The sequence below is a fragment of the Lonchura striata genome, chromosome 6, assembly GCF_046129695.1.
Source record: "Lonchura striata isolate bLonStr1 chromosome 6, bLonStr1.mat, whole genome shotgun sequence".
Taxonomy (NCBI): domain Eukaryota; kingdom Metazoa; phylum Chordata; class Aves; order Passeriformes; family Estrildidae; genus Lonchura; species Lonchura striata.
The window spans coordinates 8,278,345-8,421,290 of record NC_134608.1 but is presented as its reverse complement, the minus strand read 5'-3'; the positions used below and the strand labels follow the sequence as shown (position 1 = coordinate 8,421,290).

The 142,946-nt window shown below is 44.2% G+C and overlaps 4 protein-coding genes and 1 long non-coding RNA gene across 9 annotated transcripts; 2 read left to right on the top strand and 3 right to left on the bottom strand.

Annotated features, from left to right (window-relative positions):
• Nucleotides 1-35,627: 35,627 nt before the first annotated feature.
• Nucleotides 35,628-44,646, top strand: CLBA1 (clathrin binding box of aftiphilin containing 1). Its single transcript, XM_021554493.3, has 5 exons — nt 35,628-36,167; nt 39,586-39,734; nt 41,456-41,585; nt 43,351-43,464; nt 44,469-44,646. The coding sequence occupies exons 1-5, from the start codon at nt 35,712-35,714 to the stop codon at nt 44,634-44,636; spliced, it is 1,017 nt and encodes a 338-aa protein (XP_021410168.2). The 5' UTR covers nt 35,628-35,711; the 3' UTR covers nt 44,637-44,646.
• Nucleotides 44,647-49,830: 5,184 nt separating this feature from the next.
• LOC110484093 (SERTA domain-containing protein 2) lies at nt 49,831-64,126 on the bottom strand. 3 transcript variants are annotated; one of them, XM_021554496.2, is made up of 4 exons: nt 63,990-64,126; nt 61,994-62,092; nt 60,893-61,011; nt 49,831-53,412 (listed from the first exon to the last, which is right to left on the bottom strand). In XM_021554496.2, the coding sequence occupies exon 4, from the start codon at nt 53,406-53,408 to the stop codon at nt 52,557-52,559; it is 852 nt and encodes a 283-aa protein (XP_021410171.1). In that variant the 5' UTR covers nt 53,409-53,412; nt 60,893-61,011; nt 61,994-62,092; nt 63,990-64,126; the 3' UTR covers nt 49,831-52,556. The 3 variants fall into 3 exon arrangements, with proteins under 3 accessions (XP_021410171.1, XP_021410170.1, XP_021410169.1); XM_021554495.2 differs by lacking the exon at nt 63,990-64,126 and adding an exon at nt 62,294-63,318; XM_021554494.2 differs by lacking the exon at nt 61,994-62,092.
• Nucleotides 64,127-71,453: 7,327 nt separating this feature from the next.
• Nucleotides 71,454-79,414, bottom strand: CDCA4 (cell division cycle associated 4). Of its 2 annotated transcripts, XM_021554500.2 has the most exons (4): nt 79,299-79,414; nt 75,776-75,856; nt 73,590-73,867; nt 71,454-73,419 (listed from the first exon to the last, which is right to left on the bottom strand). In XM_021554500.2, exons 3-4 carry the CDS (start codon nt 73,590-73,592, stop codon nt 72,664-72,666), a joined length of 759 nt encoding a protein of 252 aa, XP_021410175.1. In that variant the 5' UTR covers nt 73,593-73,867; nt 75,776-75,856; nt 79,299-79,414; the 3' UTR covers nt 71,454-72,663. The 2 variants fall into 2 exon arrangements, with proteins under 2 accessions (XP_021410175.1, XP_021410174.1); XM_021554499.2 differs by lacking the exon at nt 73,590-73,867.
• LOC144246466 (uncharacterized) lies at nt 78,874-109,715 on the top strand. Its single transcript, XR_013340135.1, has 3 exons — nt 78,874-78,954; nt 107,042-107,192; nt 109,706-109,715. It is a non-coding gene; the product is annotated as an uncharacterized LOC144246466 (long non-coding RNA).
• GPR132 (G protein-coupled receptor 132) lies at nt 99,823-109,791 on the bottom strand. Of its 2 annotated transcripts, none has more exons than XM_021554510.3 (2): nt 109,670-109,791; nt 99,823-101,189 (listed from the first exon to the last, which is right to left on the bottom strand). In XM_021554510.3, exon 2 carries the CDS (start codon nt 101,163-101,165, stop codon nt 100,062-100,064), a length of 1,104 nt encoding a protein of 367 aa, XP_021410185.1. In that variant the 5' UTR covers nt 101,166-101,189; nt 109,670-109,791; the 3' UTR covers nt 99,823-100,061. The 2 variants fall into 2 exon arrangements, with proteins under 2 accessions (XP_021410185.1, XP_077640054.1); XM_077783928.1 differs by lacking the exon at nt 109,670-109,791 and adding an exon at nt 103,247-103,303.
• Nucleotides 109,792-142,946: the final 33,155 nt, after the last annotated feature.

Below are 142,946 nucleotides of genomic sequence, written 5' to 3'. Positions count from 1 at the left end.
CAGTTTCAGGATCAAGAATATTTCTTTATCTGCAATTTAATGTCTACACAGAGTGCTTGGACCACAATTGTATTTAGTATTTAGTAATGCACTGCTGAGGGAGGGGGCTTTGCAGTCTGAAACATAAATGTGGGGAAGGGAGAAAAATCCCTGAAGGCATCACTTGTACAACTATGCAGCATAAAAATTTTTGGCACTTCAATAAAGTATACACAAATAGTTTACAGTCTCTCTTCAACCCTAGCTGATCTACTGTGATTTCTAAATAGAATATGATTAATGTTAAAAATAATCCAATATATGAATTCTGTCTTCTGGATTGTTTTTAGCAGGTCAAAGGCCATTATTGCAGTAATTGAATAGTCTCACAGCCCTTTGCTCCAGACATTCACTATGGAAACTAAGCAGTGAGGACTGGCTATTCTATTTTCCAGTCATCCAGACAGCATTTTAATGGGAAAGAAAAATCTGATGCAGTTAAAAGCCCCTCTAAAAGCAGATTATGGGGAAAAAAATAGATGCTCAGATGAGATGCAGGCTGATGATTCACTTCAAAATACTGTAATTGTTAAAGACACTGATAATCACTTTGGCAGGAATGCAAAGACATATAAATGCTTTTTTTCTCTGTGTTCTCTAGATTGAGAGACAAGGGGGAGGGCTGTTTTCTTTCCATGAGACCAGTGAAAAGCACATATTTCTAAAGTAGAAATCAGTGTTTGTTCTGAGAGTGTTTTAAGACTCTCAGATGAAAAATACTCTGCTGTTAGAAATGTTGCATGTCATATTTAGACAACAGTGTTTATTAATTATAGGATAGAATCATCTAATGACTCCAGCTGAGATTGTGACATAGTGTACCAAGTATTATATACACATCATACAGAGAGGTGTAAAGACAGCCAGGGACAGCTCAAATCTGAGTAGCCTTGTAACAGAACATTGTTTGTTTCACCTGTTTTTACATCCTTGCAAATCCATTGACCCAACTGAGGTGCTCTTGACTTACCTGAACTTTGGAGGGAGACAAATCATAGGCAAATTTTATTATTCTTATTTTTTCCGAGAAAAGGGCAGGAAAAAGCTTATTTGTCTGAAGTCACAGGAGGAATCTATGGCAAAGGTGGCATTGACTCTGGATAGTGTTCTAGATGCATAACACTGTTTTCCTCAGTAAGAAACATCCTAAGCTCATTTCAAGATGAGTGAGTTAGCCAGAAACACCCAGGTACTGTTTGGTGGTGAGTCTCCATCACTTCTCCGTGCCCCTGGAGTTTTGACTTGTGTCCTGGTGGGCTCACATCACCTGTGATCCTTTCACAACCACCACAGAGGACTCTGTAGATCCTGAGAGATCCAGGGAGAGCAAGTGCAAGCTGAAATGCAGACACAAGGCAGGACCCAACCCTTTGCCCATACAGGGCTGCCAGTGTGGCACTCACCAGGCTGCTGACTGAGGCAGCTGGGCTTGGCTGCTAAAAACATCCTGGGATTTGCTTGCAGAACTTAACCTTTAGAAGCCCAGCAGCTGCTCCCCAGGCCCTCTGAGAGGCAAAGCAGTCAGCATTTGAGATCCAAGATTTGAAGCATTGCAGATTCTTTTTTTTTTTTTAATGCATCTTCAATAACCTAAAAAAAGCCAAAGGTCTGCTAAAGGTGCAGCTGCATTACTGGGAGAGAACCATTTAAGATCTGGCACAGGGAAAAGCACATATTTAAAAGACAAGCCTATCAGTCTTTAATGAGGTTATATGGGGACTGAGTGGTCATCTCATCATTGAGTAATCCTTAATGCAACATGCTCTGAATCTATAATTAAAGCAGCTTCCACCTTTATCTCACATGCTAAATCTTGATTTCTCCCAGTTCTTGCAAAACCTCTCTCTGTCTTAAAGGTACACCTGGTGTGTCCATAAGCCCTGAAAGGACTCATCCTGAGAAGCCTAGTGGCACTGTGAAGGGCTCACTTGGAGCTGAGAAAGAGAAACTCCAAAGTGATGTTTCGTACAGAGTGAGTTTCAGCAAAATAAATCAGGTTTTAACAGATCAAAGCACATTTATCAATTGTTATTACCCACAGTCTCTTGCTGCAGTATGGCTCCTGCCTGGTCACACTTTTTCTCTGTGGAGAAAATCTTCTCTGCTTCTTCTTCAAAAAATCCTCAATCAACCCAGAGGCTCTTCAGATCTCCCAGGAGGCTCCTTGCCTTCTTCCCCAGTGAAGTCGCTCCCACCTGAGCCATTGCAAAACTCTCCAACAGCACCTGTTGGTGGAAAAAAAAGCAACTCAGGGCAAAATTAATTGCCTATATTTCTAGAAATTACAGCCTGGAAGCACTCAGGCTTAATGGCTGCCAAGATACCCTCAGGGGTAAGAGAAAGAAGGAACCTATAGGTTCTAAAGGGAAGATTCTTACAGAGCAAAGTTGCCAGACCAAGCCCTCTGCCTCTTTCTTGGGTGACAGTGAAATTGTTCTGAAAGCACAATAATGAACATTTTCAGATAATTGCCCTGTGATCCAGGCACTGACCAACAATTTGGCATTTTCGATCAGCTCCCCTAACATTATCCCAGCTTTCCTGTGTGATCTTCAGCAAGTTTCTCAGACTAAACTTCCTCTTGCACATGCATGTACAGAATTCCCACTGAATTAGGTCAGTGTGTGCCAAGGACCTTGCAGCAGTGCAGCTCAGCCTCAAGGCCCAGACTGTGCAGTGCTTCCTTTCTCCTGATGGCTTTCTTGCTTATTTTTCATTGGGATTGATTCATTGATTCTTGCTTACTTAGATTCATTGGGACTGGGTGGCACACACTCTGCAGCATCCACAGCTGAGAGTTCCAGCTTTGATTTGGGGCTCTAACACACCTTCAACCACAACCCAGCAGAAATGAACTGCAGGTGGTGGCACAGCTTTCATGTCTACATGAGGAGTGCAGGGACTGCTTTATCTCCTTGCAGCAGATAACCAAAATCAGCCCCAGTTTTCCCCCAGCTACTGAGCTGGAAAAGTGCAGCAGGCAGAGTTTCCACAAGCAGTAATTTATTCAATCACGTAGCACGGAGCAATGCGGATCCTGTCTCAGCACAAAGAGACAAACGTGTCAAGAGCTTCTCCTGGAGGAACAGCAACCCCCAGGCTGTGACTGTGGGAGCTGTGTTCTCTTTAGTGAGAGTCCAGACCTGGTGTGATTTCACAGCACCTCTTGTACACAAAGTGAGAGGCATGTGAAGGCAGATGAGCTGAGGGCATCTTTCAAACACGGCGAGAGTTTTCCAAATAACTGGTGAGAGCTGCAGCCAAGGCCAGCTGAGCTCTCTCTGCCTGCTCTTGGAGAAGGCTTTTTGTGCACTGCTGCTGCCCAGATCCCTTAGGTGATATCCAACAGGTGGGAAGGGCTCAGCCCTGGAGTCTGGCTGGTACAAACTAAAGAGCTTTCATTTCAGAGACCACAGCATGCTCATCCTCCTGTGTTCACCGTGCCCAATTTCTGCACAAAACCCAGGCTTGCAAAGCTGGAGGAGCATTGTGGTGTGCTCAAGGTTTATAAAACCCACTATTAAGGGGACATTTAGGCTGTGACTGCAAAAACAGAGTTCCACAATCTGTTAGTACTGGCTGTGACCCTTCACAGGCTTGCTGGGATGGGCTTGGAAGGGAAGGTGCCTACTGGAGGGTGGGATTTGATGAACTTGCCAGAGCAATTAAAAATAAAAAAGAGAGAGTTGAACATTTTAAGACGAAGCTGCATTTTGACTGAAATTAATGGAAAATAGGCATTAAGCAGATAAATAAATTTCTTGTTCTAACCCTAATTTTTGTAATATATCCAGTGCCCTGTTAGGAAGAAAAACTCATTCAATGTCACAGTGCCTCTGAAACAGAGGTGACTGATATGTTGATAAATTGGAAATGCAGCTCACTCCATCTTCAGCCAGAGAACTGTGTCCTGCTTCTGACATTGCTTCATTATATTAATGTTTTTCTTTTTCTTTTTTGGAGATCATGTTCCCAGACAATTTGAGTCACAAATAAATCAACATGTCTTACATGTCAATTCAGCTTTGTCTTATTAAATTGAACAACTACTGGAAGTTAGAGTTTTAGGAAAGATCTTTCAAATTCATGCAAAGCTTGAACAAGTCTTATACTGCAAGCCAGTGGGAAAGAGTAAAGCCAACAGCCACTTAAATTAAGGAAGAATCAAACCTTTTCCCAGTTTCTCAAAATGGCAACACATCTGTCTGAATTATGAATTAGTAATGCTGAGGTTAAGTAGAAAAAAACAGACAAAAGATGGACGAAACCAGATCTGGATCTCCAGTTTAGATGCAGAGAACTGAACTCTCTTACTTCTACTTTTATGCAATTGTCAAAACAATGTTGAAAAGTACCTCTGTTTAACTTAAATGCTCAGTAAAGTACTAACAACCCTGGAATCCCTTGATAGTTTTTCTTTAATTTAGGCCGTTCTTTGTTGGTTTGCTTACTCTAGAATTCCATCTTGAAATTATTTGCTCTGTACTGAACAAACTTGCAGTCTTCAGATGTACTGGGAACTGTTGTGCATGTTGTCTCAAGTAAAGAAAAAAATATTAATACTAGTTTTAATTATAACTTAATTATTATGTATATGCGAATTTTATATATATATATATATAATTTGATTTTAATTTCATTATAATAGCGATTACCAGCCCTGTAGGTAACATATTATGAGTAGGCTTCAAAGCATTTCACAAAGGGGATAAACATATAATTAGCACTGCTTTACAGATGGGGAAACTGAGTCAGGAGCTGTCTTGGCCAGAAGAAGGCAAAAAGTTATCACCAGGTACTGCACCTCAATCCTCTGGGCCCAGCTCCATGCCCAGGGTTGGTCAGATGCTCTGGTATCTTTCTGGGAGCAGGGGCTAAACTGGGTATTTAGGAGCTGTAATTCCTTTTTCCAAACTCTGCTTCTTCCCTGCAAAATCCTAGACAACATCTATCTCCAAAAAAAAAAAAAAAAAAAAAAAAAGTCATTAGGCAATACATACTAATTATTATTATGGCAAAACATTCTGTCTCTGCTGTCTCTGGCAATCAGTCAGACGTTGTCATGGAAGGCTTGGACACCCTTAGTCACTTCTCTGGCTGTAACAAAAAGCCACCTCTGGAGTGACTGTCCCTGCTGAGACCTCCTGAGGCTTCCCCTGTCCAAACCAGTTCCCATCTGTGATCTGGGACATTCTGAGCTCCCTCCTGGCCACGTCTGGCAGCTGCTGCTCAGCCCTGCAGACAGACACGGCGAGGGCCAGGCCACCAGACCAAAGAGATCAGCAGATCTGGATTGCTGCAAGAAACGTGTGGGTGAGGAATTAATCCTTGCTGAATTTGCTGCTAATAACTCCCTAGCTGTAACATACTCCACAGCCAGCACTAGTCTGTACAGTTTCAGACCCTAAGAAAATACAAATACATGCCTAAACCACAGTGTGATCCAAAAGGTGTAAAAAAGAGATGTGTTTATTATGAAAAGGAAGATAATTAATAACTGTGTGTGTATGTATATATATATATATATATATAAAAGAGGTAGAGAGCTTGACTGTGTCAGTCTTTTCCAAACTAATTGGTTTTGTGGTCCCTGACTTGAAGGTTGTTTTTCATTATTTCTGTCATCATGATACTCACAAAAAAAAGAGACTGAAATACTATTTTTTTTCTCTTTACTCTTATAAAAATCACACTTTTTTCCCGTGTATTGGTGAGATGACAGGGTATTCTCTGGAAGAAAGTAGAGTGAGACAAAATAAATTTAAAAGGAATGGGAGAAGTATGGAGTACAGATATGTCTGAATGAGTCTTGCACTGTCAGGAGAGATGAAGTTACAAAGAAAAGTTGGCATGTTTGTGAAATTTTGTGCCCAGATTGTGCCAACAGAACTCACATATGGGCTTTTGAAGCTGCAATAACCCTCATGTGTCCATGCCAGAGGCTTTTGTCCATGGAACAGTCTCTCTGCTGTTGGGAACAATCCTCCTGGTCCCAGGCCAGAGGGGAGGGTGGCTGCAGACTCAGCAGGCAATGTGTGAAATGTGCTGGGACTTCAAAGTGATTTTTGTCATTCTGGGAAGGTGAGAATTGAGGAAAAGGTGTTTCATACTGTTTTGTTTAAAGACCTACAACAAAGAGGAGTGTGCTGTAGTGTAGGATCCCTGGATTGGAATCCTGGCTTGCTGGGTGGCTTTGGACAAGACCCTTAGCAGTCTCAGCTTCCCCTTCACAGAGAGGATACTGTCCCGGCATCTTCCATGGAGCACTCCCAGATCCACTGATGAAAAAGACATTTCTGTTGTTATTACCTTCCTTTAGCATTTCTGAGTACGTGCCACGGGCGGGTCATGTCCAGCAGACAGCAGCTCTGATCCAGCATATCTGAGTTAGAAGTGTGGCAGCATGCATAAAACAGAATAGGAAATTATCACAACTACCTCACAGCCAAAGTGCCTGGAAGTGGGAGGATGGGTGAAGCACACTTTGCAGGCATGACCCCGTGCAGAAAGCCTCCCTGCTGCTCCACCACAGCCCCACTCTGACCAGGGACGGCTCTGCAGCTCCCTCAGCTTTTCCCATGCTCCTGCCCACAGGCACCTTGGTTCTCACCAAAGGGGTCCAGAACTTCCTTCTCCCTGCAGCTCTGTTGCTGCCTAATTGTGATGAAAAGTTCAAGGAGGTTGGCTTGAGCACTCAGCTCATCCAAGGGCATAGGAATCGTGGAATCACAGAATTGTTTAAGTTGGAAAAGACCCCTAGGATGGAGGTAAAGGGAGGAAAGCATGTGAGAAGGACACACAGACCAGCAAGGAGGAATGGCACGTGGGTTTGGATTAATGGAAGAGCTACCAGCACAGCTTGGAGATGATGCTCCTGGAGGAAGGGCTGGTATGGAAACTGGCACAGAGCAAGGTCAGGGTGAAGGACACAGGCAGCACACCTGGGCACACATGAAGGGAAAATGGCCTAGAGGCAAGAGAAGAATCCAGAGAGAGGGTGAAGAACTGTGACAGGATAAGAACAAGAGTGTTCAGGGGTAATCAGAAGAGGAAATCTCCTTGGGATAATATTACATAATTTATTTTGCCTGAACATTACATCACATAATTTCTGACTTTCTTTCGCTGTAGCAATTACTGACAACATCCTCAACTTACTTAAAACACAGAAATACACAAATGAGCAGCCTACCAAGGCCTGGAGGATGCAGCCCAGGAGCAATTCTCTCTTGCAGGTAGCCCTGGGTGGGTGGGCTCTGCCTTTTGTCCTCACCCCCAGGACCAGGTGAATGCTGGCTGTGCTGTCCCATCCCATCCTTGCTGCTGGATGGGATTCCAGCCCAGATTCCAGCCCAGGCTCACTGTCACAGCAGTGAGGACACCCTGTTTTCCAGTGGCTGGAGGGCTGGCAAGGAGGTGCATGCAGGAGGTGGGCTGTGCCCTCAGGAAAGGTCTGAGTCCCATGAGACTGGATGAGGGACGATACAGACACCCCTGGAAAGTTTCAGAAGGCTCAGCAGCCCATTGTGAAACTTTTGTTCTTTGGTGCTGGGAAAAAGGAAGGGGAAAAAAAACAGAGATAAAATCAGTACTAATGTTTTTCTCAAAGTACAACTTTCAGGGTCAGGGCAGCAGGTCAGAAACTCTTTCCTCTTGCACAGCCCTTTCTCAGCTCTCTGCCCTCCCAAAGATCATTCCATAAATCTCCTGAGGAAGACTGCACAGGTGTAAATACTTTAACTCCCTTGGCTTTGGGTGGAGATGGGGATATTGCTGATTTGAACCATCTGAGGTTCTAGTCTCTCTGAGCTCAGAATAGTTTAATGAGAATAAAATGCCATCCCAAGCATGAGTGCACCTCAGGAACAGTCTAACAGGTGAATTATGTCTTGAGAAATCTGATTTTCAGCAGAAATTGCATCACCTGCATTTGTTATTCTTCATCCATTTCTAAAGTCTGGGTTCCAGGATGTCTCTGTTCCACTGCTAGCTAATGGGAAGGCTTTATATCTCAGTGAGATGTTATTCATTCCAAGTGAATACACTTGTTAGCTTTTCTAATTACCCTCCTCATGTTCTCACATAAAAATGACTCAAAAATTTTTGTATTTCCTGGAACAGTCATTGACAGCATGTTTACCATCTTTAATTGATCACCCATCACAGACTCCTTCTCTGCCATAACCACTCAATATTTCAGGGCCAGGCCAAGAGCTCGCATTAAGTGGAGAATATTTTCACAGTGTGTCTCCAAAACAAGAGGAGCCCTTTGAAAGGTTAAATGCTGGGGTCTGCAGCATTCCCAGTCTTGGCTGGAGGCTGAGATGCTGCAGGCAGGAGTGTGGGACACTGCAGCAGCCCTCAGCAGCCTCAGGACTGCTGGCTCAGCAAGGCTTTGGGTCTGGAAGCTGGAGAAATGGGAGCAGCCCTAGTTAGAAGGTGATTATAACCACTTACATTTCCCTTCCCACCCAGCACTCTCCTAAGAAGTTTTTGAATCTCCAATAATACCATGTTTCAACAGAAGAATAGAATGGTTCTCTTTATTTATTTTCTTCCTCTCCAAATTCCATCAGTGCCAGATTGGAAGACTCGGGATGGAAAAGCAGACAGCCACACAAAATCTAAACATCCACCATGAAAAATGTGAAACACCAGGAAATGTTTCATTCTGCATCAAAACAGAATAAAGTTTTTGTTTGCAAATTGTAAATGCTGAGCAAGTTAATAAACAACCACAGCTCCTGTGGTATTTGAAAAGCAATCTCTTATTTCAAAAGCACTTCTTACTGATAATACTTCAGGTTCTTACCATAATTTGCCACCCAGATTCCTACAGCACATAATGTTCCTGGGCTTGGGCTGGGCCTGACTCAAGGAGGTGGGATGTGGGATATTGGGAAACACAAGGCATCCCTTGCCCTGCGTGGCTGGAGTGTCCCCCCTGGCTGGACATGGCAGTGCCTGAGCAGCAGGATGGCTGGTGCAGGGTGCACATCCCACAGACAAAGGCTGTGTGCCCTGGGCCTCCATCCAAAGCAAGGCATTCTATTCTCAGATCAAGCTCCCCTGCTGGGGATGATGCTGCCCTCAGCCACGCACGAAGAGCTGGGGAATTGTGATGAATAACCCAGAGCCAGCTGTGACTGTTCACAGCAGGGTGTTGCATTAGAGTCATTCACTGACACTAACACAGGTTGGTGGGCAGCAGGACTTCCCAATCCATCCATTTCTGGCTAGGCTTGTAAAGTCCTTTGTGTCCACTGACAATCATTATCCGTGGCTAGCTGTGTGAGGGTGTTGTAAAAGCAAAACTCTGGAGATGGGGACCTGCACTGAGCTGCTTGTGAAGAGGAGATTCAGGGCATTTGTGTGCAGTGAGGCATGAGGGAGAGGCAGACTGGCACAGCACAGCTCTGACAGAGGAGCAGGGAGCCCCAGGACAGGCACCTCCTTTGCTGGGGCTGCACGGCCCAGCTTCCCTGGAAGCTGCCTCTGCAGGAACAGCACTGCTACAGCCCGGCTATACATTTCCCAGTCCTATAGCCTGCCCACCCTGTGCTCATTCTGGGACCCTGCACAGTGTCTGTCACACAGAGGGGTTCACTCTTTGTGACTGGCATCACACAGCTCTTGCCAAGCTGAGCTCCTCGTGTTTCAGCTCTTCCATAATGTACTGGGAGCTGTAGGGTGTATACTTTGCACAGGAATTTTGAGATTAAATCCATCAAAACTCAGGGTACTGCTCAAAGGAGCAAGTCCCATCTATACTTTTTGAATTGTGCTTAATTTGATTTGGGTCTTATCTAATCATGATTTTGCATTCAGAGAGAAGCTGGTTTAATGTAAGAAATTTCCCAGCAAGGACAAGATCCAGCTGCTGATCCTGTGTACCCTGGTGCTGAGGAGTGGTGGAACATTTTCACTGTGCATTCAGCAGATCTCACCTGAAATCCCTATGAATACACCGTAAAAGTGGAAGGAGATACCCTTGGATCCATGACTGAAGTTCCCTGCCATATTCCTGCTTCTCTGGCTGCCAATCAGTCCCTCACCAGGCAGTCAAATGACCCCTTTGCCAGAGATCCCAGGTGAATCCATCAACAATTGAAATCCCCCTTACACTATGAATCAAGCACACAGCTGTCTGGTCCAGCTCCTACTGGACTTGGTTTTGCCTGTGGTTTATCCCAGAGCAGAGCCAGGCCACTCTGAGGATCAAACCAGTCACCCCAGCACTGCCCCTAAATCATCACCCAAAGAAGAGCTGAATGCCTCCCTCCCTCCTCATCCTCTCCATGCCTCCCCACATCAGTGGCTCCTGAGCAGCTGACCTCAGCACAATGCAGCCATCCAAACACGAGCAGACACAGCAGGATTTACTGGAAGATGATGTCTCTCATAATCCATTATTTATAGCAGTGCTTTGTGATTAAACCTGAAGCCATTAGAATGGAAAAAGCTCGGGCTGGAACTGTGCCAGCTTACTCAGAAGCACACAGGCATGGCCATACCAGAAAAAGCATGTTTCCCTGAGCTGCCTTTGGGATACGCAGGGAAAGGGTAAGCAAGCAAACAAGATGACAGTGCAAGGCTGCAGGGATGGAATCTGATCTTGAGGGAACTCACCATCATTTGTGTGGGTAGCACTGGGGCTGTTTGTGGGGCCACCTTGTCTGCACAAACCTGGCTGGAGGTGCAGCACCCTCCTTCTCCCTGGCCGGGATGCAGGCACTCTCTGGGGAGGTGAACTAAATCCCCGTGGCACCTCCACACTCTGGTGTCCTGCCCCAGGCCTCAGCGCCAGCAGAGAGCTCTGCAACCCTCCCTCCCTCCCTCAGCACAGCCAGTTGTGTATGGATGTGTGCAAAATCCTAATGCTTAATCCTGCTGCTGCTGCATCTCCAGAGAGCTCTTCTGAGGAGCACCCCGTGAAGCTGTCAGCCATGGCTGCAGCTACAGCAAACATCCAGGCAGCAATACTGCTGATATCCAGAGCACCAGGATGCGCCTCAATCCTGGCCAGTGCAGTGCTGTGGTGCTTTGGGTGTAGCTGCCTCCATGAGGGAGCACCAGTGGAGCCCATGATCCCATGGGGACGTGCTGCCTAAGTGTGATGGCAAAGCAAAACTTCCCTCCTGCAAGGTCTCTGCTTGGTCATTACCCTGTCACCCCTCCCTGCCACTGTAGGATTGTGGGGGGTCAAAAACCCTGTAGAGCTGCTCTTCAGCTGAACATCAGCCTGTGCTGTTTGGGGCTGGTTTGTCAAAGTTTTCTCCTCCTGGAGGGCTGTTCTTCCCAAACCACCAGTGACAAAACTGCACAGGTCAGTTACTTCTCAAAAGTGAAGAAAATACTCTTAGTGTAGCCTGGTGAAAACTTTCCCATCCCATTTAGCACAAGATCTCAGCTCCCATGTGAAGCAGGGCTCTCAGCCAGCACTTGCCTTATTTAGGGGAGAGCAGTGGAAGTCCCAGAGAAAACTTTAAAATGAGCCTCTCCAAGCCTTCTCCATGCATGGCTGCTCTCCACCCCAGGAAGCTGGAGGCTTGGGGTGCCTCATCCCACCCCACAGCAGGAGCTTCATCCAGCAGTGAGATGGAGGTGTCAGAACCTCCCAGAGGATCTGGAAGGGGTGTGGGGATGCAGAGGCAAGAGGAACTGCAGGTTTTCCCTTTCTCATGTCTCAGCCCTGGCAAGCAAGCAGGGTTGGTCACAAGCATACAGGACAGTACAGAGAAAATTAACTCTACCCACACCAAACTAAGTTTGCCCTCCAGCATGGTGAATGAGGAGAGACAGGCAAGGAGAAGGGAAGGAAGGAATTAAGGAAAGGCCCCTTTTCTTCTCTGACAAACAAGGGCTGGCAACTGTAGAGCAGGGTTATCTGACAGCTCCCTGCCATCCCTTTGGTTCTAGCAGGAGAGCTCATCTGCATTGGCTGCCAGGGCCCTACACCAGACACAGCAGCAACAATCTTCAGTGTCCTTCAAAAATGTTTGCTATGATGCTCTCCAGAGCCATCCTTCTGGTATCCCTTGCTTGGACCCCTTCCTCACCCAGGAGCTGACCCTGAACTGCTCCATGTGCAGACAGAGGTCAAAGGCCATAAACTTCCAAAATCAGAAAGAAGAAAAATTACTTTCTTCACCAAAGAAGGTAGGGGGAGAAAAAAATAACATCCAAACCCCTGATGGGAGCAATTTTCCCGGGCAGTGAATTAAGGGCTCCCTCTGTGGCAAAAAGAACATCAATATGGCATCTTTTTCCACTGCTGAAGAGTTAGAGTTGAAGGTTCATCACAGATTTTTTTCATTGCCATAGGTCAGTCTGTGCCACTTTAATATTACAGCCCATGTTGTTTGGAGACCTGTTTGCTCTCCAACAAGACCAAAACAAGACCTGTTTGGGCATCACAGTTCCCTTCCAGCCCTGTATCAAATGTTCCCCCATGGAGAATCCCCACACTGGCATAAGAAAAGCTCGCTGTTGGCATAACTGGTGGAGCACATCACACTTTCTTCACAGAACCACTCACACAGCAGTGAACTCCTTCAGCTCAGCCCTGCACTGGTGTAAATTAGGAGTAACAACACTGTGGTTCAGTGAGATAAAGCCATGATGAGTAACAGATTCCCTTGGATTTCCTTATCTTTCTGCTGTGACCTGGCTGCTGAAATGCAACCTCAATCCATCACTTTTGGAGAATAAATTCCGTTACCAAACTTCAAGCCTGGAGTCTGTCAGTCCCTGGCCATCAGGGTTAGGAGACTACACTGCCTGACCTCTGACACTATTTAAGGGCTCATCTACAGCTACCACTATTCATAACAATTTAATATTTTCATATTTCACACATGTGATTTCATCTGCCCATCTGTAATATTAATCAGAGTGCAAAACCATAGTTCTATTAAAATAACTGCCTTATAGGGGGCATAGTGGGCAGACAGCTTCTCTGCACAACTGTCAAATTTCTTTGGAATAATCTTCCTTTTTATCAGTCCTGTGGGGTCAGTCCTGTGTCTCATACTCATTTCAGATTACGTTGTCAAGCTGTTTTGCAAGAGTGTCCCAGCTTATTTAGTGGCCACAAGATGTCAATAAAAATGGCAAGTATTTGCTTGTTCTAATAAAAAATCCTTGCCCTGTGTTGGACAATTAGCTAATTTTGTACAGCCCAAAACCATTTCAGGTGTTGTTTGAGATTCATTCCATTATTTCAGCAAACCCTTGAGCCAAAGGATGCTCCTGTTACCACCTGAAGGCATGTCTGGTTTCAGCAGCATTTCCACACCTCAAACATACAACATCTTATATTTGTGTGACTCAAAGACAAGCAGAGTCATGTTGGTGAAAACAGGGCATCAATTATCTCCTTTGAATGCTGTTGAGTTGTACTTTGGAGTAATATGTCCAAGGATATATTATTGTACAAAACAAAATCGAGGTGTTTGGGTTTTTTAGCCAGGAGACACGGTTCTGTCAATGCTCAACTCTGAGCTCACCCAGCTGAGCTCAGATTTGCTGTGGCTAAAAATGGATTGGGTACAAGAACTGGTGCATTTTGAAGTAGATGAGGGGTATCTTCCTGCAGGTTTCACCATCCTAAAGTGATACACCTGGGGATTTTTTTTTTTTCCATAGGTACTTTTGCCTTTGGGTTATAAAGTGATTAATCCACTTCATAAGGATCATTATTAGGTCAGGCAGAAAATATCGAATTGCATTTGAGGACACTGGCCTTGCTGGATTCCTGGTATTGGAGCATTGAATAGCAATAGATGTGAACAACATGAGGAATGATTAAAGGGGGGGAAATGGAGAGGGTTTTACAGTCACAAAAGAAGGTGGTTGAGGAACAACGGGGCATTATTCATCATACTCGAGAACTGAAGGGTGTCCAGTGAAAATAGCAAGTAGCAGATTTCTTTTAAATAAAAAGAGGAAGTACTTGTTCACACAATGCAAAACAATCGTGACTCATTGCTGCAGGATGTTGTGGAGGACAAAAGCCTGCACAGGTTTCCACAAACTCAGGGAGAAGAAGTCCACTGAGAGCTATTGAATAAGACAATTCAGATGTTCCCTATAATTCACAGTCCCTAAAGCACAGGTTGCAGGGATCTAGGCTGGAATGGCATAAGCAGGTTACTCAGTACGTGCTGTATTTCCTATCTCTTCCCCCAGGAATCTGCTTCTTGTCTCTGTCAGAACTGTCAGAGGACTTTCTGACCTAGCAGGCATTTATATTTAGCAACACAAGCTTATTTGTGGAAGAAACTGTGGTTGTATTGATGACTTGCCTATGGGGAAGGTTGCTGTGAGGGGTCTGCTGTGAGTGAGAGATGTGTGTGTGCCTCTTGTATGGAATAAATCCACTGCTCATCTGCTTTGTTTCCAGGCTGTGACAGGCTGTAGGTAGCACAGTCACAGTGAGGAGTGCTGGTTTTGTCACATACTTGGGGTTTTCCTGTGAAGGGGAAAGGCAGAGAACTCAACCAAGGGCCTGAGTCCAGCTGGTTTTGCTGCTTTGTGCTCTTCTAAAAAGTCAGTGAAGGAAAGAAAGGTTGTTTTGGAACTTAAATAAGTGATTTATAACTTAAATAAGTGATTTATAATAGGCCACCTAAATACATGTAGATGCTGGAGAGCACTCACAGGACCCTCACAGCAGTTTTGGATAGCTTGGTTTTCTTCCAGCATCTCTGCCTGCTGGCTGGCCTCTAAAAGACAATGATCAAATTAGTGAGGAGGTTCTTGTTCCCATCTACTGAGCAGACTCTCAGGAAGATCACTGCAAATTTCATTTTTGTGTCTATTTAACCTACTTACTCAAATCTACAAGGTCTTGTAAGGCTTTTATATCTGAGGTTGTCTCTGACTGCATGGGGAATGAGGGGATTTGCAACTGGGCTTGAGAAACGGGGAGTTACAAAACTGCTGCTTTTCTCCTCCTAAAGGAACTTCACCTAAGTGTATCCAAGGTCCCAGTGCAAAGTATGAGTAACACTGTGAAATGATGGCCAGGTAAGTGCAGGGTTAATAATATAACCACCAAAGATGGAAAGCAATTAATATTGTACCAACCCAAACATCCCTGCAGAGCAGGCAGGCTGTCAAAAATATTTCCTTTCCGAGTTTCACTTAGAGAGTGAGGTAGAGAGACTGTAATGGCAAGGAAGGTGTGAACAAGTAAATCTCAGGGGCCAAAGCTGAGAACCAAGCAAACACTTGAGGTAGCCCTTTAACAGAAGTCTGTGCCATTGCAGTGATGATGTGTAGTAAAACATGTTCTCCTCTCTTTTCCTTGGCTCACTGGATGGAGATTACCTGATCCATCCAGCTCTAAAAGCATTGAAAATTCATGGTTTTTCCTGTGATTTGTGTTCTCCTGGCCTTATGTGAAGAAAAAAGATGTGTCCAAGTTTAATTGGGCTTGTCTCTTCCGTCAGTTCTCTGAAAATATAGAAATTGGATCTGGCCATGTTTTCCCCTTAAACTCTGGAAAATATATTGGATTGGTCAGATGAAAGAAGCTGTACAAATTATCTATCAGCTGCTAAATACTTGGCAGCCTGGACAATGCCAGTATCAATCAAGTTAACAATTCAGTGTTTTGCTCATTCTGCTGGATTAAAATACTGAACTGCTCTGCTCATGTAAGAAACCACCAGAATTCATCTTCTCTGTGCTTGGGTTGCTCTTTACCCAAGTAATCCTCAGTAACATTTTGTTTTCAATTCCTGTGCTGTGGAATTATGGCTATCTCTCTGTGCTATCTGAGAAGGTGATTTGTTACTCATTGTTTTGGTGAGATGAAACAAATTGCAGGAAATTGAGCTTGGATGGATGGATGGGAGCTCTGGCTGACACTGGGTGGCACTGACTCTGTGCTGAATCCCTCAGGTTTTAATTAAGGGGCCTTTTTGCTTCTTGTTCAGTTTCCCTGCTTTAAACCATATGGAATTAACTGTCCTTGGACGAGGCAGGAATGAGGTGAGAAACTCCACCAGCTTTGTGCTTTTCTTGTCCTGCCAGAGCTGACTTCTGGAAGGGATCACCGGTCTTGCTTTCAATGGTCCCCTTCTCTAGGCATTATGAAGTGCTGCACTGTCCTGACCTTGCCTTTAAGTCCCTAAGACAAGAAAATTGTTAAAGACACACAATGTCAATAATACATAGCAGTGTTCTATCTTTTTTAGGCAATTACTACCTGAAAAAAAGAATCCCAATCTGGTAGTCCTGAACTGGAGACCATGGCAGAAATTCTGTTCCTGGCAGAACCAGCAGGAGACTGAGCCTGTCCATGCCCTGCAGCTCTGACAGCACAGCCCCACTGCGAGGAGCTGCCAGTACCAACCAGCAGGGACAGGATGTGGGAGGACTCATTTTTTGGGAAGCATCATCCCTTTTAGCTTTATGCCCTTTCCTACATAAGAAATACTCCTTAAAACAACAGTTCTAAAACCTGCTTTTTTACTCTGTACACACAGCTCCACAGAAAATCCCTAACAGAACATCCACACTCCCAGCTCCCGGCAGCTTGGTTTGAAGAGATTTCTTAAGAGTGAAAGCCCTTACTCGACAAACAAAAAGTGCTTTTTGCAAAGACAAGTGACTTAAGCCATTTGGGAAGCACATATGTGCCTTAACATCTTGCTGATCTGATGGATGAATTGCTGGAAAAGACAGGATGGGGGGGCACAAACTTCTCCTGTCTCCCCTTTGCTGCCTCCAGAGCCTGATCACTCCAACACAGTTTTATGAGCACTGTGAGCACTTAAAACCCACAGAGAGCATCCTCAGTGACTGGAATGTTGTACACCGGGGTGCCAGAAGTGTGCAAAGCCTCCAAAGCCCCCCTCTCCAGCCACCAGCTCCTTGCATCCAGCTGTCCTGTGGCAGCTCTGTGCTGTAAGATGTGCATGATGCATCATCCCATGAAGTCTCTAGGTTTGTGTCCTCAAGATAGACCAAGACCCCTTTAGACCAGACCTGTGTGTCTGTCCTTCCTTAATGGGAAAAAACTCCACTACATTTCTTATATTGCTTTTTTTCCTCCAGAATCAAATGTAATTTGTCCTTCCCCGTAATGCAGAATTTCACAGATTTGAGCTGACTTGATTGCTTATCCAATTGCATAATTGTTTCGACTACAGAAAACTAAATACTTTCCTGAGATTTTTATTTTGCCAGGTTTAAGTAGGTTTGAAGTGCTAGAATTCAACTGAGTTTTAAAAAACCCAAAAAACCCCTATGCTTTGGAAGATGTTAACTTTGGCTCCTGTAATGGACTAGCCATAATACTGAACACATGCTGTCAAAACTCAGGAAAACAGAGACACACAGAGTCTTTTTTTTTTTTTTCAATAATTTTGGACATTGTCTCCGTGTAACTTTATACATAAATAAGAATTCTTTCTCTCTCACTCCACCCATGCATTTTTAATATTCTCTCTGGAAAGAGTTTCCTTAAACACTTTAAGGAAGCTGCTTCTTCTTCAAAGCCTTTTTCCTGCCTCCTCACTTAAAACAAGAACTTGGGTGGCCTGTTTTCTCATAAAGGGCGTCAGCTCTGTGAGCTTTGGGGTTTCAGCTCCTTCCCTGAGCATCTGTCCTGGCTGATGCCTGAGCACACAGTGAATGAAGCAGGTGCTGTAGAAAGACTCCAGGAGAAAATGTTTTGCCAGCAATGTTCCTGTAGCAATAACTGCAATGAGCAGAAATTTAGAACTACTTTGGCAGCCTCACTCATGAGCACTTTGGATCCAGAGACTGCTGGATTTTAGAAATTGCTGGTTCTGGAGGAATGTTTTGGAGCCCAGAGAGCTCTGGCAATGCCCCAGTAACCTCAGTGCAGTTGTTTCTCTCTCTAGTAGGGCACAATTTGGACAGTGGGTCACTGTCCATCTGGAATTGTCTATCCTTGTTTCAAAAGGGCCTGAAAATGGGTGGGTTCAGCAGATAGGATGGATGCCATGTGGAGAACATGATGTACAGGGTGGGACTCAGAGAACTGGGCTTGTTCAGCCTCAAAAAGCAAAAGCTGAGGGTGATTTTCCTGCTCTCTTCAGCTGCCTTGTGGCAGGGCATTGGAAGATGCAGTCAGACTTTCCCTGGAGGAGCACAGCAATAGGACAAAACACAATGGACAGAAGTAGGAGAGTGAGAAGCTTACCTACTAAGGAAAATTACTGTGAGGACTGACAAGCACTGGGCAAGGCAGAGGATGGGAAATCTCCATCCTGGAAGAGAGTAAAAACTTAGACAAGGTCCAGAGAAACCTGTATAGTTGGCCCTGCTTTGAGAAAAGACCTGAACTAGATGACAGCTAGGGGTCCCTTCCTGAATTTTTCAATGTTTCTGTGATTTCTTATCTATTATTCCTTTCAGTTTTCTTCTGTGTTCATAGTTTTATGTGCTGTGCCCAGTAATTTTATCTGAAACATGCAGGAGAAACAATTTTGTCTGGCTAAGATTTAAGGATCTAGTGTGAATTATGATTTCGGGATTCAGCAGAAGTGGCCAGTATTTCACCTTCAGAAATGTCTCACTTATACATCATGGCTTGCTTGTTTCATTGACATTCCAATCTCTAAGAACTCCTGCTGTGATACCAGAGTGGTAAACTAAAAGAATCCATTACAGGGGTAGGTAAGAGGAAAGGAGACAGTGTCACACACTAGTAGAAGATTCTGGAGCAGTTTCATTAATTCTGCCTTTATACACAGACTTCTCTCTACACTAGTGCAGTTCTTCCTTTTTACTGCTCCAGCACACTGCAAAATGTGAAGATAGGGATCTTGAGCCACCTCCCTTAACATAATGAATCTAATCCAGCAGAGTATCAAAAGCACTGAAATATAGACCCAGGAGGAGTCTTGTCTCACACAAGTTAGAGCAAAGAAGAGACTAAAATGGACTGCCAGCATTGCATCCAGTCAAGCCAGGAATGCCAGGCCTCTTCTGAAAACAAACCACACAAGGTTCACTCATCTCTTCTGTTGCCATTGGTAGGAAATAAGCAAATGTTCCTATTTCTTCTTCTACATAAATATTTCCAATAAGTTAATACAAGGATATAGAAGCATGAATTATTCCTATGCTTGCCAAGTGCTTTGACATCTCTGGAAAAAAAAAAAAAAGTCTGTGAAGGTTTTAGCCATTATTAATTAACATGATTATTGATTTTTGCAAAATACTGCCTGCTTGGAATAGTGTAATGTCACTGTATGTGGTACAATAGTGCAACACGAACCAGAGCATGGTGTGTGTTTCTCAGGCACATGTGAGACACAAACACACCCAGGGCAAGTGCTCTGTGATCCAGCCATCTCTCCTTCCTACCCTGGCTTCAGGGAAACAAAGGCAATATTCAGGAAGCTCAGCTGTTCCAGTGGGCTTTTAACATTTCAGTAACCAACAGAGGAGCTGATGGGCCAAAGAGATGAGTCAGCAGAAGTGTGTTTGCTCAGCCAGTGCCCAACAACTCCTCCATGTGCTCAAACAGGGCTTTGGGAGTAAATTGTGTCATTTCCTACTAAGCTTGCACAACACACTTTGGTTTGGGATGTAGACCTGTGGTTTGTGTTGGCTGCATCCAGCCAGCCGTGTCAGCACCCCTGCAGCACTGCAAGCTCAGGAGCTGATGGAAGTGTGTCATTACCACAGCACAGCTCACAGGGAAATCCATCACCTGTGCTGGGCACTTGGGCTCCTCAGACAAGGAGCAGGTCCACTGTGTGCAGTCCAGGATCATCAGGTTGCTGGGGGAAGAGCAGAAAGAGCTACATAAACCTCACCCACAAGCAGTGATGAAGCACCTTCCTGGAGAATCTTTGGGATCCATATTCTGTGCCTGTCAAGAGAGGGGCCTCAGCCCCCTAGGGGCTTTTTCTTAGGAATAAAATCCACTCCTTTCTTTCAAAATATGTGACAGCATCATACTGAGGAATGAAGTATATGCACTCTTCCATGAGGAATGTTCAGAGCATTGAAGACAGGGGCAGCCAGCGCCAGTCCCTGACAAAGCTCTGGGACAGTCTAAGTGATTCCAACCTGATTTTCAACTTCCTTCTGGGGCTATTTGTGCACTACATCTGAAAAATCATCTGCATGAGCAGATGAACAGGAACAAGATTGATACTACAGGATTCCTGACTCTGAAGGCATTACATTAATATTAACATATTTACTTGCTCTCTTCCTGACAAAATATATCTTGAACATCTCTCAGACAGAATCTGGGAGAGATATTCTCTTTGAAGATATGGTGGCTAGACAAGGGGTCTAGGGAGAAATGCTGGCCCTGGTAACTCTGAACATGGGCAGACATATGCCATGGTGTCCATCAGCAGCTTAATGAAGAGGATGACCAGCTGCAGTGCTCAGATCCAGGCCTTGTCCTATTTACTCACAGAGAATGATCATTTAGCTCACACTACAGACTCATATGTCTATTTAAGGATGTGCTGTGTTTACCTCACAGTGTACCAATGTCGCTTGGGAGAGGTTCTGTTTCTGCTACACTTCCTCCCAGATAATGACTGACGTATTTTCTTTATTTCTCTTTAGTATTTGCACCTGATGGTGGATAACAGGTATGGGCACAGACTCTCTCCCAGACGAATGTAATCAGCATTTCAGGTTATAAAGTCTGTGATGGCAGACAGTATCTAGCCAAACCAGCTAAGTATGATCCTGATCTCCCCATCCTGTCTAAAATCAGAAGCTTGGGCATGTTTCACCTCTGAAATTCCTGGAGTAAAACCCTCAGGTCCTGGTCTGATGTGATTGCTGGGGGGAGGGTCTGCATCTCAGAGCTCACCTGGGCAAGACTCTGTCCAGGTGGAGCTGAGGCAGCAGAGTGATGGTGGATGTACCTCTGGAGCACACATGGCAGCGTGGAAAGGCCAAATCTGAAAATCACTAGAATTGTTTCATAAACAACATGGAGGATAATTAATGACCCCATTATAAAGACACAGCTATGGAAACAATTGCAAATTGACTTTTGGCAAACATTTTTGGCAGAACTGATATGAAATACCAGAGAGGGCCTCACAGGATTGGGGTCTGTTTGCTGCACACAGCATTTGCCTGTCTATTCCTGGGGAAACCGAGGGACAGAATCCCAGAATGGGTAAGGCTGAACTGTCCCATAGAGATGGAGAATATTCCTTTCAGGTCTGCCAGGCACTCACTTGCTCTTCCTTGAGCTGCAGTTCCTTCAGCCCCACACTGCTCCCACATTTCACAAGCTAAGTTTTGTTACTTGTTTGACAGCCTTTCTGACTGCTTTAGCTAGTGTAACCAAGGACAACAATTTAAAGTGCCTTGACATTTCAGGTGCTTCTTGGAATTTTTAGGATTTCAGATTAAGACCCATTAAAAAATTCAGTTCCTTCAGTCTTTTCATGCTGAGAAGCCTCTGATGCAGTTTGTGTTGTAGCAAGTGATTTGCTGTCTCATTAAAAAAACAAAACAAAACACAAAAAACCCCCAACAAAACGGGGAAAAAAAAAAAAAAAAAAAAAAAGAGAAAAAGGAAAATGATGCTCATATGTCCAGTCAAGGAAATGACACACATCCACCTCCTTTCTCAAGCAAACAAACAGCTCCAGAGCAGTTGTTTGAGTCACAGCTGCCTGAAGAGAGCTGAGTGCTGAGCTCTAGCCTTGCTCACCCAGGACATCAGAGAGATGCTGCCCCTGGTGATAACCAGCAAGCAGAGCTGAACCAGTGGCAGTCTGACCACACAAAGATACAAATCTGTCTGTCACTTCATCCTGCACAAGCCCATATTTTAAGTAACTGTACACAAAAGCCACTGCAGCCATAGCAACACTTTTTAAACAAACTGCTCCTCAATGTAGTTTTTCTGTGCATTTATGTAATATGGGGGGGCTGTGTTCCTTTATGGTTAGAATTTAAACATGCACATATACACATTGATAAATATATAAAGAGATTGACAGCTAGAGGTACATATATGTAATGCAGAATTATGGTGATGCCCTGGAAGTTCTGTGAAGATGCTCAGTGACTCAAAGCCCTGCTCATCACCCTGAGAGGGGGAGCCCTGCCTCGAGAAGACCAGGTCACCCCATGGCCAGCTCAGCCACTAGCCTGGCAGCAGACTGACCCAGCAGAAACACAGGGAATCTTTTCCTTCAGTGTTGGAAAGCTGATGTGGCTGGTGGGAAAGCCTAGTGAGTGTAAGAGCAAGCTGGAGGGAGCAGACAGGCTGGAGGAGGGGACATTGCACTTTCAGCTCAGTTTGTGAGATCAGGTCAGTGCATCCACAGCCCCAGTTGTTCTCCTGGAAAAGCCTTTTTCTCTCTCCCTTGACTGTGCCCAGGCAAACAAGTCTTCCTTGTCTTAGCCTTACTGAATACCCCTCACACTGCTCACCCCAGGATTTACGACAGTTTAACTAAACAGATCCGCGGGACCGATTAACGCCAATCCGTGGAATTCGGGGCGCGTGAATCTCCCCAGTCCAACCACAGCAGTTGGCTTTCATTTCATTTATTTCATTTCATTTCATTTCATTTCATTTCATTTCATTTCATTTCATTTCATTTCATACTCCTCCGTTCTCGTCCTCTTTTGCAGCTTGCCCGAAGGAGCATTGCATGGCCCTGCAGTTTGAGGGTTCTTCAAGCTGTTCCTGTTATTTGAAGACAACTTGTAACGGGAGGGTTGCAGAGGAACAGCTCAGAGAGAAGATTAACACACTTCGGAATGGAATTCTGTCCAAGTGAGAACAGCTTGGACATTTCACCCCAGGCCTCTCGCAAGCTGGAAGATAAGAACCCAATCCCCCCAAGGCAAAACACCATAATATTTCTTACTTGACAACCTGTAGCCATGAAAAATGCCTTTTAAAACTTTTAAACAATAGGAAAATAATCATTAGATGTTCTTCTAAGGTGTTTTATTTAAGATTAATATTTTGCAACTTTATATATACACTGTGAATAATTTAGTCTGATTATTTAAACAGACACACACACACACATCCCTACTCTTTAGCAATGTAAATCCACCTGAGAAATGTAAAAATCTGTATTCATTAATTCAGAAGCTCACCTTGCAAATCTATAAAATGACTTGATTGATTTTTATATTACAGAAACATTAATTGGGGAAAATTGTTGGATTAATTGGAACAACTAATGTTGGAATGTGAATTTCTCATATAATGCAATTATTTCATATGTTGTATTAGAGTAAATTGCTGCTTAAGAGAAGGGAAGAATATTTTGGGATGGACTTTGCAAATTTTTTTCCTGATTTTAACTATTCCAAATTGTGATTTTGCTGAAAATCTGAGCAAATGAAGAAAGGGTTTTTACTGAAACACGCAAGCAAGAGCTCTGTAGCCACAGAACAGACAGAGTATTCTCAAGTCTCTTGCTGAGCCTTTTTTCTTAGAGTGTCAGGGGCTTCAGGGCTGATCTCTAGAAAGCAGAGTTGTAAAATCATGGATTCTGTATCTTGTTGAGAAAGTTTCTTCAGTTTCTGGGAAAAGCGTGGATATAGAAAGGGGTGTAGTGCTAGAACCAGACTTCACTTTTGTACACACATAATTTCTGCTGGTTGTAATTGATTCAAGATTATCCATGTTATACACCAGACATTTAAGTCAGTAATTTTGTCTGGTTTACTGAATGCTGAAATCCTTGCAGTAAATGAAGCCAAATTAGCTAAGTCTCTGCAGACTTTTTTGAGATGTAGTAAAAGAAAAGGGTAAAAATAACACCAAAACCAGGAAAGAGACAACTGCCTTGCACAGGGTACTCCTAATGGCAGACTGCTGCTGTGTCTGTCTGAGGAGTGAGGTGTAAAACATCTATTTATGCCCGTGGCTGAACCCCCATTTAATGGAAAATTCAGTTTGAGAAGAGGGGCAAGTGATGGGTAATCATGTTTTTACCCTCATGCCAGTGGGTGAGAAGGGAAAGAGCCTCTTGCAGCCCATCTCCAGGGAGGATGGCACTGAGGGACACAGGGCATGGCTGGGCTCTGTCCTTGTGCTGAGCTGGGTGAAACCTGGGCAGCAGATCACAGCAGTCTGCACAGAGGAGTGATCCACCAGCAGCCACATGCTCCTGCTGGGCAGATGGAGCACAGATCCTCTGCAGAACTGCAGCTCATGCTCTGCTGGGTTCCCAAAATCCCCAGCATGGGGAGCAAAGCAAATGCACACACTCCAGCTGAGCTAACCAGTCTGCCCAGTAGTGACCAAGCCTTGTTCAGTGTATCAGCAGGAGGGAGGGATGGAGGAATGGCTGCTGGATCCAGCTCTTTGGATGCTTGTAACCTGAGAGCAGCTGATTTTGGCATGTGGCTCACGGAACAAGAGGGTCTGAAGGGTCTGAGAGCCCCCAGCACTGTGGCTCCATGACTAAGCTGGCATTCCCCTTCCACCACTGCCATTCCCCTTCCACCACTGCCATTCCCCTTGCAGAATTGTGTCTGAGGATTGTTTTCAGTCTCTGGAACCACCTGGAATGCTTTTTCCTATATTACAGGCTCTACTTGCTGCTTTTCTCTTCCCACAGTATATTAGCCCTTCCAATACTCAGCAGTCCTGCAATGAGATTTTCTTGCCATAATTCACCCCACTGGGGTAGTATGGGAAACAGGATGCTGTAACACACACACAGAATACACCATCAGCCTCAACTGAGGGCTGAGGGGAATTGTACTGCTGTCCTCCACGAGGCTCCAGCCTGGAAAACAGCAGCTTGGAGCTGGCTGTGGCTGGGAAGGGCCCCCTGCAGCAGAGCTGTTGGGATATGCTGATCCAGACTGCATGCATTTCTCATCTGATGTCACTGACTTCCAAGCCTCCCCTTGGGGCTCTCTGGAAGTTGCTTTGTGCTGCCACAGCCCTTCATACAGATGTTGTCAAATGAATTCACAACCCTTACTTACTCACTAAGGAGCTCCCATTAAGTGGAACTAAATTTAGCCAAGTTCTTCTGTGTTAAAAGATGCTGTATAGAAATGCAAAATGAATACATTAAAAATTAAACAAGGCAAAGATCTAAATACTAACCTTATCACAATATATTCAGCTCAGTCTTCTCTGTATTCCCAATATTTTGCCAGCCATCTCTTCCATATAAATTTATTTAAATATGGAATCCTTGGTGTCATTATTTCAATCTTTTTTCCAGTTATAGCTAGTGAACTGATCTCACTGACTGTAGGGAGAACAACATCCAGGTGTTGGCAATAAACTCAAAAATCTGAAGTTCTACTCACCTTATTCTGCAAGGTTCCACTCCTAAACAGCACATCTGAATGGGTTGTAGGAAAAGAGCAACTGGTGAATAGACTGACAGGCTAGTCTATGGTTAAGTACTTCATAAAATTTAATGGCTCATTAGATTTGCTTTGAAAGAACATTTTATTTAACAAAATGCCTTTTCTTGACATGTTCCTACCCATATATAACTTCTGATTTTCCCTGACACATTCATACCCTTGTAAATTATGTCTGTACTCGAGCTAATAATAAATAGATGTGCTTTCATACAATATTCAAAAATGGAAAATTAATATAAAGTGTGATTGAACTTCTCAACAAATTCTTTTTTTAAAATGAACTATTGGTGTGTCTTTGCATCTCAAGTTTATATTTTACTGTATTATTAATTGACACAAACCGTGTGCTTTGATATCTGAATTGAGCAGCCTTTTACTGCCACTGTTTCCTTTAATGTGAAATGTGTGTGGCATAAAACTCATTGCTAATTGCAACCTTATGATAATATTCTGCAGAGTCCTGCTGACCACATTTACAATAGCATAAGAAGCCGAGGCCAGCTGCTAATAGATGCATGCTAAGCCTTTTCTCTTTGGTGGGTTTTTTAGCATAAATAGAAATGAACAAAATCAAGATCTTAAAATGCAAGTCCTTGGGCATCTGGGGAGAGCTTGGATCTAGACCCAAACTTTGAATTTCCAGGCCAGACCCAGGTGCTGCAGCAGAGGTTCCCTGCTTTTGCCTCTGATTTGTTTTGCTCCCAGAAATGTGACCTCAGCATGGAGTAATATAAACCATTAAATAAAACACATGCTGCCCTCTTCCAGCTGGAGCTGTGATAGCGTCGTTAGAACAGGAGGGACTGACTGTGCTCCCTCCTCTGCCCTCTTTTGATTTTGCTGTAAATTGTCCAGCCTTGTATTTATGGTGTTTCCCACACAGAGCTGGGAGCAGCTGCCTTTCCCCAGCCAGCTCCTGCCTGTCAGCTCCAGCCTCAGAGGTTTAAAGAGTTTTCTCTTTGCAAAAACAATTACCTTGTGATCCATTTGGCTGTATTTCATTTTACCACTTGCCATACAGACAAAAACAGGCTAAATCCTGACTTCTTATGAACAGCGTGCTGCAAAGAGCATCTGGAAACATGGCTCAAGGAGGTGCTTGAATGAGTTTTTAATGCAGCCCATACAATGCAGGCATGGTTCTAAAACAGTTGTGGTGTGGTGTACACAACAGCTGAGAGGGGAAGGGATAGACAAGGTGACATTAAGGATGTTGGTAGCAAAGGTGGGAGAGAAGGACTTGTTCCCACAGACCCTTCCAACATTCCCAGGCACACAGAATTTCATTCCTGGGGTTGTCCTGTGCCCAGGACAGGAGCTGGACTCGATGATCCTTGCAGTTCCCTTTTATTTCAGGATATTGTATGATTCTATGGTTCTGTGGCAGCCTGCCTGGCTGCTTTGGGCTCACCTGCATCCCAATGTGATGGACTTACTGCAGCTTCACCAGCTGCCATCTGTCACCTGTCCTAGCCCTAGGACACACATTCTAGCTCACCCAGCTATGTTTGAGATAGCACATTCCCACCTCCCAGGGGCAGAAACAGGCAGAGCAGGGGTTTGGAAGTACAGGAGGCAGTTTACTTCAGCTTCAGAAATTGTCACCTGTTTTATGTGACAGCTAAGCCCTTGCCTGCTGTGTGTACTGCAGCCACACTGCTTTACTGGAGAGGTGGCACTCTCTGGTAAGAAAAGCAGGTGATTGTCTTGCATACATATGAAAAATTCAAACAAATTCTGTCTTTTTGCTATTTAATTCCATGGGTTTTTTTTTTTTTTTTTCTTGCAAAGATCACAGAATCACAGGTAAGACTGGAAGAAACCACATTGGGTATTTTGGTCCAACCTCCCTGTCCAAGCAAGACCATCCCAGAGCACATGGCACAGGATTGCATCCACATGGTGCTTGAATGTCTCCATTGAGAGAGACTCCACACCTTCTCTGGGTATCTGCTCCAGTGCACAGTCACTGCACAATAAAGAAGCTTTTCCTCATGTTCAGGTGGAACTTCCCATGTGCCAGTTTTGCCCGTTGCCTCTTGTTCCATAGCACGGCACCACCAAGCAGAGCCTGGGTCATGCTCTTGCCACCCTCTCTGCAGGTACTGACAGACATTGATGAGGTTCCTTCTCAGCCATCTCCTCTCAAGGCTGGACAGGCCCAGCTCCCTCAGCCTTTCCTCATAAGAGAGATGCTCCAGTCCCTTCTTCATCTTTGTCACTCTCCAAGACCCGCTCCAGGAACTCCATATCTCATCCTGAGAAGCCCAGAATGGGACACAGCGCTCCACATGCACATCACCAGGGCTGAGGAGAGGGGCAGGATCACCTCCCTGACCTTCTGCCAATGCTCTTCTTAATGCACCCCAGGATCCCACTGGCCTTCTCGGCCACCAGAGTTCACTGCTGGCTCATGGACAGCTTCTTGTCCCCTGGGACACCCACAGGTCCCTCTCCACAGAGCTGCTCCCCAGCAGGTCACCCCCAGCCTGTGCTGGTGCCTGGGGTTGTTCCTCCCCAGGTGCAGGACCTGCATTAGCATTTGTTGAATTTCAACAGGTCCTTCTCTGCCCATCTCTCCAACCTGTTGAGATCTTTCTCCACAGCCCTCTGGGGTATTGACCACTTCTCTCAGCATGGGAGGATGGCTTCATACTGCAGTGCTACATTTTAAGCAACAAAATGACACCTTTACTGATAAGTTAATTTCACAAGGTTTGGAGACATTCATCAGGGATTTGGTGTCTTCTTTTAGAGGCAGAAAACATAAACCATCTTTAATGGTGTTTCCCACAGTGCAAGGCAGAGTGGTGATGTTTCCCCCATGCAAAGTGCAGTGATGACCACTAGTGCACCAAGCTTACAGCCCTGCAGAGCTCACTTGCAGAATGAAGAAGCAAGATCCTTGTAATTAAGGAACTATGAAGATGTTAATTAGCATGATTTTGTGTTCTTTCATGTGCTGCTTGAAGTGGGGACTTGAGTTTTAAAAATATTTTTATGCTAATGCTTTGTTTGATTCTTTTTTCCTAGAGATTTGCGAAGTGCCAAATGTAATGACTTCAAGTTGAAGCACAGCACTTCTAATGGATTGTGTGACCTTTCCACAACCTCACTGAGCAGCACCGATGAAATTTCCAGGCAAGCTAATTAATACACTGGTACAGCATCAGGCGGGTGAACCTCTAGCAGCTTAACTCTCAGCCGAGAGGATGAAATCCTCCTGCCCTCCCCACACCCACATCTCTCTAACAATGATGGATTTGGGACCTAATCAGGCATTAAAACAGAGGATTAGTGAGCTGCAGACTGCAGCGATCACGGCTCGGTTTACGGGGCAAAAATTGCCAAGCATGCTCCCAGTAAATTAAGGTCTATGTACCTGAAAAACCTCTCTGGGTTTTTTCTGACTTAATATATCAACGTGATGATTTTGAAAGATCAGCAGAAAAAGCAGCACAGAACAGCAGCTTAGTGTGAAATTTTAATAGAGGATCAGGTATAGGTAAGTGTGTGTGAAGCATCAAATACAATCCAAGTGTGGTAGGTACCACACCCCACTGTCCTACATTTAAACAACCCTGCTTGAAGATGGGGCTTAAGTAGCAGGTTCAGGGAGTGTAGGGCCCACTTTCACCTGTGTCCAGAAAAGGTACTACAGGAGGAGGTACCAAAGGAGAATACATGCTCCTAGTTTTTCTGCTTTGGCTACACTCAAATTGAAATTGAAGTAGGGAAGGAACACAACATTAAGAGAAGCAGGAGTTGGAGGTTTCAGAGCTAAAAGAAATGTGTGATTGTCTTCTTTAAGATCCTTTTCTTGGCTGAGTTGATCAGAAGAAGCGAGATATTTAGATGGCTGATGTTATGTGTACAATAATAAATAATTTGGTGCAATAAGTACTGGGCTTGAACATCAGTCATGGAAGAACTACTCCCACCTCCTGCCACAGGCCTTCCCGTGGTATGTGTGTGCAACAGCTTGGTGGCTCTGGAGGAAGACACTGGTGTCAGGCTGTGTCACCTCTCCAGAGCCTCTAGAAGCCAGTCTGGCACCTTGGATATGTGCCAGCCCCACTGAAGGAGGGAAGGAGCCATCCCACCCTTTGTTTTACACAAACATGGCAATGTTTGCTGCAGGGCTTTGAGGCAAAGCCATCCATCCTGGATCAGGGCTGGGCAGGCAGAGCTGATCATTGCTGGGATTTTCACGTAGCTGCTGTGTGAGTTATTTCTCCTGCAGCTCACAGCCCCTGTGGAATTGCTTTTAGAGGTGTGCCAGCACTCCTGGGCAGTCTGGTGATATTTATCACTTCCCTGCAGATCTGAGCCCAGAGCTGTAATTCCTTTAGAAGCTTTGCCCCCCTGCCAAGCAGCCTGTATAGGAAAGCAGCACTCACTCTGTTGGAAACAGGAGTGTGGATACAGGGTGCTGGTTCCAGCTAATGAGGGGAGGAGGTGAAAAAGGCATCTTACAGTATGGCCTTGAAGGGATCTTCTGTGGGATCCAAGAATAGCACCCTGGAGTCACATCAAAGCACTGTCACTTCCCCAGGTCCTGCAGCATGGGGACAGAGTCCATGTCAGCTGTATTGTGCTCTCATAGCAGGTGTGTGTCTGCTGTGCTCTCAGTGCAGTGTAATACAACTTCAAGAGGCTCACCTTTATTCTCTTCTGTGGCTGACCAGTGCTCTCATACAGTCATAACATTAGCAGTCTCCTCTTTCTACCAGCAAATTATCCTGCTGCCCAGGAAATCTTTGTCCCTCTCATGTCCTGCTCACTGAATAAAAAGCACCACCACTTCCATCAGGGGCCCAAGTCTCATCTCTCTGGGTTTTCAGCAGGCTGAAGGCAGAAGAGAGAACAGCTGGCAAATGGATAGTAAGAAAAAGATCTGATAAAATAATTGAGGGGTTCAGCAAGTGGGACTGACAACAGAAGGGAAAGCAGCTGAAGAGAGGAAAGGATTTCAAACTAGCAGTGTCACTGAATTGGTGGCAGAGTGGAAGGCAGGGAAATGCTGGCCAACAGGAAGGTGCCTGTGGCACTTGGCCCTTTTCATACAGGCACAAACCCCACTTTGGGATCTTGTGGGAGCTCTGAATGGTTTGGGAGCCTTCTTTTAGCAAATGTGCTATGTGAATTGCTGGAAGATCCTGAAGTGGTGCTGCCCACTGGATTTGGAAGACAGTGTTTCCATCAAGGGCCAGCGTGGAACAGTGTTTCACTGCCTTTCCCCAGTTTGTGCTCCCCAAAATCACTCTGAGAACCAGAGTAATTGTCAAAGCAAATGTGAGCTTTGCTTTGGAGCCACAATGGTGGGCAAACACCCACATAAAGGCAGCCACTGAACACAGGGCACTGATGCCTCTTGCACATCTTGCTTTTTTCAGAGGTGGACTACACCTCCCATGTCTTTCACACCTGAGACAAGAAGGACATAAAGTACATCTTCCACCTCCTACACAGTATGTCACTTCCTTTATCACTTCTACACTGGCAGCCCATCAATGAAGGGGTCCTGTGGGATGGGTTTTCTGTGGTCAGCACGTAAAGCAGGCGGCCCAATACCTTTATAAAGTGGAGTGTAGAGGGGATTCATTATTCCCCTGCTCAGGAGCACTGACAGATGTGCTGTGTGCACGAAAGAGAGACAAGGGAGAGCTGCCATCTGCTGTTGGAAAATCCCTGGTTCGTCTTTTAGCCCAGGCACCGCTAAGAGCTGCAGGTGCCTCCTTCATGCCAGCAGCTCCCACCACAGTGGGATAACACACGGGGCAATATTCCACAGGGGAAACAGGAATCCAAACCCGCCGTGCACTGGGGAGGAGAGAGGTTTGCCCAGAGATCTCATCTCATGTGTAAATTAGGAAGAAGAGGATGGATTTACCAACCTTTGCAACCATCCATGCCAGCAGCAAAGCAAAGAGGGAAGAAGGTATGGCAAATCCACTGTGCCTCTAGGAGGGACTTGAGTGGAAAAATCAACCACATCTTCAAATGTAAGTCACAGATAGACAATTAGATCAGCATTTAGACCTGATCTCTGCAGTGGATTTTCAAAAAGCGGAGCATTCTGTATTATTATGGAAATGAAAAAATTGGTGACATCCTACATTCTAAATTCTGGGTACTTAGGGTGCAAAAAACCCAATCACTAACTGAAAAGGCAGCTCACTTATTGAAATGCCATTCTGAGTCATTCAGAATTGTTTATTTGCTTCTGAAAACATGTTTACTTCTATTTTCTAGGTGACATTTTATGTCAGTTCAGCTAAATGTATTATTTTTTTACAAGGAAAGTATTTAACATAAATTAAATAAAATATTTCAGTCCTTTAAATAGCAAGTTGTTTAAAACTTCAATTAAGTAAACCCAAACAAATCTGAAAATTCTGCATACAATGGTATCTCTTGCTTATATTTTTGTCCAAGAGAAAAAATGAATGAAGGAAAAAGCAATCCATAAAAAACAATCCTGGTCATTTACAAGGGAATCATACAATTCAATAATCCAGGACCAGGTCTTTCATAAACAAACACAAATTTGTAATACAGCAGCATGGTGCTGATATGACCTGAAAGTAAACACTTTACAGTTATTGCATTGATTTTTTTTTCACTGCAAATTGGTATTTTTTAAAAGGATAAAAAGAAAAATATAATAATTCTAGAATATGTGTACTAAATTCTAATGATTTTCCAGTAGAAATGCTGAGAGGAGCAGTAATAATAAAGATGATTGTTCAGTCAATTCAGCTATATGCATTGGTGAATTTTCGAGTAATGATGTTCTGCTGTGATAGATGCATACATGTGTGTCTAAATATAAGTTTATAGTTCATGTCTGAAACTTTTAAATAATGACTGAGTTATTAAAAACAAAATCAAAACCAAAAAAATCAAACCAAAACCACGTGGTCATAGTTCAAAAAGAAAATACTGATTTAATGCAGTAATTATGCACAAGGCCTGGTCTGACAAAACTCTCTCAAAATTATTTTTTTTCTGCCAAACAGATAACAGGAATTTTATCCCACTATACTTCAGAGGGGAAAATTCTTAATCCAGCTGTGTTGAGGCTTCTAACTTAACCCAGCGTCACTTAAAGCAGGAGCTGGTGATCCCAGCAGCAGCTGTCACACCCTCAGCTGAGTCCAGAGGACTGAATTCAGACGAGGACAGGTGAAATCCCCTTTGCAGGGCAGCTGTACTTCACACCGAGCCCTTTTGAAGGGAAAACCTTCCAACACCACACCAGCACAGGTTTTTCTTGCATTTGTGTGGCTTTTCAGCGGTGTTTGCCTGAGAGCAGGAGGCAGCCGTGGTTACACCCAGCAGATGCTGCAGCCAATTGTTCCAGTGCAGGGACCCAGGGCTAGCAACTGGTTTTCCCAAGGTGGGTTGTCAGGTGTGCTGGGGATTCACAAACAGCAGCGTTACGTGGCCAGCCCTTCACAGAGTTTCTGATGTTACTCTGGAAAGAAAGTGCTGGAGCTTCCCTCTGTTCCCACAGTTTGGTGTCAAAGGCCTGTGGCAGCTTGGGAAGATCCCCAGCTCTGGCACAGCTCCTTGCTGTGCTGCAGAGCCACCTTGAACTCGGCAGAGCTTGCAAAACCCACGCAGCCCTTCTCCTCCGGACGCGGAGCGAGGGAGAGGAGAGGATCACCTCAGCCTTTGTGCCGCCCGTTCCTGGCCTTCTCCTTCAGGAAGATAAAGCTGAAAGTGTAAAGCCGAGCAGAACAATCTCAGTCACTGCAAAAAGAAAATATTGGTTTCCCTTCAGAGCTGAGGAGAGCCTCAGGAGGTCCCCGGGAGCTGAGCCGGGCCGATATCCTGGGAGCTGCCGGCTGCCACGGGATGGCCACGCAGGGCAGGAAACCGCTCCAAAGCAGAAAGAAAACAAATGAAAAAAACCCTCTCAGGCAGTTGCCAATAAAGTTTCTTTGGCTCTGCGTCTGGGCATGGCTCCCAAATCCAGCCTCTTGCCCTCAGATAAAGCACTACAGCCGAGAATGAGAGTCAGATGCGTGGGAGGAGTGCATGTGTCTGTGTCTGGGCTGGAAAACATATGTACTGTAGCACCTAGAAAAAGCTTTTTACTTTGGGCCTTGCTCCAGAAAACCGCTTTCCTTGCTTTTACAACTGTTCTCTCTTCCTTGGGACTACCCAGATGTTTAACTCAGTCTGAGGACAGGGAGCTGAGGAGTTTTCTCGGTGTCATTCCCTCTGACCCCCAGGCCTGGGAGCAGAGATATTTTTTATTACCTCTGTTCCTCGCCAGGTGGCTGGGATAGGGCGGGATGGTCCCCAGGCCGTGGGGTGACCCGTGAGCATCACTGCACCCACGGCTTCTGCTGTACCTGTTGGGAGGGGATCAAGCCTCAGCCTCAGCAGAGACACCCAAATACCTTGCGGGGTGAAAGAAGAGAGGGAGGAAGAGGGTTGTGTTGGTCTGTTTAATCCTGAGGTTCTGTTAATCAGTGGACTGATTGTCACTTTTTTAAAATCCGTATCCTGGAACTTTGCAACTCTGTGGGAATCTTAGCTAGTCTCAAATGAAAGGCAAACAGGAACCCCCACCACCAAACCGTGCGCCCTTAGCCTGCCAGGCTGCACCAAGAAGCTGGGGGAGGAGAAAAAAAGAGAGCGAATACTTTTCTGTTTCACCTCACAGCTGGAAGCCCAGCCTCTTCCCAGCGGGCTGTAACCCGAGGGGGCCCGGGAGCGAGCACGGAGAGGCGCCGGTGGAAGCAGAGCGAGGGCGCTGGGGATGCGCCGGGGATACGCTGGGGATGCGCCGGGGATGCGCCGGGGATGCGCTGGGGCTCCCTGCGCTCCGCGGGGTGGAGGATGCAGACTCGGCTGTCCCTGGGTGCTGGGGATACTCTGGGGCTCCCTGCGCTCCGCGGGGCGGAGGATGGAGGCTCGGCTGTCCCCGGGCAGTGCCGGGCGATGCCGGGCGCTGGGGATGCTCTGGGGCTCCCTGCGCTCCGCGGGGCGGAGGATGGAGGCTCGGCTGTCCCCGGGCAGTGCCGGGCGATGCCGGGCGCTGGGGATGCTCTGGGGCTCCCTGCGCTCCGTGGGGCGGAGGATGCAGGCTCGGCTGTCCCCGGGCGGTGCCGGGCGATGCCGGGCGCTGGGGATGCGCTGGGGATGCGCTGGGGATGCTCTGGGGATGCGCTGGGGATGCGCTGGGGATGCTCTGGGGATGCTCTGGGGATGCGCTGGGGATGCGCTGGGGCTCCCTGCGCTCCGCGGGGCGGAGGATGCAGGCTCGGCTGTCCCCGGGCGGTGCCCTCGCCCCGGCCCGCCCCGCACACCTCGGCCCGCCCCCGGCGAGCTGCGGGCGGCGGCGGGGCCGCTCCGTGCCCGCACAGGTGACACCGCGGCCCCGCCCGGTCCCTGCCCGGGGGCTCCACCGTGTCGCCGGGGGCAGGCCAGGGACCTGCGGCACCCCTGGGCTGTGCCCGGCCCGCCCACGAAGGAAACGCGGGGGAAAAACACGCGTTGGGCTCTGCTAGCACCGCGGCGGGTCGGTGAGAGGCGCGTTCAGTGCGTGTTTGTGACCCGCCCCCCGAGACAGCTCGGGAACACGCTTGAGGAGACGGGGCTAATCTAACATGACCCCTCTGCGTCGTTTACAGGTGCCAAACTGAATTTATTAGCTCTGCCTCAACAACCTGCGCAGCTGCAAACACGGTATTTTTACAGGATTCTAGTTGTTGGGATGCGGCAGCGCATGCTGGCAGAAATAGCATTATTTGAGTTTGCACGAGGTGGATGAAGTAGTCACAGAAAATATTTTTAAAGTGTTGGATGTTGGCTGTAGTTATTTTAGTTTGTCTCCAGTGTACTCAGTCAGCAACTTCTGTTATGTATTTGCTGAGTATTGTTCACTAATTTAATGGCTTTCTTGTGGTGTGGGCAGATAGTTTTGTGTAAATTTTAAATAATTTTGCCTACAGCAGTTTTCAGTGGATAATGGTGGAATGTATTTATTTTAACCCAGGCATTCTTTCTCCTAACTTATCGGCTATCTTTTTTCCTACTCAGGCCTTATCACAGAGGTATTTATTTATAATCCTTTCTTTGCAGGCATAATACTCTCCACAGAAAGGGAGGCCGAATAACGTGCACATGCCGAGTACTGGAGGGGAGGCTGAAGGACATCCTGTTTTGTTTCAGCAGTGTTGTTATTCTTTGGGGCGAAATGAAGAATTTGATTTTGTTTTGGAAACACTCATATTTCTGATGCAACTGAACTTCAGTAACCTTTTTGCAGTACAGATTTCAACAAATTATTTTTTCTCTCTTGGACAAAGATGCAGAACTTCTCGGTGGTAGAAAGTCTTGGTAATACAGACATACTACATTGTGAGCCTCCAAAAGACCTGGCAGCTGAGGCAGGTGGCGTGTCTCTCCATGAAAGTGGCTGTAACTGGAATGAAAGAACAAGCAATGAAGAAATATTTAATCTTGGAACAACGCAGCAAAGCCTCCCTGTAATGAACAGCGAAGGAAGAAGTTGTGAGGCGTTTTCTGAGAGCAGCTTTAGTACCTCGGAACCCAGCGGTTCCTGGGGTGATTTTGAAGGCTTCAGGGAGTCTTTAGACAAATCAGAGAGATTCAGTCATAACCTTGAAGTTTTAGTGAAGTCAGCAAAAAGGTGGGGAGCCGACCCGGAGCTCGGCGGCGGAGGCTGCGGCGTTTCTGCTGCCCACGCGTGTGCTGAGCCATCATCTCTGTGCCCTGGGATGCAGGAGGCTGCTCTGGCTGAGGTACGTGTTCACAGCAAGGCAAGGAGCAGAAAGGTTTGTGTTGTGCTTCCAACACCTCCGGATTTGTGTCTGGCTTCTCTCTAGAGCGTAGAGCTGCACATGCAGAGAAACTGTGCAGCTACTTCGCTGCTACCTCAAGTGGAACAAAAGCAACTTCTTTACAGTGTTTGACAAAGACTTAAGCTGTCCTGCTGGAGAGCTTTAAAGAATGTAATGCACTATTTTGCCTCTAGGCACTAGGAATAAATAGGCAGATAGGTAAGTAAGCACGTAGGCACCATGAACCTTGCCCTGAAGGACATGAAGTGTAACATTTAGACAAGAAAGAGAGTAAGAAACAACAAATCAGGAAGGAGGACAGAAATTCTGTGAGTTGCCAGCAAACTTATTGAAGTAAACTCATGTGCCATTGAGTTAGAAATTGGCAAAACCGATGTCTTTTGTTATTTAGTATACTCTCTGGATAATATCAACATTTGTCTGGAATTTTAGTGTGATGGTGACACACAAGACACTAGTAGAAATAATATAATTCATTTTTAGCACAGGATATAACATTTTCTCTTACAGTGTTAGAGCTAAAATTCTGAGTAAATAATGTAATGAATTCTTATCAGCACAAAAAAAAAAAAAAATGGATCAGGTAAAGAGTTATACATTTCTGGGACAAATGTGTTTCCATGTGGACCAAACATGCATCAGCAGAGAGAAGGAAAGTAACAAAAGGGCAGAAAGAATGTAGAAATACAGAACAAAATCCACTTGTTCTTACTGCTTTCCTCCTAAATGACAACATTTGAAAGAAGAGAACAATCAGCTAAGACTTCCATGGGGTTAATCTTTAGCAGTAATAACTTACTGCTTGTAGTCTGTTGGGTGAGTTTTACTATGTGTAGGGAACTGAGACTTTTCTGGAGACAGAAATTCTTGCCCTTTGCCTAGGAATTTTACTTGTTGCAGAGGTATTGCTAGTAAAAGCACAAAGATGCAGGTGGGAAAAGCTGCTCATACTGATTGAATGTAGATACACAAAATACCTGGTTATTGGTGTGCACAAACAAAGAATTCAAATGTTTTGTAATGCTGGAAGTGGCGGACAAGAAGTCTTCTGTTGGAGAAAGAGAATGTTGTAATGACTGAAGCTGAAATGGGATATAGCAGGTTGCTTGGTTTCTTTCCAAAAGCAGTAGATCTTAATCTTACTGAAGCCTTTTCTTTATTTTGCATTTGTTAAAGGCAGAAGGAAATGCCCAGTACGAGTTAAATGAGTTAACCATGCTTAGAGTTTCAAGTTGTCTTTTCTCATCTCAAGGTAGATCCACAGAGCTGCTAGATATTCCTTGGAATGTAGAATATATGTGTAGCTTGTCCTTTAACCCTTTGCTTTTTGCATTGTTAATTTGAGATCATAAAATCTTTGCAGTCTGGCTTCTGTATGATCAATAGAAAAAAGGTCAGGTGGGTTGGAAGAGACCTCTAGAAATCATCTCAGGTCAGAGGTTTGACCTGAGATTTATTTATTTATTGCTTCAATTAATTAAATGACATCAACTGGGATCAGAATCATGTGTTTTAAGATGGAAACAATCATTAATTTCCTTGCACTAGCTGGGTATTTTGCCTACATGATTGAGCACTTTGAGGATTTTTCATGTTCTCTTTAAACACTGGCCTTCGAGAGAGAGACTGGTGCATGTGTTTAAGCCATGGGGTATTTTGATATAATAGGATACAGAGGATTTATTCAGAAAGTACTGATGTGAACCTTGTACACTGATTTTTTTATAATTAGTAGAAAGCCACAGGATAAATGGAAATATACCCAAACTTTGTTTCAGAAACACTCACTGAAATAGACAGTAATAAAGGTAATAAAAAAATCTCTCAATCTGTCTTGGCTGAACTATAAGTCAGTGACTTGTATGTGTTGGAGCAGCACCAAGGCTCTTAGGAGATGCTGCAGCTGAGGCAGAGCTCTGCTTCCCAAGTTACTCCCTGGGGCTGTAACTTCCCCCATCCCAAAGCCAAGAGCAGCTGCCTGGCTTTTCCTTGACTCCCATCCCACTTCAGTTTTGGTGCCTACCTGGAAATTGTTTTTTCTTTCCTTGACTATGTATGCTTTAGCAAGTGTTACTTCACAGAGTTCTGCTTCTCGAGCATCCCTCAGGATCCTCCATGTTGTACCCCTGTTGAAATAATTTACACATTGGTTGAAAGTACTGTGACACTTTGGGCAAGATTCAAAGGAATTTACCCGGGAGTCTTTGAGTGTCCCAGCAGTGAATCACCAGGACAGGATTTTAGCAAGGCCCTGCTTCAGGAGGGAGCAGCATGGGGCACAAATTCTGTTTCTTGAAGCATGGTCAGGAGTGCAGAAGCCTTCTACCAGCTCTCTTGATTTTGCCCAGTTCTCCTTAGATATTCTCTCATTATTCACCCCACCTGTCTGAGTTCAGTAATGAGACTGTGGAAATATTTCAGCTGTTTGAATTACAATTAAATGAAACTATAGAAGTATGCAGTATCCATGCTTAGGGTTTTCAGACTAAATTGTTGATTGCTGGGCAAAAACCCCAAACTGACTGGTTCCATTTTTGAGTTTTCACAGTGTTGCTGCTCCTGCATTGCAGTCCCTGGGCAGGGTGGCAAAGTCAATTAATTTGCTTTTATTTGGAAAACTACAGTAATTCATTCCTTGAAGGAATAAAAGGATACAGCTTCTGAACCAGATGGCATGCCCCTAGGATAGGATGTAAATTATGCATGATTTTCCTTGTATATGTATTTCTCAGTTGTCAGATAACCCTACTTACTAGTGGTAACTTCCACTGGGCCTGTGTGGATCCCTTCTGTGCTGTGGTCAGTCTTCCAAACCTCCTGCTCATCATTGCTTCAGGAGGAACAAAGATTTAAATCTGGCTCTGATTTTTCACATAGGCTGGAAAAAGTTTGGTGCAAATGCAGGGATACAGAAACATCCTCACCCCGTCTTTTTTGCAGACTTGCACAGCGCAAGTATTTCTTGGTAACTGTAGCATTTGGCAGGTGTGTTACATTTGAATTAGGAGTGTTTGAATGCTGAGCTAGCAAAACAAGCTGTTGAACTGATACATCAGATTTGACCTGGACTGAATTAGCTGAGCAGAAGGAGGAGACCCAAGTGTTAAATATGCAAGTCTGTAACTGAGAAGCAGGGAAGTTAGATTCATCAAAAACTCTGGGACTCTTGCTTCCTCTAATTCCTCTAATTCAAAATACTCAAAACACTGAAATATGAGCTAATTGCCTCTGCTATTAATATTAAATTCTAAAAACAATAAAACAATCTCTAGAATTATTGTAATCTTTGGACTAGGTCTTTCATTAACTATGGGCATGGCTTGTATGATGTATGTAATAAAAAAATCTTTTTTCCTAGGAAGACCACAGCTATGTGGAGATATTTAAGTTGGGCTTTCCAGAAGTCTTTGTACCACAATCCAAGGAGTGCATAAGAAGCTTAGAGCAAGTTCTTGATGCAAATAATGAAGATGTTTGGATTCCTGAACTTTTGAAGAATCAACTTTGGTAATGAGTTTAGATTAACAGTTTAAAAAAAAAAAAAAAAAAAGGAAAGAAAAGGTTCCTCATCAATTACACTGTTTCATAATTTAGAAATCAGTTGTGCACTTAAAAACCTTTTAATACTATGCCTTTCAGTGTACAGATCTTACCAGTTTTGTAGCACGTTGTTAAAGGAAATGGATGGTGGTTTAGCCATTGGAAAACAATGAAGGGAATATATCAAAATTACAAATTCCTGCTTAGGGTTTTTCCTGCTGTTGGTGTGCCTCCTTATGACTAAGCCTCTGGAATGCCAGAACCCAACAGGCAGCCTGTTCTTCCTGTTTGCTTGTCCTTTCTTTACAGCACATCCCACTTATTTCTTCATCATTGGAAGCTGCTGCTTCTGCTAACAACTTGCTTTTTTTCCCTCCCCCCTCAGTTTTCCCAGTTGGTAACTTCTTCTCATGTTTAACTAGATGTGCTTCAGAACCTGTGGTGCATCTGGCTTCTTTCCTGGGTTATGTTAATAGCAATTAGTGTAATTAACTAAGCTTTTTCTTGCAACAGCTGGAACACTTCTAGCTCTGTTTCATGTTTTTTAGGGATGAGCAGCTTCAGAGCAGTTACAGAAAAGCGTTGCAGTTATTTTTTTATAACTTGGAGGCTTTGTGTCTAGAATTCAGTGTCAGAACCTACTTGAGGAATGTCCTAAGACTCAGAAGACATGTAGGGAAAACTTTTAATGTGGGCACCTTTCAGCCAAGTTCCCTGCATATGTGTTATATTTTAATCAGCATCAAACTTGTGGAGAAATATAATTGTAAAGGGGACGGCACTATTACAGCAGAGTGCCAGGTAAAACCAAAAATTTCCTGATCTACTGTGACGAGTAACTAAGGTAATGACAACTGCAAAACTCGGTAAAGCCCAAGTGAATTTTAAGTGTGATCAATGCAGTGTCAGAATCCAAAGCACCACGTCAAGGGAGCTCTCTTGCACCTTTGGCTTGTTTTGTAGGACAGGGCTGCAGGGCTGAGTGTGACCTATGGGATGGAGAAAGACTTGAGAGAACAGAAAAGGCAAAGTGCAGAACTAACAGGGCTGAACTCTGCCCACATTTCACAGAAACAACTGAACACTGCGAGCTGCTGGCAGAAGCAGCCTCTGAGATGTGCTCCTAATGCCCTTCTTATCTGAGGAGCACAGACACTTCTGTGTCACCCTGTTCTTTCAAAAGTTTTAAAGTTCTTCTGAAAGTTTTCTATACCTCTGATGTTTACATATTTCTATTGGAGTTTCTCACACATTGTCATGTAAATAATGATTGTTTTACATTCTTCTTTGTGGGAGGAGAGAATTGATGAACTGTTAAGTTTGACCAGTGTGGATGGAGGGGTGAAAATTTCATCCTCCAATCCACTGCCACTTTTAGAATTCTATATATTACAAGGTCAGAAATGAAGTTCCCTCCTTTTACTTCCTTTTACTCTTTTAATCTTAGAAGTATACATAAGTTATTTTTGGTCATAAATGACACTTCTGCTGACTCATTGCTTCCACTAATTGTCATGCCAGCTCATTATTGCATTGGGCTGGTAGTTTGGACAAGTGTAGAAAGAGTTTTAAGACAAGTTTCTTGTTAAATCAAGGTTAGTATACAGCTGTATGCAGTGAAAATAACTATTGCATATGTTCACTGGAAACCTCAGCTGAAAACCTGAAAAGTGTGTTTTGTTTCCTAGCATGGATTCTGGAAAGGTATGGAGAGCACTCAGAGATTTTGATGATGCCCCCAGCTCAAGACATCCCTGGAGTAAATCTCATTGCCAAGAAAACCTCTTGAGGGTTCTCGGAGTAGATGCAAATCAAAAGGTAATTGAACAATGGTTTTCCAATCTGCCAGCAGATACACTGGCTTGGGAATCTGATCTTCTGTAAGCTGTACATGCAGATGCATGCGGGACTAGATCTGGGTGAGTCACAAGGTTGTTTTTTTTTTTTTTTAACAGGGAGCCTTTAAGACAATAGCTTAGTGTTTTCTCATCTTCATGTGTAATTATGAAATTGTGCAGGATCACACTTTAATTGTCCTTACAGTGGAGTCTGCCTGACACAGTTCCCTGTTGTTAGGTGGCGCACCCAGCTTTGGTAGAGATGGAGAAGTAGCTTTCAGGTGGTAGAGATGGAGAACCAGCTCCCTGGTGTGTGTGCAGTAGGATTGTTTACTTTTTTTGCTCAGAGTGCATGAAAACTGCTAGCCTCTAACATCTATATTCACTTTCTGTTAAGTGAAAATCAGATCTGAATCAGAGGCTGTTACAGTAATTACAGGGTGATTTTACTGTGAAGAAACTGAAAGTGTGTTCAACTTCCCCTTTCCTCACATTATTCCTCTGTCTGTTTCTTGTAAGGCTTGAGGGAGAATATGTTCCAAATTGGATTGAAACCAAACCAGCAGTGTTGAAAGATCTCAAATAGAAATGTCTCTGTTTAACAATCTCTTGTTTTGAGAAGGTACATGTGTCAGGGATGGTTTAGAATTCAGTTATTTAGCTGGGATTAATTAGTCACATGTAATTTGCAGAAGTAACTATTTCAACAGATTATTTGAATGCTGAAACATGGGGTTGGCAAGGTAATGATTTTAGGGGTTTATTTGACTTTTCATGCAAGTTATATGCAAACAGAAGGATGGTGCTGAAGGTAAAAATCTATTTTGCACTTGAAAAAGTCACTTTGTAGAAGTGTAATTTAGCAGAGAAAGAATCAGACACATTTATCTAACATAACTAAACTCCCATTCTGTTCCATTCTTGCCCCCAGCATTAAATCAATGTCCATGCAGCTTAAACTTACATCATTACTTCTTATCTATTGGAAAACTGTATTGCTTTTAGCAAATCTGATTAAGAGGCATTTCTCAGCAATGCCTTGGTGCTAATTAAGGGCAATGCTAATTGGAAATTATTTTTTTAATTAAAAATGGGTTTTTATTAATTGAAGTCACAGATTGATATGTGTAGCTGATGCCTTGAGGGGCTACCTGGAACAGAGGCTAGACAGAGTTAGAGAATAAAGTAGGTATTTATTAAAATGCTTTCAAAGGATACTCCTTGGGCAGTGCAAAGCCTTGCACTGGCTACACCCAAGATGGACAATAGTCACCAGTTTTCTCAGACAGGTATAAGTTTGCATATCAGATGTTAATTGTATAATTATAGCTTCAGGTGATGAAGTCACGTTCCCCAGGTTTGATTCTCTCCCCAGTTTACTTTTATTTATACTTTTTGGGCCTGTGGCTGTGTTGATGACCTTGGTTCTGAGGCCTAAAAGGATTGTTGAGTCTGACCAAAATGTGAAGAAGGCTAACTAGCATTCTATACAGAGTTCAGAGTTGTACACTAATGTAGTACAGAATCTGAAAAATACAAAAGCTGAAATGTAAGGCATCATTTCTAGAACTGGTTCTGCCATTAAATTGTTTTAATGCAAAGGGAGACACATGATAAAACACAGCTTCAGAAAGTAAAATTTAGTTGTTATTTGAGGGCAACTTCTCTTTATGTTGTATGCATTGAAATCAGAGAGAAATGCATCAATAAATTAATAAATAAAATGTAAATTATGGTTTTTTTAGGACGTTTCAGAAAACCAAGCTGATATTTTTGAAGAATCAAATGTCAAAGATGATGAGGACTTTAGATTTGATGGATTCAGTGTTAATGACTGCAAAACACTGATCCAGACCAAGGTAAGGGTTGCTCTGGAAGGGAGCACTTCAGAGAGCCATGGAGTGTATTCAGCATCTTCCTCCCTGCTGTTCTCATGTACTGGCTCTCATGCACATGTTCTCATGGAATGGCTTGGTGCTGGTACAACTTTTGCATGTGGAGTTGGTTTTTAGTCTTTTAAAACTCTCTGACTGCTTCAGCAAGGATACCTTGGCACTGGTTTGTTTCTTGTTGTAGCAATGCAAGTTGGAAGGAAAATTGTGTCATTCTCCATTGCTGTGAAACCCCTCAGTCACCTCACTCTGGTTTTTAGCAAGGTATTTTGGAGGAATAGACTTAAACCCAAAGTCCCTTCCTCAGTGCAGAATAAAACTGAGCAGCTGTTGTCACTGTAGAGACAGACAGTTTGAGGCACACTTTCATTGCTCTGTTTTGTTCTATTTCATGGCTTTTACAGTGAAGGTGTATAAATGTTTTGGGAACCTTTACATAAGAGATGATAGGCTGGAAAATTCAAAATATAACTTAAAAAGACTGTCCAGCTTATTCCTTCATAACTCAGTTCTGCTTTCTTCAGTGAGTATGTGATGGAGGGATCACAGTGGCTGAATCACACTGTAAATGTGTAAAATACAGGAACAGGGTTTAGACAAAGGAGAAGTGGTTTGAGGTAGACAAAAAAAGAATAAAAGAAAAAAGAATTGTGGTAAAAATTAAGGTAGAAGGACAATATTTTTGGGGGGATAGCCTCATAAGGGAAAGAACAAATCCTGCAGTTTGATATCTCAAAGAAAAATTAATTAAAAGACATAGGTTGCTATTTCTAATTTAAAGTAAGTAAAATCTTACAATGGGATGTTTTCCATTTATCTTCATACTTATGTTTTTTTCCATGTAAACAATTTAAAATTAATTTTTAAAATACTATTTTAATGAAAATTTATAAAAATTAGGTTGGCATATGCAAAGTGATTAACCTCCTATAGGATGGAAAAAATTAACTAAGTTTTCCTTTTTCACTCAGCTTTCTGTGCCACCGGACTCCAGACATGGTCACCTTTTCACCTGTAACCTCTTTCTGAAGACCACATCATCAAATGAAAACACACAGTATATAACAATCCCAAGGAAGAAACAGATTTTTTCTACACACAACCTAAAAATGAAATTTTTCAGTAGTGATGTTTGTTGAACTAAATGCAATTTTCAGCCTTTTTTTTTTCCTTCTTTTGGACGGATTGCAGTTTATCTTAATTTTGTTACTGACTTGGTACTACAGACCACAGACATTGTTTAGGAAGGTGATGTAATGCTGTATATGAGGGACCTAAGGCCACATTATTTGAAGACATTTCTCCTGTTTAGTTGTTAAGTCAAATTTTGTAATTTTGCCATGCTAAGTTTTGCTGCAGAGTTGTGTCTCTTACAGTAAATGCTGCAGCTGCAACCACGCTTCAAGATAACTCTGGTGGACTCTCCTGAACTACTAACCTTTCAGACCTTAATGCCTTTTGGATCCAAACCCTTTTTCCCTGCCAAAATCCCACGAGTCTCAGGTGTAAGGTGCCTTGTCACCATCTCTCCTCATTCTTGCTCCAGTTTGGATCAGCTGAGACCTGTGGCTTTGCCACTGCTGGGTGTGATGAGAAGAGCCTTTCTTCATTTGGGGACTTTCAGTGGGGTTTAGAAGAATAAAAGTGGTTTAATTTCTGTCTGGTAAAGCCTGCTGGGGTGAAGCAGCAAAATGCTTCATTCTGGGATTGATTTCTGGCTGAAATAAATCACCTTGTTGAAGCTGATTGTCACAGGACACGTTGGGTTCATTCAGCCACGCTTACTCCACGCTTACCCTGCTCGTATAAGCTCAGCAGTGTTGCAGTTCAGGACTTGAATAATGGTGTAAATTCCTGCCCTTTTCAAATTTTATGGCAACTATTGACTGTTGCCCATCTTCCTGAATGCCTGAGTGCCGCAGGGGATGCACTTCACTGTCACTCAGGAGAATCCGTGCTGGTTCCCTGCCAACTGCAACAGCTTTATTTATTCATTGGCAGTAACTTTTACACAAGTTACTGATCTATTTCCTGCTCTGGCCATTCTGAATATGAAAATTGTATATGGCTTTTTGTTTTAAAGAGTTGCTAAGCATGGCAACTGATATTTTATGTGTTGAAAGTAGCGAACAAAGTTAGGTGTTCCGAAACTAAGTCAGTTAATTATTTAATTAGTTAAACACATTAGTTAATGATGTGCATATTCTGTTCTTAGAATTAAGAATACTATAAAGCACTGGCAGACTTCAACCCTTAATCTAGTAAACTATTCAGCAGTGACATAACAGTTGTTGCAATAATTTCGGTAATGCTGATGATACCTCAGTGTTCTTAGCATGGGGATGAACTCTGTCCTGCTTACTCAGTAGATGGAACAGGGCATTTGGAAAAATGTTCTTTTAAAGTGGCTCTGCAGCTTCCCTGGCCCTGGAGGGAGTCCTACAATGCCAAACTAGAAACTTCATCTGTATACAAGAACAGGATTAACTTTTTCAGTTAACCTAGATTTGAATAAATTTTCAGTTTCCCTTATATTCTTTCAGAGCTCATAAACATGTATTAAATAGGTTGTAGTCATAAGCTCACAAAATGTTAAATTGTCATTAAATGGTGAATGAACAGCTGAGGTTAGTAATAAACATTATTAAAATCAATTATAAGATTAAAATCCCATTTTTATGTTTCCAGACAAGCAGAGGCCTGCAGAGGGGCTTAAGGGGGCAACTGATAGTGTGTGTAACATTCACTGATACACCAGACCCTCTTTTCCTCTGGGCTTTCAACTTTGCCTTTGCTTTTGTGAGCACTGGATGAATGTATGGAAAAATGTGTTGCGCTGTTACCCTGGGAGAAGGACGAATACGTCATCTTTCCCTCACATTAGCAGGTTTTACAGCCCTGTCCAAGGTACAGAACGGAAAGAAAAAAGGGTTCAGCCCTTGTGATTCAGCAGGGAAATGAACTACTGGAGTTCAAAGGTGATGGGCTCCACCTTCCAGGTCTTTCTCTTTTGGACAGGTGCTTTGGGCCACCTGAGCCCTCACTACCCATAAGGCTGCGTCAGACAAATGAGGGACCTTGTAACTCCCATTTCCAACCTGAGATAAACAAATTCACCATTCCAGGGGAAAAGACTAGCAAAATTGGAACAGCAAGATAATTCAATTCAGCTCCAAGGCTGGGCAGTTCTGGTAACCCTCCAGCCCCCGTGGAAATTTGGACACGACCGGCACATTTGGGGTACCCACAAAGACAAAACCAGACTCTCTCAACCGCCAAAAGATCAGGGGACAAACCATAGGGACATTTTCAGGCATATTTTGTAGCAACGAATGAATTTAGAATTCAGCCTCGCCTCCCGTGGTTATCGTGGGAGCTGTGACACGTTCTGCACGAGCAGCGGCCGCTCTTGCCGTGAGCCACTTCCGCGCTCCGCTGTCCCTGGCCGCCAGCCCGGGGTGCCAGCACCGCCGTGTCCCCACGGCCGCTCCAGAGGCACCCCGAGCCTGAGCTCTGGGAGTGGCACGCTGAGGAAATATCACTCTGTACTCAACAGTTTAAAGATACAAATTTCACCGTTTCTTAGTTCAGCTGTGAAATCCTGAGTTTTGGTGAACTGACTGTGTTGCTGTACTCGGCGTTTGCGGAAAGCAAATACTGCAGACTTCTGACATTTGTTTAGGGTTTTGAAAAGGTGACAGTGAGAGCAAGGCAGGAGATCTGCACAGCAGCACTAGGCAGGAATGCCTCTTTCTTCTGCTGGGATTAGAGGGAAAATAGACCCACAGAACAAAGTTTTACAAAGGTCCAATCAGCAGGGTGACTACTGAAATGCTTCCTTTGTGGAAGGAATGCTGTAAATGTTCTTCAGACAAAACCCCCTCAAACCAACTTCATTGTGAAAGACTGAAAAATTTTCAATGCATATTCTAAAATGTAGAATTTCATTAATAATAATAATTTTAAAAATAGTCAAAGAGGGGGGACAGTCAAGGATTTCTAACCATACTATAAGCCCCCCATTGGTTGCATATGCAGAAGCTGGAGTAAAAAACAAAAAAAATAAATTTTGTAAATTTTTTTTTTTTTTCAAAATGCAAGGTCATTGCAGGATTTAAAAGCACTCTGGTGGTTTTTAATTATGAAGATCAGCTTTAATAGTTTAAAAAATGGGACTTCCTGGAGTATGCCTGCTCCAGTTAAGACAGCAAAGGGAATTGGGCTGCCAACTGAGCTACCTGCAAATTAATTGTGAACCCCCAAATTTCCCTGTGGATCAAAGTTTAACTTTCCAGATCCACTCTGGAAGATTCAAAAGAGAAAAAGTTTTTGCTCCTTCTACTGAAATATGTCTGAGAACCTCCTAAATTGCCTCCCACAGCACAGCTTGGATGCCAGAGCACAGCCAGCCTGGCTTAGTGCTCTGCTGGGTGGGATAAGCAGGCCCTGATGAGGAAAAAATGTATGGAATGAAGTTGCAACATTTTTAGCTTTTTTAGTCGAGGCAAGATGCCTGTGAATGCTGGGCAAATCCTGAAATGCCAAAAATCCTCCAGCTTCCCCAAACCTACTTTATTAACACTTCTACATACACTTCTGCATCTTCAGAGCTCAGTGCCTCACTTCTAACATTGAACAGCTCAAAATTCGTTTTGCCACTAATTTATAACTCATCTTCCTCACAGAACTAGTGGATAGGTTATTTAACTTTGTGTATTTTACTGTAGCTTGTGCTGGAAAATTACTCTTCTAAAGTGTCCCTTCCAGCACACAGATTGCAGAGCTGGACAGAGCACCCAGCCCTCCCCAGGCAGCTGTTTGCAGCAGCGCTGCACTGAGCTGTGCTGCTCTGAATGCTTTTAAGTTCAGATCTTTCAGCGTGGCTAAAACCGATGCAAGTGTATGAAAGCCTACACCACTGAAAGCTTCAAAAATATTTTCTTAAAACACTGAAGTGCAGCACACCCTGGAAAGGCAGTGTTTTCTGCTGCCACAGGCACAGGCTCAGCTCCGTGCTGCAGCTTCCTCAGGAACGAGTCACTCCAAGAGCTGATGGCACGGGGGTCACACCACCGGGTTTCTGTGCAGTTCCCAGACCTGTGCTTTTCACACTGTGGTCAGCAGGTTCCATGACAAAGGGAAATCTGTAAGCAGCAGCCAGTGCAGTCTCATCAGTGAAAGTTATGCATCAATCTAGATTATATGTTTTTTCCCCTTAAAGTGGAGGGAACTTGATGTAATTCTTAAAATGGCACATAAAGAGGCTTGTTTCTATTTAAATGCCTAAAAATGAGGGTAAGTGGCAATTCTGCCTCCATTCAAACCTTAAAAGTTCATTGCAGAAGAGTTAGGATCTTATTTTAGAGGTCTACAACAGGAAGAGGATGAAAGCCTCTAAAGCTGAAGGTTTTATTTGTACAAGCAGCCTTTTGCTAGCCCAGAGTGGCAGGGCTTTGGTCCAGCCTGACAAGCACACAGGTCTGAAAAGTCACTGCTATGTGCGTCAAGGACACTTGTGACACTTGCTTTGAGGCACAGCAGCCCCTGAAGGGACACTGAGAACTGCAGGGGCTGGGAGCAGCTCACGGAGCACTGGAGACAAAGCCCAGAGGACACAGCTCAATGCCAAATTCCTGTGGCACCTGCTCCCAACAGGAATCCCCCCTCCCCACCGGCTGGAAAAACGCCCTGTGGGCCACCCCTGCTCTGGTTACAAAGGGGATGTGAGGGTGCAGTGCTTTTCAGTGAAAACTCAGCCAGAGCAAAGCTGCAGTTTGCGTAGCTGAAGTAGAGAAAACCTGTGGATTGTGGTAAATGAGTGTAACATTATTAGAAGATTCCAAATTCCAGACTCAGGCTCCCAGGGCTGGGAGGATGAGATGCTGTGTAAGAAAACAAGCACTAAACAATGGAGCAACAAACACCATGAAGACCCCCAGACCTTCTTATTACTAATAGTCTGAATTATTACTGTTAGAGGCATAAGTGCCCAGGAATTTCAGTGTTCACAGTCCCTCTTTGGAGGCACCCAGCTCAAGCTGTGCTGCTTTCCTAAAGGAATCCATCCTTCAGGGTATGTGGAAACCTCATGGGGAACACTGTTATGGGGCCTGGCATACGTAATTTCTGTACAGGTTTGTAAGGTATTTATTATTTCTAGGGATAAAGGATGGGGGGAGAGGGGGCATGTGGAGAAGGAAAAAAGATACAAATGCCTAGGGAAAATGCCATGTCTTTGTGTGTGAAAGACCAAAGAAAAGGTGGCAGGGTGCCACAGATTTTTTTATGCTTTGTTTTTAAAACAGTCACATACCAACAGCTCCAAAATATAACTGGTTTAAATGCAAAACTGTGGCTTTTATTTCCAAACATACAATAAATAGGTCCACCACAACTAGCCTCTAACTTCATTTTACATGGAAGGATTTTAAAGTTAATTTGTGCATATTTAAAAATTAAACTTCCCTTTGCACATAATTCCAAACATAACCAAACTGCATTACACACCAGCTCATGGTCTTGGCACTGTGACACAAGCAACCAATTAGAAACAGAGCTCTGTAGCCAGCACTTGTACAAAAATTGCATTTTGAATTGTTGATAAAAGATCTACCAACAATTAAATCTTTTGCTGCAGTATACAAAAAACTTTAGTACATAAATGTTGAAAAGCAAGTTGTCTTCTCTTCTGTTTCCGTAGAGACTGCAAAGTAAGTGGATTTATTAAGTGTTCACTATTTGCTATATGATACAATTTTCATACCAAAATATCTTTACTGCATAGTAACATTCCATATTTTCAAATGCAAAAAGAGATTAGATGCAGTCTTTTTATTTTATCCCTCATCACTGAATTTAAAGACATTTTTAACCGCATCTCTGTTTCATCACAGTGCAGAAGGCCCTTAATATTTCAAGGATTTATTCAGTCATATTTTTAATACAAAAGTAGAGGCTGAGGAAAAGCCAGAGTAGTCTATACACAATGCACAATCTGTGTACATTCTGAAGCTGTACCTCTTCAAGAACTAGCTATACACTCTTCAAACAAATCCCTTTATCCAGCAATTCAAAATGCTTTAGATCAGAAATTTTATATTAGAATCAATACAATATATGCATATAAATACATTTATACCCTTCAGTTGCTAAACAACCCAGATGGCTGCGAGGATGTGACCTGAAATGGTTCTCCATTGGCCTGGGATACCAAATTATGTCGGCAGCTAACTGTTAACCAAGAGAGTCACAGTAAAAAATGGAGATCTCTGCACAAGGTAGGTGTGCCACAGCATCAGTTAAGACTAGAAATACCAGGTGACACCCTGGCCCCTTCAACAGGGCCAGGATTTCAACTTCTGTGAGATGCAACACACAGGCAACATTTTTTCCCTCTGCCGACACTCTGTTCATAGAAAGTCTCAGCAGAACAACAAAAATCAAAAAAAAACAACAAACCAAAGCAAAGATTTTACAACTGCAAGTTTCCAAGACAGGTGCTGCATCTTTCAAGAACAAAGTAAAAGTTTTATAATTAAAAAAAGAAGGAAAAAAAAGAAAAACAAAATCCAAACCAAAAAAAAGCAGTGTGCAAGTGTGAAACTCGGAAGCCGATAGCAGGGATCGATCGAGACCTCGGTTCAGGCTGAAACACAGAACCCAAACTGCCTGATGGAAAACCAGTTCTCACTGCGAATCTCATCTCCAGCTGAGCAGGATGTTTGTGTATCTGCATAAAAACACCCCCGCCCCACCCAGGACAGCAGCTCTGGGGCAGCAGCTCTGGGGTTCCAAAGCCCAGGTGGCCCCAGCCCCGGGGAGGGACAGAGCCACCAGCCCTGGCTCCCCACAGCCCCACGGGTGCTCCAGGGCTGTCACAGCAGAGGGTGACGAGTTCTCAGTGCTCTCAGCTGGGCTTCTGAAAGGATGAAGAAATGGTGGCTGAGTATCCTCCAAAGGTGCTAGAGGTTTTAAGTTTGAAGCGTTTCTTCCCACAATGCCAGGTATACAAATGTGTATCTCTTTAAATAATATTGCACATAAAAATCATCTTAAAATTTGTAGTGAAAACAGGGTTGAAGGACAGTGTTTTCCAAAAGAGAATAAAAAGCTACCTGTACATAGTAAATTTTAATTTAAAGAACGCCAAGATTATTCAAAATCTAAGCACATAATACTGACAGAAAAATGTTAAATTGCACAATCTACATATAAATTAATTTGTAAATACTTAAAAGTTTTTAAACATTGAATACCCTTGATTTCACAAATCAGCAAGGTCACTGTCAAAGGATCAACTTAATGAGTTAGAAGTACTTTCCCCCAGAAAGAAACAGAAACAAAAAGATTTGCAGTCTCAGATGAAGCACTGGAAAGAGTTAAAGCATTTCAGCTCAGAGGTAGTGCTAAACACATCCAACTAGAAGTCCATTATATTTGAACTATGATGAAATAACGTAGTAAAATGTAGAAAGACTATAAAATTTACAAAAATAAATAGTTCTGAATGCTTTAGAAAATGCAAGAGACTTTGTTGGTAAGTGTCTTGATCTGCTTTTCTGACCAAAAGAAAGCAAAGCGTGTCTCATTTTTAAAATATACCCATCTCTAAGAACGTGTCTGCAATCCACACAATCTAACTCTGCAACTTGACAGATGCCAGCCTGGCATAGACTCTGATATTAAAAATAAAGTGGAGGCTTTTTAAAAGATCACCTCGTATGAAATTTGCTTTGCATGTAAATTCTTCTGTCAAATTAAAAATTGCACATAAAAAAGTTTATTGAAAGAGGCATGAGGGGTGATGAGGGTATGTGCCCATTGTTCCACATACACCCTGGAAGGAAAATTATGATTGCACAGTTCTGATAAATAATTTTTCTTTTTAAAAATCTGCCACTTTTTTGGTTTGTAAGTTTTGGAATTATTCAGAAAACTCTACTATGGACAAATTATTATTTAGTTTGCTTTTTAAAGAATTCTTTACAGCTATTCCAGTGGCTTTTATCCTGAAACCAAATCAAGTGGCAGTCTAAAAGTATCTTTGGGTAAAACAAGTATCAGGATCCAACGAGAATTTCCATTATGTGGTCCAATTCACTCAGATCTGTTCTACATATCTGAATGTTGTTTGCTGAAGAAGAATTACAAGATGGGAAGGTTTTCAATGGTTCTTCTGTAGCAAGAGATGGTGATCTGGGTGGCATCAGGGGAGGGCAACAGAAGTCTGAATCATACATTGAAGTGTCAATATCTTCAAAAATGTCATCTATTGCCAAATCCTTCAAGTAACTGGTTGAATTTGAAATCTCAAAGGAACCAAACACACATTCAGCTCCCTTCAAATCCTGTCTGTCATCTTCTAGTTTCAGACCAGTATTTTCTGGAAACTTTGGCTGGTCATCTCCAGTAGAAACCAGACAAGTAGGTGGGCTGATATCTTCTACAAAGTCTAAATCCTTCAGAATAGACGAAATAGCAGATGACATGTCATCGTCTGAAACGATCAGCAGGCTATTTTCAATCGGGTCTTCTACAGACCGCAGCTCACAGCAGTGAGACTCCTGCTGACCAACTCCTGAAGGCAACTGAAGGGACATCCCAGGAGACTCCAGCCCTGTGTAGCTGTGAGAAGCAGGAGCAATGCCAGGGCAGATATTCACTGGCTGCTGGTTGCTCTCTTGTCTCATCTCCTCCTGGATCTGCCGCACGGTGTTGGCGATGAGCACGGAGCGGTGCAGGTTGGGCTCCACCAGCATTTTGTACGTCTGCAGCTTGGTGAGGCACATGTTGAGCACCAGCTGCCGCTTGAGCGGGTAGGGCAGACCTCGACTGGAATCAAAGGCACTCGAGAGACCAGCCATGCTCTCCTCATAGTCACTCAGCTTGCGCTTTAGGCCTCTCCCCAACATGAACCTGCAAGACAAAAATCCTCAATTAACCCTGGGCAGGCCCAACAGACAATGCTGAGAACCCTGTAGTGTACAATGTATTGGTTAGCTGAGACTTTTGATGTCACAGAACATCAAGAGATAGAAAGGAATCCTACACAATAGTACTTCCATTGAAAATATGCATTTTCCAGCTATATTGTTTCATGGCAACCTTTTTCCTAAACAGAAAACATGGAAGAAATATACTAACTCTTCTTAAAAAAAACTATATACTTCTAAGTATATATGTGTCCACATGAAATAAAATAGATGCTTGTATACTCTACAGAATATTTAATCATTGCCATTTTAGCATTCATTCTTAGGTACAGCAGGTAAGATTTCAAGCTAGTTTTCAACACTCATTTTGATCTCATTAAGTCATTCTAATGTCTTGCTCAGTGTCTCTGAGAACATACATAGAATTCTATGTAGGACTGATTCTTCTCTTTTTTCTTTGGTGACCCAAAACTGTTTTACAGCAAGACCAACAGCAGGACCTCCCATGACGTCCTTAGATCCATTCCACAGCTTGGTAGTTTGGTTAAATGTGGGAGGAAATCTGGCTGGGCCACTGAGCTCACAGAGAGACAATGGGTTCACAACCTGCTACTGACTTCATACTAAGAACACCAGGCAGGAAGCCATCAATCAGCAATTTAAAAGCGACCAAATTTGGTAAAATTGTTATGAAAAAAAAATAGAATTTAGTTGCTTTCACTCTGCTTTGTGTGCTCTTGCACTGAAATACATTAGGTCTAGAACAAAGTGGTATAAAAACCTGTACACACAGTTCTAAAATATAAGTGAGTTAAACAAATATCTGCTCGGGTACTTTGCAATTACAATCCCAAGTCTAAAGAGTTTTATTAGGGACAACAAGCCCTATGCAATCTCTCATATAAACTCACAAAAGGAGTACACTCTGTACAGAAAACTGGTAAAATATTAGTTACACACATCCTAAAGTGTCCAGGAATACAGACACCTTGTTCCCAAACTATTAGACACCAGTGGCAGATGAAGGGCAGATCCTTCATGCACAATGATCCAAACCCTGCATGCTGCTGAGGGCCTCCCAACTTCCTTTTCATGTGAGCACTGGATGCTGCCAGCAATAGCTCAGCTGATGGCCGCAGCTGCCAGCTGCTAGCCTGTTGCTAGACTTTTGGGAACAAGGAGAAGGCAGCAGGATAAAGCCTCTTTTACTTTCAGGATTTCTCCAGATTTGCAGGGCTCTAAGGCTATGTCCATCTGCCTAGACAAGGCTGCTGGAGAACTCAGCTCCTCTGAAGGAACAGAAAGCAAGCAGTGCATCCTCCTCAGCAAGCCACACAGACAGCTGCTACAGGACTTCAGGTGTCAGACTTCTCAACAGTAGATGTTTTGGTTTTTTTTTTTTTTTTTTTTTTTTTTTTTTTTTTTTTAAGGACATATCTGGATGAAATTCAGTTTGTCCTAGGACTGCATTTTTACTTAGCAAGGAGTATTCTGGTCTATATTCATTAACATAGTCATTCTTGAAACAGCAACAAACTTTAATTACTTGTAATCTTACCACTTCTGCAACTTTTTAACTCTGTTTTTCTCCAAAGCTTTCTGCTAAAGTGCCACAGCACCAGCTGAATCTCTTTAAAAACCAGAGGGTGTCTGGAAGTGGTGTACATGTTCACCTGGGTCATCATCCTACACTGATCATTTATCACTCTCCCACTCCAGCATCCCATTAAGGGCAAACAGACCCAGCCAGTACCGAGCACTCCAATACAACAAAATCAGAACAAATCTGGATACAGAGTTTAGGCACAAAATATAAAAGTATTTTGGGGAGGCAGTGTGTGTGTGTCAAGGATCCTCAAACTACTGACAATACTGTCAGTTAACTGATAATTTTTGACACAATCTATGGAAAATCACATTTATGCAGGACAAGTAGACTGCAGCAAATATACTGACTCTCGTTGTGAAAACAATAATTTATGCAAATCATAAACTCACAATGAAATTGTGAACTCTCCATTTCAAATACCATTTAAGTGTTGCGTACTACCTCAAGCACTACTTCAGAGCATGACTCTAAGAACAAAAATTACGCATCAAAACAGCTGTTTTTTCACTAAGCACCATCATTCCCATACACTGCACACTAGTGGGGTTTGTTTGTTTTTCTCTCGATTAATTAAACAGACCAAAATTTACACCCATGAGGGAATGAAGATATGACCACACAGGAAATAGCAATTCTGACATATCATACATTCAGAATGCTTCGTTTTGCTAATTTACTACTTTTAGTATTTTTTTAAAACACACATTTATACTTTGTTAGACACACAGGGCATACTATTGTAATCTCTTTGAATTATAAAAATTATGTTAATTCCAAACATCTCAAAAATGTGCTAGTATTTAATTCTGTAAGCAAGCTTAAAGAGCAAGCAGGCTATGATATGCAAGGATGTATAATTTCACAGAAACAACTGAATATGACATGTATTATTTTTCAATTCAAATGGTAGTCTCGTTAGACGAAATACTTCATGCTCATATAGGCAGACCCCCCTCTTTTAATTCCTCAAATTTCCTTCATAAAATTTGTCCCAGAGCATTTTAGAAATATGTAACAATGCTTGAGCATGACAGCACTTGACTGTAAAAGTGAAGTGCAAGAAACACTATTTGCTCCAACTTCAAAATATTTCTACTTAACATACTCCCCACTCCCAATATGTATTTTTAAAATAAACAAACACAGTACTACCTTATATTTTAGAAATTCTGTCTAACACTGATTTATTTCCTAACAAGAAGGATCCCCTACTCTCCCTCCTGGAGCTAGATAACTTCAGAGGTTAGACAAAAATTTGGAAAAGTCTAACAAAAACCAGAGTACCATTGGTACAGTGGATTTAAAAATGACTAGTGTCATGGTTGCTACAGGAGACATTAAATTTCAGTTCTTGTCAAACACACTCAGCTGCTGACCTACAAAAGACACAAAGCCCCTTTGTTAGCAGCTAATCTACATTTTATCAGGCCTTTTACTTTACTTTCTAACACAAGAATTTCTGATGGGATCAGATCCTTAACAAACAACTGTATATTTTCTAACTAGCTTGCTCTTCTATAGCACTGCAATTTACACCCCATCCCAAACCCAAAATTCAGTCAGATGCTGTTTCACAGAATTACTTTGCAGAAGATGCTGATGGCATTATTTAATTATGCAGTGCTTATTCCACTTCAATTTTTGGTAGCAAGGCAAACGAGCAGCACACACAAACCCCCAGAGCAGTGTCAGCCCTTCCATCAGCTGACACGAGGGCACAGCCAGCACAGAGCAGCACAATCTGGGCACACTAAAGCACAGTCTCCAGAAACTGCACTTTTCTTCACCGTTATTCCAGGAACCTACTCACATCTCAAAAAACTGGATCAACTAACAGGATTTTGGGATGTGCTAATCTGATAACTCTGTAATTTGTAAGTAAATAAACTGAATAAAAATTAAAAGTTTATGGCAACTTCAAATGTGAGGTCTCCACATAGATGTTCAACCATAAAAGCAGCAAGCCCTAAGTCACCCTTTTCTTGAACTTGAAAAAGTTCACAACAAAGATTTTTCTTCCATTCAGATGATCTATTTTAAAATCTTTTGTCATAAAAAAACAGTAACAATGAGAAGCAACACATCACAACTTTTTTCCTGGCATCTTCTCATCCTATCTCATTATAGTAATGCAAACTGAGCCACAGGCCGTTTACAGCAGAATGCTTTTTTAATTAAAATAATTTTTCAGACATAGAGAAAAGGAAGCAAAGTGAACTCAGTATTTGGGAGTATCAAACTCTCTATTCACATCACTGAACTTCAATGGAGTCTATGTAGAAATTCTACCCTGACACCATATTCCTCAGTTCCTTCCAGTCCTCCATGGAGGACATTTCACTGCAACTCCTCCCTGCTAAGATGGGAAGAAGCATCCAAGCACTGTAATCCTACACCATACCAGGGTTTGAAAAAACTTGGGAGGGAAGAAGCACGTCTCTGGTTGGCAAATCCACACAAGACCAAACAAACAGGCCTGGTCAGGGTGCAGCTACTCAGAAGAAACATTCCAGGCTACCAAGAAAAATTCACATTGCAACGTGTTGTGGACAATACAGGGCCCGTGCCACCATTTCAGCTCCATCTGTCACACGGTCTGACAGTGCAGCTGCCACTGACACATGGTGGGGAAGTGCAGCTGGGAACACTCTCAAGGAATAACGCAACATGTGAAAACCCTCAATTACTTCTATCTGGGCAAACTACTATTAAAAACTTTTTTTGGAATATATGGGAAAACTAAAGAGAAAAGTTAAACAATGTTTAGAACTCAGGACCTAACAGAGGTTTAATTTTCAGTGGAGAAAAGTTTAAAAAATAATGAGTATATCAAACACAACTGCCACAGTTAGTATCACCAGAATATGAACTTTTCATGCTCAAAACAAGCACTGCATTAAACTACACAACAGATATTTATTTACCACTAAATATGTTTAAATAGCAAGATAATAAAGTACCTGGCCTTCACTATCCAGGTAAAGACAACTGAATTCAGAGTGGTTCCTTTTGGCTTTTCTTTTTAGAATATTATTGAATTCAAACTTGCTTGATCCTTTCTGTACAGTTACACTGCTGTATTTTTCAGCCCAAGACTGCCTCAAAGTGAAATACTTTTTTTTTTTTTTTTTAAGGACAAAAATACCAGCTTTGGAGGTGTGTAAGCTTTCACTCATGAGTGAAAACTGCCTGTCCAGTTTGCAGTAAAGCAACTTATGTATTAAAATCAAAATTAAGAGACTCCTTGCTATTGTAATTTGGTCATATCCCTCTCAAAGTCTCCTTTGTCTCGTAACTGTAGAACCCATGTAAGAGTAAAGACAGGCAGACTCTCTGGGCTGTAGACTTGTGCTAGTGACTGACCAAGGCTGGCTGATAACCTGGTGCTCTGCTCACCCCTCTCTTCATTGACACATCTCACAAGCACACATCTATCTGCAGGAAGTGCAAAGCAAGACAAACACCCCAACAGTTACAGCTGTTCCCCAGAATTATTTGATGTATGCTGTACACTATTTTTAATGCTAATCCTTCCCCTACCTGACAGACATTTTTAGGCAACACAACTTCACAAGCAGTTTTAATTAAGTGCTGGACTGGCTATTGGCTTGTATTTCATGTAGAAGAAAGTGCACAAGGAAATGGAAAGGCTGAAGGTGCAGTTAACAGACACAGCACAAATCCCTTCCTCCCATCCAGGCTTAGGGCTGATCACTTGGCCATGCCTTACATAACAGTGTAAGCTGTCAGAGCACACACAACATCTCTGATCTGGGGTCCACAGCGAGTGCCAGAGATCCCCCACACTACATCTTGGCTGTCACCCTGAGCAAGTGAGGAAAGGACTGAATGCCTTAGGAAACACCAAATGAAAGAAGTTTAGACCTGAGGATACTTCCATAAATACAAAAGTGTGTATAAGCCCATTGCCTCCCCACCCCCCCTCAGCCCTGCCCCAGTTTAGCCAAGATGAGTAACTGCTGGAGAAGGCACAAGTGACTAAAAGTGTGCATACAGGGAGGAGTGCAGCCCTACCAGCTCACTCCCATACCTAACCTCCTATGCAACAACTTCTTCACAGGAGTCACAAATTAGCAGAAAATGGCTGCTCAAAGAAAGAAGACATAATGTCAACTTTTAGGTCAACAAATCCTGACCTACAACGTGCCCACAGTCTGGTACAAAGCAAGAGGAACACAGAACCAAGATATGCTACTGTTCAGATTCAAGAAACCCCAACAAAAACAACAAACCCAAAAACAAACACACACACAACTCTGGAAACAAAACAAAAAAAACCCCACACCTAAGGATTTCCCTACATTTTGAAAGTAAGACTAGCCTGAGTAGCATTCATTAGGAAAGGAATGAGAAGAAGACAGTTTAGTACAGAATTATTCTGGAATTAATGCTCCTACTGTCATTCACTATGTGTGGAAGTAGAAAATAAACCTGTATCATACACAAATATTTTAGGAGCTGAAACGATGTTTAGGAAGCACTTGGAAGTAAGTTTTACTTTGATTTAAAAGTTAGTTTGAAACCCCCCACAACAACCTATTTATGTTATGTCTACTGGGATCTGGAAAATTCCTGCACTTAAGGACATCTTTCAAAGTTCCTTACTCCCATTTCATTTCACAAAGCAGTGATAAGAGCTTTCTTCACAAACTATGGCAGCTGAGTTTCAGAGCATGGCATTTCACTCTGGAGAAGGAACTCCTCTGTTAGGATCTGTACCTTCCACAGCTATAAGAAGTGGGTTCCAGTGCTCAGTAGAGAGAAACTTCCACCCATAAAAAACCCCAAACTAAACCACAATCATTCTTGTCTGTCACTTGTATATCTTGTTCCACATTTATTAATAAAGCTCATGTGTATACTTTTAATGAGAGTGTGTTTAGCAAGGTTTTTTAGGTATTTTGGGTGGATTTTTTTTTAATGGAAGAAGGGCCTGGAATAATTCAAACTAAGAATCAATACTAGTTGGCAAAAGCTAATACATAATCAAGAGTTACTAAACCTAGAAACTCCCATAGTAAAACTAAACTATAATTAAATGAGAATGTAAGACTCATAAAGGAAACAAGAAGAACCAAACCACCATGGTTCCACCAAAGCATCTCACTGGAGAGACAAAGGATCATTAGAGCTGCAAATGCAATGACAGACCTCTGCACAGCTTGTTCCAGTCAACTGAACAGTTCTTAATCCCATATTTGCTTCAAACAGAAATACTAGGTGCATTTCCCTACATAACACTGACACATGTTTTAGGGTTACAGTGATCTAAAAATCTACTAATAAATGAAGTTACAGCTTATTAAATATTAAAAATTGGCACGCCCGTACTTTAACAGAAAAAAATGGACTATTAACAGTAAAAGAAAACAAGGGAAAAAAAGCTCTTTTCCTGGTAGAGGACTGTGCATTTATTCTTTCACTAACCAAATCAGAAATAATTGAATTTTCTCTCGTAGCACGCAACTTCATTTGAATATCCAAAGTGCCACCTTGTCACAAGACAAAACTGCAACACACAATTTTAGCAGCTGAAGAGTGGATCTTACCATAAGACTGAAGTCTTAGTTAGGCAATTTCCAAGATGAATGTGATCTTAAGGTATTATGCTTTATTGCATTGTAACAATATCCCCTTATCAAGGAAAAAATAGTAAAAGAAATTCAAAATACTCAAACCAAAGAGTTTTTACCTCGCTTTATATTATATATCCCATTTTTAAAAGACATATTTCAGTTTACCATTCTAATTCATATATAACATCTGTAGCCCATTATCAGAACATGTCCTATGCATGTAAGACACAATTTCATAAAAACATATAAGTAGTTACCCTTAGAAAACAGAAAGGAGTCCAGGCAGGAAGATTCTGGATTTTGCATAAAGTGTGGTCATCCAAAAGTCTCGAACTATCCCAGAGGCCAAGCCATCCACCGAGGTAGGATGATGCAACTTAAGAGGAAAAACAAAATCAGAGTATTTAATTACTGTGTGGTGGCTTTTATTTTTTTTAGCTCAGAAGCATTAAGCACACAATTCAACACAACTTTTTAAATTATTTGTGGTAAATTCTATAAAAGCAGATAAATATGGGTTAAACCCCTGAATTCATGAATACACTGAAATAAGAGGACCTAACAGTTTTACCTGTGAACACATAAAATGTAGAAATTATCTTTCCTAAATGAGTATTGCAGAATGCTGATCCTCTAAGCGTTAGGCTTTAGGATAAGGACTTGCCCTGCTACTTCCTCAGGTTATAGAACACCCATTTACAATGTAATCATCTCTAAAATTACATAATCAGGACAGAATACCATGCATTGTGAAGAACTACATTTCAGAATTATCCCCTAATGCTTACAGGCTACAAAAGCAGTTAGATTTTTATTTAATTCCCCAACTTTCCTCCTTTTCAGCATACAAAAAACCAGTATGAGAAGTCAGCTGACAAGGTGTCCTACGATTGTGTCTAATGTTCAGTGTGGCACCATTTCCATCAAAGCCCTGATAGAGCAATATCTGCAGTATGGCTAGAGACCACATGGATTAAATTATGTATTAGCTGAAAGTATTGGTAACTGGACAATGTGAAAAGGCTGAAGTGACAAAAAACTATGGGCTAGGCTAGGAAATGTGGAGGGAATTGCATGATCCATGCTCTTGAGGTCTCACCCCCACCTGGAGAAGCAAAGAGTAATGAATTCCAAGAATTAAAGGCCTTGCAGGGGCTAACAGCCTGCAGCCAGGATTGGATGTGACATGCCTGTTTGTGCACATCACACACACAGACACCTGACCCAGCCTCACAAATGCACCGCAGGAGCAAGGATCAGCACTAGCTGCACACACACAGTCCTTCGTGATCAAAAATCAAGAGTTCATACATTACTTCACAAATCTTAAAATAATACATAGTGAAAGGCAGTCTTACATTCAGACAGACGGGCAAGTAAACGCCTACAGTTCATCTTACATAGCAACTCATAGCCTGATGCTACCAAAGGGCTCCTCCGCTTACAGAACCTCGGAACTGTAAAAATGCAGTAAAACAGCAGTAAAATGCCCGTGACCTAAGCAAGCCAAATCTAACCCACAGCAACAAACACGTTAACATCTCCCTCCTCCTCCTAGAAGCTGCCTTCTTTCCCTCTATAATGATATCCATGCTATCTGTAAGTAAATAGGAAAAAAAAAAAAGCCCCAAACAAAGAGACAAATGAAGATTCATAACCTATTTGCTCTGAAACAGCAGGACTTCAGATGGTCACTATTGAGGTTCATTTAAAGTGTACTTGTCAGGTCACAGGGAGAGGTGTGCAGTCACTGCATTTTCTATATACTGAATATAAAAACACATGTTTTAGAGTTTTAGGATTCTTTAATGCTAAAACAACGTCACAAAGCTAGCAAGCATAGTAAAATGTTGAAGAGTTTTAGATTTCAGCACCTTATCTACAAAACCCCAAACCCAACAAAATTAGAAGCACTGGATAAAAAAAATAGTACTGTTACTTGTGTTTTAGAAGTCCAATATTTTGCTAGAAGGAGATGAAGTCAATAAGTTTTCAAATTTAATTTCTTTATTAGATATTTCAAAGGATTCCTGCAAAAGTAACTGTGGAGGTTTTGACTTTTGCCCTGTATGATTTCTGGGCACACTGGGTTAAATGTCAAGAAGAAGTACAGAAGTAAGATTATTAGGTTTACTTTTTACAATCTGTTAGGGAAAAAAAAAAACAACCATAGAAGACACAGTAGTTGCAAATCACTATGAATTATATCTCTTTTGTGGATTTCTTTTTGTCTTCCCTTCCTGTGTTTAGGGGTCACTTTAGAATTTTGAGATCACAGCATCATTTCAATTTTTATGGTACTTCCCACACTGCAGTTACCTGCCTGAATTACAGAATTTTAGCCACATCAAAAAAAAAGTGGAAAACTACAGCATAAGGCTTCCACCTATGCTTTTAGAAACGAGCATTCCAGCAGAGTTTGAAGAATTCCAGGCCTAACTAGGGCGGAAATTATTAACTGCACCTATTTGCGAGCTTAATCTGCAATATGCATAGAGACCAATCTTATGCTCCTCCAGTCCTATCCACCTGCTCGCAGCCCCGACTAACACGCGTTTACTAAGGCGAACAAAACCTGCTATTTAAAAATGTAACCGCAGCTTACACATTAAGTCGCAACCAGCGAGCGGCAGCGATGGGGAGCGCCAGGCTGGAGCCGCCGGGGTTCAGGGAAAGCCCTTTCCTGCCGGGGTTCAGGGAAAGCCCTTTCCTGCCGGGGTTCAGGGAAAGCCCTTTCCTGCCGGGGTTCAGGGAAAGCCCTTTCCTGCCGGGGTTCAGGGAAAGCCCTTTCCTGCCGGGGTTCAGGGAAAGCCCTTTCCTGCCGCGCTCCCGCAGCCGCTCCCGCGGCTCCTGCCACCATTTGGCCTTTGTGGAAGGAGCGCCGGTGCTTCCTGCGGGCGTCCCGCCCCCGCCGCGGCCGTGGGCAGCGGTAACCAGAGACAACCTTGGGCTTCCCGAGCTGCGAAAAGTTACACTCCTCCCCCTTCCTCCGCCCGGCTCGCCCAGACCCCGGCCGGGCTAATTATAACTGCGCGAACAACTTCCACCGCCGGCCGCGCTCCGGCCGCTCCCCCCGCGGCTCCCCGGGGCCGCCGCGCCCGCACCCGGCGCCGCCGTGCCCGGCCCCAGCGCGGCGCCCCGGGCCGCCCCGCACCGCCCGCCCCACCTGTCCCCGCGGTGCCCTCCTCCCCACCGCACCGCCGGGTGCCCCCCCGCCCCTCACCGGCAGAGCCCCCCCGCCCCGCCGGGGCTCCCGCCGCCCCCGCCTCGGCCTCCCGCCGTCACCCCGCGACCGCCGCTGCCCGCCCGCTGCCCGCGGCTGCCAGCCCCGCGCCCTCCCGGCCGGCGCCTCACCTGGGAGCGGAGGAAGCCGCGTTCCCTCGCAGCCGGCCGCGCTCCCTCCCTCCGGCGGGGCTGGACTCGGCCGGGAGGAGGCGGAGGCGGCGCCACCCCCGCCGGGCCCCGGCAGCCTCCGCTCCGCCCTTCCCTCCGCCCGCCGCTCCCGCGGGGGCGCTGCGTGCGCCGCGCGCGCCAGCTGCCCGCCCTCCCATTGGCCCGCGGCCCTTTCAACCTGCCCGGCAACCATTTTCTGACTGGCCGGCGAGCCGGGGGGCGGGGCTACAGTTGGTCCCGCGGCGCCGCCCAATGAGAGAGCCGGGAGAGCCGAGGGGCGGGGCTTCGCGCCGGCCTCGCCCAATGGGGACGCGGGCGCCGCCGAGTCCCGCGTTCCGCGGCGCGGCGCTCCGGGCCCGGCCCCGCCCGCGCCGCCGGGATGGCGGGGCGGCCGCGCAGGGCTCGGCTCCGCGCAGCGCCGCCGGGATGGCGGAGCGCCGCCGGGATGGCGGGGCGGCAGGGCAGGGCTCGGCTCCGCGCAGCGCCGCCGGGATGGCGGAGCGGCCGCGCAGGGCTCCGCTCCGCGCAGCGCCGCCGGGATGGCGGGGCGGCCGCGCAGGGCTCGGCTCCGCGCAGCGCCGCCGGGATGGCGGGGCGGCCGCGCAGGGCTCGGCTCCGCGCAGCGCCGCCGGGATGGCGGGGCGGCCGCGCAGGGCTGGGCTCCGCACTGCCCTGTTCACCCCTCCGTGCTGCCGCACTTCGTGCCTTGAAACCACCGCGGAGCCGCCGGCCAGCCCGCTCCAAGCCCACAGCCACCCCCGTTCCCCCCCCTTTTTTGGTATAAACTCGCAGTCCGTCTGTGACCAAAACGACCGAATTTCAGCAAAAGGCACGCCCAGGGCCTCCGCAGAGCAGCGTTCCTACAACGCCCCGGTGCCAGCGCGGTTGGGAAATGAGGCGCGCACGTCTCCCGACCAGCCCTACAGCTACGTCAAACATTGCACAATTCTCCCATGAATATTCACTTCATTTCTTTTTCTTCAAAGATGAAGTGGTTTTAGCCATGCTCAAACCTCGTATTTGCTTTTCACGGGCATTTGCGTAATCAAGTTACATTGGCACAAGCGTTTGTACAAACTAGATTTCAAAATCTGACATTGAAGTATTTGTAAGATCAATTTTGATCCTTTGTCGAACCCTGCCATGGGTTCGTTACCTGATGCATCCCCTGAAAGCTGCTTGATATAAATCCATTTTCAGAAGAGCCAATCTCTAGGACACTAAAACCAAACAAAAGGACATCTGCACAGATGGGTTCCTACACTGACAGCAAGCACAGACCAAGTTTACACACAAAGTTCCATGTCGGGCTCATAACTACTGCAGAAACATTTGCAGTTTTCTGGTGGAGATACACTACAACTTCGATGAAGGATCAGCTGCTTTTTGTGATTATTCAGCAAAGGAGATTTTTTTTCTTTTAAACCCTCAGGTCCAACAGATTTTAACCCTTGTGTCTCCTGATGGGCAGTTGTGAAGGGGTAGGAGTGTGCAGGGGGGGAGAGAGACAGAAAGCTGGAGCTGACCCCCACGGGTGAGGACAAGGGCATCGTCTCTCCAGGCCACCTCTCTCCTGCAGCACGGTGCCCTCAGTTCCTCAGCCACAGCTGCGCTCTGACCTCACTGCTGGAGGTCGCAGAGCACAGAAGGGAGCGAGTGCTGCCATGAGAAGCACTAATGAATCCTTTTTGACATGCTGCCGGAGCTGTGTCACCTCCCCAAATGGCTGAGGGTGACACCCCGACCCCCATGGTACATCTGCTGCTCCAAGTGTAAGTGCAGGACCTGTGTCAGCACTGAGGGGAAGGAATGGACCAAATACCTCCTCCAGATCCCTTCCTTCCCACCACACACTGTGGCTTTAGTGGAGGAGTAACTCTGAGATGTTCAGGATTCTTCTGTCTGCTAAAGTCAACCAGGGACAACCAGAAATATTGCACCAGGACCGACCCCTGCCATATGCTGGGGATTATCTCCAAGGGATAGACACACAGGACAGGCGTACAAAGGTAGCTGGTGCAGAAGGATGGATCTGGAATCATTATGTCTAATACAGCATATAAAGGGGTAGTTTAACTAGCAGTTAAACTAAACTGTTTGGTGTCCCCATAGCTTGAGCCAAGATTAGGCTTTGTAGACTTGATCCCTGCAGGCCAAAATCTGTGACCTCTGGGCAGCCCTGCAGCACCAGTACAGTTCTGGACAATTCTCCCTCTCCAGCTCAGTGCTTGAGCCTCTGGTACAGCCATTCTTCTCCAGTCCAGACCTCCCAGAAAGACACCAACATCATGTCACCCTGCTCTCCTCACTCTTTCTTGAGAGATTACCCTAAGGTGGTCAGCTGTTCTGCAAGCAGTTTTTGTTCTGTGCAATAGAAAAGGGTGAATGTGTTCTATAGTGGATGTTTCTAGAAAGGTCAGTTGTTTCAAGCATGCTCTGACAAGAGCTACAGCAAAAAAAGAACCTGGAGTTGTTTAAATGCATGCATGAGAACTTTAGATTCATAGCTTAATGCTTTAAGAAGTTCATAGAAATGACAAAAAAATACAGTGATTATTCACAAAGCATTTGGTCACTTTTTTGCTTGTGTTAACAGTGGGATTCACATAAAAGAACTGGAACCTCATTTAGCTTGGCAATATTTAATGTCTCATGTACTAGAGGAGCCATGCTTGTCTCACACAGTGAAGAATTCAGAGGGCTGAGCTCACATATAAGGTCTTTCTTGACAAAATTTTCTTTTAAAAGGGCCTTACATTCTCAAATGAGGTCATGTTCTAGGAGTCTAATGCTCTCCCATTTTGACTTGAACTAAGCTTGAGGCAGAGGACTCTATATGATTTTTAATGATTTAAACATGGCCTTTCAGTATGACTATACTCACTGCAGCCGGCCCGGATGACATTCTCACGAGCAGCATATTTGCTTCTGCAGCAAATTTCACATAAACCAGGAAAAAACACAACCCCCAAACCAATCAAGGTATGTATATAACTCATCTGAAAGGAACGCTGGGGGTTTGCTACTTCTTCTTACCTTCATACTTGGCAACTATTCGAAAACACAGTTCCAGGAACACAAGAACTAATGAAGACTGCTTTCCTATGGATTTATGCCTGTGATTAATTACTCTAAGGTAAGAGCTCTAGTTGAAACTAGTCTCATGCCTGGAAACTTATGTCTCTGACTTATGTGGATTACTGGTTATCAGTACAGAATGCTGTTTTCTTCTGGTATCTACACACTTGGAAACATTCTCAAAATGTAGTGACTGTGAGATCTGATGGATTTGATTGACATGAATTGGCTATTCTAAAGCTGAATGGCAGAATGATCCCGTTATGCCATCCTTCCACAGGGAAGTGAGAAAGGCAGAGCACACTGTACTAAACTCTGGTGGTTTTACCACCTCTTGTTGATGGTAAAGCCTCTGTGAAGAAACTATTCCTACACTTACTCAAGTTTATTAGAAAAAGCCATAACACAAGATGGCTATTAAAAACCTAACAACACCTTACAGAACATTTCTCAGACTAGGAAATTAGCCATTGTTCTCTTTTGTCAAAATAAATTGTAAATTTGTAAATTGTATAAAATTTACAATTGTAAAATTATTTCAAACACAGAAAAGTGAATTTGGTATATGCACTGTTTTTTTTTTTTCTTTTACATATTAAACTCTTTTTGGTTTTGAGTTTTTTATCAACATACCCACTCTTCCCTTTGGAAGTCCTGTTTTGTCAGCTTGCACAACTCCAGGCTGAAGTTGCATTACTTTTTCTTGATTTCCTCTCCAAATCTTGTCTGTAAATGGAACATGAAAAATAGTATAAACTGTTTCCTTTGCTGCAGCATTTTACTATCGCAGTACACCCTTGCACTTCCCACTCCTTGGGAAGCTCCATGGGGACTTTCAAATACAGCATACATGGGGATACAATTTCTCTTTAATTCTGGTTTTACAAAAAGTCAATCACCTGTATCTTCTACTACTCTTCCCTAAAAAGATGACAGTTGAAATTACTCAAATGTTTCCCTAGTAATGCAAAGCAGCTGCTAGCATTAGGTTTTCCTGTTGACATGTTTGTCATGCATGAACATTTACCACAATAATTATTCAAGTCATAAACCACTCATATTTGGGGAATGTTGGACAAGCAAATGAATATTGGCTTTTTTAAAGAAAGAGCAACCATATAAACTGATGAAAAATCATGTCAAATAATGAAATTTTTCACTAGGTTTTTTTTTCCAAAAAAAGCACTACAAACTAAAAAAAGCACTAAAATAAGTCTCTTTCCTGACAAATTATTCAATGGGATTTCACCTCTCGATGAAAATTCCTTGGAAAAAAAGTAGGAAAACTTATCTTAACTGTCAGCTTTGCAAGAGACACCAAGAAAAGTTCAATCCTTGCAAAACTTCGTATTTGATAAGCCATATTGAGAAAAGTACGTATGTTCCCAAGATGTTTATTTCATTTCTTTGAAACTTGGTGGCTTTTTACTCAGTATTAGTCAGTGTGAAATAACACTCATTTAAGAACTGATGAGCAAACAAAATTTGTCATCATCAGTCATGGTTTTTTTTGCATATGGGTCTACATCCTAGGCCTGAGAAACAAGTATATTTTCACTTTGAACAGAAATAAATTTTGAAAGTGTATTTGTCTTATCATACATATCAGAAAGCAAATGTGTTGGGTTTTTTTAATTCTAGCTTTTGACAGTTCATTTACGTATAAGGGAATATGGAGTAAGTTGCAGCACTGTAAAGCAGTCAACAAATAAATATTCTGAGACACAAAAACTCCATAATGGTCTCGTAATTACAATATCATACTATACTCTCAGTCAATTTACAATAATGCCTTTTAAAATGCTTACTAAAGCAGCCCAGACATACCCTAGACTTCAAAAAAGTCTAAGGACAGCTTTGAGAACAGGTAATTCCTGGTGAGTCTGAAGGCTCAGCTCATGTGTGAACCCCTAACCTGCTCCAGGCTGAAACCCTTCACTGCTGTGCCTCCAAGGCAGTCTGGTCAGGACAGGTGCTTTAATTCAAAGGCCTGATTCTCTCTTCATTGACCAAATTTCTCTTTTAGACAAATATAGTCTGGTTGTAGAGACAAGTGATGTCTTTTGCTAGGCAAACTCACAGAGCTGAGGCAGAGAGAGGGGGTTAAAAGAAACCAGCAAACACCCCACAAACGGAGAAGCAATAAGCAGACAAGTTATTGTTACAGCAGCCTGGATCCTTGCACTTCTTGCCTTTGCAGAATGCCTGAGCTCTGATTTTCTGGCAGGGGAAAAGGAGAAATAAAAGCACAGGCACTGAAGAAGGGGACAGATCTCTGTGCTACCTGCAAAGGAAGCAGACTGGATATTAGCTGTGTGCCTGACAGCACTTTCTTTGCTGCAGGTGTACAGCCCAGTGCCACCAGCACACCAACAGCCTTGTCTGACACACGGCATTGATGCTGTGCAAGCTCCACAATTCTTCTCTAGGAGCACAAGAGAAAAAAGGCTGCTAGGAGTGGCAGCAAAATCTGCCAGAAGCCTTTCCTAATTTAAGAAGTTTATTTTTTTAAATTTCCATTTACATGTAGAAATTAATTAAATCCCCAGCAGCAAGTATCATCTCTCACAATTTGTAGTAACAGCTCACTAAAGAAATGAGAATGGCAGTTAGAAAATAAAGCTTCTTTTTTTAATTTTTTTTTTTTTTTTTTTTTTAAATCAGGAGAAGCAAAGCATGAGAAGCTGAGTTAAACTAAGACACATTATGAAAGCAATAAGGAGAGAAGCTGATTTTACAGACTGGTCTCTGCAAAGTCAGACCAGTTGTAGGCACCCAACAGTTCTGCATGGTGACTGTGCAAGTTTCAGCAATACCATTTCTTATACCTACTGAGCCAAGATATCAGGCTTGTAAGAGCACATTAGATTTGGCATAAGTTTTAAGAATGTAATAAAACAGGATATATATTTCTGTTTAATGCTTAACTCCACAAATGCCTTTTTACCTAACAGCTTTTCTGTTAAGCCAAGTAGACTATAAATTTTTTAATTAGGCACAGCTTCCTCAGTGAAGGAATGCACCCAGCTAGATGCTTTTTACAGTAATAAAGTTATAAATACACACATATGCATTTGGCATACACAGTTTAACAGTTATGAACACGTTATACTGATTCCTAGCTGTAACATGTAGACTGATGCACACTAAGGAGGTGGGGAAGAGCATTTTAAAGATATCTTAACATGAAATTGCTCATTTAAAGAAAATGGAAGGTGTGGGGCAGAGGGGAACATGCACAATTGCTCAAACCTGTGGGTTTTCAACACAGTTCAGAGCAGTTTTGGAAGTTTCCCAGAGGAACAGAAGATATTTAGTTATTCCAATCAATGCTGATGTTCCCTTTATAAAACTGAAACTGCCTGGCTCTGTTTTACCATAAGGCATTTGCTCTCCAGTTCCATGGTTCACACACAGAAAAGAATCAAGAAAAAACACCTGCAGATCTATAATTTTTGAAAGAATTTCTAATACTACAACAAACACTACAAGATAAGCCAGCTTTATTTCACTGTGAGGTACAACAGTTTTTATCTATATTTGGATCCTCCTGAATCAGCGTTTATTGCTGCAATACCTATGAGTGATCTCTCAATCAAGACACATAGCATGGGCTTCTCTTGTGTTCTGGCCGTATCCTACAGACTGAACTTGCCAGTGCCTATATGCTATTTTGTCCTTGAGCATGAAGTTATTAATCAAAGTTTAACTACAGCAACTACAAGTTACCTTATGCCAAATTTAATACAAGGAAACATCTTCTGGTTCACTGAAGACTCACACCAAGTACGTGGTTTTGGAAGATGGAGCCAATATACATTCAACTGTTGAGTTTGCAAAATTTAGCTAAATGGTATTTTTCCTCTAAGCAGATGATTCTAGAGCACATAAGCTCAGCGGTCTCCTTATTCCTGAAGTGATACTCAAATGTTCTTAACACCCCTTTGGCACCCCCACCTCCAAACCTCACTCCAGGTCTGAGAATCTGCATCATAGGTAAGGTCACAGGCAGAGCCTGCCACACACAGCAAGGTTCCCTTTTCTTGTTCAGCAACTTGCTTGGCTCAGATCTACAAAAAACAACCACGTTACTGACAGATGTCTTCCCCTGCAAGCCATGGCCAACACATTCTAGAAACCAATCTGTATTTTCCCCCTTCCCTGCACCCTGCTAGTTTGGGGCTTTTCCCCAGTAGCAACTTCTGATGGTAAACATTTGTTATTTTATAATAAAATTATAGGCTATACTCAAATTTTCCCTTTCCCCCAGAAAAAAATCTTCTAGGAATAAGCTTAGTTATATACACTCTAAACAGAATGTGCTGGAAGAAAAGACCACCATCCATGTTGTATTACATTTTTTGTTATTAAAAAAAGCCAAGAGGAAACCCTTGGTAAGAGTGGAGCATATTAATTATGACAAGACATCATGACATACCAACCAGTGAGACTTAAAGGCCGCTAATAACACTTTTTGTAGCAATTAGTGCAAGATAGTTATCCGATATAAACAAATATTTGATGGTAGACTTCAATGATAAACAATTCACTTGATGACATTTACATATAAATACACATAAATAAAACCAGCATCATTTAGGCTTGTAGTTAACAAAAAGTATGGTCTGAAATGAATTAAATGTAATTGTGCCTAGCTAGATCGAAGCTTGTCCTATAATGATACTCAAGTGTGTGGGGTATGAAAAGCATAAATGTACAATACTCAATTTAGTAAAGTACTACTCTATAAAACAGAATCATGAAAACAGCTCTTACATTTTAATGCAAAGTATAAAATTGTATATTTACATACACTTTACTGAACTACATTGGGTAGCTCATGGTAAAAAACATCCCTTTTTGAAAATTTTGCAAAAAATACATCAACTGCAGATATGATCAAAAGTTACTAAGTTAGCAGCTGACATAACATCTGTAGTAAAAATATATTTTAGGAAAATACCTGGAAAAATCTAAACACCAATAAACACTTTAAAACTATTTTTGAAGTAAAAATTGTAGCAAAACCCAGAAGAAGCTAGCAAGGGTAACAAGAAATATTGCATATTGCTCTGTAAGAGCTATGTAGCAACTTGAAACAGAAGCAGCAGGTATGGTAGGAGGTTTGTGGTGTAACAAAGTGAAACCGTAGGATAACAGGAAACCAGTTATCCAACCTCTCTGTTTATTACCATTTTTATGGGAGAAGTATAAGAAGATAAGAGAATCCCTCTCCCTGAGGATATCCTCCATCAAAGGCTAAAACAAATTGGTAAAAGGAACCCAATTTCAAGAGCCTTGGATCCCCAATGTAGAAACATTTACCATATGTACTTACAGTTCAGTGGACAATAAATCAGATTATTACACTGCAAGTTGCAGGTTAACTTTAAGAGTTAACACTATATTGCAATATGAAGTGCTTCTTAATATATGTAGCTATATAATATACAGACATCTGTAAAATACTCGTGCAGATTTGATAGAACAAACTGTGGAAATTGCTTTCTCAAGTCTTTTCTCCCATTAACAGATCTTTACCTCCACACAAGGAGGTTCAGGATTCAACAAGGATTTCCACAATATGATCAAGGTCATTAAGATCAGATTTACAATTAGAGTTAGATGCTGTATTTGTTGAAGAAGAAAATGTTTCAAGGCTATCACAGTGTCCCATTTTTGTGTTGCTCATCATGCCAGTTAACATAGTATCAAGATCATAGTAAGAATTGTCAACTTCTGAAAACAGATCTTCAACAGAATTAGGACTTTTATTCTCCAGTGTCTCAAATATTTGATCTAAAGATTTTTGAAAGTTTCCTTTATTTTCTTGTGGATTCTCCATTTCCCACACGTTGCTCTGCAGGTTTCTTGGTGCTTGCACTGCAGATGCTGTTGACATAGTTTCTGAACTATCTTGTGCCTGATCATTCTCAAAGTCTTTATTGAAAGTACCATAGGCTGGAACATGCTTTCCCTCAGCTTGATCCCTAGATGAACGACAGAGGATATCTGTTGAAACAAGACGATCCAGGGATGCCTGCCCTGTACTCTGTGTATTTATCATCTGCCAAGTCCCATCTTGAGTCATTTCCTCTTGGATCTGCCGTACCGTGTTGGCGATTAGTACCGAACGACAAAGGTTGGGTTCGACCAGCATGTGACACAGCTGAAGTTTAACCAAGGACATATCTAAAAGTGACTGCCGCTGGAGATTATAGGAAGGAATAGCTTTAATACCAGCCAGAGTCCCTTCAATGTCTTCTTCACCATCAAAACATTTTCTCTTTAATCCTCGCACAAACATTGTGTCCTGTTAAAAACAAAACAAAACAAAACAACAAACAAATAAAAAAATCATGAACAACACAAACGGCTCAAGAGGAAGGAGGGAAAAAGAAGTACTAAAAAAGAGAACAGCAAACTTTAATCTTTTATCAAAAAGCAAATTCTTTAAAGATAGAAACATCAGAATTGTCATACCATGCTCTAGAATGGCCAGTGTGGTACAACAGGGGTCAGGAACAAGTGGACCAGGTCCCAAAGGCGACATTCGGGAACCAGGGGTGAGCAGGTCCACAAGGCATGGCACCGGAGAGAGGCAGGGGCTCCCAGCTCCTGGCTCCCGTTAAGCTCCGCACCTGATGGGAGTCAGGAGCCGCTGCCTCGCACAGAAGCAAACATCTCACCGGCTGTATTTCCCCTACTGGAGAGGCAGTTTCTCCTCGCTCCTCCCGAGTTTCTACTGGCATGCTTAACCTCTGATTTTGGAAATAAAAATACAACCTGGCACACCATCTTTAAAAGGTTTGACCCCTCCAGAACATTAATATGCCTAACAGAGTAACATTAAAAAAAAACAACAAAACAAAAAAAACCCAAACATGGGCAGCATATGTGAAAAGATTTGCTTATTTGACTACAAAGACAGTAATATCTAGATTTGTTCCATGTAACTTGAGACATTCAGCAGAGGTGCCCAAAGCAGTCCTTCTGGTTCCCTTCCTTAGGTGAGTAAGTGAACCAAGTAATTCCAATAAGAACCAAGTAATTCCAATAAGAACTATCCAGTAAGGATAATCACAGTCATCCTCTGTATGGGCTTCTGTACTCCTTTCCTTATTTATAGTTGACTGTAAGACAGGAAAATTCCTGTATTTGTAGCTTAGGTTCACCAGCTAAAAATACACAGGGTGCATGCAGGCTTTTCAGTATTCACACCTAAAATCACTTGCTGAATTCTACAAGGGGTACCTCTCATGTACCAGCTCTTCTTCTGAATTGCACTAATTTTGACAACAGCGACCCATGCAAATATTGCAACTGGTCCCTTGAAATACAAAGTAACTTTTTTTTAATGCAGTATATATCACTTTTTTAAGTCTTATAAAAATTGGGTTGCAAATGAAAGCTGACACCTGACCTTTTAATTTATGCTTCTTCCTTATTTTCCTTCTATGTCTTCTGTCCTTAGAATTCCTGTTTGCCGACTATTTGGGGGCTTTTTTCCAAGGTAGTGACCCAAATGAAACAGTTCTTCAAGTAAAAGCTGATAAAACAAAAATACTATTGCTGTGTCTTTCTGTGTAACTTCCCATTTTCCTTGATAAGCCCTAAACTCTGGCTTGCTTTTCTGGTTGCTACGGTACATTCCACATATTTTCAAGGAATTCTCTCTCAGCTTTTTCAGAGACACTAAAAATCCACCAAAGGGCAACAACACTGCTCCTTTCAAAATACATTACATGCTTATCTGCTGTGAAAACCTGGGGATAACACAGTAGCTAGATAAACACTTGGTCTGACTCTGTACAACACTTGTTACATTGCTGTATATATCCGTGAAATAACCTTTGTTGGGATTTGCCAACTCTTAAAAGATTTCTTTCCACTGAAGATACAAAACTCTTTAGAAATCATAATGTGCAGAGACTACATATAGAATAAACTTGGTCTTGTAGTAATTTTTCATCTTAAAAGCTATCCATGGATTAACTATGTATTAAATACTTTGGACTTTTCTTCTAAAATTTTATCCTGACACTTAACATATTTGCACTAATAATATTAAATACTCGGTATTGTTGTTGCTCGATAGTTCCTTTTCCAGATTTTTAGACATTCCTGCAAACTTCCTATCAGAAGATACCCTATTTAATTTTTCCTACACTTGTATGTACAGTAATTTCTGAACAAACCCTTACCTCCCCCCCTGCCACGTGAAACAACCTGTAGAAACATCTTTTGGGACTGTTTACAAATCATGTATGATCACATCATCAAACATTAAACACTGTGGAGAGTTTGAAGCTTCTTTTATTTCAACTTACATTCTTCTGAAGAGTAATTAAAATGTCAATTGAATGTTAACCTGGTTTCATACATTTATAATTTGGCATCTATATGCCTTCTAAGGAACACCAACACAACAGAACACAGGAGAAAACTTGAAAACATCAATACATCACACACACTTGGGCACCTAGAAGCAGAGGAAAAACATTTATTGATTCTTAAAAGTAAACCTTTCACAGCATTCACTGATTTTTTTCTAAAACTTGCTTTCAATTAGTATCTTACATCATAAAGCCAGCTCTTTGCCATTCTGTTCTCCTGACTGCACAGAGTACCAGGTTATGGTTTCATTTAAGAAGCACAAAGTGACGTACCAGGAATGGTGTTTGATGCAGTCCTTCCTCTTCTCCCATGCTCCTGAGCAAGAGTCCATGCAGTAAAAGTGTCAGCACCACCTGGCAAGCACAGGGAAGCAGGATGTCAGGCAGGGACAGGAGATGCAGAACAAGACAGTTTTGCTTCTCTATCCTGTATGATGTGAGCATCATTCCCAGAAACATGAATAGTACTGTTAAACCCAACGCACAATTAGAGCACAGATGGGATTTGGCCAGCAATACCCCCAAAATCTGCAGCAGGAGGGAAATGCCAGTTTAATTCCAAGTCCTAGGCTATTGCCTGGACCTTTGGACCAGCACTTCCCTTATGCCAACAGCCTTGTCATTTAAAGAGAAAACAAAAATTTTTCATATGAGCATTAAAGTGTACACAAACAAAAGGTAACGAAAGCAAATCTTCCTTACTTTTATTACAAAACCATAGTTTTCACCTTTTTTGTACAAACCCATGTATATCTCTGTAGCATCTAGAGGAAATGAGGTGGCACAAACACAAAACTGTAACATAGCAAAACATGAAAGAATTTTCCTTTACAGCATCGAAACTTTATGACTAAGATTTACTTAGCAAGATGACAATAATGAAAGTAATGACAGTAATTAAACTGCTTTAACAATAAAGGCTGAGTTTTTAAAACCCATTTAAAGCATAATAAGATTTGATATCTCAAATACAACTTCACATCACATGCAACAATTCCCTTAACTACTGCAACAAAAAAGAGTGCTGTTCCAACAGGCTAGAAAAACTTTTATAATAAACAATGGAAACAATTCAGATACTTTTCTAGACATGTCTGTGCAGTACAAGACAGTTCTGTGTCTGCAACTGAAGTGCATACCTGGAAAAGAAACAAATAAAGAGGATGCACATGGAGATCTGTTCTGATTTTCTGTTTTGTGTAGTAATAAACAATTTTTCAAAATTGCTTCTCTCAAATGGAGGGGGAAGAAAATGGATGACAAAGGACTTGAGGGTGAGAGTGCAGAAAACATGTCTTTACTCAAGAAGCTGCATACTTGTTAAAATGCCACAATGGGAAAAAAAAAAACCACCTTTAACATTCTCAAGCCAAGAACTTTTGATCGCAGATATTCAAACTAAATGATGTTATGTCATGGAAACTGTATTTCAAACAATTCAAAGTCTCTTTTTTTTTATAGACTGAGCTCACAGCAACTTTAGAAACAGTGTCTTAAGGCATCTGAACTACAACTTCAGTCAGACACCATATCAAGTCAATAAACTATTTCTTATTTCTGGCAAACACTTTATGACACAATAAAAGTTCAGAAGTTTTTGCTCCCCAGGTACACTTTGAACATATTCTACAAATGAAAAGTGATCTCTTTGAGAGCCTGTGTCTGGTAACTATTTGAATCCCAAAATTTCTACTTTATTGGAGGGTAGGTGACAAGGGCATAAAAAAATCCAACATCAAACACCTCCCCCACCTCCCTTCCAAGAACTACAGGTAAAGATGGTGCAGTCATGAGAAAAACAAACTGAAATATTTTCTGATGCTATTTGGTATATCTGACAATTTCAGAGGGAGAGGCTGTGGCTGTTTGCCTCCCAAAATAGGGGACAATACAGGAGGGGACTATTGCTGTTGGTAAAAGAGCCATTATCACATCCACAAACTAAATGACAGGGGATGCTGGCAGAGCAGTTCAGTCTGTAATCTATTTATGTACTACAGAAGGAGAGTTTTCCCATGCAATATAATAATGTTTAAAACCTGCTGCATGTGATTCCATGTTCTTCCCTGGTCTATAACCAAACCACATGGACTTCTGTTAGTATAAATTTGAAGAATAGGTCCATCACAGCAGTCATTTCTCTGGGCTCTATAAACTGGCATAAATGTGTACCTCAACAACCAAGTTCTCAGTAAAAGCATATTAACTTCATAGCTATTACCAGATGCAATTAAAACTTTGCAAACAAATGACCTCCCACAAACTTCCCTACATTATCTCCAATAAGCACTCATCTCAAGAGAATTCTAAATTTGAAACTTAATTAAAATCTAAGTATCTTTTCCTATTGATTTATCTATTAACATACTCAGAAAGGCATTAGCCATTGTGTAAAACCTTTTGGTACATCAGAGGAAGACTGCTGCTGCTTCAGAGTTCAAAGTGTTCAAAATCCCCTGATAATTTGAAGCAGCACCTTTCTCTGTCCAAGAAGCAGCATCCAGACGAGCTGCATCATCTCCTTTCTTCTGCTTCCCCAGTATCATGAGCCCAAACTTTGTGTATTCAACTAAGCTGCTGTTTGAAACAGCTACGCAGAAAAACTGTTGTCAAGGAGATCACAGCTAGCTGCAGCATAGTGCACTAAGGGAAAAGGAGTTTTGTGGGTTTTGTTGTTTCACTTTTTAAAAAATAAATAATAGCATAGAATTATGTAATTCATTACAAGTTTTGCTTTTAGGATCAACAAATTCCCAGTCTGCTTTATAAAAAAGGTGCTTGAAATTTGATTCAGTTCTTATTAGAGCATCAACTTAAGACATTCCATTTTCACACGCAATTCGGACTCATATAGTGATATGCTGCCAAAGAGATAGCTAAGTACTTTAGGGAAAAAAAGCTGCTTCCCACTAACTGGGTTAACAAAGACAGGGAATTTCAGCAGTGCTTATCTTTAGGGGAAAGCAGACAAGAAGTACCCAGGCCATGCTGGAGGCTCAGTGAAGCACAGTGCTGCTTTTTGTACAGCCGTAAGTACAGTGATGATGGTTAGCACGGGAAGGCAAGAAGGAACCGTATCGCCCCTCTACCACTCTAATCCTCTCCACTCCAACACTGGCTTTTCTAAGAACCGTGGGAAGAAACCAAAGCTCTGTGTAACAGTGGAGAAAAAGACGGAAAGGGAGCTGCTACTCCTCTTTAGCCATGCACGTGTGCCCGTATGGTGTGTCGAGGTATAAGGTGGGATGCAGACACAGCAGAGGGACGGAGAGGCCAGAAGCATCGCTATTCAGACTGGAACAAAGGCCCCTGTAAAGCACTGGGGTCTGCCCACCCCCGGGGCGTAGGGGGCTGGCAGGCACCTCTCTGGCACTCGAGAGACTGGGGAAGGGGTTCCAGCACCCGGGGAAGAGCAGGCTGAGCAGATGGGGCAGGAGCCCGTGGAAACGCAGGTGGGGGCCGGGGGCGCTAAGCAGGGGGAGCCCGCAGAGCCGGGGGGAGAGGCGGGACCGGGGCGGGGAGCGAGGGGGAGCTCCCCGCCAGTGGGAGGGCAGCGGAGCGCCCGGGAGAGGCGCGGACGATGAGGGAGCGGGGCTGCGGCAGCGACCGAGCGGAGAAGTGCGGAACGGGCCGCCCGTCCCGCCCGCGCCGGCCCCCTCAGCGCTGCCGGCGGTTACTCACCGCCCCGCGCTCTCGCCGCCATTTTGATTCGATCCCGTCCCTTCAGCGGGTTCCGCCGGCACCAGCTTCCCGCGGATCCGACCCAGCCCAGCCCGACCCAGCCCACCGTACTCACCGCCTTGCCAGTGCTGTCGCCGGCGCACACCCGAGCAGGAACTCCCGCTCGGCTCCCGCCTCACCGGCGGCTCCGCGCCCGAGGGACGGGCGGGGCCAGCCGGCCCCGCCTCCCCCCGCCCGCCATCTTATTGTCAAAGCCCACAAAGGGTCCCGCGGCCGCCGGGGGCGGGCCTTCCCCGGAGACCGCGCCCACCAGGGAGCGGCGGCGCCCGCTATTGGCTGCCGCCAGGCGTTGCAGGCGGCACTCGCCGCTGCGATTGGCTACAGCGCCCGTCCGTCCCGCCCCCGAGCTCCGCCCCCTAAGGCGGTGAGGTTGCCATGGCAGCCGGGCCCTTCCCCTCGGCCGTGAGAGGCTGAGGGCGGCGGGGGCGGGGGCGAGGCGGGGCCGCCCCGATTTCAAATCGTAGCCAAGGCCCCGCGGTGCGTCTGGGCTCCCGGCCACGGGCTCCGGCGGGAACAGGTTCAGACCTGGCCGCGCTGCAGCCCGCGGGGAGCCCTGGCGGGGGAGGGGAGAGGGAGCGTTGGCAGCCCCGGGCCGGGCGCTCCCCGCCGTCCCACTTCCCTCACGGCCCGGGAGCCCCGGAGCTGCGCCCCGCGGGGGTGACAGGAGGCCTCAGCACTCCATTAGCAAGGCCTGTGGCATTTCCTGTTCGGGCCCAGCCCCGGGTCTCGCAGTCGGAGCCAGGAACCCGCGTGCTGGGGCGGGGGTGATGTCTCACCCCGCAGGCAGCCGCTGTCTGAACATGAGTCAGTAGCGAGTGCCCGGGCGGGCGAGAACGCCAGTGGCATTCTGGCCTCTAAAGGAATAGTGTGGCCAGCAGGACCAGGGAAGTGCTGGGCACACCTGGAGTACTGTGCCCTGTTCTGGGCCCCTCAATTGGGGAGGACTATTAAGGTGGCTGGAGTGTGTCCAGAGAAGAGACCAGAGCTGGTGAAGGGTCTAGAGCACAAGTTTTAAGAGAAACAGCTGAGGCAGCTTATGGATGTTTAGCCTGGAGAAGGGGAGGCTCAGGGGAGACCTTATCACTCCAATTTTCTGACAGGAGGGTGCAGCCAGGTGGAGGTTGGGCTCTGCTCCCAGGGAACGAGTGACAGGGCTACGGAGAACATAGCCTTAGGCTGTGCTGTTGGGAGTTTAGCTGAACATAACAAAGAATTTCCTCACAGAAAAGGTGATTAGGCACTGTAATGGGCTGCCCAGGGAGGCGGTGTAGTCACCGTCCCTGGAGGTGCTGAAGGAAGACTGGACATGGCACTCAGTGCCATGTTATGCAGTGCTATGTTGGACTCGATCTCAGAAGTCTTTTCCAACCTAACTGGTTCTGTCCTAAAGCTGCTGCCACCCTGCTCAGCAAAACCCCCTCAACCAAACCTTGCCGCTGTGACCCCAGCCCGATGCAGCTGCACATCTGCAAGCACTTAGGCTGCCCCAGCGTGTCTCGGTGGCTCTCCCGGCCCAGCAGCTACGTGCCGGCTGCTCCGGAGCAGCCCGGGGGAAGGAGGGGCGGCTGGCCCGGGCTGCCGGAGCGCCGCAGAGGCGGCAGCTGCTGCCTCCCGGCCCTGGGGCGGGGAGGGGAAGGAGCTGGAGAAAGGGTGGGATAAGCAGCTGGAGCTGGAGGATGGGCGAGGCTTGCGGCTGAGGTTCTTGTAAGACAGGCTGGGAAACAGCAGAGCTGTAGTGTCATACAGTAAAGCAGGAGGAAATAACATACTACAGATACCCATGGTAAAAAAAGAGTAAATGCGACCCCCTTTAGTCTTGACCAATGAATAATTTCAGAGCTGCAATTTGCGTCCAGGTCACCAAGTTCTCTTTTTTTGCCGTCCAATTGGTTGGTGTTGTTGTTCTGACGCCAATCCAAAATTTGGGACATGTTGGGGGAAAACAGGCTCAACTGATCGATGGTGCAAGGGCCTCTGGGTAGGTGAGAGGGGATGCCTGCAAGAGCTGTATCTCCACAAATAAATACAGTTCCACTAGGTAGGGTGTGAGGTTTGGAGGTAAGGGTAAATGGTTCCATTCTGTGGCTGATTTTTTTACACCAATTTTTTTGCTATGTATTGACTTTTGATTTGTTTTATTTCTGTGCACCTGATTCTTGGGACATAGGTTCAATCAGAAAATGAACGCAATAAGGGGCTTTTGCTGGCTGAGCCAAGCAATTCAAATTCATGGGGTTCCTCCTTGGCTTGTGGTAATCTTTTGAGGAACTGTTCCCAGGGAACTAAGGGATTGTACATAGGGAGGAAAGAAGAAACTAAAGGAGGAAATTAATTTGACTTGAATGGGATCCCCACAAGGCAGGTGGACATTGGGTTGGCAGTGGAGTCAGTGGACAGACAGATGTTATCCTGCCCAAGGGTCTGTGCCAGAGTTTTCCAAACATTGGCTTGTGGCTGGGAACAATCCACAGGTGGCCATGGCACACGATGTAGAGCAGAGTGGTCAGTAATATCAGCATCCTTGCGGGGCTTGGGGTCATCAAGCCTGGACTGATCTGGTGTTAATTACACCCAGAATGATGTTGACCTCTTGTGTTTGGTGTCCCCAATGATGACATACTTACATCCAATCTTGCTCCAGGTACCTGAATCATCCAGGGACACTTGGATGAAGTGAAAATGTGAGTCCTGTAGATGTAGTAGTTCCACCAGCTGAAGCCTAAAAGGTACAAAGTAAGAGGTGGTCGTTAGAATAGGTATATTGTGAGAGAGGTCATATTTACTATTAGTCAAGTCAGGTGATTTTGAATTGCAGGTTAACAACTGTCCCTCAGTGGGTTTCTGCTTTAGTTCCGTCCCCAGTGTTACTTCTGGGCCCACCCTGTTTATGTCTTAGCGCAGGGAGGAACTGCATCCAATTCCCCAGTTCTCCACATAGATGGCAGGGTCTGCTCGCTGTAGGAGGTCTTTGGGAAGGTCTCAGCGTGTGGGGCGGTTGCTTTGTCGGTGGTTTGAAGGCTGGGGTGGTATCGTCTGCTGCAATCCAATGAGGATGTCTTTGCCCCTTGTCTTGTTCCTCTGCTTCAATGATAACGTTCTTTTCACACACTTCTAGCATGTCATGCAGGGCTGGCTCCATTGGCAGGCTCAGGATGACGGCCTTGCATTGAACATTTGCATTCAGTACTGCCATCTCCTTCAGGATCCCCTGATGGACCTCTTCTTCTTTCACCTGGAGCTCCACCGCCCTGCAGAGTCTCTCAACAAAATCTATGAAAGGCTCTAGAGGAGACTGAACAATTTTTAAATAATTTTAGACAGGCCCTTTTGGTTTTAAATTAAAGAACACCAGTCAGCTTTGGCTGACTCCCGGAGCACCCCCTAGGGATTTCAAGTGCCTGTCTGGCACCTTCCTCCCACTCTGCCTCCCCACACAGATAACATATGTCCCTCAGTGTCAGTTGCTGTGGCAGGGTTATTCCACAATGTGGGAAGGACATTCTCGACCTCCTTCCTCCAGGCTGCCTCCCACAAAATAAATTCAGTGGGCGACAACAGGCAGGAGAAGAGTGACCAGAGATCAGCAGGAGTGAGATCAGAGGAGAAGGTCGCCCTGAGAAGTCCCTGAAAGCATTCATTTTCCCTTGAGAACTCTCTCTGGGCCTTACACAACTCTTTGGTGGTCTGATATGGAAGCAGGGTCCACTGGGCCTGCACATCCCCCTCTCACTGGGGTATAAAAGCCACTGGTGCAGCAGACAGAACTGGCCATAAATCATGGGAACTTCCATTTCTGGGCTCCTCCCCTCTGGAATGAAAACCAGGGAACCTTAAGAGGGACTGTGGGAACTGGAAGAAGGAGGAGGATGGGAGGGGCCAGGAGAGGGGGTGAGGACACATGATTGAAGATCCCCCCTCAGGGGTGTGACCAGGGGCAGAACTTAAGGGAGTTGTGGGTGGAGTTTGAATAAAGGACAAAACAGGAAGAGGAGGGGTTTATGGGTAGGAAGGGGTTGGAAGAGGAGATGAAGGGATTTTGGGAAGAACAAGTGGTGGGAAAAACCTTGTGGCTCCTGCCACCTTGTCTCTTCAGGGAGACATCTTGGGAAGGGACAGGATTGGGAAGGTCAAACCAAACACAGGGCTTGCGGGACGGGGCTGTACATCCTAGGGAAAGAAGGGACTGAGAAATATCCTGAGAAGTCTGGCTGGGACTCAGGCAAAGATACCGGGAATTCTGAGGGGAGCCGGGGAGTCGGTAGCAGCCCTGTGCCAAATGGCGGGTTGCTCCCTTCAGAATCCCAGTTGCAGGGGCAACAGGAGAGGGAGGAGGACTAGGAGCAGGAGAACAAGAGGGTAAACTGCCCAACAAAGGCTCATCCTCCATTTTCTGATATGATTTTACAACTGTACGAATTTGGAGACTCCAAAATGTCAATTTTGCTAACAAGTTACTCCCCGATTTTCCCAAATTACTTAATTTATTTCCAACTAAATCCCAAAAATGCACATCGGCCACAAGTGCAGGAAAATGGAGGAAGAGCCATTTCACAAGGCTCTTAACTGCCCTTTTATTGACATTACAACTCCCATCCACAAGGACCCCCACAACTTGGAAATAGACTCCTTTCTGAGCAGCGGAGAGCTTTGCACCCATGGCTCGGTTGTTAGAAACCACACAGCTCAATTAACCCACCACCCCAGATAAAAGGAGGAAAGAAGAGCAGGAAAAATCCCCAAGCCGGTTCCCTCCAGCCAAGAGAAAAAACACAAAATGCAAAGAGAGTGCCTGGCTATGCAAAAGCCACAAAAGGCACTAGTTTCCCAAAAGTGGGAAAATTATTAGAAAGGGCAGGGAGGTAGAAAGAAAGAAAGCACTCTGCACTAGGAGAGGCTGAAAACTTATCAAAACCAGCCAGAGGAAAAGGAAAGGTCCAGGATGATGGCTTCTGTCAGGAAGCGACTTCAGAGGTGCCGTCTGAGGCTACCGCTCCCATCCCCCAGGAGCACCACCCTCTAAAACAGGGCCTGCTTCTACTGGAGGTAGCTTGACACCCAGATAAATCCTCAGGAAAGCGCCAAGTCTCACCCACGAGGTCCAGTGATATTCCCAGGCCTCACATTGGGTGTCAAACTGCTGTTGTGTCTTCCCCACTGATGGCTCAGCGCTTGCCCGGCTGGACCTGACATAGCAGTCAGCAAGGGCCACCCTCCTGTTCCCCTGGGGGTTAGAAGGGAAGCTTTGGGTCCGGCCCGTAGTCGTGGGAGAGACTTGAGCGGCAATAACAGAAGAAGGAGCCAACTTCTGCAGGGGTTTTCAATCCACGTTTATTGGGAGATTCTGAGGAGCCCCCTAAATCAGGAATAGGAGGGGACCTTGGTGTCTTGTCCTATCATTCGATACCCTTGATGGAACTTTCTAGGTGGAGGGGAAGGGCTGTCGAGTGACAGGCAGACCCCAGGGCAGGGCCACAGGAAGGACTCAGCAGGATCTAGGGACAAGGGGTGGAGGAAGGAAAGGATTGACACAGGGATGGGAGGAGCCAAGAGAGGGCAGGACTACTTACAAGGGGGTGGCAGGACTAAACCACTTGATAAGACTTAATGGAATGAAACAACTTAGATAACACAACAGTGTAATAGATAATTCTCCAGGGTGGTTTTTGCATAATAGACATTTAAAACTCCCTTCACAACTCCATATAGAACTCACTTCAAACTAGAGATCCTTATGTTGGATTCTGTACAGTCAAGAAAGGTGTCTCCTTTCTTTTGTTTATTCTACCACAACATAAAAGGAACAGCCCTTGAGTTCTATTGAATCAGCAATGCAGAACAAGCCCTCTAGAACACAGTGACTAGGACAGATGATCACTGTGTTTGCTTCATAACAGGCATTTACAGCTGTCAGTGGATCACGGTGAAACTGTATTTCTAGGTCTTTACGACAGTCAGCTACAAGCCCAGAATGACACCATGTTCTCAGATGTCAGAATGCAGCCTCAGTCAAGACTCAACACATCACACAAAAGAATCCAAGTTATCCTCCTCCTCGTCCTTGTCCCAGTCCTCCAGATGCACTGGGAGAAGAACCTGACATGCTCTACAACTTGTGCTGTCTGGTAAAACTCTCCTGACTCATCATACACAACCCACAGCTCCCACACTGGTACCTGGTGTCCGTTAAGCTTCAAGGAGCTTCTTTTTTCAGAGCTAAGCACTCCATATCAGCCACCCCAACAAGAACCTCAAACACATTTGTACGCCAGTTTTCCTGCCATCTACACGGTGCAAAAACTTTGTCCAGGTACTCAGCTGTGAATTGTGCCACCTCCAAAGTTTTGCAATGTTAAGGAAGAATTTGGACCTTAGGTTCTGGGCCAGAGTCAGTTTCTTTCAGCTCAAGGTGGTGCCTCTGGTGTGGGATCTCAAACAAAGAAATCCCTGGGCCTTTATATCCTCACAGTCTGTGCACTGATTTTCCAGTGCTCAGTGTTGGTTTATGGTCTGAAGTCTTGTAACGCCTCATGGAATTCTTTCTCCATGTCCACTTGTGCAGGCCATTAATTGTTCTTATCTTCCATCCTGGGGCCCTTCAGGATCTCAACTCTTATCTGAAGAAACCCAGTCTTTCTCTGTTTACTCCCCTGCTTATCTCTCCATGCTAACAAAGTTCACTTGAAGTTCCCTGACACCAAGTTTTGAGCAGGACCCACTCATGCTAAACTGTCAGCAAGTTACAATAAAACGTAACCCTAGACAATTAATTTCTAACATTGTAATCCCCAACATGCAGTCAGCCGAGATGTAATCCTGGTAATCTCTAAATTGCTCATGAAACAAAAGATGGTCAGTGTGAAAAATATCTGGGAAAAGTACATTCCCGCTGGGCCCAGTCTTTCCTAAAGCAGTGCCTGGTTTGTCACTCCAGGAGCCATCACTCCACACACTCAGCATATTCCTGGAGCAGACAGATCTAGGCTCTGCCACCCCAGCTGCTCCTGCAGGCCACCGCCTCTCACAGCTGGTGGCAGCAGGGCCTGACCACCCTCCCACACCCCCCGGCAGCCCCAGCTCAGCAGGAATTCAAACAGGTATTCCCACGACAAATCCTGCAAGAACCTTTGAGCCTCCATGGAGGCCCCTTTTGAGGCAGTGTGGGGGCTGTTCCCTGAAGGATCACAGCTCAGAGAGTTAATTTGCATTGCTCCTCTAGTGATAGCATCATCTATATAGAGTAAGGTTCTTAAGTCCCCTCTCTGTATCTTTTTTTTTTCTGGGTAGCTACAGTGAGAGGATCACAACATTTTTGTTTATGTTTTTCCCCCCCAATAACCTCTCCAGTGAAACTGGAGGATGTCTTATGGCTTAAGAACTACATCATTGAAGTTTCTGACTGAACCAGTGAAAGAAAAATTGTTAAAGATTCTCCATCTTTGTTAAAAATCTGAGAAACTAGTGATGTCTCCTCATTTGATTATTCTCAGCAGAAAGCAACTCTCACATCTCACATGTGTGAGAAATGGAACTTGAAAAGTCAAAATGGAAAAATCTGGACAGATCTTTGCAAAACAATGCAGCTTGAAGTATTTTACTAGAGAGCTAGAAAGAGCTGTCTGCAAAACTACCTGACAGGGGAAATGGAGATGAAGAAAGTAACTGCATACAAAGAAAAGGAAAAAAGTGAGGGAATCATTGGCTGGGATCATCAGGAGAGCTACTATTACTTCTAACACCAATCACTTATATTTTTTCCCCACATAGTCCATCTTTCACAGTTCTAATTCTTTAAAATATCTAGTATTTTTACAATACCATGTTTTAAAACTCGTTGAAACTTGTTTGTAGTTCAATCTCTCAACAATATAATCTCTCTTCTATAGCCATCCTAAATCAACACACCTTATCTCAGTGTTTATACGGATGTTCAAGATTGTGTGAAATTTCTATCAAGTTTCAAGAATTCTTTACAAATCCATTTCTCACAAAAACATATACGCAAAGCTTCTAGACAACTGGGAGGCATTGCACCTAGTAGGACACTGCAGAGCAGCCTGCCTGCTGAGGAAATGAGTAACATGGGTGACAGGAAAAATGGTGGAAATCAGTTCAGCAGGTCTCTCCTGGGAAGCCGGGTCACCACTGACACACAGCAGTATCTCCAGAGCGAGTGGAAGTTCTGAAGGGATTTAAAAGCACTGTCAGCCTGTAAAAAATATGAACGGGATGCTTTTTTTTGTCCGAAACAGGAGGCACCAGGGCTGGTGTAACAGGAGCAGGCATTGCCTCGATCTTTCCAAGCAGGTCCGAGGTGTAGATCCATCTTTAGCACATGGAGGCAGCGATTTGAGCTGCAGGCGCAGCCTCAGAGCAGCGGGGCCGGGTCGAGTGGAGCTGCTGCCTTGAGCTCCTTCCCTTGGCTGGGCAGCGGATGCCTCGTGCTCGGTGCAAGGGCGGGCTTGGCTCAGTCCCCGAGAGCTGCGGGCGCTCCCGCCGTGCCCAGCGGAGCCCCCGCGGCTGCGGGAGCTGAGCCGGCAGCCAGCGCCGGCGCTCCCCGGCCCGCAGCCCGCAGCCCGGCCTGCCTCTTCCTCCGGCGGTGGCTGGTACCGGCTGGTGTGACCTGCGTGCCATGGGCGCTGGAAAGCAGCCACCGCTCCCTCCCGCCCAGCCCCCTTCCTTCCCGTCTGGAGCAAGCCTGTGCTGGGCTGTGCTTGATGCCTCGGAGCTTTGCTGCTTCTTTCTCAAAGCTGCTCAGCCCCCTGCTGAGCTGCCCAGGCTTTCACACATTGGCTGTGACGGGAAGGCTGTTTAGAGCTGGATAATGTTTATAAAACCGCAGAAATTAACAGAAACGCAGCGTCCAGGAGCGGGGCTGACACTACCCTTTTAAAAGACAAAAAAAAACCCAAACCCAACAAAACCAGACATGAGTCAGCCCTGAACCGGGAGCTGTGAGCTGTCGCCAGTGCAGTGCTGTGCTCTGGCTGGCGACTCTTTTTGAGAGACAAGGTGTGTTAGCTCAAGCTCTGTGCATTACCAGCACAACTGCCTGTGGTTTGGAAGAGTTTTTTTGGCTGTGATCCCACTGGTTTGTAACGGGGACAGAGCTTGCTTGCCTCTGCCTGCTAAAGACAACATGGACTTGTTCTGAGTCTCTATTGTTTCTCTCATAATTACTGTTTGATTAAAGCATTTAAGATATGTTTGTCTTTTTAATTTTGCTGTAGAGTAGGGCAGGAGTCCCACTCCTAGTACACATAGTTTCCTTTAAGCCCAAACTGGCAAATTCTGATTACTTCTGAGATAGGCAGCATAATGAACCAGTCCTGAGTGCTTCTGCAGACAAGCACATTCCTGCAGCAGAGCTCCCCTAAAAAATCCAGAGGCAGATGGAAAAACAGCTAAGGAGTAATTAAATGTGGCTGTTCCTCAAGAAACGAGCCTGTAGTAGCAGCTCAGCTGGGCCCCATAAGCCAGGTACAGGATACAACTTCACTGTGTTCAGTCTGCAGCCACAGTGCGCTGAACGTAAGAGAAAGTGGTTTTGGGTCGTTGCAGTGTTAATGTGTAGATCATCAAAGGTGGCTGGAAGTTCTGCTCAGCCATCAGTGAAGGTAGGCTTCTCCTTCACTGCTCTGAGCCTGGATGCTACTCCTCCCTGTAGGAGGGATTAAACAAAGAGCAGTGGGCCACTGGTGCCTTTAAAACAAACCAAAAGGTTAGTATTAAGTGAGTGAACATTTGCGGGCTAACTGTAGCTTGATGTTTGCCATCGTGTCTTCTGCGCTGATGGCTCAGTGCTTGCCTGGCTGGACCTGACACAGTGGTCAGCAAGGGCCACCCTCCTGTTTCCTGGGGGTTAGAAGGGAAGCTTTGGGTTCGGCTCGAAGTCATGGGAGAGACTTGAGCTAACAGAGGTTTCCAATCCAGGTTTATTGGGAGACTCTAAGCAGCCTCCTGACATAGGGACAAAGAGCCAACAAAAGCCCCAACCTGCACTGGGCAGCTGTTTTTAATAGGGGGTGTAAACAGGGGGATGGTCTTTCCATGGACCAATGGGGTAACAACAGGGAATGGAAACTGGGGAGATTGGCATGGGCGGACACCAATAGGGAAATGGGTAGGAGGGGACCCCGGTGTCTTGTCCTATCATTCAATACCCCTGATGGAACTTTCTAGGTGGAGGGGAAGGTCTGTCGAGTGACTGTAGGGCAGGGCCACGGGAAGGACTCAGCAGGATCTAGGGACAAGGGGTGGAGGAAGGAAAGGATTGACACAGGGATGGGAGGAGCCAAGAGAGGGCAGGACTACTTACAAGGGGGTGGCAGGACTAAACCACTTGATAAGACTTAATGGAATGGAAAAACTTAGATAACACAACACAACAGATGTTGGATTGATAATGATGCTGGCATCAAATGTTAGCGGCTTACAAAATGAGAATAGCGCAGTCAGAGCACTCATCACCCCAGCTAATCCACGCAGCAGCTAATACATGTCTGAATGTGGCAGCGTGGGCTCAGCTGGGGGTTTGAAAAACTGAGCAGTGGTGGTAGGCAGGTGATGGGAGGGGTGTGTGGCTGTCAGCACAATGATGGCAAAGCATTCAGCTCTTAGGCACAAATCTGTCTGCCTCAGGCCACCAGCCTCAGGCCTTGGGTTTTATGGCCCTGGGTATCTGATCTGTCTACTAGGAGGCCATGGGGATTAGGAGTGACATGAGCCAAGAAATGAGTTCTTTGTAAGAACTTGTACAGACTAAGATACTCTGTGAGCTAAAAGCAGACCTGCTGTTTTTACCCAAGCCAGCTAGTGGCTTTATGGAACCAATAATAAATTGCTAAGGAGAGGTATTAGTATGTTTTGATTGCAGGAAATAGAGTTAAAACAGGACACAGAGCACTTAGGCTTGCAGTCGTCCACTAACTCTTAGCCTGCCTGGCTAAAGTGGTTTGGTTGGCCTCATTGCTGAAGTTAGTGACACAGGCCCTCATTGTTGATGTTAGCGACCATTAGTTTCCTCTTATAGTGGAAAGACACTGAAAGAAAGAGTGCCCTCATTATAGTATTTGTTTAATCTCTTCAGCCAGGATGATGTGACAAAATAAAAGTGAAAAAGTTTTCAGCAAGATCTGCGGTTACCAGCCAATTCAGAGAATGTGTTCTCCATGGCAGGTGGAAAGTGTATTGTAGAGGACATTGGCAGGAGGAACAAAGCCCAGATGATAACAAGTTAATGACAATAGAAACCTCTAGTGACAAAACACCATGCACTAGACCAAACAGCAAAAGTCTCCAAATGTTTCACCAGCAGTCAGCAAAGATGGATTTTAAAGTGCTGAATGTTATTTGGGATTTTATTTTAAGGTAGCTCATTGTGATAGTTCAGCTTTACGTTTGTGAGGGACAAGATTGTTTTGTTGTTATAAACATGCTGCCTTAGAAAGGATTTTTAATAACTAGAAGAACACATCTGCTTCTTAATAGGGATTTTAAAAAATGTACATTTTAGATAATTGAGTGCCATATTATCTGGTGCTGCTTAAAATATGTGTGCTGTATCTAAGCATAAATACCATAGGCTATGACAGTTGCTATAGCAACTAAGCATCTACTATTAAATAGCACCCACAGGCTGAAAAACCATGTGCAGCCTGTCAGTACACAAGGTATTCCTTTCTTTTCAGCCAGCTAAGAACAGTATTTTCATCTCAGGAGCTAGTCTGTTTCTGATGAATGTGTTTGTGCTGGTCATGTGAAGATCTTTTCTCCCCCATCAGCTCTACCTTCCTTTGAAACAGCAGAAACTAAGAATAAAATGGCCTGGAGTGGTTGCAGGCTGAAGAAGTTAATGAATAATTCCTTTTTTCATATATTTTTGAACATACATTAGAGCATGGCTTTCAAATCTTTTAGTCCAGATTTGAGCTTGCACCTTTGCTGTTCTGCATCTTTTGATATTACAGTGTTTTGCTCTTGAAACCAGCCTTTCAGGAGGCACCGTGCTGTTCCTACAAGCCGTGTCCTTGAAAATTACAATATCAGTGGGAAACTAATTTCTGCAGTCATGGCAGACTGGAGAGTTATAATTCAAAGGCACAGTTAAAACTAACAAAACTTTTAGGAATATGTGGTGTAGTTGTTTATTTTAAAGCTTATCTTAAAGCTGGTAAGGATTTGGACCATGAAATCTACAGGGGGAAAAGTAGAAGAATAAAGACACTGAGTTTCATATGCAATAATAATTCTGGTGGTCGAGATTTTGGTAACAAGGTGTTGACAGCATTAGTTGTCTCACATTTTCCAAAGCAGAAATGTGATTTTCTTTAGACCCATCATAAATAACAAGGAGAATAAAATGAAGCATTAGTAAGAGAAATATCCTGGTTATAGAAATGAATGCTTTATCTGCAAATTGAAATGACCCTCTATGAGCCTTGAAGAGTAGAAAGCGGCTGTGATGGCTTATTGGAGTGTTTGGATTATTTCCAAATTTTATTTGAGAGTCTGATGAATCAATACGTTAAAAAGAAAATGTACTGTAGCCACAAATTATTGCTGATGTTCATTTGCTGGTGGCTTAGCAGGATTCCATAGTCTGTAAAAATATAAATTATAGCAGGAACAAAACAATTACAGTTTAATAAGAGTTTCAAAAAGTGAGGATAAGAAGTAGGTAAACTAAGGCATGAAAAGGCATATTAAAAATGTGATTTTTTTTTCCTAAGAGAGTGGTTGCTAGCACATGTGTACCTTGTGTTTAAAGGGTTAACCCAATTAGAAGCATGACTATGAACAGAGATAACAGGCTGTGAGCTTGTCTTGTTCTCTGCTCTGGTCCTGCACCTCAATGGGAATGACAGCCTTGACTTTTGTAGCAGTAAAGGAATGTTAACTCCTGTCTCCTGGTGGTCTGCCAGTAGCCAGTGGTTTCCCAGCAATCATTTCAACGTGCCTCATATTAATGGAATAATAAATCTTTAATTGGCACTACTTACAAATAGCACCAAATGCCAACGGACTTGGATGAAGTCGCGGGAGCTGCTGTGAGCAGTGGTGCAGGATGATGTGCAGAGAGGTTTGCCGAGGCAGAGAGGCAAAGTGGGGCTCATCAGAAAGTTGTTTAGAATTTGCTGGGTGTTTAGACACTGCATGGGACTCAGCTGAATGCCTTAGATGGTCTGCCTGCCTCCTGCCACTTACATCCTCTCCGGGGAATCATGGACAGATCCTGGCAAGTTCCATCATCCTCCATATTTTAATTTTATGGCAAGGGAAATGCCTCTTTCTCACCATGATTTATATTTTTGTTCGTTTGTTTGTTTGTTTTTGTTGTTTTGTTTCTTGTTTTGTTTTGGTTTTGGTTTGTTTTTCTTGTTTCTCAGCTTGTCTGTAGCCACCCTTTGAAAAAGGTTGTGTTTCTACCATATTTGGATAAATATTAGAGCCTAATCTTGAGTCTGGCTCAACAGCTATTTGTAGGGATGAGGATAAGCACAGAAACACACTCCTCTGTACAGACTGTTCTACCTAGGAGCAGCACAAAGTCTTACAAATTATGTTTACGAGATGGGAACTTTAGGGATATAAGAGGTAGTAATGTTTTTTTTCTTCCACTGTGAAATCCACCATGCCCAGCAGGAAAAATAGGGTAGAGTCTGGTGCCCTCTTGTGACTGTATTGAATTATTCGAAAACATTATACTCTGACTTAAAAAGCGGTCAGAGCTTGAATTACAATGGAAAACATAAAGACATTTATCCTAAACAAAAGCTGGAAGTATAGAAAAGGGTGAATTAACCTCTCTGTGTTATTTCTGAGATGAAAATTCTGCGTGGTTCATAATAGAAGCAGTAGGGTCACAACTCATAGTTGACTGATATATTGAATATTTCAATGATATGTTGCTTTCATAAAAACTTTTCTTTGTGCTAATCGACTACATATGATACTGAAGGATGGGCAAGTCAGGGTTATACATTAATATTGACCTACATAATGGAAGATTATGCCCAAGCTACATTTCTAAATGAAAAACTCTCCACATTCTCCATATTCTGAGGGGTTGAAGTCATTATGATCTGAAACCATGGTCCAGCAAACAAAGTTCAGATTCACATTTAATTTTCCACAGCCTTAAGGGAGAAGGAGGATGGCTATTTTCATGGCTTTGGTTTAATTTCACATTGATTTATTTGTTATGGGTTTTAGTATCTCCAGAGGTTAAAAAAAAAAAAAAAAAAAAAAAAAAAAAAAAAAAAGAAAAGAGAAAAAAAGAAAAAAAAAAAGATTACTTTCTGGGATTTTTTTTGTACAGTGTTATTTTCTTATCTTGGAATTTGACTAAGAACTTGTTCTAGTATCTGAAACTGAATGTTAGGATGACAAAAAGAGAAACATTTAGTATAATTTCCAGCTTCCCCACTTTCATGAGAGGGCAATACTTCTGCTCAGAAAGGCAATGATTCATCGTTTAAGAAAGCAAGAAGTGTCCACTCAGCCTTCTCTAGGGAAAGCCCCGTGCTGAGTTATAAAATCACACACACCTTTGAATTCTAATTTTGTGTAAACTGAAGTGGTCCTCTGACCTTTAGTTTCCCATCAAGCCTTTCTGACTTTACAGTCTGCTTCACACCACTGTGTACAGAGGAACATCCTCATTTGTCCTCTTCTTGTTTCTGGTGAAACTTCAGATTTGTTATTGGCCTGTCTAGAATCTCCTAACTTTTGATGGTGGGACATTCCCACAAGTCAAGACAGCAAGATTTGGTGATAGTCCTGAGTTCCCTTGCTGCTTAATGTACATTTTTTCTTCCCTTTTCCATATCACTCCATCCAGTCCTGAGTTTAGTGTGAAACTTGTGCATTTATCCCCTTTAGGACACAGCTGTACCTGCCAGTAATGCAGCAATGCACCATTCCACTGAGAGCCTTATTTTAAGAAGGATTTGAACAAAATAATTAGAGATAGTTAGAAACCATACTGAAAATGATAGGATTTTTTATACCTTATCAAATGTCCTGTATCAAACACATTGCCTCATCACCTATAAATGTCAAACATACAAGAATGAAAACTACCTGTAGCGGGTAGTGTGAGGCTCATCTTGTTTAAGAAAGGCAACACTTCTCTGCCCCCAGTTAATGAAATCAATAAGTAATAGTGCTGTTATCTCAAGCGTGTCAGACTCTCACTGTCAGAGACTTCATCCCAGAAAACTGGTGCTAAGAAAGTGCTTGCAGACTCATGGAAGTAGTCTCAGGAAGGGAAGAGCTTGAGAGGCAGAGTCCACATGGATAGATCTTCAAGAGCTGGGGATTTCAGAGGTTATTGCTGGTGCCCTCCTGTGTACAGCACTGCAATAGTGTTACTGGTGTCTTCAATCCTCTACCTAGACAGGTAATATGAGTGCTTGGCCCTGAGCGTTTCCAGTCTGGAAATCAACTCTGTAGATCAATATCACTCTCATCTTCTGAAAACAAGACACCTCCAAACACCAGAATATCACAGTGAGAAAAATCCCAGCAAAATCCCCAAGGGTCTAATGCCCACGTTACCAGAAGGAGACACAAATTTAAAATTAAAGTCTGCGTATTTTTTTTTTTCTGATGTCCTAGCATAAATAGAAGCAAATAAAGTACTTTGAATCTGACTCTGAAAGTGTTGACTAATTAGAATTTGTGCTTTAATACCTCCTATTTGCCTCCACGCTGTTCTCTGCGCCATTACAATAAGCTCTGAATATGCACAGACACACCTGCTTACACTTTCTAGTATCTCCTGCAAGGGCTTGTATTTTAAACCAAGGAGCCAGACAATGCTCAAGGGAAGAAAAGTCACATTTTATAGATGGGGAACTGTGATACAGGCTGCTGCATTTCTAAGTAGCTTTATGAACATGGATATTTGCATATTTGTTCAGAACATCTGTGACTTAAGGTTTACAAGGTTTTTAAGGACTTTGTATATCATACAACACCCTTTCCCCACAGAATCTGTCTTCTCTTTGATTCTTCATTGCCCTCAAGAAAATATTTCAAGACAGACCTTTGAACATAGAGGGATGCTCTGTGATCATGGGCTGAAATGCACAGGCCCTGTCACCAACGGAGACTACCCAACAGGATGGATCATTTCATGGTGCAGTGAGAGGTTGCTCTTGTAGACAATATTAATGTAATGCTTTGTAAAATTTTTACCACATCTTATCATATCTCCTCAGCAGACTTCTGTCTGAAAGGCTGGTTTTTGCTTCATTACCACTGAGCATTTTTTTCAGGATAGAGTAAGAGAGTAAACTCCTAGAAGTTATCAGTGGTGTGAATTACAGATTAGACATAATGAGTTCAGAGCCCTACCCTTTCTTACCAGCAGCTCATGATGGCAGCTACTAACAACTGTTACCAGGGTATTAGAATTAGTCCAGTTTGGGATAACATTTCTCTTTTTGTGTTTCACATTCTTTGACTCACGAGGCTGCGCTGCATCCCTGCTGCAAGGAGAAGCGCCCTCTCCTGCGCAGAGGTTCGTTCTGCAGGAAAGAGGGAGAGTAATGCCAGGCAAACCACCCGTTCCAGCAGGCACGGAAGAGATGGACAGAACTGGTATCACATCCTCTAGATCTGCCTGCAAAAGACATGCTGGGAGATCCAGCTCTGGGGATGCTGGCACCTGTATGCTTCCCTGCATGCCAGAGAGGTTAAAAAATTATTGCATCTCTCTGATGCATTCTTCTTTGCTACTGTTTGTTTGTGCTGGTTTGAAAATAAGATGGGCATTCCAAACTTTCAGGGAACTTTGGCATCATTTCACTGTACAGAGGAAGTTTTCTTAACATACCAGTCCCACAGTGTGAGCTGTAGAATGTCAGTATCCTCACTAAGAAAAGCCATTAGGTTGTGGATATTTCTGAAAGCCTGGTCCTGATTTATATTTCATCACTCACTACCCAGCAGAAATTTGACATTAGGTTGTGCTGAGAGTAGTCAGAAGGTCACCAACTGCAGAAGAAACTTGTCACATGTAGAGAGTTAATTCCTATGGGATTTTGCCAGTTTTGTAGCAAAATTATAGCAATCCTGTTGCAGCAAAATTTAATGCAGAACATGAAAGCATTTCTAAGTCAGAAACAGATTTTTATAAGTGACTTACCCTAAACATTTACTTAAAAAAAAAAAAAATGCAGTCTTCAGATAAAATTGATGAATAAGCAAACAAATCACATATTTTGTCTTCAAAAACTAGTCTGGCCAGCTCTAGTTCATAGCCAGATATTATTCAGGTTTTATAGTCATACTTAAAATAATCAGCAATGAGCTTATCTCCCAGGTACATAATAAATGTCTGAGACACATGTAAAAATAAAATAATGTTTTATTTATACAGTAGCCCACTCTTCTTTTAGTCAAATGATGGAAATTATACCTGAGGAAATACTGAGTATAAAAGAGTGAAATTTTGTAATTCCACCCTGTTACACTGGTGAGCAGCTTACCTGCTCTGCACCTTGTGTGTGGAGACCTGGCCATCTAAAGACCAAATCGGGAGGCACAGCCTTGGTTTGGTTCTGTACTCTCTCTAACTCATAGCTTGCATTGAGCTGGGGTAGCAAGACCCATATGGGTACAGATCCAGGTGGCTGTGTTGAGACCTGCAGATCTGGTGTGGCAGGTGAACCTTTCTTCACATCACAAAGCAGTCCCTGTGGGCTCACTGGTGGTGTCTCTGCAGGAGGAAAGGGTGGAAAGACCCACACAGTCAATCCACCCCTCAGATCTGCTCTGAACAGAGAAGTGCCCCTTGCTGTGTATCTCACATTTGTGCCAGTGCTGGGACCTTTCCTTTGCCTGAGTGGTACTGTCAGACACTGTCTGACAAAAAATAGATTGTGTGCTTGAATTATCAGATAAGAAACAGTCACTTTATCTGATGGGCTATTTTAACAACATGGAAGGTATCTTGATGCCCTCACTCAGTCATAAAGCTGCTTTTCTGTTTATCCAAAGAAGTCAGCACTGGGAGTTTTCCCATGTGGATACATTGCTTGGTACCAGGCCCCTAACATCTTCAGTAATCTATCACGGAATATTTTAGTTTGGAAAACACCTCTGGAGATTATCTTGGTAAATTTTTAAGTTAGATCACGCTGTACAAGTCTTTGTCACTCCTAAATCTTTTGTTTCAGAGCATGTCTGAACACAGAAACTCCAAGGATTTTCATTAAGAGAAGATACATAATGACATAGTAATTTAGGACAGCGTGCAGCTTCACTAAGGCAGAAGAACTGCAACTCTTGCATCAGACCCTTATAATCCCTGGCCCCCACATCCATGGCAGTGGGTTCCAGTGTTGGTTCACAGAATTGTAGAATATCCTGAGTTGGAAGCGACCTGCAAGGATCATCAAGTCCAACTCCAGTCTCTGCGCAGGGCACCTAAGAATCACATCACGTCCCTGCGAGCGTTGTCCAAATGCTTCTTGAACTCTCTCAGGGTTGCTGCTGTGACCACTTCCCTGGAGTGTCTGTTCCAGTGCCCAGCCACCCTCTGGTGAAGAACCTATTTCTATCATCTGACCTCAGTCTCCTCTGGCTCAGCTTCAGGACATCCCTCAGGTCCTGTCCCTGTCACCAGAGAGAAGAGACCAGTGCCTGCTCCCTGGATTCCCACCATGAGGAAGCTGTAAGCCGTGATGAGGTCTCCCCTCAGTCTCCAGGCTGAACAGACCAAGTGACCTCAGACACTCCTTATCTCCTCCCCTCCAGAGCTTTCACCATCCTCATGCCCTTCTTTGGTTTTCTTTAATAGCTTAATGTCATTTTTATATTGTGGCTCCCAAAACTGCACACAGGACTTGAGGTGAGGCCTCACCAGCTCAGTGCAGAGCAGGACAATTCCCTCCCTCAACACCCACTTCTTGTCAGAGGAAAATCATCAGAGATGTTTAAATTCATCGAGGTCAATAGCTAACTTCCATCCATATCAGTCAGTTCAGAAGCCTGTACCTCTGGTTCCTTCTAAACTCACTGCTATTATTCATTAAGGTTTGCTTTCAGACTATGAAAATCCTGAGGTCAGGGTGATTTGCATTTGCATCTTCAGAGATGAGTCACCAGTGCTCTCTCTGGCTGGCAGGGGCTGTCAGCAGCCATGTTCTGCTGCTGCAGGATTCTTTAGCAATTGAAAGTTACAGATATTCAGCACCTTCCAGGTCTCTCCATAATACCTTAGGGAATTTGATCTCTGAGATACATATAAAAATAGAAATCCAGAATTTTTAAATTAGTACCACAACAGAATTTCATGTTCTTCCAAGAAACAATCTCTAGTTTTGTATTATGTGGACTACTTTTGAAGACAAAACCATTTCACATATAAAATACCAGGGGAGTAATTAAATAATTAAAAAATGAAATATGTAATAAATATAGTAAATTGGGGATATATAATTTTGGCATAATGGTTCTTTACAAAAGTGTAAGACTACATAAAAATAAAACATAATATACAGAAATATCTATGGCAATTTTAAGATAATAAAAAGCATTGTATTTATATTGACTGGTTAATATTAATTCAATGCAGAAATGTCAACGTCAATAAAAATTTCAACATGTCACAGAAATACAACAGCACAGATTAAATGGAATGATGCTATGAAACACTCTACAAACTTGTACTCAAACTGGTTAATGATCTGTCTGTTGAATCCCATAAAAACATGAAGTTGTTTAGACAAACATTGCAAGATTTGTATCACTCTTATTTTTTAAATTTTTGTTTGAAGGCACAAGAAACTACTATCAGCAAATTATTCATAATAGAAGTGGCAGCAGCAACAGTGAAATTTGCCCCAGCATGTCTGAGGGAGTTCTCAGCTGTGGGGAGGAAGGATTGTGCTCTCCAGACTGCCAACCTTCCATACCCATAGCTGCTACAGACTACTACACAGTAAAAGTGGGATCCATAACAAAAGGGAAGGGTTAGCTTAGTTAGAAACTAAACATGAGTTCAACAACATTTGGGGATGGCATAAAAGCAGTCCCTGACTCCACTTGGAAATGTATACATTTCTTTGTATATTTCAGTGCATTCTAGGTCTGACTGCAAAACAAGTACAATTGACTCGTTGCAACTATCAAGCATTAGAATTGTACATTTTAAGAATTTCAGGGCAGTGCGGGATCTTGGCTAATGCAGCAGCAGTACTGTTGCTCTGTGTTATCAGGCATTTTTTTTGCCATCTAACTCTCCTGGAATGTGTGATGTACCTGAAGTCACATACTAGAGTACAAGGAAAATGTTCAATGCTCTTGTTGAAAGACTTACTCATTTTTAATATTTTCCACTGGTTAACCACAAATGTTAACAGCAGAGCACATGTATGAGAAGTGGAACATGCTCCTCCTCGTGCTTACCATGAAGAGGAACAGATGGTTAGAAGCAAAAATTCAAAATTAAGAATAGTACCTTGTTTTCCTCACCAGTGCTTCTTAAAATTTTGCTCAGAAGATAAAACTGGTTTTATTTCATATGAGAAAAAGAGTCGGTCCAAAATAAAAAAGCTTTTAAGATTCCATTTTGAGTCAAAGTAAATTACTTTGTTTATTCCATGCATCCTCAGCAAAGCAGTAGTTTCACCAGTGATCTGGTGGGCAAAGTTTGTTGTAGGTGACAAACAAATGTGAATTATTGCTCCCATAGTGTCCTCAAGGAGTTAAGGACCCATGCAAGATATGCAAGATGATGTCAGCATGTAAAAACTTGTGTCCTGCAGCTTGCATTGGGAACTTCTTATTTGTTCCAGCAGCTTCCAGCCTAGCTGCCACTTTCCTGGTCTCTGCCATTGGTACAGGCCTTCTGAATGTCAGAGGAATCTGTTATTTCTTTGTTTTCTTTTCTTTGGCCCCCTTCCTCTGATTCTTTTGGCATTTCCAATTTTCTGTTGTCAGTATTGTGATCAGTGGATGAATTTAGCTTGGATGAGGTCCATCTCCATCTTCTCAGGCTCCTGTAACAGTCTTTTCTGACGTTTTCACTGACCAGAACATAGAGGATTGGATCAGCAACACCGTTTGCAGTGCCTAAACACAGAAACACTGTAAAAACTGAATATATCTTATTTTCAAATGGACATGGGCAGTCCTGATGAAACATAAAGTATATGGCTCTTATTATGAGCACCACATGATATGGAGCAAAGCAGATCAAGAAAATAACAATAATGGCAATAGCCACATACTTCACTTTGGCTTTCTGGTGACAAGTCAAGCTGCTGCTTCTTTTGATAGCTTGGAAAATTTTGTAGTTTGTAAAAATCAGGATTGTGAAGGGTATGGCAAATCCAAACAGGAATCTAGCGAAGCTGAAAGAAGCCAATAATATGTCAAGGGGCACTGTCTCAAAGCAGGTTTTTGCCTCTGTACAGTTTTGCTTATCTTCCATGTAAAATACCGGAGTGTGGATTCCTGCAACCACAGCAAAGAGAAAACAGACTATTTTGGTGGCCTGTTTCTGTTCTCTTCTTCCCCTTGATTCCACAGAATACACCAGTGCCACGTAACGATCCACAGAGATGCAGCACAAAAGCAGAATGCTGATGTAGATATTGCAGAAAAAGATGAATCCTGTTATTCTGCAAGCAGTGTCACCCATGGTCCACTTGTGCCCATTTTGCACATAGATAATCCAGAGAGGCAAGGTACTTAAATACATCAGATCACACAGTGATAAACTGAAAATGTAGACGGCAATGACTTTATTCCTTTGGATTTGTACAAACGTAAGCAGAGAGGTTAAGCAATTGGCTGGAAGGCCTATAGCAACAACGATGCTGTAAACAGCAACCAGAAATGTCTGACTCTCTTGATAAGGAAGTTCTGGGCAAGTGGAGTTACAATTTTCGTGTAGACAACGTTCCATTATTCTTTTTCCAGTTGGTATTTCCTGAGAATCAGAAGACAAGGTGGAAAGTTAGCATTGCATCACTTAAAAATGTGTCAGTAAAGGTTATGGTGCCATAGGTGCCAACTTGACATGTCAGTGGAACAAGTAGGATGGGGGTGATTGAAAGGTTCATCCTCAGGCATGAACTGAGAAAGAAAGGGTCACATCCCTCCACCTCTGAGAGTTGGACTAGGTTCTGGTAGCTATGTGGAAGCTCACTCAAGGGGGATCTGAAGTTTTGTCCCTGGACATAAAATTATCCATCTCCTTTTTGTCAGTTCCCATTCTAAAATCATACTGTAAATGCCAAAACTGCCATAATTCCTTATGCCAAGTATCACCTACACCCAAAATCTCACATGACGATCAGCCTATGAAAATAAGGCAGATGAATATGAAGTTGTAGACCAGCTTAGACATATTTGAAAAAAAAAAAGCTGGGTTCAGTATTGTCCCATCTTCAGAATGACTGGAGAAAAGAATTCTCACTGCAGTGTGGAGAAGATGACACAGTACTCAGATCAGTAACAGGACCTGAGGGAACAGCCTGAAGTGGTGTCAGGGGAGGTTTAGGCTGGATATTGGAAGAAGTTCTTACCCCAGAGGGTGGTTGAGCTGGTGTTAACTTATGAATATGGTGGTTGCAATAAGGGCTGGTGGTGACTATTTCTTTGCTGCCTCCTAAGCATCTGTCACCTTTGGTGGAGGAGGAGGGGTCTCTTCTGGGCCACCTACCAAACTGCTGTGTAGAAAGGGTAAAAAAGGTGCTTGATTTCAGGGTCAGCAGTGGTTCTCTGCCCAGGCCTTGTCTATGAACTGACATACAGAGCTTGTCCTTGACTTAAACACACCTGGTGGTGTGAGAGCTGCTGCACACCTGCACACCACAGAGCTGCTGTACACCTGCACACCACAGAGCTGCTGCACACCTGCACACCACAGAGGGTCTTGGAGACCTCCCTTTCTATCGTAAAGCACAACAGGTGAATATGTCTCATAGTCAGGCAGATGGTGACATCCAGGGCAAGGATATGACAGAAGTCACACACCAGTCACTCATCAGCTTGTCTACCCCACACACCTCAATAAAAACACCTTCAGGAGTGGTAAAGGATGCTCTCTCCTTCCCTCCTCCTGGCTTTGCACACTTCTCTTGATCCTGTGTCTGAATATTCTCCTTTCTGTAGGGCAGTCAGTGATGGTACAGGGCAGGAAGCAGTAGAAGAGTTCTGTGGACACATGGCTCCTAATGTTTGTTTGGGTTTTTGTTTGTTTGTCTTGCCTCCTCCCCTCTCACTTTTGCTCCAAGTCTCCTTTCGATGCTCAGCACCCATGAGGGAGCCTCAGTGTTACCCTGATTTTTAAAAGTGTTTCCTTTTATAGCTCTTTTTGAAAGTTTTAAAGTTCTCATAAAACTTCTTTAGCCTTCTGATAATGTTTACATATTTCTACTAGAGTTCTCACACACTGTTCATGTAAATAATGGTTGGTTTGCATTTTTCGTTGTGAGAGGAGAGAATTAATAGACTATTAGTTTGACCAGTGTAGTTGAGAGGTGGCAATTTCATCCTCCAATCCACTGTCACTTTTGGAATTCTATATATTGCAAGGTCAGAAATAAAATTAGCTCTTTTTTTTTCCTCTTGAACTCACGAAGCTTCTGTGTACTCATTTCATGTCCAATAACAGCACTTCAGGAAGGAGATGCCTTTCTAAGGTATCTTTCTAAGGTGACTTTCTAAGCTGCCTGCCTGGAGGTAGCTGGAGCAGGCATTTTTCCTTGGTGTTTGGCACATGGACAAAGCCACAGGGCTTAGCTGAGCCCAAGAGACCTCCCCTGGAAATGGCTGTCAGCTGCCAAGCGTGGTGCCTCAGCTGACAACGGGCAGCCCTGGGCATGCACTTACACTTCTAAAGAAATTCAGGTGCTGAAGGACTGTCCTGAAGCTTTGGCCTGTCAGCCTGGGAGCTTGTATCCTTCCCAGCAGGAGTGCTCTAAGCCCCAGCCCAATATAATGAAGGAGGAGAGGAGGCCACCCGTTTGCTCCACTCCTCACCTTCTCCAGGCTCTCAGCCCTGTCCAGGGAAGAAACTTCTTCCCCTGGCCACTGCATCCACCCCCAGTTCGGAGCTTCACTGGCCTCCACTCGGTTCTCCAGGCCTGCAGAGAGGTTTCCCCCTCGAACTGAAGATCACAAAGCAGCACTCAGCAGACAATTTATGACATTTCTCCTGGTGACATTTCTTTTGTGTTGATGCACCCCTAAGGGGAAGGAAGTAACACCACAATCCACCCTTTGACTAAAGTCAACTTCTCTGTGCCTCTACAGCCCTCTTCAACTGAGGCACGTTCCTATCTTCTAAGACCTTTAGAGTTCAACAGTTTGATGCTTGGCTCAGCCCAGACGATTCCCAGTTCTGTCTTCCTCTGGGATGTCGAGGCTAACCTGCATCTTAAATATTAATTCAAATGAAAAACAGTAATAATTACACAGCTGAAAAAAACTAGGCACCATTTTCTATTAATATTTGTGATGATCAGTTTTGGTTTGAACACCAGAACTCAAGAGATTTATCACACCCAGCAATTTTCAAGCATTTATAAAGGGTAAAACATTGTGATTATGACAAGGATGAGCAATATCCAAGAATGCATTTGTGAGATACAAACTGTTCCAATGAGTTATCTTTGCTGTCCTGTATCCTTCAGTTGAGCAAAGCCTCTCCAAAGCAGCTGCTTTCAGCTTTTTGTGGCCTATCCTGATGTGCTAGGTCTCACTGTAACACTTAATCTTAAGTGTTACAGCAGGTACTGGCTGTGTTTTGCATCAGCAGCTCAATGTATTTTTGTCAACACTCTGAGGTTTTTTGCTCTCTGAGAGTCTCTGCATGGGACAAACTGCAGCTGTCACGTGCATGATTCTCGCTTTCAAGATGTGCAAAACATCTCATCTTCCAGGACAGAGAGATCACGAAACACCTGAGCACAAATCACTGGAAGATGGGGTAATCCTCTAAAATCTGCTGCATGCCTGCTCTGTATTTACACTCTTCCATTTCTAATATTCTTATGCTGTCTCCATGCTGTTAGAAACTGTTAGATTATGCTGTTAGATAATTATGTTCCATACTCCTAAAATGCAGTGGCTCCTGCTGCTCATTTGGGCCAGTTGCATTCATCTTTTCTCAAGAAAAGTCTTTTCAGTAATACCAAAGCATAACAAGAAAAAAAAAGGGAAATGAAAACAAACAGGAAAGTAAAAGGCTTTAATTTTTTTTTTTTTTGTTATTTGTATATGACTACTCATATGAAACTGTTTAAATTTCCAAAGGAGAAGTTGGAGTGATAAAAATAGCTGCTATTAGAAAAAGTAAAAAAAGGAAATTACAGATATGGTTACAAGGAAGAGAAGTATAAGTCAAAGAAATCATAATAGTTGGACAGAGACTGGTTGAAAGTCTTTGGAGTAACTCACCTGAGATACACAGGAACAGAAGAAAAAAAAGGACACAGTGAAATTCAGAACATGAGTACAATTACATGAGAAAAACACATTAATTAATATATTTTTTTATTTTCTAATGTTTTTCTGATCATCCATCTCTTCCAGGGATTATTGTTCGAGCCAAAAGTTTTGAGGCATTTATGTGGATATCAGGAAAAATGTGAAATAACTGCTATGAGGGTTAAAATGAAAACAAACTTTCCCTTCACACTTTCCTTCCTGTCCCCAATATCTGTAGAGGAAAGCAACCTGCGTGTCTCAAAGCATAAATCACAAATCAGTGATTTGTGCATAAATCAGCCTGCAGTGAAAGAGGACCTGAGTTTCTCCTGAGGGATTTTGTGTGCTTTCACTAGCAGAATGTGGTGCAGGAAGGATTTGACACAAGGGTGCCAGCAGGATGCCCGCTGGACACTCAAATCTATATTGAAACACATCAGTTGCCAGATGTGACATTTATATTTATGCCACCTACAGTGCTCGTCACCAGCAGGGTCACTCCTCCAACGTCTCAACCTGGGCTTCTTCTCATGCAGAACTTGCACTACCTGCCTGTAAATTATCAGTTGATAAACTTCTGTGTCTCTTAACTTGAAACTAAGAAATTGCTGTGGATTATTTGCTCTGCTGTTCTTGAAAGAAGGCAAAATGTTTATGGTGTCTTTGAATAGAAACAGATCATGGCGGCCCATACGCCCAGCAAGTCAGTGAACTGCTTTATTTTTTTTCATCATTAATAAACAAATTAGTAAATGAAGTCACTCCTATAAGCAAATTTCAACATAAAAAGGAGAAACTGCCATGGCTTCACTTGGTTACCTATCAGACCAATCATTTTTACTTACACACACAACACAGTGGGGTTTGAAGCTGTATATTTTGAAATTTGAACATAAACCCATGTATTTTCAAGCAACTTCATTTCAAATTTGAACATAATACATGAATATATAATCTTGGCACTATATAGTTTCAAAACTCTTTTTAGAAAAAAAAGTGTTTTAAAGCTATCCGGGGAATCCAGCCTGAGCACAACTCTATCCTAAGATATCTTTCTTCCACTGGTGAAGCTGGTAACCCCTCTCTTGCCTAGTGCTGGTTTCAGCAAGTTTCAACAAGTTTCAGCATTTGTAGGATGAAAGCAGCAAGACTCTGGGATTAGTTATACAGCCTTTATATTCAATTCTGTATTGCACATATGAGATATAATGCAGATATATGCAGTCTTATAAAGACATTAAAATGAAGATAATAATAAATATAAAAATAAAGAAGATATATGTTAAAAGAGAGGTTATTAATCAACTGCCTTTCATGAGGGGAGAAGCTCAGCAGTCTTTTCTGAGGAGGGAAAGATACTTGATTTACCTCAAGATAACACTGTTCATAGATATGAACTCTTAATGACTGTAGATTTTTAAATACCTAAGTGCAGGTTTTTACATAAATCCATACATCCACTTCCCTCTTCCCACAATCTAGCACACAATTAGTGTGCTAATTAGCTAAAATGAGCAGCTGTAGTATTACTAAGGGGAACTGTCATAATTCAGGTTTGACAAAGGCCCAGTTTGACAAAGCCATCCTTCCCTAAAGTGAGTGTCCTTGTGCCATGCTGCCTGGAGAGGGACTGCACAGGAGAGAAGAATGCATGGTGGGTATGAGAGAAATGTTAACAAAAGATCCTTTGCTGGGTTTAAGACCACATTATTCAATGCATATAAAAGCAGGTAAAACTACTTAAACATTGTAGGATGGGGAAGTCCACAGGTGAAAAACAGACCCCAAAATCCACCTGTACCAAGGGACTTTGGTGTCATGATTCAAAGGCTGTGAGTCAGGATTTTGGGATTTCAGATCTAACAAAGTTTCTCAGTCGTCCCTGAGAGCATCAGAGTGCATCTATTGCAGGGCAGATTTACTCCCTGGTACCCACCAGCTTGTGTGGAAAAGATCCCAGAGCCAGAGGAAAGGCTCCAAGGCCAGGAGAAGCATCAGGAAGCCCAGAAAAGCTGTCATAAATTTGAGGCTAAACTGTAAAGCCTGTCAAGTCAAAAGGCTGAGGTAAGTGGAGGTGTTGGAGCAGCAGCAGTGAAAGTGAGCAACTGAGAGCATCCCTGCTTCACACCTGAAACCACCAAGCACTCCAGCCCAATGACTCCCTAAAGCTTTGCAGCTTAATTGGTGGCCTTAGCGTTTGGGGCTAATTGTTTATAGCTTCTGTTAAAGAAGTGGCTCATTTGGAAACCTAGCTGACTAAACTTTACTACTGGCTTGTGCTGGAACTACAAAGTTGTAGAGGAAGAGGATGAGAGTGGTGATTTCCATTCCTCTCTCTTGCATCAGGGTGCTCAAGGATGCTGAAGCACAGCCAAATGCCAGCAGATTTGGCACTAAGTGCATACAAGTGGATGGACACTGCTCTGGATTGCCAAAAGAGCAGGCTGGGATGTTGGAGAACAGGCTGGGATATCAGGGAACAGGATGCTTTAACAAGGTGAGGAGGTCTGGCTATGCTGACACACTGTTGGAGATGAATGTGTTTTATTGCCAGGTTTAAGGAAAATCTGACTTCAAGCAGCTGAACAAAGATGCACCAAGACCTATGTCCAAACCCACCAGTGTTCCCCTTAAAAAGGGGTGCTCTGTTGTCCTTCAGATTTTAGGATTTCCCCAGCAGCTACTTATGGATATCATCCTCCTTATTCTTGGCCTCCAGGCCTTCAAACAGACTCCTGACAATCCTTTGGCACCTACACACTAAGAGCCATAGAAAGGCCCAGACCAGTGCCATGTCCACCCCAAACTACTGTGACTCAAATTCATCTCTGGGGTAGAAACTGTCCAGGTGGAGTTGCTGAACATATTTATAACCAAACACATCTGATCAAACTCCCACATCCACAAGTGTCCCCTCTTCCTGCACTGGCACCTTCACTGCAGTCATTGCAGTCACAGGGATCACACAGGCTCTTTCTGCATCCCCAAAATGGCTTTGTCTCTCATCCCTGATAAATCCCCCAGTCAGAGCATGGCTTAGCTGTGCTGCAAACAGTGAGCACAGACAGGATGGTTTCTCTTTCTGGAGCAGGAAAATGTGAAGATTGTGTTGAGCTTTGACCTTGTGACAGTAGATTATCTCTCCCTGATAGGGGTCTTGGCCCTGCCCTTGTGGGTCTGTATGGAAGCTGCTGTGGTGGCATCATCAGTACTAAAGATGGTGCTGGGGAAAAGCAGAGCAAAGAGGTGCCAAAATAATGTAATGATCTGTCAGACCTGGGCTTATTGACATAATGGCTACTACTGACTAATCTAGGTTGTTTCATCTTAAAATTGTTTTACGTTTTGTCTAAAGTGGATGTCTCTGATCAAGTAGGATTTGTAAAGCCTTGCAAAAACCACAGTGCCTTTTTTACTTGAAGCAATCCTATTTTTAACAGTGCTCTGAACTTAGACACAAATATTTTCTCCTTCTCCATTTTCCATGAAACACAATTTATTTTCTCCTTTTTGATCTCTGATTTGCTCTCAACTAATTGGAGAACTTCCATTTTCCTTTTTGACATTTAGGTCACCTCCTGCAGCTACCTCACCATACCAAGAGCAGGGCTTTCCCCTAAAGACTTTAGTGATAACAAAACAACTGTCATGCTCAAAGATTCCTCTTTGAATGTACACGCACCTCTGACATCTCTGTCACCACACTCACTTCTGCTAAATCTGTGGTGTTTTGTCTGAATCCTCATCTCTGATGTCTTCTGGCTCTTTATACGTCTGCCACAATGAATATCTCATTCTTTGTTGGCACACTTAGGGTCTACCCTGGAAGTTATTAGTGTAAAAATCCTGGTTATTAGACATTTCCCAAAGCACCCTGACACTTGACAGCAAAATTATTTGTGTGATCATGGCAAGGCTGTAAAATCACTATCTCCCAAGAGGCTGAACCTGAAAGAGTCATCTGCACTTTCAGACAGAAATCTGTACAGAGGGGGTGCCCAATTAAAACTTTAAATTTCTTTGAATATAGTGTCCTGTGTAGAGAACTTTGGAAAACTTCTCAGAAGAAAATCAGTCTTGCCCATTGTGTGCTAATGAGCAGAATATGAGCAGAATAAGTGCTTGAGGTTTTTTCTTTTGGTTGTTTTTTTTTTCTTTGTTTTGGGTTTTTTTGTTTCACCCCCACTCCCCTGTTTCCTTCTTCCCCACAATGAAGTTACGGAAGTTAAAAAGCTCCTGATTTAGAGGTAGCAGCAGCTCTAAATAGGATTATGAGAAGGACTGCTTTAAAATAAACCCAGATGCTCTTTGGTCTTTGGAAAAGTAGTCAACTCTGAAAATATTTGACAAAAAAAAAAAAGTTAATTTAAACTCCAGTTAGTCTCCACATCCCTGAGTGCCAGAGATCAGCAGTGCTGTGTGAATAAAAGGTGGAGAAAAAGAAGGAATGTAGTATATCCAATTAGTCTTTATAGACCAGCAGGTAAACTTGACAATTAAATGCCTGCCTTGCTTTTCCAGCATAGTAAGGATGACAGGAAAGGCTGGATGTGAATTCTTCTGAAAAGAAACCCAGCATTCATATTGCTATTATAATTCTGTATTCATGGCTCATGCACTGCAGTAATAGTTAAAGCTCACCTCACAGCAACTTCTATTCTGCCAAAATCCTTCAATCCTAATAATCCTCTATCCCTGACTGGAACTAAAGTTGATTTCTAAGATAAATATGTTCTTTGTAGGAAAGGGAATTTGTAAGGAAGACAGATAGGAGGGGCTGCATCAACTACAATTAATTAATACAGACCCAGCAACTACATCAGGCACAAGGAAATTTAGACTATGGTGAAGCATCAACACAGTCTACATTTCTTGAGCACAGACACACGGCATGAAGAAACAGTGACCAAAACAGAACAAAGGAAAATGCTGCTAAATAGAAGCAATGCCTTGACACAGAGATGAAACACTTACCTTTTATTTTTTCTTTTTCCCCCCCTGTTTTTGCAGAGGAGATGACGGAGTGCTCCAGCTCGTGCCGTGCTCAGAGGCTGCTCTGACAGAGCTGCAGGAAGTAGCAGACGATACCACGTGCAGTTCTGAGTGCTGTGAGCTAAAAGAGGTTCTGTGGGCACAGCTTTGAGTCCCCAAAAATGTGTTACTCTTAGCTGGGTGTGCACAGAAAGCAGAGACTGCACAGTGCCAGAAGAGAATCTAGGAGGAGAAGCAGCCTTAAAAAGGAAGTGTTTGCTGTCAAATTCTGTCACTTGTACAGGGGTGAGAGATTGTTTTTGTGACTGCCAGACTCTGGTTTGGGCTCCTGTTCTGGATGTGCACCTAAATCACTGCAAACATGCCCCAGAGAGACAAGGGATCAATGAACCCTGTGGCTCCTCAGGGGCAGAGCACCTGCAGGAGGTGCTGATTCCTATAGTGAGGGAAATTCCCTCTCTGGGAATGAACTCACCTGAATATGTGTGAATTGGCTGGGTGTTGAAAAGTGGGAAACAGTATTAGAGCCCAATAAACAGTGTGGTGACAGGAGGGAGAGCCTATTCTGGTGCCAGCTGGGATAGAGAAGGCTGAGAATGCTAAAGAAGATTTGATGATGGGTTGAACACCTTCTAGAAGAATTGAGTTGCAGGAGTTCCTTAATAACGAAGAGCATTGATAAGAAGGAGCACATGATCTTTACCAAGTACTCTAGTTCAGGCTTTATGTGAAGGAGGAAGAAGATCCCAATGTTACATTGCCAGCCTAGACCTTGTTTGTGAGACCTGTTCCATGTATTTTTGCAGATGCTGTGTGTCACTCAGTCAAAGTCAGGTATGAACAGATTTATTAAGTTTTCAGGTAACTTCTCCATCAACTCCTACCAGTTCCACTTGCAGTGAGGTGCTTACAGGACCCCACTAGGGTCTGTCAGTGCTGGCACACTGCTGAGGGCTAAGGTGGGACAGGAAAGAACCATAGGGGAACAACCTAAGGCATGCAGAGAACTGAATTTACTTTTGCTATCTGTATTGAAAGTAAAACATTTTCTCTGAAAATTAAAGAAATGCTTGGTATGTACTTTCATTCTGGTGTGAAAAAGTTGCTTTGGTTCTGTTCTGGTGAAGGTTTCTGGAGATGGGTCTTTCTCTAAAGAACAATTTATTCTCAGGAACCAGAAAGAATTGGGGAAAAAAGAGGCTGAAGCGGGTTTCCATCTGTGGAGGAGAGTAGGTGAAATTTCTGTCTGTACCAGCTCAGCTTGACTGGACATATTGCTGGAACCTGTCTGTGCACTGCCTCAAACATGTGATTTCATGTTGTTCCTTCTCTGTGTAGAAATCAAACCCACAGGAAAACACAATGAAGGAATAATGTTTCTGAGATGACTGCAGCTGATTTGTCTCTGTATTTGTCTTTCATTCAGATATGTGGGATAGAGAAGAGCAGAGTGCTCTCAGACCTGAAGAACTGGAGTTTTCACAGAGACCAGGGTGCTCTTCTGTGGTATTTGTGATGTACCAGCTCACTGTTCCCATTTGGCTGCAATCAGCTGTGGGGTCAGATACCTGCCTGATTGTTTTCTCCCTGATGTTGAGTTTAGGATAGTCAGAGACACATTTGCATTTTCCAGCTGGATTTAGTGATGAAACTTTGAAAATTGCATGGTCCTCCATAGGGAAATGAAAGATGAGACATCTCTGTTACCTTGAATCTTCCAGTCAGACTTGAAAAATATTACTATTTATCTTCTTCTTTGTGCTTCTCTCAGTAGTACAGCCCCAACTGACATCACGCACAACCATTCCCTGCAAGATGAAGACTGATACAAGATTTCATGTTGAAAGATGCTTTCAAAAGCCTTTGACAAGATCTTCTGTGACTGGAGATGAACACCAAGTTAGACCTTCTGTGGGTGGCAAAACCAAACCAAATGCTTTAAGTAACTTTACTCTGGTTTTGGTAGAGATAATACAAGCAGTACAGAGATATAAATTTTGGTCTGAGCTGCATTGTACTGATATCTCACCTAGTCAGTAACAGAAGATCAGATAAAGAACCATTTAAAGCAGAGTGCAGAAACTCTCTGGCCAAATCAAACTGAAGTAAATGCAAATGTTTCTTTTAACCTCAGTGAGTATAGATTGGGCATTTTGAGAATATTTCTTTCTGCAGTTTAATTTCTGGGTGCTATTTAGCTAGGTTGTCTTTAGGTTGACTGTTCAAGCAAGGTAAGCTGCATAAGTGATCTTTTCTATGCACTCTTCATCATTTTCCTGCTGAGGTACAGTAACTGTCAAACAGTAAGAGAGAAAAGGGTCCAGCCCTGTTTTAACTCAGTTCTATATAACACAGATTTTTTTTTTTTTTAATTTTCACAGCACTGTGATAGAGAAATTGCTTATGCACCACTGTTTAGAAACAGAAATAACTGTGGAAGACTGATGGGATCCAATGTGTTCGAAAGACTTTTAGACTTGAGTTTTTCACTCCTTTTTTTTTCATTTAGAAGCTATCAAGAGAAAAACAGGTAAGATATTTCTCTGTTCCACTGTGCATGAAAATGCTCTGTGTTAATGTTATCTTACCTTGGTTGTGACCAACAAGAACCTATAAATGGAGGAAATGTCAGATCATCTGCCTCTCCTTTCTCCACCTGCAGTCGAATACAGGGCTGTGGTCATACATTGCAAAAGATTACATCAGAAGAAAATTTTATGCATATTTTTTTATAATCTTTATAATATTTTTTACCTTTTTGTAGGCAACCAAGGTTCTTTTTTTTTTTTTAATGATAGAATATAGCTTTAAATTTGCAGCATGGGAAGGGAGGAAATGAAAACAGTATCTTGAAGTACAGGTCTTGGTAGGAAACAGCCAAAGGTCTGTCTCTTCTCCTCTTACTATGCAGTGCACTACATGAGAGCAGAGCTGCAGACCTGTCTGGGGAGTGCAGCATATACAGGATGGCAAAAAGGACTTTCTTAGTCATAAGCAAGGCAGGAAAGTGCCCAAGAATCTCTAGGACAGCAGTGTCCAGGGGCTAAGAAGCACTGAGCACTGAATTCTGCTCTGTGCTCCTGTGGCCAAGCACTGTATGAGTGCCCTGCACTGGTGTGATCCACAGCTGTGTCTAGCAGAGAATCTCAGCAGCTTGTGATTCAGACTTGAGCTGCCTGTGACAGTGGCTGTGATGCTGTTGGTCTGGGACAGGCACAAAAGCTGGCCACGCTGCTTTTTCAGTCTATATCAAGACCACCACAGCTTGGATCCCTCACAGAATGTGCTAAAATTCTGCTAAAACTGGAGCTCAGCTTCCTCCCAGCCACTTCCTACCTGCAGAGTCTTTCCTTAGCACACGAGGTGCAAACGTGCCACCCTGGCAGCCAGGCCAGCTGAGTAGCAAAAGCACTGAGCTGAGCCCAGCACAGAGCTTACACAGATTCTGTCTGACCACGCACACCCAATCCATAGTGTGCAGTCTGCAGGGAATGCAGACAAGTCCTGCTGCTGGAAATTAAAAACACGGGGCAGTCAGTTCCTAAGATTTTTGATTCAGTGGCTTTCCTACAATGATGGGTGGGATGATACAGTCAGATTCCTGCTGCTTAGTCAGGCTGCATAAATGCTTTAATTTCATGTCTGTGTTGGAAAGCCTACCTGCTTTAAGTTTGCCTGGTTTTGTGAGTGGTGTGTAGAAATGTGTCAGTTCTCCTTTTTCACAGGTGTAGTGATGTACTGCGTGCCTCAGGGGTGGAAATGCACTAAGCTGAATGTGACTGATCATGCCCTCATCAAGGAAAGGTCTCTCACTGTGAAAAGTTCCGTGTTTGACAGTCCTACCCTGTCACATGCTGGGATTGATATGGTCCCCATCAGGAGCTTGCTGGCAGAGCACAGCTGGTTGTCACACAGAGACCTTTGACACCACTGGCTTGTCTGAGGCAACAACAGCTTATCCTCTGAGTGGTAAGAGTGGAGAGGAGCCAGTCTGTGCCTCAGGGTCCTTGGGATGAGGTGGGGTTACATCCAACAGCTTCTTTGGGACACCCTGCTGCCAGTGGTGTGGCCAAAGCTGAGACAGTGAGTGTGCTGCTGCAGCTCAGGGCAATTGGCTCCCAACTTGGAATTCCGTCTCTGAACGTGTGTGTTCCCAAGCATCCCAGCCCATCCACTTTGCCCTTCTGTTCAGCTCCAGCTGTTGGAATAAGAGGAAACTGAAAACATAAGGAGTTAGCAGGCTGGGCTCCGCACGTGCAGCCCTGTGACAGACACGTCTGGCTTCCTTTTCTTATGATAACCCCTGCTTTTACTGAGAAACTCTAAACCCGCAGGGGTAGAAAGGTTACATGTGTTACTGCATGGGGAGGAAAAGGGTGCGGTTCACAGATCTCGTTTAGAATATTTTAACAAAGTCAAAGCAGCAGCAATGCTGGGCCAAGGCCTGAAACTGGTTTAATTCTCACAGATCAGAGAGGAGCTCAAGCTGGTTTTGCATCTGGTGCAAACAGCTGATATGGCTACCCTGAGCTCTGTGCTCTGCAGGGCTTGTATGTTTTTGGCTATTAAATCTCAGGTTAATACAAAAACTGTGTCAATGTGGAAACGAAGTCACAAAATCCATCTTTCCATTCCAAATCCCGAGGGAGTGGAGTGGCTGAAGAACAATACAGCTGAATTGGCTGAATTGACAGACACAGAAATGCTTTGGACAAACCTGGGGTTCAGATAAACCAAATCTCACTCAAACACTCTGCCATAAGTCCAAATATTCTTTTCATTACTGTTGTTTCCCCCTTAGCCTCCTTCAGTTTGCTCTGCAGACAGGATGGACCCAGCTGATGCAGCAGGGATTCCAAGGGATTTGGTGTTTACATTGCATCAGCTCCTCCTGCTGTGGTCAGGGACCCTCTCTGCCAGCTCTCCATGGCAAAGCTCCCAGCAGTCCACCCCGCAGATCTGCACAAACCCCGGAGGTGGGTGCTGTAGGAAGCTGGTGCCCTGCTCGGGGAGGATGTCACAGAGCTGGCAGGTGCCCATGGGTGACCCCAGCACGTCTGTGCTGGGGCTCAGCACCAAGGGGCACCTTAGAGAACAGCCACAGACAGGAAAGCAGGAAACCTTTTGCAAAGCAGAGATAACATAGAAATAATGCTCTGTAAACTGTTTGATTTAGATTTACATGTACAGGGGCTGCCATGTAAGCATGCAGGAAAAGGAAATGGAACAGAGGAGGAGGGGGAGGAAAAAGGCAAGAGGACAACAAAGCAGGCTGGCAGGTTTCATTGGGAACAGGACTTCATGTGCTGGGTTTTCTCCTGAGCATGGTGTGTTGTGGAGGTCTGCAGTCACACATGGACACTCAGGATTGTGAGCCCTTTGGTTCAAAAGGATGTCTGCCTTAATGGGCAACTTCCATCATCTTTGGGACCTTCTGCACTAAGAATTCCCTGATGTGTACAGCTGGAATTACCCTGGACATTGTCAGACCTTGTCGGAGCAAACCAGTTCCTGAGCCACTGGTCTGAACTTCAGCTGTGTGATGGAGGGTGGACTCAGAGGGTGGACTTGTGAGCCCTGTGCTCTGTTGCTGAGATTTTCTTTGGGCTGAGCCCTCCCTTAGCATTAGCCTCAGCAAGCAGTGGGATGCACATTCCTGCCAGCAGCAGGTCTCTCTCTTGTGCAGAACCTCTGTGCACAAGTGATTTGTGGGAGCCTTTGTCAGATTCTTTGTGGTCCACCTGACTGCACATCAGTGGGAGAGCTCACAAACCTGGGCAGGCTGTACTTTATAATTACTTGTTTCTTAGTTTAGTTACTTCCTTTGTGTCACTGACCTTAAGTGAGGAAACTGAGGCTCATATGTGGGTGGTGAGCTGGGTGATGATACCACTCTGCAGTGGCCAGGCTGTGAAACCATCTCCTGGTTATGTTGGATGGTTATCTCTGATGCCTTTTTTGAGGCATCTCCTCTGAGTCTTGGGTCATGCTGGTGGGTATGAAAGACTTTCCAGTCTCTGCTGGAATCATAGAATGGAATAATTTAGGTTGGAAAAGACCTCTAAGATCATCCAGTCCAACTGTTAACCCAGCATTGCCAAGTTTGCCACCAAACCATTACCCTAAGTTCCACAACCACACATTTTTTGAATGCTTTCAGTGAAGAGTTAAAAAATGTATTGTTATAAGCAACTTAATATTTTGAAGAAAGGAAATTAGCTGATGAAGGTATGATATTAAGCCTTCAACTAAAGTGAAAGATTTAGTGGGGCACATATTTGGAGATATTTGCTTCACTTTTTCTCAGATTAATTTCCTGATTCAGTCTTAAAAAGGAAGTATGGTCTTCCTTGAGATATCTAGGTATGTGTACACACCAAGGAGAAAGAAAATCCAAGGTTTTCCCCCTCCTTTCCCAGCAGTTTTTCAGATCCTCTAACTCCATCATAATAACAGAACAGGCAACAGAAAAATCTACTGGAAATCACCCTTGAAAATACTGACTTTTGAGCTCTGGCACATTTTTTTTAAGCATAAATATATCTTGCTATAAATTGGTCTTCCTATAGACACCTGGGATTTTGTTCTGTGTTCAGCAGTTTGCTTTCACTTAAACAATTTACAGCCTCATTTCCCAAGCACGATTTCCATGCCCTCTTTTGTGTTGGGAATGTACTTTTTGAAGATTCATTTCAGAAGCAACCACATAAATTGGAAAGATTCTTTGACATTAAAAATCAACCCTTCCATCATATTTTCTCCAGACACTAGCAGCTTCAATCATTTTGTAAATAAAATTACTCATGGAAAGACAGATGGTGAAGCTTCACCTGGTACTGGGGTGGCACAGGCACATTTTAACACGTGACACTGGGGATGGAAAATCTTGTCTGTCTGTCTGTCTGTCTGTCTGTCTGTGGTGTGTGAGTGATTCCTGTGGTAGCTTTTCTGGAGTGACTTTGCAGAGTGGGAGCAGGTGGACCTTGACACCACAACTTTGTGTGCACTCCAGGCTACCCAGATGTGGGATGTTTTTGCATGAAACTTCTGTTCAGCCAAACCTGCAGGTTTCAATATTTTAGGAAATGCAAATATTTTATAATTCTCTGCCAGCTTTGGTAGCATGTACTGTCAAATAATGGGAAGAAAGCAAATACAAACACCCCAAAAAACAACAAAAAACCAAAAATCAACTAACTATAGATATCTACATATAATAAGCCATGGAAATCCTAGAATTTTTCAGAACCAAATGCCAATGCTCCCACTGACCTGTCTGATTGGAAATGTCATGGTATGCAGTGCCAGCATCCCTGCTCAGGTCCCAGGCAAACAGGATCACTGGCAGGGCTCATCCTGGAGCTGCAGCTTATGGAATACGCACAGCAAATACATGGGTGAAAATAAAGGGTGTCTTGTTATGCTGCCAAGCACTAAAGAACACAGAAATGCAAGCACACCCATAAAATATGTCTCTCCCATTCCTCTGCAGAGGCACCTTCCTGTCTGATCAGTTTGGGTGACATCCTGGCACTTTCAGAACAGGAGGAAAGAGCTTTGAGGACAGAAGACGATGGTCCAGAAAGAATGCAGTGTCTTTTCTCTGCTTGGTTTCAGGATGTCTGAGATCCGTGCCTAGCTGTCAGTGAGGGCTGTGGGCAGTGATAAACAAGCTCATGTCTTCAGCAGAGAGGTGGATGTGGATGTCTGCAGGTAGTTGCAGGAACAGCCACTGGCATCCTACACCTGCTTTTGGGTGCCCTGGAGAAACCTGTCATTGCACAGCCAGGCAGTCCCTTTGCTCAGGGCTTCTTTAAAGACCAAGAAAACAGGTTGCTCCAAGCCCCATCCAGCCTGGCCTTGAGCACTCCCGGGATGGGGCAGCCACGGCTGCTCTGGGCAGCCTGTGCCAGGGCCTTCTCAGTCTGGAAACCTGCCCTCTGACAGTGTGAATCCATTATCCCTTGTCCTGTCACTCCATGCCCCTGTACAAAGTCTCTCTCCAGCTCTCCTGCAGCCCTTTCAGGCACTGGAAGGTCTCCCTGGAACCTTCTTCACTCCAGACTGAACACCTACAGCTTTCTCAAGTCTGTCTGCATAGCAGAGATGCTCCAGCACCCCCTGGGGCTTTCTCTGGGCCTGGTGCAACAAATCCACATCCCTCTGCTGTTGGGACACCCAGAGTTGGATGTCCAGCAGCACTGCAGGTGGGATCTCCCCAGCGTGGAGCAGAGGGGCAGAATCCCCTGCCTTGACCTGCTGCTGAGGACATGGTTGGCTTTCAGCACCCCAGAGTCCTTCTCAGCAGGTCTCTTAATCCATCCTGCTTCTGTCTTCTGGACAGTGGAATGACAGCCATGGATATGTCAGCTAATCTTTTTCTTTGAAATTTTACTTTAAAAAATTATTAATAAAATGGAGACAGTGCATACCAGGCCTCTTTCCCTAAAAAGCTTCTTAGCAATCCAAAGGCAGAAAAACAGGAGGAGAGGATGAAAGCTGCCATGCTGTTTATAAAAAAGACATCTTCTGGTGTTCTTTGTTACTGTTCTATGGTTCCTTTATAGTGGTTTGTTGTAAAAAAATTATGAACCTGTCATGGTAATCTAAGATTTGTGCCCTTTTTCCTAGCAATGAAATTTTCTGTTAGGACACCATCTTATACACACTGTAGAGGGGGTCTTAGTAGAAACATCAGTGATAGGACACCAGAACAATAAATAATCTCTTAAGATGTCTAAGTCATTTGGGAAAATGGCAGTAACATGCTGGTATTTGCTCTTCAAAGTATTATCCATTATTTGGGAATGAAGTAGCAACCTCTTGTAGTTAAAAAACCTTATCAAGCTCAATCACAAAATCAAATGAAAAGCTGTATTCAAATGCAACCTAATTTATAAAGTGAATTACTACTTTATTGAATAAGAAATTTAAATAGTCTAACATGAAAAATCAGATTCTATCAGCTCTTGATCTTTCTTTGGTAACCACCAGATTACAAGTAGTCCCTAATTCTATGTCTGCTACTAAATTTCAGTTCACTTGATTTTAGCATATTTGAAGGGAGTTTGTTTATGGTGCAACTGATGGGAAATTCCAGACGGAAAGGAGGAGTTAGTACATCTAGAGAGAGACTCTGAGCTTTTCTTCTAAGCCTTGGGTTTTTTTTCTGAGAAGGAAAGAACAAAACAACACCACCCTTTTACCAGTGCTTTTTCATCTGGCTGTGTGGGTGGTATGTTGAAATAACAGTTTGGTGGAGATTAAAGAAAAGCATGGCTGCTGTGTAGCTGCTATCAGAAGGGGGAATCCCAGCTCTTTAAAGAGTGTGCACAACCAGACGTGAGCAGTGCTATTATAGGGTTCAAAAGAAAAACCAGCCCAAACAATCCCCTTCCCACCAACCCTCCCCTGGATTTCCAGTGTGTGCAGCAGTGGGCCAGATCTGTGGCTGGGACATCTCTGCCAGCGTGTGGCTGCTGAGTCTGGGCTCTGTGCTGAGTCTGCAGAGGTCCTGCTGGGTTAAAGCATCTCCTGCAGAGGTGGGCAGCCTTGCTTTGGAGGTGCAAAGGATGGAGACCCCCCCACCCTGATGTGTTTGGTGCTTTGCCCCAGAGTGCTGGGCAAAATCTCTCCTTTCTTCCAGTCTGGACCCAGCAGAAGACAGTGTGTTGTTGATACAAAAGGAATACACCTGCTTAATAAATAAAGAGCACAACTATTTCAACGTGCCCACCTAAAGCAAAGCAATCTTTAGTTCCTGGTGTTTTCTTCCAAGTAAATTCAAGGTACAAATAAAGGCAGAACCCCTGGAAGCCATTCTTAGCAGAATGTCAGACACTTAACATGAACCACTCCCTTTTCTAGACCACATTTAAACCACAGTCTGTTTCCTCTCCTTATCAATCACACTTTTTGTCATCTGTGGTCCCTACAGATGAGTCTTCCTACGTGCCAGTGCTGAGCAGTAAAGCACCTCAGCAGTCTCACTTTAGTGCCTGCTAAAATTATAGAGACTCATCTGGGAGTTATTGAAAAATACTTGGAAGACAAGGCAGACACTGGTCACAGCCAGCACAGGTTCATGAAGGAGAGTCTTGCTTGACAAACTTAATTTCCTTTTATGACAAGGTAGCCAGTCATAATAATAAACCTTGGTCAAGGGAAGCCAGCTGATGTAATAATTTTAGATTCCAGTAAAGCTTTTGACACCATCTCTCAGAGGATCCTTTAGGACAAAATGCCCAGCAAACATCTGGATAAATACATGTCTATGATTCCATGACTCCCCAGCCAGTGTCAGGTTCCTGTGGGTTCCTGCAGGGATCTGGGTTGCTCTGGAGAAAGGGCATGATGAAGAGAGGAGTAGTGGAAGAGGGTGAGAGCTGTCCCTCTCCCACTGAAAGCAGGCCAAGTATGTGGAAAATACATCTTGTTTCAGAAGGGAAGCAGTTGGGGAACTGACTGTGGCTGGGGAACTCAGTCCCAGTCCCGGGTGCCGAGGGTATTTTTTGTCTTTGAACAGACAACTGTAATGGATCAAATGGAAAAACAGCCCTGACAGCTGGGTCTGAAACACGCCTGCTGCCCATGCACCCTGCCAAAAGTCATGCTCAAAGCCAGAACTGTGCTGGCACAGTTAGAAGCCTGAGGTGATAGTTAGGAACTCAAGATGCAAGGGGTGTTTTGTGAAAATATTTGTGCAGTTAGCCTACATGCAGTCACAGTAGTCTGCGAAGAGATTTAATGTGATGGATAAAGCAAATAAAAGACCAAAGAGCAGAGTGAGTCCTGAACCTCACACGGGGTAGTGCTGGCTCTGGTCTTTGCAGTTTGCTATTGCAGGTAGTTCATGGTTTCCTCTTTTCAGGTTCCTTTGACAACTGCACACATGGCAAGTGTGCAGACAACGAAGGCAGCAGGAGTGGCTTTCCTGGGGAACCAAAGGTTTGCCTAGTTCAAAATCCAGCCTCCAGTGGTGACTCGAAGCAGCTGATGGGGAGAAGCAGTGCAAGGGGGCAGCTCCCAGTGTCCTCTCCCCAGAGCTGCTCCCTCACTCCACAGGTCTGCACGTCAGGGGCTGTTCCAGCAGTGATTTTTCTGCTGCTATGCCTGAGCATGGAAATAATTTCCCTACATCTAACAATGTATACTCATGGTTCCTTTATTCCCTTGTCTCATAGTGCTGTACTGGCACCATGTGCTGTGACCTTTCATTAGTATTTGCAATCTCTTGCTTCTCAGCCCTCACATCAATTATGGGATAACTTTTATTAGTGTTTTACAGGACACAGCATTGTTTCCTGGTACAACCTTGGAAAACCCCGAGTCTGTCATGTTTGGGTCAAACTCATCAAAACTGTAACTCAGTTTGGCAAATAATTCTTGTTCTTTGAAAAATGTCAGTTACCATTTCCTATTCATATCTATTTGACTGTACTTACCCCATTCATTCTCTTTACCCATTTGGAGTATTGATACACTATGAGCACTTCTTCAAATAGAAGTGGGAGAGAGATCATGCTATCTCTTTTGGGAATGCTGATTAGCCATGGTGCTTATTTTAAATATTTTTTCCCTAGTAGGTCTTGCTTATGAGACTCTTGAAGTAACTAAGCAAAAATGTCCATCAACAACCCCATGTTATACATGTGCATGGTCTCACTTTTTTCTGAATACAGACAAATATCTATTTATTACTTTTCTTTTTTGCATTGCCATTCGTTTTACTACCCCTCTCTAGTGATTTTCCTGCACTATTTTTAAGCTCCTTTTGTTCTTAGTAGAAGAAAAATACTTTCTTTGCTTTGTTCTGAGGTGTTTCTATATAGTTCTAATTTTACTTACTAATTTCTCTCACTTAGTTACTTCCATTTTATGTTAACTGGCAGCTGTTTCCCCCTTCACAGCTGTGACTGCTTTTCAGTTTCGCATTGATTCCTTCACTGTGCTGCTGAACCAGGATGAGATTTTTAGTGTGATCTGTTTGCACTCTTGGCTTGGAAATCCTGACTTTTTGACCATCTGATAAACCCTTCATCAAAGGTCTGAGCTTTCATCTGGGTTCTTCTACCCACATTTTGTCTAGCAGTGAACCTGGATAGTAATTTACCTTTGAGCTAGAGACTGTACCTTTTTAATGCTGAGTGTTTAGGGGAGGTAATAATCAGGTCACAATCAGGTCACAACGACGCCTGGCATTCAGAGGGCAACAAACTTTCTACCCAGAATTTGGTTCACCACGTTATGTTGAAATGAACACTCTCATCATGGGTGTGACCCTCATGGGTGAGAGAATTCACCAGTACCACCCAAATTCTGGTTTTCTATTGGCTGCTTACATCTCTAGCATGTTCTCCCACATGAAGCTCTCTGCATACAGAACTCTTCTGTTCACAAATTGGATGAGGGTGAAATGAATAATGGGTTTAAAGAACAATCATCTTCCTTTTTGGCTCTGACTTTGGTGGTCTGTAGCAGATCGTTCTGCAGATATTCTCCCTGTTCTGCTGAGCATTTGTAAATCTGACCTAGCAGCTCACAGGTCCACAGTGGTGCTGAACAGAACGATCCCCAGTCTGCCCTTCCCAATCATCAGTTTTATTTCAGTATCAGAACAGTCATCTCACCAGGCTTCTGTGACATCAGCTGCATCAAATTCCATCCACAAGTAACTTTCTGTTCCTCTTATTTCTTACTGGGCCTTGTAGTAGATAGGGACAGGCGAACGGAAGATTTCGGGATGTGACGGAAAGAAAGACCCCTTCCCCCTCTCACCCTGCAACATGTTATCCATTTACCCCAAAGAATGTAACCACACCTAACCCAATAGTTTTCCACTCCTGACTAACCCTAGAGACCCTACCAACCCCCCCTGACGTAGCAGAGTCCCCCAAAACTATTTAAACCCATGAGATAAGATAATAAACGCTTTCGACCGTCCACCACACTGGTGCCTGCGTGTGTCGTTGGCCCGAGTGGCCCAGGGGAGACTGGGCTGCCGTGCTGTTCCTTGAAACCAGGTCGCCTTGCCTTCCCCTGAAGGCAACATAACTGGTGCCGAAACCCGGGAATAATTCGCTCGGGTTGCGGGTGTCGCCTGGACAAGAGCAGCGGCCGGACCGGTGGAACCGTGTTCTCGGCAAGGGAGACGTCCCAGGACCCGCGATCATCATGGATGCCTTCGCCAGGGTCGTAAGTGAAGTTCATAAGCAATGGGGAATTGAGTGTAAGCTCAAAGACTTTTATCTTGCTATAGCAAGGCTGCTTGAGCTTGGGGCAATTGAACGCCCTGTGGATGTTTTGCATCCGGAGATATGGGAAAAATGCACAGCCGCACTGGCCGAGGACACGAAATCCTCAGGCAGCGGCAAATGCCTTAAGGCGTGGGGAAAAGTAGAGAAAGCCCTGCGCAGAGCAATAGAAGAGCAGGAGACATGGAGCGCGGCGCGTACGTGTTTATTAGTTACACCCAAGCTAGGGGTAGGAGCGGCAACGCAAACCGCCCCTGAGGGTGACCCGCCCGGGAGCAGGGATCCGGGGGGGGCCGGCGCGTCGCCCCCCTCCCCGGGCCGGGGCCCGGGACCCCCCGCGGAAACCTCCCAAAAATCCGCGGCTTCCCCATCCGCCCCGCCACCGCCGGGCAGTGACCCGGTACCGGAGGTGCAGCAGCGCGCAAAGCTCTGTTGGCAGGGACTGGCGGGGGAAGCCAGAGCCGCGGGAGCCGCGGCTCGGGAGGAGATCTTGCCCACGCCGCCTCCATACGCCTTTGAAAATGGCACCGGCAGCCAAGGGGAGGGGCGGGGCGCGGGCAGTCTCGGCGCGAAGAGCCCAGAGGCGCGGAGTTTTGCTAATGCGCGTGTGCGGGAGAAAGAGGAGGAGAGCGGCAGGGGGCTCGGAGCCGATCGGCAGCCGCGCCTGACGCCGCCACCATATAAGGGAGAAACACCCCCCTGCAGGAGGCAGGGCGAGCCCGGGGGGCGGCAGCGGCGCCACCCCCGGGGGGAGGAGCGGGGTCAGAGCCGCACAAAACGGCACCGAGCCCCGGAAGTGCGCTGGCATTCGACTTCCGACTCGGAGTCCAGCAGCAGCTCCGGCAGCTCTTCCGAGCTGCCGGGAGCCGGCTGGGACTCTGAGACGAAGAGAATAGAGCCAATGCAATTTAAAACAAAACCAAATAAAGCTTTAAGCCGCACCGAAAAGCAGCCACAATACAAACCAGCCCAGTTTACCGACTGGGGAGAAATAAAAATAGCCTGCGCTGAGCTGTCCCCAGCTGGCATGGCAGCCCGCCGCGGCGCCTCCACCCCAAGCACGCCCGAGAGGAGCCTGTTTGGGGCTGCGGGAGGAAGGGGCATCTGGCCAAGAAATGCAGGTCCCGGACCCAAGGAAACGGGAGAGGGAAGGGGCGTGCGGGCTGCACTCAGCCTCCTCCCGCTGCAAATGCAAGGCAGCCCATCTATGCCAACCCCCAGTGGGACGGGGCGCCCTTATACCCCATACCCCCACGGGAGGCAGCCAGCTTCGTACCCTCACCAGCGAATTTCGCAACACAGCCTGCGGTACCTTCGTACCCACTACCGCCGCAAGCAGCGCCCGTGCCGCAGGGTCAGCAGGGGACGCCCCAGAACGGGACCCCTGGGTGGCCCTGGCCATGAAAATAGGGAAGGAGCCACCGAAGGTGTGGGGGACGTGCCGCCTTTATGGCAGTCAGGACCACCATGTCATAGGGCTTCAGTTTTGGGTGGCAACCACAGGAGCCCGACAAATTCTTACAGTTCACCCGGGCACCCTTTGGCTGCGGAGATCACAATGCACAGCCTAGATATCGAGGATGTGTAAGTTATAACATGACCGTTCTACAGCCAGACCACCCTAGTTAGACCACAGGTAGAACGTAAACAGTGGTCCTCAGAGGACCGAGAAAGTGGGTGAATGTACGAATTATCAAACTCCAACCACCAGCACCTCGACCAGTAGGACCCAATAAAGTTATCAGGAATGTGCTCAAAGGGAAAAACACAACCCACCCCAAAACCTTGCCCCCAAAAGTCACCGACACCCCGGCTGGCCATGCAGATGTATTCCAGATAAGCCGCACAGCCGAGTCCGATCCAAACCCAATTTTTCGTATGCTAGAAGCTACCTTTCTAACCCTAAACGAAACCAAACCGAACCTGACTAACTCCTGTTGGCTTTGTTATGATGTTAAACCCCCTTTCTACGAAGGCATTGCTTTAGACATCCCCTTCAGTTACTCCACAGCCAGTGCCCCCCACCAGTGCAGATGGGACACTCCCCGCAGAGGAATCACCCTGAGTCAAATCACAGGACAAGGCAAATGTTTTGGTAATGCAACTTTAGCAAAGCAGAAAGGCAACTTCTGCACTAAAGTTGTCAAGCCCAACAGAAAGATCGGTAAGTGGGTGGTCCCATCCGCATCTGGGATGTGGGTTTGCCAGCGATCCGGAGTGAGTCCTTGTGTGTTCCTTGCCAAATTTAATGACTCTATTGACTTCTGTGTCCAAGTTCTGATTGTTCCTAGGGTCCTATACCACTCAGATGAAGAAGTGTACCACCTTTTCGAAGAACCTGACAGACTGCACAAAAGAGAAATAATCACAGGTATAACTATCGCAATGCTGCTCGGCCTGGGAGCAGCTGGTACAGCCACAGGTGTCTCAGCCATCGCAACCCAACAGCACGGACTCTCTCAGCTGCAAATGACCATCGATGAAGACCTGCAGAGGATCGAGAAATCCATCTCCTATCTAGAGAAATCAGTCTCTTCGCTTTCAGAAGTAGTTTTACAGAATAGACGAGGACTGGACCTCTTGTTCATGCAACAAGGAGGACTGTGTGCGGCTTTGAAAGAGGAATGCTGCTTTTATGCAGATCATACAGGAGTCGTTAAAGACTCCATGGCAGAACTCCGAAATAAACTGGCTCAAAGAAAGAGAGACAAGGAAACCCAGCAGAGCTGGTTCGAATCCTGGTTCAATCAATCACCTTGGCTCACCACTTTAATTTCTGCCCTGGTAGGTCCACTGGCAATACTGCTTTTAGCTGTTACCATAGGACCATGCCTGCTAAACAAGCTAGTCTCGTTTGTTCAGGCCCGTCTAGAACGGGCGAACATTCTGTTCGTGGGCCAGCAACAAATGCTGTAAACCAAAAAGTGCGAACACAATCAGCTGCGTGTGTCGTTGGCCCGAGTGGCCCAGGGGAGACTGGGCTGCCGTGCTGTTCCTTGAAACCAGGTCGCCTTGCCTTCCCCTGAAGGCAACAGGCCTTCTAGCACCTATATAATTGACCAGAAGTTCTGTTTTTTCATCATTCAGTGCTTTCATCATTCAGACAGCAAGCTTCTGTGTGTGGAGTTGCATGACAATTTTTTTGGCAGTGCTTATTGTTGCTGCTCTAACCAGCCCTCTGTGTCTTTCTCTGAAGATGCGGGCAACCCACATGTGACAGTATTATTTTTTCCTGTTTCTGATATTGCCTCTCTTCCTCAAAGACGGAGACAAGCAACATCAAATCAGTTTGCTTCATTCCCATTGTGCTGGCCATCTACAGCTTATTCACAAGTTGTCCTGCTTTGCTTTGGCACACCAGAATTCAGTCAAATACAAATCTTTTTTTTCTGTGTTCAGGCTATTATTTTGAGTCAGCTCTGGAAGGATGAAAACAGGAAAGACCTGAATGCTCATAAGAACATAAGAACATCTTCAGTTTTAGGATGTTTCAAGAACAGTTTTCCTGATCTGTTGATACATGTGAATATTGACAAGTGAAACTGCTCTGAGTCCCATTGCTGTTACCGTAATGAAAAACGAAACGTCATCTGTAGTATCTGGGTTGAGGGAAAGTGGTTGTGAAACAAGCTGTGGTGGTGGGAATGCCTTTCCAGAAGGAGGAAACGAGGAGAGTAGAAGACAGTAACTGTGGGTGTGTATAGGGGAAAGTGAGAACCACCAAGGGCCAGAGAGCCTCCCACAGCAGGAGCTGCTGCAGGACATGCAGGGCAGTGTCCAGAAGCACTGTCCCAGCTCCTCTCTCCCAGCTCCCATCCCACTGCAGGGCAGCCAGGTCCTCTCAGGACTCACCCAGGTGGAGATGTCCTTCTGGCTGCAGAGCCTGGAATGGGTTGGAGGAACATAATGGAAATCTTGAGCCAGGTGGAAGCATTTCTGCATTCAGGCAGAGGGCTGCTGAGGCAGAGAGGGACCAGGATCCCAGGGATGCTGCATTAGGTGGTGTGGAGAGGGTCAGAGAGAACAGGAAAGAATGTAAGGATGGAGAAGAGTCATCACTGTGCCATGTCTAAAAAGTCAGGACCAAACTTGTAGGTATTACAGCCAGAGTAGGCACAAAAAGAAAAGGCAGGAAGAGTGAGCTGGTGCAGGGAGGTAAAGGGGTCTCTATAGCCATGGCATTGGGGATGGGAAGTTGGGGGAGAAGAATTTTGTGCTGCTGAAGGTGGGGATGGTGAAGGAGGTGTGGGCAGGATGTATTAGTGTGGGCAACATGAGCAAAGCCCCAGAATGGTGATGCTACAGGCAAAGGCAGGAGCTATTGATTCTGACTGCAAGGAGAAGTTATAAGGAGACAGGAGAAGGAAAGGAGAGTGAATTTGTCATGACAGTGAAAGAAAGCATTAACAGGAATGGCAATGGGTCTAAAAGAAATGTTTGTGTAGGAAGAGCAGTCTTTGAGCTGCTCTTCTACAAGAACATGCAAAAGATGTGCAAGAGCTCACAGTTACAGAGAGGTCAGAATAGCAGTGCAGGTGAAAATACCCCTGTCAGTGAAGTGGTTACTGTGGTGGGAAACAGGGATCAGTCTGCCAGAGGAGGGACTGCCAAATGGTGATGGCACCTTCACTGGCAAGGCCTGCAGAGCTGATGTGAGGGGCAGACACCAAGCCCAGCTCCTGGAGCAGACTGGGCTGAAGGTTCACCAGGGAGGATCTGGATGGAGTCACCACTGGATTTGTTAGCTTCTCCTCAAAGATGAAAATGATAGGGAGGAGCTTGGAAATAGACACTGGGCAGGTGGACAGGAACTATCAGTTGTTCTGGGACTGAAGCATGAAGCTACTGGTTTTTGGAAATGAGATGTGGCTACAAGAGGGCTGAGAACACCTTCCCCAGATGGGGAAAGGGCTGGGAGAGCTACTGCAGGGCTTTAAGGAAATGAACCTAGGAGCTCCCCCCAGGAGGGAGTTAGGAGAACATCTAGTGGTGGCCTGGAGTTGTGTGGGGTTTCCCTCCATCCCTGTGACTGGTGGCCCCATGGTGTCTTCCCAATGACTCAGAGAATTTCCCAAGGCCCTGCTGAGGGTTCTCTTTGCATGCATCAAAGCTGGGTTTGATGGTTGGTTTCTTGTAAGCATCAAAACTGCAAAAGAAATTTTCTAACTCCTCTCTGTCTGGGAAATGGAGTAGCCACTGGGAAAGCACATGTCAGATGGGAACTAGGTTGGTTGTCTGTCTGTCTGTCTGTCTGTCTGTCTGTCTGCCAGCTTGTGTGTCTCCAGGCAGGACCTTCTGGATGGTTGGATCCTCACACCTACAGCCAGGGCTGTTACCACCCTGCCACCTTGCCAGGGTCACAGCTCCAGGTATGAGAAGCTACATGAGAGATAGTGTGACTGCAGCCCTGCATCTGCTTTTGGTGGGGAAGATAACTTCCAATACTTAAAAGTAAAAATTCTAATTTTATTTTACCTCTTGAAAGTTGAAATTTTACCTCTTTAATGCTTTAATTTTACATCTTTACTGCTCATGGATAATCAGAGCTCTTCTCTCCTCATGGACATGTATTTGTTTCTGTGTGTCCAAAAGATTCCCACAGACAGAGAAGCCCAGGAAGCCAATGGGGAGAAAACCTCACACTGGGCCAGGAGCAGCTCAACAGAGCTACCTGCTGCTGCTATTGAGTTGCTTTTCATGTTTTCTTTGGCTATGTATCACAGAGACCCCTCAGTGGTGGTGAGGAGCCCATGCACACTCTTGGTGTGTGAGCATTAAGCTGGTGCTCATTTGCATTTTCCCTGTGTTGTGTCAGCCTGGCTGTCTCAATAAATACCCTCAAATGCTTGTTGCTCGTGCTGAGATTCTCTTGTCCCTGCATGATGGAACATCCCATGCTAATGGGACTCAGAGGTGGCACAGAAAAGTCAGAACACTGTATTAATCCAAAGAGAACCCTTCACAGCTTCTGCAGTCAGGGATAGCTTCTTGTTTTTCTTGAGTAAAACTATTCAAGCTACTCAGGGATAGAGAAAGTTATCAAGGAGTTTAAAAGAGGCAGATTCAGACATGCCTTGGCTGTTCAGGCTGCACATCCAACCTTTTTGCTTGTAGATGGAATGTAGCTGTTTCCATGTTGAAAAAATAACATGACTAAGATGTAGTGTGTTTGAATAATAAAGCAGCCCAGTCTGGGCCCCACTGAGTGTGAAAGCAAGACTCAGCTTGTAACGTGTGGCTTCGAAGCCTCTGACTGATGGGTGATGCTTTGTCTGAACCTCTCAAACCATAGGAATTTAGGAATGGCCCAGGCTGACTCTACAGATACTGTTCCTACAGAATGGATGTCATCTTCCAGGCATAAAATCATAGAATGGTTTGGGTTGGAAGAGACCTTAAAGATGATCTTGTTTTAACCCCCTGCCTTGGGCAGGGAGACCTCCCCCTCCAGCAGCTTGCTCAAAGCCCCATTCAGCTTGGAATGGGCTCTCCTGAGTCCTCAGTCTGTGCCCTTGATCACTCCTCACAGCCACAGCTCCTCTTGGCAATGCTTGTCTGCATGACCTTGGTCTTGGGAAATGTTCCATCTTGACTAGGAAAAGGTCTGAGAGTGTGGATACAGGCAACAAAGTCAGGGAGGCCCCTGTGAGCTTTAGGCTGCAAAAGTGGGATAGAGAGAAAGGCTTCATGTGCCTCTGTGGCCTGAGCCAACAATGAGAAAAATGTGGGGAAGAGCAGTGCCAGCATTTACACTTTGAGGCTTTTGTTTGTGCTTGGAAAAGGGTGGATGACACTCAGATTCACTGCCTGGGTCATTCACCTTTTTTCATTAGTGTCTTCAAGAAAAAAAACATTAAGGTCAGAAATTTTAAAGAATACCCCAAAGCCTACGAAGCTGTGAATGATTCTGAGAGGTCACTTTCAGCTGTCATTTCAAAGGTTTTGGACAGAGCATTCTTGAGGAGCAGTAGCTTCATTTGAGTGATTGACACCTGTCATATTAAAAATGTGGACTGGTGAGGACTCCATTTCCAAGGATGGAGACTATTCCCCTGGCCTAGAGATGAGCTTAAAATCACAACCAGACATTACCTTCCTATGCTTTATCCTAGATTTTTAGAGCTGGTACATGGTGTCATCCCACCCAAGATTTTATAGAGACTTTGTTTTCCCCAGCTCAGTTAATATATTTTTCCTAAACCCCCACTAACACCACCACTACCAGAAAAAAATAAATACATAAATAATCCTGCATCCCGAAAGCAGATCAATTATTCTGGGTGCTTCCTGGGTATAAAATCTCTGGAGCAGCAACATTTAAGAGGCTGTGGATCAGCTACTTTGCAGTGTCATGAAAATTTCATGCTCTCTTGGCAAGGAAGTTAGTGAGTCAGGCAAATGAACTCTTATGCTGTCTCCCTGACCTGGATACAGGCATACACAGTTTCAGATTACAGCTCTGTGTGTGGGGCTCAGAGAAGAGGAGCCCAAGTGCATTTAGGCTTTTGACATCCAAGGAGTCCAAGTTTCAGATGTGCAACACCATTACACATGTTTTGAAAATTTCAGCCCTGGTGACCCTAAAAAAACCAAACCAAAAAAAAAAAAAAAAAACCAAACAAAAAAAAAAACCCAATAATGATAATAAAAAAACAATTTACAGATGGATTGTTGGTTTCTAAATGCAAAGGTTCAAGTCAGGCAGAGAACATCTACCTGAGAGTAACTTTATTGGCATGCTGGCACTGACTCCTCCTGCTCCTGGCCATGAGTGCTACAGCCTCAGGGCTGCGTGTCTCACCTGGTCTGCAACGTGTGGCTGGAGGTGGAAAACGAGTGGAAACAGAAAATGTGTCAACTGGTTGCTAAAAAGTTGAAGTTAAAAAAAAAAACCAAACCAAGAGTGGGGAAAATTAGAGAAAAGAAAGAAGAAAAAGCAGAACAGTAGACCCAGCGGGCAGGTTCAGCCACAGCAGAAACAATCAGTACAAAGTGAGAATCTGATTTTTTGAGTTGCTTACAGCTCGGTTACACTGACTTTGCTGCACGGTGCCGCTTTATTTGCTGCTCCTGTCGCACTCCCACGCTCTCCCGAGGCACCAGCAGAGAATTCACCTCGCAATTCTCCGCCTCTGCCAGCCCGGGGATGCTCCAGCCTCGGGCCGAAGGTACCGGCGCTGGCCAGACGATGTCACGCTAAGCCCGCGGATGCTGAGCACCCGGAGTTTCTCTCTGCTGCCTTCTGTCCTGCTGCATTACCATCTTCCCAAGCTCTCCTCGTACCAATCATACGGCACAGAAGGTGCCATTAAGGCTTTAAAATTTAATGAGCTCCAATAAAACCTCTCCCTGTGATATACAACCCAAGAACAGGCGATGCTGCAGGAACATTGCATCGTGTGTGCCTTTATATTTTTCCCTCCTCTCTGTTTTAACTGTATATTCCCAATCACTTTAATAGCATTTCTGCATCTTTATGTGGTGGGGTTATTGCAGATTAACTCCATTAAGGTAGGTAGGTGTCTAATTGTCTAACGTGGGGTGTCTGCCCCACCTAGCTGGAGTGTTTGCATTCCTGACACGCTGATAAATGCAAACCTGCCTAAACCTTGGCTGAAATGATCATGCCTAAATCCTGCTTGATGACTTCCAGCCCATGGAAACAAACGGGAAGTCCATCCTCCTCCTGATTTGACCAAGAGTTCATCCTCTAAATTTACAGGGTGCAAGAAGCTCTGTAAGTGGCTATATCCCATAAGCTTTCTCAGCACACCAGTGTTGTTCACTGGAAACAGATGGCACAGGTCTAAGCCCTCTCTCAGGCTCTTGGAAACCCAGACTGAACTTCTATTTCCCATGTGGAGCCTCCCATGTCCTGAAAATATGCTGTGGGCATCCGACTGTTAGATCCTCTGGGGTCTGGTCTCAAAGTCTCCTGCTGAAGCTGTTCCATGTGGCATAAATAATTAAAGATTCACTGGACCAGAGAGAAGTGGAAGATGGACTCTCCTTCCCCATGGTCAGGACACTCATATGTGTAATGTGGGAAAGTCAAGTTGTAGGTTCCTGCTCCAGTGAACAGCTAACTAGCAGCACAAGTTGGACCAGCTCCAACAGGAGAGGCTGAGACCCCCTTCCCAGGACCATCCAGGGCCTGCTCATTTGGGCATTTCCAGGAAATGAGAAGAGAAAGAAAACCAAGAGCAAAATCTTCAAGCCCCTTACCTACTGGCTAAGAGCTGAGATGTCTCTGTGGGCAGGACTTGAGCTACCTCACATGAAGCCTGGAGGATGAGTGGGATCAGAAGTGTCCATCCAGCTCTGTGTCTGTCTCCAGCCTCAGCTGAAGACAGGTTCTGGTGGAAGAGCAAAACCACAGGGTAAATCTTTAACAACAGCTCCCCAAGATACACTCTGGACCCAAGGGGATAAAAACACCTGGTCACCTCACCGGTGTTCTCCATGGTTTATTCTTGTGCCTCACCCAGTTAGCCCATTCCCTACAAACTTCAGCCCCTTGTTTTTCTTTTGCCTGTGGCTGGACAGCCAAATCTGAACTGGGAGATGCCTGGGGTGGCCGTGTGCCTCAGGGGTGAGCACAGCAACTTGTCTGCAGGTTTGCTGCTGTGCAGCCCTGAACATCGTACACGTCTGAGGTCCCCAGGCACCACCACAGCACAGACCTAAGTCTGCTTCTGTGGTTTTCAACTGGAAGTGACACCAGTCCCTATTATTTTTCATCTGATACTTTTCTTTAATGACCCGAGTGTGCAAGACCATCTGAGGTGATTTTATTTTAGTCTCAGATTGGGCTTGCTCATTTTGCAAAAGGAAAGGGGAAAAGAAAAAATGTTTCTTCTTGAAATAAGCCTCCAGCAGAGGTTCTCTCGATCCCCCAGTCTGTTGTGACAATTTTAAAGAGGAGGCAAAGTGTGGAAAGAGAGTATTTTCCGTTTGGTATATTTGGACAGAAAGGCAAGTGACCAGGTCTGAAGAAGAAAACTCCAGACTAAGTTTAGAAGCTTCAATTTCAGACTTGACTTGGAAAACTGCAGGAGTATCTGAATTTACCCAGAACAGTAGTGGAGCTAATGAAAAGTGTTTCTTTGCAGATCTTCCCCAAAGGATATCCTTACATCATCTCTGGCTGTGACACTTGGCAGAAATGAGTGGAGTTGCACAGGTGTTAAAACTCAATAGTACACAGAAAACCAAGGCTCTCATGTAGGCTCCTTGTTAGGAAGGTTTTTAAGCACCTTTAAACATGTTTGCAATTCCCCTGATTTCAAGTCAAACTCCTTGGTTAACACATTAAAAGGAGAAATGACTTTGCTTTGGAAGCCCTGGAGACTTCGTGGAGAAGTTGTTTGACCTCCTTGTGCCTCAATCCACCCAGAACATGAGAGTGAAAAATAAGCAGCACCTCATTAAAAAAAGAAATAGATAGTGTGACTGACCTGAGCTTGCCTTGGTAAATAAATTACAAAGCCATAAAACCGCTTGAGGAGCTGCTTTGCCCCTTTGAAACAACACCCACTTCAGGCACTCTCCCCACACCGAGCTGGGGGTGATGCAGAGAAAGCAGCGAGCAGCTCTTCTCATTATCTGCCTGTCAAGCCCCCATACATTCTTCCTTGCCTGAGCTAAGCAGAAATTGCAAACCAGTGATGAGAGGTTGCAGTAAACACCAAAAGAGACTGATTTATCCACGAGCTTTCCCAACTGTTCCTGCCACTCAAAAGCATCCCAAGGTCAGATTTATGCCTGTGTCCTTCTCTGTTCCCAAAGCACCCACCTTGATAGCTCAGCTACCCAGGGTTTCAGGTGCTGCTGCTCTCAGTGCTGTTCACTGGGATGCCCTGTGTTTCCTTGGTACGTAGCAGGGTTTCTGAGGCTGGCATGAACAGTTGGACTGGATGATGTTGGTGTTCAAGTGGGTGTCTTCCAACTCAGGGTATTCTGTGATTTTATGAATAAGGAGCAAAACAGCCAAGGACTGCTGGGAGAAGGGTCAGAGGAGTGATCTGGGATCCTGAAGATTAAAAGAAACAGCCAACCAAAGTTTGGGACTGGTATGGGTCTCTTTAAGCACTGAGATGACAGAGTTTGTCTGAATGAAAATCAGTGCCTCTATTTCAGCATCAAATCTGAATGTGGAAAAGTCCCATGGGTGTAAAAGCAAAAGTTGTCTCTAGAAAAGTATTTGTAGGGAGTTCACCACAGCTGTGGATGGGTACTGATATAACAGGATTGGAAGTGGGGAAAGGCTCAATATACCCCACAACCAGGTGAAGCATCAACCCCTGGCACAGCACTGCTTCAGAAACAAACCAAATGCACAGCATCCCCTCAAACAGAGCAAACTCCAGCTTCCTGCCCAGTGCTGCCTGGATTATCTGCCCATGGATTACCTTCCCATGACCTGAAACTCTCATCCTGTCCATTCCCTCATCCCTGGATAGCCTCTGTCTTTGGGAATGCAACCTGCCAGGGGTCACATGAAGAGATTACAGCCTAGACATTTAAGCTACATCAACACCTGTCCCTGTGCTGTGTCCTAAAGGCAGGATGGCAACAGGATGTTTCCTCCATGTGTAAACATAAACCTTCCCGATGGACCATGATCCCACCAAAAAAAGGTGCAAACTTGCTTTTCAGTAGCTGCAGAATCAGTGCTTAGCTAATGTGGAACTGCTGATAGATACAGCTTCTTGGCATAGCCTTTCTATGCTACCTTGAAATTCTTGTGTAATTAAAGAGGAGCAAAGCAAAAACCCCAAACCACAACAAGGACCACTTTTGATTGCTCCCCCTGTGCTTAATGAAGTCCTAAAGATTAGAGAAATGTGCAGACAAGACACCTGAGTGTGGCAGACCAGAGCTGGTGGGCTGTACCCAGCCTGCTGCTGGCACTGCACGCAGCCAGTGTGGCTGCAGAGGATCTCAAAGTGATCCAGGTCACTTCTTATCCAGGACAGAGAGGCTCAGGTACAGTGAGTGGAGAGAAACAACCCTGGAGCTTAGTTTAGGTACCCAAATTCCCTTTGCCCTGGGCAGAAGGTGTGATTTTGTGTGTCCTGACACCTCTGCTTACCCATGGGGAAATCTTCATCACAACCCGATGCTGCAAGATGAGGATGGAGTTTTGCCTTTGTTTTTAACCATTGAAACAGCTGTGTTTTGCCTCTGAATGAGTTTGAGATGCATTTGAAAAGCAGCTAAATGGTAATCTCTGCATTTGAGGGCAATCACATTTTATTTAGTTTTACTGCTTAGTATTGTGTGACATTGTTATCTTGGGGGAGGGGGGGCATTTATTGAGAGGAGTGCAGCATTCCAGACAGAAAAGTTAGATTTCCATGATATAGATGTTCTCCTACATGCAGAGCAGTGAAAGGAGCTGTTTGCTCAGGATGAATGGAAATATTTTGTTGGCCTCCTCTCATAGTAAATCATCTCAGGCCATACCCTGTGGGCTCTTGCTCAGATGGGTTTCTTGATGCTATCAGTAGCAGCAGCATACCTTCAAATGGATTAGGGGTACAAACCTTGGCCAAGCCACCCCAGGAGCCCGGGGAGTTACCCTGATACACTCTGTTTTCCAGGTCTTTTTTGGGCAATCTGGGTGACTTTGTGGGCAGATTCCCTCAGGCTTACATGTGCTGAGCAATATTTAATGGGACATCTTAGAGAGTGAGAGGGACTTGGGACTGGTCATGACTTGGAAATATTGCATATAGATAAGATCTGCACACTCCAGTGAGATAGTTAATGTGGTTAAAATCAATGGGCTGTGCTAATTTACCTCAGCTGAAGTCTGCATTTCAGTGCTTCCTTTAAACTCTATTAAATCCAATGTTTAATTGCACACAAACTGGATGATGGATCAGTTAAAGAAAAATCCACTGTAAAGGGTCAAGGATTTAACCTGTACTATCTCTGTGACTCCCATGAAGATCTTTCAGACCAGTTATTTGCATATGTTAAAACCTAATTTGAATTGTCATCACATAGAACTAGGTAAGCTTTCTTTTTTTATTTTTTTTTTTTAATGAGAGATGTAACTTCAGGGCACTATTAAATTCTAATTAAAAATCAGTCAAAACCCCCTTTCTTAGTGTTTGTGCCTGCAGCAACACTTTCACTGTGGTATCAAAAGCTCAGTTCATTACTTCTTAATTAATTTTGCCTTGAGAAGCTCTAAGTTCTCAGAGGACCTGTTGGGTTTTTAGAATGTTGTCTACATAGTGTTTGCTTGTACACAGCAGCCACAATGGCATTCAGAATCAGAAATCCTTACCCATTTAATCCAATTTGATACAATGTCTTCAGCCTGCCAGCTTTTGGGAACCTGAAAGATGCCTGAAGTTTACAACACAGAGGATATCCTGCCTGGAGCTACTGGTATTGTAGATAATGTCTCATCTCACCATCTCACTGTTCCCAGTGTGCCTATTTAACAGTTGAAAAGGTTGGTATACAGTGGTATACAGGTTGATTTTTTTCAATTTCTTCTTTTTTTTTTTTTTTTTTTTTTTTTTTTTTTTTTTTTTTGTGGAGGAAGATAATGACTAGGAAAATAGTCTTGCTCCTGACTCCAAAAAAATCTTGTCTGGAAGTATTTGAGTTGGCCAAGATTTTTTCCCTCCACAGGGCTCCTGGAGATGTGCATGTTTCTTTTTCAAGATAAGAATCCTGCAATCCAGATCTCCCTCTGCAAATGATTCACTTCCCCTCTTGGCCCAGCTGTGTCTGACGGTGGTGAGCCAGAGCTGCCCCAGGACAAAGAAAGGAAAAAAGGTAAAAGGGTGGAGGAGAATCATCTACCCAGTCCCAGGGGACATTTTTCACTGGTTTGGGGCATTTCCACCAGACCAGTTTTGGTGATGAATAGACCATAAATGTGATTGGGCTGGCTTGAACATCCCAGCATTCCTCAAATTCTACAAGACAAGAGTTTGGCAGGAGAGTGTGACCCAAACTTGCAAATGTCCCTCTGAGCTGGGCCAAGAAGGACATCTGTAGCTGCTGTCTATGCCAGGAGGGACCTGGATGATACAAATTTTTATTAGGAACCTTTGTATTAAGCCTAGTTGGCACAAGCAGACCCTGTAACTATCAAAGGCAATAGTTCAAATCTGCCTTCATGTGTGTCCAAGCCTTCTTGCTGCAAGACAGAGAGTTAGATGGGTGGGGCAGAGGGAACTGTGGAGAAAAAACAGTTTAAATTGGGAGTGAGGAAGGCTTAAAATGAGATTTTGAGGCAGTGTCAGCTTCCAGCTTTCCTCTTGGAGAAAATGCACAGAAAAAAAAAGGGGGAAAATTTTAAAATAGAAAGAAAAAAACACTTGATGAGTGGATGTGGTTAAGATATTTCTGATTCTGGGGGAAGGCCTCTTATTTCCCCAGGTTATCCTGTCCTTTTTTTCCATGCAGCTGGATAGGACAAATTTTTGTGATACACTCCAGGATGTGATAGCTACCAGTAAGAAGTTTATAAGGAGGTGCAGAGAAAGGGCTGGGCAGAGTCTGAAGAGCCCATGGATGTGCAGCCAACAAACCTGAGCAGCACTAAGGAGAGGGATGTGCCTTACACTCAGTATGCAGGAATAACCTGAATTTCTGCCTCTGTGCCTTCCCAGAGTGATTTTTCCCACTTTGCATTGAGTGCTGGTGAAAAAGGAAATGCTCTTTGCTCAGGGAGCCTTGAAAGATGTTAGTGGAAATTTTGGGTGAGGAGAGGAACAAGGCTGCAGATTGGCAGGACTCTAAACTGTCCAACTGTATAGTTGAACCCATCCCTCTTCTTTTTCTGCTGAGAACACCCAGGCTGTCACTGCAGTCTGTGCAAAACCTCCTGGCAGGGAGAGCAAACCACTTGTGAAAGACTTCCTAAGGGAAATGCTCGCATCCACTGAGGTTTAGCATACTTGAAAATGTACAAAAAGGAAAATTTCTTGTGTAGGATAGAGGATGGCCTGGATAAGATAAGATAAACAATCTTGTCAGGTTCTCTGAGCCTGTTTGTTTATACACCACATTGCATCAAGTGAGGGTATATTGGCAGCATCCTCCAGCAACCTCCTCACTTGCATGAGGCCATTGAAGAGACAGAGCCCAGCTGCAGCGCTCAGAGGGCAAGTGGACCTTCTCCCTCATCCCCTGCTCCCCTTCCAGTCCCTCTCCCTCTCTCACCTCTCTGCTACCCCTTCCACCAGCTGTCCTCAGGAGGAGCTGGCCTTTGGAGTACGTGCCTCTGACCACCCTGCACTCCGTGCTCTGGGATCACCAGGAGCAAGTTTCTGAGGAATTCATTTGTCATGACTTGCTAAATAAATGGAGTGTGATAAGGATCTGCACTCTGCTTCCATAAGAACCTGTAGATGCTGTTGCTGGTGTCCCAGTAGTTTCTCACAAGAATGCCCAAGTCACTTATTCTTCTCCATAAAAGCCGGAAAGGGCTGCCTGGCTCAGCTGGTGTGGTTAGTTCTTGGGAGGGAGGCTCAGCACTTTCATTATCAGCACTTGCCATGAAGTGTTGGACAGGGAGGGCTCAGCAGCACAGCAGGAAAAGGATTTCATATCTGGAAATAATCTCGTAGAAGTTTCTCTGAGGCCTGAATTCTTGGCAGTAGCCTTTCATCCAAATCTCCTGAGACAGCAAGGGACTTTCATCCTTTAGTAAAGCCTGGCAAGTTTTACATATTTTTGAAAGGCAAATATTTCTTTTTTTTTTAACTCCCCATGACAGGAACCATAGAAAGAATATACCTAGTCACTTCTTATGATGGTCATAAACCAACATATTGCACAAGTGATTTCCTCAGTTGTCTCCTTAGGAACAGGTTTGGCTCCAGAGCACCTGAACACCAGATCTGCAGACACCTGATTGCTGCTGAAATATTTAGTTAGCTGCTTAAATATCTCTTCAAATTAAGCCTGTGCTGCTTTGCATGTGTCAATAAATTTATTGTCATAAAAAGTCTCTGAAGCAGGACTGTATTGGTTGGGGTACAAGGGCAGAGTAACATAAGGTCACATTTTCTGAAGAGACTGCAGTAAATCCCAGCAGAATGAAAACCCTTCCCCTGCAGTTTGTCCACTGTCTGGTGATAACATTCACATCTCCATCCTCCAAACTGGGATTGTGCAGTGCCAAGCAGGCATCATCTAGAGCTTATTAGCTCCAGTAGTCTTTTAATTTTTCTATTATTATATAGAGTGTTTCCATTATAGAAGCACTCAGCACTGGGGAGGGAGGGGTTGACTTTTGTGCTTCAAATAAGTCTTCACAAAAGGGCTAAAAAAATCCCCACAGAACACCCAAGATAACATTGTCGTCTGTAATCTTAGTAAAGCACCCAAAATGGAAAGCATTCTTGTTGTGAAACTCTCAGGTTGCTGTTTTGTTTGCTCCTTATTAAGAGTTAATAAACAAAAGTGTTTGGGTTAATTTGGTCATGTGTACTGTGAGTTGCTAAGGAACACGGCTCCACTCTGCCTGAAGTCTCTGTAGTGAGACTGAGAGAGGCATTAAAGTGCTGTAAAATAAATGGGATGGAGCATGTTAAAGTGTACCAGGCTCTGACCTGGCATTTGGAGCATTTTCTTTGTTTTAGATGTAGAAAAGCCAAAGATACAGAGTCCAGCTGACACAGCAAGGGCAAAGGTTGGCAGGTGGGAGCTGTGCAGCTTTGGCTGAGAGATGATGCCCTCTGGACTGGGTGGGATGTGCAGCAGGAGGGCAGGCACCAAAGGGCCCAGGTGGTCAGTGAGGAAATTATCACAAGATCTGGGAGGTTTATGGATAAGATTTTTGGTCAGCAACAGGTGGAGAGGGCTTGGTGTCTCTGAAGGTCCTACATGGTGGCCCATCAGAGCAGGGAAGGCACATCCCATGTTGTGAGGAGATACAGGGGCTGCAGTCCCACCACATTTCCCTGAGGCTTGGGTGGGTTTTAGCTCCCAGCAGGGCCAGGAAGGCCAGGCTGGGAGAAAAGCAAAGCTGGATTAAATGGTGTCTGTGTGAGTGCTCTGAGCAAAGCCTGTGTGTCACAGAGGGCAAGGCTGGGAATTTGCCACAGCTTTCAGACAAATGGACTTCTCTTCAAAATGGTGATTATCACTGTCATATGAATGCAAACTGAGAATCATTTTCTGCAGACAAGTACAAAAAGAGGTGCTGCGTGTAAGGTCTAATTTCACACTGAAAGCAAGTAGCAGAGAACAAGACACTATTTGAACAGCAGTAGAGATAGAGCATGTTGCTGGGCTGGGAATTACCAGGGAACACTCTTAAAGGTTTGATCACATCTCTTCTGCAGGCATCGTTCAGTTTTGAAGAAATCCTAATCTGGATCAGAGAATTTCCATCTTTTAAAGTGATGTTAGCAGCAGAGCAGTTTGCCTCTGCCTCCTCCCAGGACAGGTTTTTCTCAAGAAAGAGGCAGGTGTGTTTGGGCTGAGGATGCTAAAGGAATAACTGCACACATGTTTCTTAGGACCTTTTCTGTTCCACGACTGAAGATACAGTCTGAATAAAGCAAATCAAGTTAGAAAAGTCTTACATAGGTCCATCTGTAGGGTGAGCCACGAGTTTTCAGCATATGTCACAGCTTTCACAATTACAATTTCAATGCTAACACTCACGTGTTCAGGGTACAGTTTTTCAAATGGGAATATTCCCCTTGAATTCAGTGACTTTAGATAGTATCAATTCTACTGCAAATTGAGCAGGGGTTAGAGGAGAGGGGAGAAAAATGAAATCCAGGAATAACAATCAGCCATGACAGATGCTGGAGGAATGTGAGCAGTGCAAGTTTCAAACTTTCAGGTCTTCCCAGATTTCTCAGGGCTAAACTAAGACTTGTCAGTGTGGAAAAAAACACCATCTCCAAACTCCAAAACTTTCAATTTTGACAAAATGTGGATGATAACTGATGGGTTTAGGAATCAAATGACCTCTTTCAGTGCATATCTAGAGCTGTTTCCTTCCAGTAGCCAACCAGACAACCTCCAAGTGCCCACAGGCATGACAGGAGAGAGCTCCTCACATACTCTGGGGTTGTGTTTAAACACACCAGGCTGGAACTTCCCAAGGTCTCACCAAGAATGCTTTAAAAGATACATTTATGGAGCTCATTTATGGCTTCTGCAAGCAGAGGCTGGGCAGGACGCATTTCAAACAGCTTAGGTGTAGAACACATATAGATAATGCATATCCAGGCTGTTTTATTTTGCCTGCAGTGCCTGACATAGCAGTGCCTGACAATGAATCACACACATTCAAACAGTCCAGCATGCCACAGATTTAAACCTGTAAGAGCCATTTCCTATTGTCCCCAGTCCAAAGGGCTGGTGGAACATCATGTTAAATAATAGGGCTGCTATTAATAAAGCTGGAGAGTCTGTGTTCAGCACTGCTACATGACAAAACACATCCCTATGGCCAAGGTTCTCTTCTGCTGACACAGGCAGCTAAATCCAGCTGTACTGGAGCTGCTAACACACTTCTCAACCTCGCTGGAGACCCTCTAGAAATACTGAGATGATTAAAACAAGACAGAACAATATGACTAATGCAAGCCAGGAACCCATGCTGCTTCTTATAAATGCTGTTGTGTGTATTTCTGCTGGTGGAAGGCAGGCCAAGTCACTGGAACTGCATCAAGGAGTTGCCTTATTTGTATGAAATTTGCTCTGCCAAATGAATGCTTATCCCAGGGAATACATAGACACCCTCAGATCTCAGAAGGACAGGAGATGGGGGACACCTATTTTAAAGAGCAGCACCTTGAGAAGGTGGCAAACACAGCAGGCTGAGTCAGTGAGGTGTTGGGGCAGGCAGCAGACCTGGCACCTCCCAGCAGGAGGAGGAAGCTTGAGTGACACGAAGCAGGGCAGCCAAAGGGCTGTTTGAGCCCAAGGTGTCAGGTGGATTATAGATACTCCTGATTGCACATTGCATGAGTATTTTAAAATTAATTCTATTCTGACCTGGAAGGGCAGATTTGGTGTCATGGGTTGCCAAAGCTGAATTTCCCCAGATGAACTGTGGCTGTGCAAGTGATGAACTGGACCTGCTAGCAGGAGCCAGGAAAACAGCCTTGGAAAGAAACTGAGGCCCAGCTTCATTTCACTTGGCTGAAAGGACTTAACTGAGTGCCTGAGCACCACTGCATCCTCCAAAGAGAGGCAGTGAGAGACCCCTAATCCCCACCTCAGTTATGCTTTGGGGTTGTCTGTCTCCTTCAAGGTGCTTGGCATTGTGGGGAGTTAATCCAGGACTGAGCAGCACCTGACAGCGCACAAGGAAGGTTCTTCTCCTGCTCTGGGAGCACGGTGTTTCCCCTGGCTCTTGTCTCCTGCCACTTTTCTACCTATCTTGACTTTCACTGCATCTTGCTGGAACTCCTTGCCACCCAATCTACCTCCCAAAAAGCAGACTGGGCAATGCTAACACTGAGCCTTTGAAACTCTGACATTTCTAAATCAGGTTTTTCCTCCCTCACCTCTCACAGAGAGAGTGAGAAGCTGCCATATCCTTCCCATGTTTTGCTTCCCCAGACAATGGGGATGCTGGTCTGCTTCTTCACCCTGTCCTCATTGTTGCTTACCACTGCAGTTGATCCCACTCACCCGGTGCAGATAGGTCACACGGGAAAAAATTCATTTAAATTAGGGCTTGAATCATGCTTTAAATGGCATATAGGCCTCTTAAGGGTCTTTCTGAGACCAACTGAATCTCAATTCATTGAGTTTCTTTCTGAGCAAACGAGAGAATTGAATGGGGCTGTGCTCTGCTACGTGGTGCTGAGGTTGATATGGCAACAAAGGTTCTAAAAATGATGAGACGCAAACGATATCCTCCTGTGTTATAAATAGCTGTGTCAAGTTGTTATGGAAACTGTCAAGTAAACTGGGTTAAGAAGGGCTACTTTTCCTGCTCTCTTTTGCCAAGGCCTTCTGAAACAGTCTGTGCCAGCACAGTATGAGGAGGAACTACA

Excerpts from the sequence above, each read along its gene's own strand:
- CLBA1 (XM_021554493.3), top strand. The coding sequence starts at position 35,712 with ATGCAGAACTTCTCGGTGGTAGAAAGTCTTGGTAATACAGACATACTA. Across the intron at positions 36,168-39,585 it reads AGGAGGCTGCTCTGGCTGAG|GAAGACCACAGCTATGTGGA; the intron begins GTACGTGTTCAC and ends CTTTTTTCCTAG. Across the intron at positions 43,465-44,468 it reads AAACACTGATCCAGACCAAG|CTTTCTGTGCCACCGGACTC; the intron begins GTAAGGGTTGCT and ends TTTTTCACTCAG.
- LOC110484093 (XM_021554496.2), bottom strand. The coding sequence starts at position 53,408 with ATGTTGGGGAGAGGCCTAAAGCGCAAGCTGAGTGACTATGAGGAGAGC.
- CDCA4 (XM_021554499.2), bottom strand. The coding sequence starts at position 75,814 with ATGGGAGAAGAGGAAGGACTGCATCAAACACCATTCCTG. Across the intron at positions 73,420-75,775 it reads TGCATCAAACACCATTCCTG|GACACAATGTTTGTGCGAGG; the intron begins GTACGTCACTTT and ends TGTTTTTAACAG.
- GPR132 (XM_077783928.1), bottom strand. The coding sequence starts at position 103,303 with ATGCAGTGGCCAGGGGAAGAAGTTTCTTCCCTGGACAGGGCTGAGAGC. Across the intron at positions 101,190-103,246 it reads GGGCTGAGAGCCTGGAGAAG|GAAATACCAACTGGAAAAAG; the intron begins GTGAGGAGTGGA and ends TCTGATTCTCAG.